A 118,128-nucleotide genomic window follows, 5' to 3' on the forward strand; every position below is an offset into this window, starting at 1 on the left:
TTTTGGTTAACATCCGAACGCGCTAACCATGGAGCCAAGGAAGCTCAGGATTGAAATGGTCGTCAGGTATTGTGGAAAAACTTTGACTTTTTACGTCACATCTGAGACCTCACAACACTGCTCCCGGGTGGGCTCGAACCACCAACCTTTCAGTTAACAGCCGAACGCGCTAACCATTGAGCCACGGAAGCTAAGGATTTAAATGGTCGTCAAGTATTGTGGAAAAACTTTGGCTTTTTACGTTACATTTGAGATCTTAAAACACCGCTCCCGGGTGGGCTCGAACCACCAGTCTTTTGGATAACAGCTGAACGCGCTAACCATTGCGCCACGGAAGCCCAAAAAATAAACGGTCGTCAGGTATTGTGGAAAAACTTTGGCTTTTTACGTTACATTTGAGACTTCACAACACCGCTCCCGGGTGGGCTCGAACCACCAACCTTTTGTTTAACATCCGAACGCGCTAACCATGGAGCCAAGGAAGCTCAGGAATGAAATGGTCGTCAGGTATTGTGGAAAACTTTGTTTTTTTACATCACATCTGAGACCTTACAACACCGCTCACGGATGGGTTCGAACCACCAACCTTTTGGTTAACAGCCGAACGCGCTAACCATTGAGCCATGGAAGCTCTGAAAATAAATGGCCGTCAGGTATTGTGGAAAAACTTTGGATTTTTACGTTACATTTGAGATCTCACAACACCGCTCCCGAGTGGGCTCGAACCACCAACCTTTCTTTTAACAGCTGAACGCGCTAACCATTGCGCAACGGAAGCCCAAAAATTAAATGGTCGTCAGGTATTGTGGAAAAACTTTGGCTTTTTACGTTACATTTGAGATTCCACAACACCGCTCCCGGGTGGGCTTGAACCACCAACCTTTTGGTTAACATCCGAACGCGCTAACCATGGAGCCAAGGAAGCTCAGGAATGAAATGGTCGTCAGGTATTGTGGAAAAACTTTGACTTTTTACGTCACATCTGAGACCTCACAACACTGCTCCCGGGTGGGCTCGAACCACCAACCTTTCAGTTAACAGCCGAACGCGCTAACTATTGAGCCACGGAAGCTCAGGAATTAAATGGTCGTCAAGTATTGTGGAAAAACTTTGGCTTTTTACGTTACATTTGACATCTTAAAACACCGCTCCCGGGTGGGCTCGAGCCACCAGGTTTTTGAATAACAGCTGAACGCGCTAACCATTGCGCCACGGAAGCCCAAAAATTAAATAGTCGTCAGGTATTGTGGAAAAACTTTGGCTTTTTACGTTACATTTGAGACTTCACAACACCGCTCCCGGGTGGGCTCGAACCACCACCCTTTTGGATAATATCCGAACGCGCTAACCATGGAGCCAAGGAAGCTCAGGAATGAAATGGTCGTCAGGTATTGTGGAAAAACTTTGACTTTTTACGTCACATCTGAGACCTCACAACACTGCTGCCGGGTGGGCTCGAACCACCAACCTTTCAGTTAACAGCCGAACGCGCTAACCATTGAGCCACGGAAGCTAAGGATTTAAATGGTCGTCAAGTATTGTGGAAAAACTTTGGCTTTTTACGTTACATTTGAGATCTTAAAACACCGCTCCCGGGTGGGCTCGATCACCAGTCTTTTGGATAACAGCTGAACGCGCTAACCATTGCGCCACGGAAGCCCAAAAATTAAACGCTCGTCAGGTATTGTGGAAAAACTTTGGCATTTTACGTTACATTTGAGACTTCACAACACCGCTCCCGGGTGGGCTCGAACCACCAACGTTTTGTTTAACATCCGAACGCGCTAACCATGGAGCCAAGGAAGCTCAGGAATGAAATGGTCGTCAGGTATTGTGGAAAACTTTGTTTTTTTACATCACATCTGAGACCTTACAACACCGCTCACGGATGGGTTCGAACCACCAAACTTTTGGTTAACAGCCGAACGCGCTAACCATTGAGCCATGGAAGCTCTGAAAATAAATAGCCGTCAGGTATTGTGGAAAAACTTTGGATTTTTACGTTACATTTGAGATCTCACAACACCGCTCCCGAGTGGGCTCGAACCACCAACCTTTCTTTTAACAGCTGAACGCGCTAACTATTGCGCAACGGAAGCCCAAAAATTAAATGGTCGTCAGGTATTGTGGAAAAACTTTGGCTTTTTACGTTACATTTCAGATTCCACAACACCGCTCCCGGGTGGGCTTGAACCACCAACCTTTTGGTTAACATCCGAACGCGCTAACCATGGAGCCAAGGAAGCTCAGGAATGAAATGGTCGTCAGGTATTGTGGAAAAACTTTGACTTTTTACGTCACATCTGAGACCTCACAACACTGTTCCCGGGTGGGCTCGAACCACCAACCTTTCAGTTAACAGCCGAACGCGCTAACCATTGAGCCACGGAAGCTAAGGATTTAAATGGTCGTCAAGTATTGTGGAAAAACTTTGGCTTTTTACGTTACATTTGAGATCTTAAAACACCGCTCCCGGGTGGGCTCGAACCACCAGTCTTTTGGATAACAGCTGAACGCGCTAACCATTGCGCCACGGAAGCCCAAAAAATAAACGGTCGTCAGGTATTGTGGAAAAACTTTGGCTTTTTACGTTACATTTGAGACTTCACAACACCGCTCCCGGGTGGGCTCGAACCACCAACCTTTTGTTTAACATCCGAACGCGCTAACCATGGAGCCAAGGAAGCTCAGGAATGAAATGGTCGTCAGGTATTGTGGAAAACTTTGTTTTTTTACATCACATCTGAGACCTTACAACACCGCTCACGGATGGGTTCGAACCACCAACCTTTTGGTTAACAGCCGAACGCGCTAACCATTGAGCCATGGAAGCTCTGAAAATAAATGGCCGTCAGGTATTGTGGAAAAACTTTGGATTTTTACGTTACATTTGAGATCTCACAACACCGCTCCCGAGTGGGCTCGAACCACCAACCTTTCTTTTAACAGCTGAACGCGCTAACCATTGCGCAACGGAAGCCCAAAAATTAAATGGTCGTCAGGTATTGTGGAAAAACTTTGGCTTTTTACGTTACATTTGAGATTCCACAACACCGCTCCCGGGTGGGCTTGAACCACCAACCTTTTGGTTAACATCCGAACGCGCTAACCATGGAGCCAAGGAAGCTCAGGAAAGAAATGGTCGTCAGGTATTGTGGAAAAACTTTGACTTTTTACGTCACATCTGAGACCTCACAACACTGCTCCCGGGTGGGCTCGAACCACCAACCTTTCAGTTAACAGCCGAACGCGCTAACTATTGAGCCACGGAAGCTCAGGAATTAAATGGTCGTCAAGTATTGTGGAAAAACTTTGGCTTTTTACGTTACATTTGACATCTTAAAACACCGCTCCCGGGTGGGCTCGAGCCACCAGGTTTTTGAATAACAGCTGAACGCGCTAACCATTGCGCCACGGAAGCCCAAAAATTAAATAGTCGTCAGGTATTGTGGAAAAACTTTGGCTTTTTACGTTACATTTGAGACTTCACAACACCGCTCCCGGGTGGGCTCGAACCACCACCCTTTTGGATAATATCCGAACGCGCTAACCATGGAGCCAAGGAAGCTCAGGAATGAAATGGTCGTCAGGTATTGTGGAAAAACTTTGACTTTTTACGTCACATCTGAGACCTCACAACACTGCTGCCGGGTGGGCTCGAACCACCAACCTTTCAGTTAACAGCCGAACGCGCTAACCATTGAGCCACGGAAGCTAAGGATTTAAATGGTCGTCAAGTATTGTGGAAAAACTTTGGCTTTTTACGTTACATTTGAGATCTTAAAACACCGCTCCCGGGTGGGCTCGATCACCAGTCTTTTGGATAACAGCTGAACGCGCTAACCATTGCGCCACGGAAGCCCAAAAATTAAACGCTCGTCAGGTATTGTGGAAAAACTTTGGCATTTTACGTTACATTTGAGACTTCACAACACCGCTCCCGGGTGGGCTCGAACCACCAACGTTTTGTTTAACATCCGAACGCGCTAACCATGGAGCCAAGGAAGCTCAGGAATGAAATGGTCGTCAGGTATTGTGGAAAACTTTGTTTTTTTACATCACATCTGAGACCTTACAACACCGCTCACGGATGGGTTCGAACCACCAAACTTTTGGTTAACAGCCGAACGCGCTAACCATTGAGCCATGGAAGCTCTGAAAATAAATAGCCGTCAGGTATTGTGGAAAAACTTTGGATTTTTACGTTACATTTGAGATCTCACAACACCGCTCCCGAGTGGGCTCGAACCACCAACCTTTCTTTTAACAGCTGAACGCGCTAACCATTGCGCAACGGAAGCCCAAAAATTAAATGGTCGTCAGGTATTGTGGAAAAACTTTGGCTTTTTACGTTACATTTCAGATTCCACAACACCGCTCCCGGGTGGGCTTGAACCACCAACCTTTTGGTTAACATCCGAACGCGCTAACCATGGAGCCAAGGAAGCTCAGGAATGAAATGGTCGTCAGGTATTGTGGAAAAACTTTGACTTTTTACGTCACATCTGAGACCTCACAACACTGTTCCCGGGTGGGCTCGAACCACCAACCTTTCAGTTAACAGCCGAACGCGCTAACCATTGAGCCACGGAAGCTAAGGATTTAAATGGTCGTCAAGTATTGTGGAAAAACTTTGGCTTTTTACGTTACATTTGAGATCTTAAAACACCGCTCCCGGGTGGGCTCGAACCACCAGTCTTTTGGATAACAGCTGAACGCGCTAACCATTGCGCCACGGAAGCCCAAAAAATAAACGGTCGTCAGGTATTGTGGAAAAACTTTGGCTTTTTACGTTACATTTGAGACTTCACAACACCGCTCCCGGGTGGGCTCGAACCACCAACCTTTTGTTTAACATCCGAACGCGCTAACCATGGAGCCAAGGAAGCTCAGGAATGAAATGGTCGTCAGGTATTGTGGAAAACTTTGTTTTTTTACATCACATCTGAGACCTTACAACACCGCTCACGGATGGGTTCGAACCACCAACCTTTTGGTTAACAGCCGAACGCGCTAACCATTGAGCCATGGAAGCTCTGAAAATAAATGGCCGTCAGGTATTGTGGAAAAACTTTGGATTTTTACGTTACATTTGAGATCTCACAACACCGCTCCCGAGTGGGCTCGAACCACCAACCTTTCTTTTAACAGCTGAACGCGCTAACCATTGCGCAACGGAAGCCCAAAAATTAAATGGTCGTCAGGTATTGTGGAAAAACTTTGGCTTTTTACGTTACATTTGAGATTCCACAACACCGCTCCCGGGTGGGCTTGAACCACCAACCTTTTGGTTAACATCCGAACGCGCTAACCATGGAGCCAAGGAAGCTCAGGAATGAAATGGTCGTCAGGTATTGTGGAAAAACTTTGACTTTTTACGTCACATCTGAGACCTCACAACACTGCTCCCGGGTGGGCTCGAACCACCAACCTTTCAGTTAACAGCCGAACGCGCTAACTATTGAGCCACGGAAGCTCAGGAATTAAATGGTCGTCAAGTATTGTGGAAAAACTTTGGCTTTTTACGTTACATTTGACATCTTAAAACACCGCTCCCGGGTGGGCTCGAGCCACCAGGTTTTTGAATAACAGCTGAACGCGCTAACCATTGCGCCACGGAAGCCCAAAAATTAAATAGTCGTCAGGTATTGTGGAAAAACTTTGGCTTTTTACGTTACATTTGAGACTTCACAACACCGCTCCCGGGTGGGCTCGAACCACCACCCTTTTGGATAATATCCGAACGCGCTAACCATGGAGCCAAGGAAGCTCAGGAATGAAATGGTCGTCAGGTATTGTGGAAAAACTTTGACTTTTTACGTCACATCTGAGACCTCACAACACTGCTGCCGGGTGGGCTCGAACCACCAACCTTTCAGTTAACAGCCGAACGCGCTAACCATTGAGCCACGGAAGCTAAGGATTTAAATGGTCGTCAAGTATTGTGGAAAAACTTTGGCTTTTTACGTTACATTTGAGATCTTAAAACACCGCTCCCGGGTGGGCTCGATCACCAGTCTTTTGGATAACAGCTGAACGCGCTAACCATTGCGCCACGGAAGCCCAAAAATTAAACGCTCGTCAGGTATTGTGGAAAAACTTTGGCATTTTACGTTACATTTGAGACTTCACAACACCGCTCCCGGGTGGGCTCGAACCACCAACGTTTTGTTTAACATCCGAACGCGCTAACCATGGAGCCAAGGAAGCTCAGGAATGAAATGGTCGTCAGGTATTGTGGAAAACTTTGTTTTTTTACATCACATCTGAGACCTTACAACACCGCTCACGGATGGGTTCGAACCACCAAACTTTTGGTTAACAGCCGAACGCGCTAACCATTGAGCCATGGAAGCTCTGAAAATAAATAGCCGTCAGGTATTGTGGAAAAACTTTGGATTTTTACGTTACATTTGAGATCTCACAACACCGCTCCCGAGTGGGCTCGAACCACCAACCTTTCTTTTAACAGCTGAACGCGCTAACCATTGCGCAACGGAAGCCCAAAAATTAAATGGTCGTCAGGTATTGTGGAAAAACTTTGGCTTTTTACGTTACATTTCAGATTCCACAACACCGCTCCCGGGTGGGCTTGAACCACCAACCTTTTGGTTAACATCCGAACGCGCTAACCATGGAGCCAAGGAAGCTCAGGAATGAAATGGTCGTCAGGTATTGTGGAAAAACTTTGACTTTTTACGTCACATCTGAGACCTCACAACACTGTTCCCGGGTGGGCTCGAACCACCAACCTTTCAGTTAACAGCCGAACGCGCTAACCATTGAGCCACGGAAGCTCAGGAATTAAATGGTCGTCAAGTATTGTGGAAAGACTTTGGCTTTTTACGTTACATTTGAGATCTTAAAACAACGCTCCCGGGTGGGCTCGAACCACCAGGTTTTTGAATAACAGCTGAACGCGCTAACCATTGCGCCACGGAAGCCCAAAAATTAAATAGTCGTCAGGTATTGTGGAAAAACTTTGGCTTTTTACGTTACATTTGAGACATCACAACACCGCTCCCGGGTGGGCTCGAACCACCACCCTTTTGGTTAACATCCGAACGCGCTAACCATGGAGCCAAGGAAGCTCAGGAATGAAATGGTCGTCAGGTATTGTGGAAAAACTTTGACTTTTTACGTCACATCTGAGACCTCACAACACTGCTCCCTGGTGGGCTCGAACCACCAACCTTTCAGTTAACAGCCGAACGCGCTAACCATTGAGCCACGGAAGCTAAGGATTTAAATGGTCGTCAAGTATTGTGGAAAAACTTTGGCTTTTTACGTTACATTTGAGATCTTAAAACACCGCTCCCGGGTGGGCTCGAACCACCAGTCTTTTGGAAAACAGCTGAACGCGCTAACCATTGCGCCACGGAAGCCCAAAAATTAAACGGTCGTCAGGTATTGTGGAAAAACTTTGGCTTTTTACGTTACATTTGAGACTTCACAACACCGTTCCCGGGTGGGCTCGAACCACCAACCTTTTGGTTAACATCCGAACGCGCTAACCATGGAGACAAGGAAGCTCAGGAATGAAATGGTCGTCAGGTATTGTGGAAAACTTTGTTTTTTTACATCACATCTGAGACCTCACAACACCGCTCACGGATGGGTTCGAACTACCAACCTTTCGGTTAACAGCCGAACGCGCTAACTATTGAGCCACGGCAGCTCAGGAATTAAATGGTCGTCAAGTATTGTGGAAAAACTTTGGCTTTTTACGTTACATTTGAGATCTTAAAACACCGCTCCCGGGTGGGCTCGAGCCACCAGGTTTTTGAATAACAGCTGAACGCGCTAACCATTGCGCCACGGAAGCCCAAAAATTAAATAGTCGTCAGGTATTGTGGAAAAACTTTGGCTTTTTACGTTACATTTGAGACTTCACAACACCGCTCCCGGGTGGGCTCGAACCACCACCCTTTTGGATAATATCCGAACGCGCTAACCATGGAGCCAAGGAAGCTCAGGAATGAAATGGTCGTCAGGTATTGTGGAAAAACTTTGACTTTTTACGTCACATCTGAGACCTCACAACACTGCTGCCGGGTGGGCTCGAACCACCAACCTTTCAGTTAACAGCCGAACGCGCTAACCATTGAGCCACGGAAGCTAAGGATTTAAATGGTCGTCAAGTATTGTGGAAAAACTTTGGCTTTTTACGTTACATTTGAGATCTTAAAACACCGCTCCCGGGTGGGCTCGATCACCAGTCTTTTGGATAACAGCTGAACGCGCTAACCATTGCGCCACGGAAGCCCAAAAATTAAACGCTCGTCAGGTATTGTGGAAAAACTTTGGCTTTTTACGTTACATTTGAGACTTCACAACACCGCTCCCGGGTGGGCTCGAACCACCAACGTTTTGTTTAACATCCGAACGCGCTAACCATGGAGCCAAGGAAGCTCAGGAATGAAATGGTCGTCAGGTATTGTGGAAAACTTTGTTTTTTTACATCACATCTGAGACCTTACAACACCGCTCACGGATGGGTTCGAACCACCAACCTTTTGGTTAACAGCCGAACGCGCTAACCATTGAGCCATGGAAGCTCTGAAAATAAATGGCCGTCAGGTATTGTGGAAAAACTTTGGATTTTTACGTTACATTTGAGATCTCACAACACCGCTCCCGAGTGGGCTCGAACCACCAACCTTTCTTTTAACAGCTGAACGCGCTAACCATTGCGCAACGGAAGCCCAAAAATTAAATGGTCGTCAGGTATTGTGGAAAAACTTTGGCTTTTTACGTTACATTTGAGATTCCACAACACCGCTCCCGGGTGGGCTTGAACCACCAACCTTTTGGTTAACATCCGAACGCGCTAACCATGGAGCCAAGGAAGCTCAGGAATGAAATGGTCGTCAGGTATTGTGGAAAAACTTTGACTTTTTACGTCACATCTGAGACCTCACAACACTGTTCCCGGGTGGGCTCGAACCACCATCCTTTCAGTTTTCAGCCGAACGCGCTAACCATTGAGCCACGGAAGCTCAGGAATTAAATGGTCGTCAAGTATTGTGGAAAGACTTTGGCTTTTTACGTTACATTTGAGATCTTAAAACACCGCTCCCGGGTGGGCTCGAACCACCAGGTTTTTGAATAACAGCTGAACGCGCTAACCATTGCGCCACGGAAGCCCAAAAATTAAATAGTCGTCAGGTATTGTGGAAAAACTTTGGCTTTTTACGTTACATTTGAGACTTCACAACACCGCTCCCGGGTGGGCTCGAACCACCACCCTTTTGGTTAACATCCGAACGCGCTAACCATGGAGCCAAGGAAGCTCAGGAATGAAATGGTCGTCAGGTATTGTGGAAAAACTTTGACTTTTTACGTCACATCTGAGACCTCACAACACTGCTCCCGGGTGGGCTCGAACCACCAACCTTTCAGTTAACAGCCGAACGCGCTAACCATTGAGCCACGGAAGCTAAGGATTTAAATGGTCGTCAAGTATTGTGGAAAAACTTTGGCTTTTTACGTTACATTTGAGATCTTAAAACACCGCTCCCGGGTGGGCTCGAACTACCAGTCTTTTGGATAACAGCTGAACGCGCTAACCATTGCGCCACGGAAGCCCAAAAATTAAACGGTCGTCAGGTATTGTGGAAAAACTTTGGCTTTTTACGTTACATTTGAGACTTCACAACACCGTTCCCGGGTGGGCTCGAACCACCAACCTTTTGGTTAACATCCGAACGCGCTAACCATGGAGACAAGGAAGCTCAGGAATGAAATGGTCGTCAGGTATTGTGGAAAACTTTGTTTTTTTACATCACATCTGAGACCTCACAACACCGCTCACGGATGGGTTCGAACTACCAACCTTTCGGTTAACAGCCGAACGCGCTAACCATTGAGCCATGGAAGCTCTGAAAATAAATGGCCTTCAGGTATTGTGGAAAAACTTTGGATTTTTACGTTACATTCGAGATCTCACAACACCGCTCCCGAGTGGGCTCGAACCACCAACCTTTCTTTTAACAGCTGAACGCGCTAACCATTGCGCAACGGAAGCCCAAAAATTAAATGGTCGTCAGGTATTGTGGAAAAACTTTGGCTTTTTACGTTACATTTAAGATCTTAAAACACCGCTCCCGGGTGGGCTCGAACCACCAGTCTTTTGAATAACAGCTGAACGCGCTAACCATTGCGCCACGGAAGCCCAAAAATTAAACGGTCGTCAGGTATTGTGGAAAAACTTTGGCTTTTTACGTTACATTTGAGGCTTCACAACACCGCTCCCGGGTGGGCTCGAACCACCACCCTTTTGGTTAACATCCGAACGCGCTAACCATGGAGCCAAGGAAGCTCAGGAATGAAATGGTCGTCAGGTATTGTGGAAAAACTTTGACTTTTTACGTCACATCTGAGACCTCACAACACTGCTCCCGGGTGGGCTCGAACCACCAACCTTTCAGTTAACAGCCGAACGCGCTAACCATTGAGCCACGGAAGCTAAGGATTTAAATGGTCGTCAAGTATTGTGGAAAAACTTTGGCTTTTTACGTTACATTTGAGATCTTAAAACACCGCTCCCGGGTGGGCTCGAACCACCAGTCTTTTGGATAACAGCTGAACGCGCTAACCATTGCGCCACGGAAGCCCAAAAATTAAACGGTCGTCAGGTATTGTGGAAAAACTTTGGCTTTTTACGTTACATTTGAGACTTCACAACACCGTTCCCGGGTGGGCTCGAACCACCAACCTTTTGGTTAACATCCGAACGCGCTAACCATGGAGCCAAGGAAGCTCAGGAATGAAATGGTCGTCAGGTATTGTGGAAAACTTTGTTTTTTTACATCACATCTGAGACCTTACAACACCGCTCACGGATGGGTTCGAACCACCAACCTTTTGGTTAACAGCCGAACGCGCTAACCATTGAGCCATGGAAGCTCTGAAAATAAATGGCCGTCAGGTATTGTGGAAAAACTTTGGATTTTTACGTTACATTTGAGATCTCACAACACCGCTCCCGAGTGGGCTCGAACCACCAACCTTTCTTTTAACAGCTGAACGCGCTAACCATTGCGCAACGGAAGCCCAAAAATTAAATGGTCGTCAGGTATTGTGGAAAAACTTTGGCTTTTTACGTTACATTTAAGATTCCACAACACCGCTCCCGGGTGGGCTTGAACCACCAACCTTTTGGTTAACATCCGAACGCGCTAACCATGGAGCCAAGGAAGCCCAAAAATTAAATGGTCGTCAAGTATTGTGGAAAAACTTTGGCTTTTTACGTTACATTTGAGATCTTAAAACACCGCTCCCGGGTGGGCTCGAACCACCAGTCTTTTGGATAACAGCTGAACGCGCTAACCATTGCGCCACGGAAGCCCAAAAATTAAACGGTCGTCAGGTATTGTGGAAAAACTTTGGCTTTTTACGTTACATTTGAGACTTCACAACACCGTTGCCGGGTGGGCTTGAACCACCAACCTTTCAGTTAACAGCCGAACGCGCTAACCATTGAGCCACGGAAGCTCAGGAATTAAATGGTCGTCAAGTATTGTGGAAAGACTTTGGCTTTTTACGTTACATTTGAGATCTTAAAACACCGCTCCCGGGTGGGCTCGAACCACCAGGTTTTTGAATAACAGCTGAACGCGCTAACCATTGCGCCACGGAAGCCCAAAAATTAAATAGTCGTCAGGTATTGTGGAAAAACTTTGGCTTTTTACGTTACATTTGAGACTTCACAAGACCGCTCCCGGTTTGGCCCGAACCACCAACCTTTCGATTAACAGCCGAACGCGCTAACCATTGAGCCATGGAAGCTCAGAAAATAAATGGTCGTCAGGTATTGTGGAAAAACTTTGGATTTTTACGTTACATTTGAGATCTCACAACACCGCTCCCGGGTGGGCTCGAACCACCACCCTTTTGGTTAACATCCGAACGCGCTAACCATGGAGCCAAGGAAGCTCAGGAATGAAATGGTCGTCAGGTATTGTGGAAAAACTTTGACTTTTTACGTCACATCTGAGACCTCACAACACTGCTCCCGGGTGGGCTCGAACCACCAACCTTTCAGTTAACAGCCGAACGCGCTAACCATTGAGCCACGGAAGCTAAGGATTTAAATGGTCGTCAAGTATTGTGGAAAAACTTTGGCTTTTTACGTTACATTTGAGATCTTAAAACACCGCTCCCGGGTGGGCTCGAACCACCAGGTTTTTGAATAACAGCTGAACGCGCTAACCATTGCGCCACGGAAGCCCAAAAATTAAATAGTCGTCAGGTATTGTGGAAAAACTTTGGCTTTTTACGTTACATTTGAGACTTCACAAGACCGCTCCCGGTTTGGCCCGAACCACCAACCTTTCGATTAACAGCCGAACGCGCTAACCATTGAGCCATGGAAGCTCAGAAAATAAATGGTCGTCAGGTATTGTGGAAAAACTTTGGATTTTTACGTTACATTTGAGATCTCACAACACCGCTCCCGGGTGGGCTCGAACCACCACCCTTTTGGTTAACATCCGAACGCGCTAACCATGGAGCCAAGGAAGCTCAGGAATGAAATGGTCGTCAGGTATTGTGGAAAAACTTTGGCTTTTTACGTTACATTTGAGACTTCACAACACCGTTGCCGGGTGGGCTCGAACCACCAACCTTTTGGTTAACATCCGAACGCGCTAACCATGGAGACAAGGAAGCTCAGGAATGAAATGGTCGTCAGGTATTGTGGAAAACTTTGTTTTTTTACATCACATCTGAGACCTCACAACACCGCTCACGGATGGGTTCGAACTACCAACCTTTCGGTTAACAGCCGAACGCGCTAACCATTGAGCCATGGAAGCTCTGAAAATAAATGGCCGTCAGGTATTGTGGAAAAACTTTGGATTTTTACGTTACATTCGAGATCTCACAACACCGCTCCCGAGTGGGCTCGAACCACCAACCTTTCTTTTAACAGCTGAACGCGCTAACCATTGCGCAACGGAAGCCCAAAAATTAAATGGTCGTCAGGTATTGTGGAAAAACTTTGGCTTTTTACGTTACATTTAAGATCTTAAAACACCGCTCCCGGGTGGGCTCGAACCACCAGTCTTTTGAATAACAGCTGAACGCGCTAACCATTGCGCCACGGAAGCCCAAAAATTAAACGGTCGTCAGGTATTGTGGAAAAACTTTGGCTTTTTACGTTACATTTGAGGCTTCACAACACCGCTCCCGGGTGGGCTCGAACCACCAACCATTTGGTTAACATCCGAACGCGCTAACCATGGAGCCAAGGAAGCTCAGGAATGAAATGGTCGTCAGGTATTGTGGAAAAACTATGACTTTTACATCACATCTGAGACCTCACAACACCGCTCACGGATGGGTTCGAACCACCAAGCTTTCTTTTAACAGCTGAACGCGCTAACCATTGCACAACGGAAGCCCAAAAATTAAATGTTCGTCAGATATTGTGGAAAATCTTTGAATTTTTACGTTACATTTGAGATCTCACAACACCGCTCCCGGGTGGGCTCGAACCACCAACCTTTCGGTTAACAGCCGAACGCGCTAACCATTGAGCCATGGAAGCATTGAAAATAAATGGCCGTCAGGTATTGTGGAAAAACTTTGGATTTTTACGTTACATTCGAGATCTCACAACACCGCTCCCGAGTGGGCTCGAACCACCAACCTTTCTTTTAACAGCTGAACGCGCTAACCATTGCGCAACGGAAGCCCAAAAATTAAATGGTCGTCAGGTATTGTGGAAAAACTTTGGCTTTTTACGTTACATTTAAGATCTTAAAACACCGCTCCCGGGTGGGCTCGAACCACCAGTCTTTTGAATAACAGCTGAACGCGCTAACCATTGCGCCACGGAAGCCCAAAAATTAAACGGTCGTCAGGTATTGTGGAAAAACTTTGCCTTTTTACGTTACATTTGAGGCTTCACAACACCGCTCCCGGGTGGGCTCGAACCACCAACCTTTTGGTTAACATCCGAACGCGCTAACCATGGAGCCAAGGAAGCTCAGGAATGAAATGGTCGTCAGGTATTGTGGAAAAACTTTGACTTTTTACATCACATCTGAGACCTCACAACACCGCTCACGGATGGGTTCGAACCACCAAGCTTTCTTTTAACAGCTGAACGCGCTAACCATTGCACAACGGAAGCCCAAAAATTAAATGTTCGTCAGGTATTGTGGAAAATCTTTGAATTTTTACGTTACATTTGAGATCTCACAACACCGCTCCCGGGTGGGTTCGAACCACCAACCTTTCGGTTAACAGCCGAACGCGCTAACCATTGAGCCATGGAAGCTCAGAAAATAAATGGTCGTCAGGTATTGTGGAAAAACTTTGGCTTTTTACGTTACATTTGAAACTTCACAACACCGCACCCGGGTGGGACCGAACCACCAATCTTTTGTTTAACATCCGAACGCGCTAACCGTAGAGCCAAAGAAGCCCAAAAATTAAATGGTCGTCAGGTATTGTGGAAAAACTTTGACTTTTTACGTTACATCTGAGATCTCACAACACCGCCCCCGGATGGGCTCGAACCACCAACCTTTCGGTTAAAAGCCGAACGCGCTAACAATCGCGCCACGAAAGCCCAAAAATTAAATGTTCGTCAGGTATTGTGGAAAAACTTCGGATTTTTACGTTACATCTGAGATCTCACAACACCGCTCCCGGGTGGGCTCGAACAACCAACCTTTCGATTAACAGCTGAACGCGCTAACCATTGCAACACGGAAGCCCAAAAATTAAATGTTCGTCAGGTATTGTGGAAAAAGTTTGGCTTTTTACGTTACATTTGAAACTTCACAACACCGCACCCGGGTGGCCCTGAACCACCAACCTTTTCTTTAACATCCGAACGCGCTAACCATGGAGCCAAAGAAGCCCAAAAATTAAATGGTCGTCAGGTATTGTGGAAAAACTTTGACTTTTTACGTTACATCTGAGATCTCACAACACCGCTCCCGGATGGGCTCGAACCACCAACCTTTCTTTTAACAGCTGAACGCGCTAACCATTGAGCCAAGGAAGCTCAGAAAATAAATGGCCGTCAGGTATTGTGGAAAAACTTTGGCTTTTTACGTTACATTTGAAACTTCACAACACCGCACCCGGGTGGAATCGAACCTCCAACCTTTCGGTTAACATCCGAACGCGCTAACCATGGAGCCAAGGAAGCTCAGGAATGAAATGGTCGTCAGGTATTGTGGAAAAACTTTGGCTTTTTACGTTACATTTGAGACTTCACAACACCGCTCTCGGGTGGGCTCGAACCACCAACCTTCTTGTTAACATACGAACGCGCTAACCATGGAGCCAAGGAAGCTCAGAAATGAAATGGTCGTCAGGTATTGTGGAAAAACTTTGACTTTCTACATCACATCTGAGACCTCACAACACCGCTCACGGATGGGCTCGAACCACCAACCTTTCGGTTACCAGCCGAACGCGCTAACCATTGCGCCACGGAAGCCCAAAAATTACATGGTCGTCAAGTATTGTGGAAAAACATTGGCTTTTTACGTTACATTTGAGATCTTAAAACACCGCTCCCGGGTGGGCTCGAACCACCAGTCTTTTGAATAACAGCTGAACGCGCTAACCATTGCGCCACGGAAGCCCGAAAATTAAACGGTCGTCAGGTATTGTGGAAAAACTTTGGCTTTTTACGTTACATTTAAGACTTCACAACACCGCTCCCGGGTGGGCTCGAACCACCGACCTTTTGGTTAACATCCGAACGCGCTGACCATGAAGCCAAGGAAGCACAGGAATGAAATGGTCGTCCGGTATTGTGGAAATACTCTGACATTTTACGTTACATCTGAGACCTCACAACACCGCTCCCGGATGGGCTCGAACCATCAACCTTTCGGTTAACAGCCGAACGCGCTAACCATTGCGCAATGGAAGCCCAAAAATTAAATGTTCGTCAGGTATTGTGGAAAAACTTTGGATTTTTACGTTACATTTGAGATCTCACAACACCGCTCCCGGTTGGGCTCGAACCACCAACCTTTCGATTAACAGGCGAACGCGCTAACCATTGAGCCATGAAAGCTAAGAAAACATATGGTTGTCAGGTATCATGGAAAAATTTTGGATTTTTACGTTTTATTTGAGATCTCACAACACCGCTCCCGAGTGGGCTCGAACCACCAACCTTTCTATTAACAGCTGAACGCGCTAACCATTGCGCAACGGAACCCCAAAAATTAACTGTTCGTCAGGTATTGTGGAAAAACTTTGAATTTTTACGTTACATTTGAGATCTCACAACACCGCTCCCGGTTGGGCTCGAACCACCAACCTTTCGATTAACAGCCGAACGCGCTAACCATTGGGCCATGGAAGCTCAGAAAATAAATGGTCGTCAGGTATTGTGGAAAAACTTTGGATTTTTACGTTACATTTGAGATCTCACAACATCGCTCCCGAGTGGGCTCGAACCACCAATCTTTCGGTTAACAGCCGAACGCGCTGACCATTGCGCAACGGAAGCCCAAAAATTAAATGTTCGTCAGGTATTGTGGAAAAATTTTGGATTTTTACGTTACATTTGAGATCTCACAACACCGCTCCCGGGTGGGCCCGAACCACCAACCTTTTGTTGAACATAAGAACGCGCTAACCATGGAGCCAAAGAAGCAAAAAATTAAATGGTCGTCAGGTATTATGGAAAAACTTTGACTTTTTACGTCACATCTGGGACCTCACAACACCGCACCCGGATGGGCTCGAACCACCAACCTTTCGGTTAACAGCCGAACGCGCTAACCATTGCGCCACGGAATCCCGAAAATGATATGGTCGTCAGGTATTGTGGAAAAACTTTGGATTTTACAATACATCTAAGACCTCTTAACACCGCTCCCGGATGGGCTCGAACCACCAACCTTCCGGTTAACAGCCGAACGCGCTAACCATTGCGCAACGGAAGCCCAAAAATCAAATGTTCGTCAGGTATTGTGGAAAAACTTTGGATTTTTACGTTACATTTGAGATCTCACAACACCGCTCCCGGGTGGGCTCGAACCACCAACCTTTCTGTTAACAGCCGAACGCACTAACCAAATGTAACGTAAAAATCCAAAGTTTTTCCACAATACCTGACGGCCATTTATTTTCTGAGCTTCCATGTCTCAATGGTTAGCGCGTTCGTCTGTCAATCGAAAGGTTGGTGGTTCGAGCCCATCCGGGAGCGGTGTTGTGAGATATCAGATGTAACGTAAAAAGTCAAAGTTTTTTCCACAATACCTGACGACCATTTAATTTTTGGGCTTCCTTGGCTCCATGGTTAGCGCGTTCGGATGTTAAAGAAAAGGTTGGTGGTTCAGGGCCACCCGGGTGCGGTGTTGTGAAGTTTCAAATGTAACGTAAAAAGCCAAAGTTTTTCCACAATACCTGACGAACATTTAATTTTTGGGCTTCCGTGTTGCAATGGTTAGCGCGTTCAGCTGTTAATCGAAAGGTTGGTGGTTCGAGCCCACCCGGGAGCAGTGTTGTTAGGTCTCAGATGTGACGTAAAAAGTCAAAGTTTTTCCACAATACCTGACGACCATTTATTTTCTGAGCTTCCATGTCTCAATGGTTAGCGCGTTCGGCTGTTAACCGAAAGGTTGGTGGTTCGAGCCCACCCGGGAGCGGTGTTGTGAGATCTCAAATGAAATGTAAAAATCCAAAGTTTTTCCACAATACCTGACGAACATTTAATTTTTGGGCTTCCGTTGCGCAATGGTTAGCGCGTTCGGCTGTTAACCGAAAGGTTGGTGGTTCGAGCCCATCCGGGAGCGGTGTTGTGAGGTCCCAGATGTGACGTAAAAACTCAAAGTTTTTCCACAATACTTGACGACCATTTCATTTTTGAGCTTCTTTGGCTCCATGGTTAGCGCGTTCGGATGTTCAACAAAAGGTTGGTGGTTTGGGCCCACCCGGGTGCGGTGTTGTGAAGTTTCAAATGTAACGTAAAAAGCCAAAGTTTTTCCACAATACCTGATGAACATTTAATTTTTCGTCTTCCGTTGCGCAATGGTTAGCGCGTTCGGCTGTTAACCGAAAGTTTGGTGGTTCAAGCCCACCCGGGAGCGGTGTTGTGAAGTTTCAAATGTAACGTAAAAAGCCAAAGTTTTTCCACAATACCTGATGAACATTTAATTTTTCGTCTTTCGTTGCGCAATGGTTATCGCGTTCGGCTGTTAACCGAAAGTTTGGTGGTTCGAGATCTCAAATGTAACGTAAAAAGTCAAAGTTTTTCCACAATACCTGACGACCATTTCATTCCTGAGCTTCCTTGGCTCCATGGTTAGCGCGTTCGGATGTTAACCAAAAGGTTGGTGGTTCAAGCCCACCCGGGAGCGGTGTTGTGGAATCTTAAATGTAACGTAAAAAGCCAAAGTTTTTCCACAATACCTGACGAACATTTAATTTTTGGGGTTCCGTTGCGCAATGGTTAGCGCGTTCAGCTGTTAATAGAAAGGTTGGTGGTTCGAGCCCACTCGGGAGCGGTGTTGTGAGATCTCAAATAAAACTTAAAAATCCAAAGTTTTTCCCCGATACCTGACAACCATATGTTTTCTGAGCTTTCATGGCTCAATGGTTAGCGCGTTCGGCTGTTAATCGAAAGGTTGGTGGTTCGAGCCCAACCGGGAGCGGTGTTGTGAGATCTCAGATGTAACGTAAAAATTCAAAGTTTTTCCACAATACCTGACGAACATTTAATTTTTGGGCTTCCGTTGCGCAATGGTTAGCGCGTTCAGCTGTTAAAAGAAAGTTTGGTGGTTCGAGCCCATCCGGGAGCGGTGTTGTGAGATCTCAGATGTAACGTAAAAAGTCAAAGTTTTTTCCACAATACCTGACGACCATTTAATTTTTGGGCTTCCTTGGCTCCATGGTTAGCGCGTTCGGATGTTAACCGCAGTGGCGTCGCTAGACCTTTTTTGGGGGGCTATAGCCCCCCCAAATTTCAATCTTAGCCCCCCAAAATAATCTGAAAACCCTGCCAAAAAATGCTTGTAGCCCCACCAAATATTTGAAAGCAATATATAAAATATTATATTGATAGATTCGTTAAGTTTCATCTATGAAGAGATGAACTTCAATCTCAAACATTATAATTTTGAAGGGAAAAATCCCTCTACTATCCGCGAATGAACAAAAAACAAAAAAAAAGAGCAGAACATTCAACAGATGGAGACATGTATCACGTCTTTCGAAAGGAGTCCCGGTAGTGGTGACTTAGCAAGCAAACCGAAACTAAAACTTAAAACAAAAACAACCCTATTCACTCACAAACTAGCATTGTAGAATCCAACGAATACAAAGTATAGATTAGCCATCTAGTTTTTTTCGCCATGGATAAGTTCGTGATCAGGAAAAAACATACAGACTCCTCAGATGGTCAAAATGCTTCTACTAGCGCAGTTGCTGCTAATCTTGCAAAATGTCAATGTGAAATACTGCAAGATTTTAATGATCCTTCTACCGAGGATATTACACTTACAGACGATCAAGACAAATCGGATATCGGTGCTTCAACGTCAAGGCAGAGTGCTCTTAGCAGAGAACCGATTTTGAAGCATTTGAATGTGAATGATTTAAGTAAGTCCCCAAATGATGACCCTCGGCAACCGATTCTTTTCAAATTCCCATCGAGAGAATTTGGAAAACAAAAGAGATCTTTTCTTGCATCGTGGTATAAAACTTTCAAGTGGTTGGAATATAGCAAAAGTCAAGATGCAGCGTTTTGTTACGCATGCAGACACTTTAAGACGAATACCGGAAAACAAGAAGACACCTTTGTATCAACTGGAATGAAAAACTGGAAACGCGGGCCTGAAAACTTCAAGGAACATGAAATTACACAGGTACATAAAACTGCGCCCGAAAAATGGACTGGATTCCAAGCTACTCAAAAGTCAGGATCAGTAGCGACTCTAACTGCAACTGCAAATATGGAACAGGTTATTAAAAATCGTTCCTACCTTCGGCGGCTATGCGAAGTGTTATTACTTTCTGCCAGACAAGGTATTGCTCAACGTGGGCACGATGAATCAAAAGACTCTTTAAATAAAGGGAATTTTGTGGAGATTTTGAAGACCCTATCGAAATTTGATACAGTTTTTGGCGAGGCTCTTTTAGACTACATGCCAGGAAACGCTTCATATCTATCTCCTTCTTCTCAAAACGAAATAATTGAAATTTCCGCGAACATTGTACGCAATCAGATTATTGCCAAAGTTAAAGAAGCGGAGTTCTATTCAATAATGTGCGATGACACTAGGGATGTTAGTAAAATTGAGCAAATGAGCATTTGCATTCGCTTTTTTTCAAATAAAAATATAAACGAGCGATTTCTCTGCTTTCAAGATGTTCGAGACTTATCAGCAGCTGGTTTAAAAAAATCCATTTGTGATAAAAATTCAGAGTTCGGTCTTGATGCCGCCATTTCTGTTGGTCAGGGATATGATGGTGCTAATGTGATGAGTGGTAATTGCAGAGGAGTACAAACCCTATTTAAAGAAGATCATCCAATGGCAATTTATGTTCATTGTTTCGCTCATAGACTGAATTTGGTTCTAGTCGACACCTGCAGAGATATACAAGAAGCGAAGGATTTTTTCGATATTCTCAAGAGCTTGCACTCGTATTTCTCCATGTCTGGCATAGCACATCGAAACTTTCAAGAAATCCAGAAAGACTTAAACTTGGTACACACGGAACTTCAGGGTCTTAGCGACACACGCTGGGCTTGTCAAATTAGATCGATAAAAGCGGTGAAAAAAACTTACGCGGCTTTATTGCAATATTTGGAAAATCCCCAAGATGGTTCTGATCGATGCAAGGCACTAGGATTGTACACATTTTTGAGGAAGTTTTCAACTGTCGTTACTATGCTAGTTTTTCATAAAATCCTTTCTGTCACCGAATTATTAAATAATCAGCTTCAGTCAACCAACCTCGATTTGTCTCAGGCTACAATGGCGGTACAAGCAGTTATTAATACTCTGAAAGAGTTCAGAAGTGAGAGCGCCTATAATTCTATTCTTGATGAAGCCAAAAAATTGGCAGGTGATCTTGACATTCCAGTAGAGTCTGAATTAACTGCAGTAGCCACGGGTTCCAACGCGGAGCCTGCTGCAAAGCGAGGTCGTCCAAAACGAAAAACAGCTTTACCGAAAGCAATGAGAAGTTTCGTAATTACCGAAAAAACCGGACAAAGAATAGACGAATCCAGCTCATCTTTAAAGTCCGGAATTTACTACGCCACATTGGATAGAATGATTAATGAAATGGAAGTGCGATTTATTAGCGGAAACAACACTGAAGTTCTCGAAGCTATAAGTGCAATGTCCCCTTTACTAATGACTAAAGACATTGACAGTTTTTTGTCTTCTGAACGACTGGGTGGATTTTGCTCGCAGTACAATATTGAAGTTCCTATAGCTGAAATACTAGTTGCTAAAAACTACTTGCGAAACCTAAAAGAAGATGAACGTCCAGGTTCCTTATTAGGTTTATTAAATACTTTACCAAGAAATGTTTTTCCAGGATTATGCAAAATGTTACAAATTGCAGTAACCCTCCCAGTCACATCCGTTGTATGTGAACGCTCATTTTCTTTACTGAAGCGAATTAAAACTTACTTAAGAAATACTATGGGTCAGGTGCGACTTTCATCATTAGCTATCCTAGCAATTGAAAGAGAAATATCGCAAAACATTTGTATTGATTGCATTATTGACCAGTTTGCGTCCACGACAGATCACTCAAGACGAGTAAAATTCCTTCACTCATTATTGCACCATAGTCATTAAATTCGGTTCCTTACTCTTTGTCAATAAAAGTTTGTATATCTTTAAAATGCGAATTATTTCACATTGACACCAATTTTCGGGTAGTTATAAACATCTGCACATATTCCCACGAACAAATTATGCAAAATTGAGTAATACATTTCATATAATAACTTTCAAATAGTTTGCCCAGATTAGCCCCCCCAAATTTCAAACCCTAGCGACGCTACTGGTTAACCGAAGGTTGGTGGTTCGAGCCCATCCGGGAGCGGTGTTGTGAGGTCTCAGATGTAACGTAAAATGTCAGAGTATTTCCACAATACCGGACGACCATTTATTTTCTGAGCTTCCATGGCTCAATGGTTAGCGCGTTCGGCTGTTAATCGAAAGGTTGGTGGTTCGAGCCCAACCGGGAGCGGTGTTGTGAGATCTCAAATGTAACGTAAAAATTCAAAGTTTTTCCACAATACCTAACGACCATTTCATTCCTGAGCTTCCTTGGCTTCATGGTCAGCGCGTTCGGATGTTAACCAAAAGGTCGGTGGTTCGAGCCCACCCGGGAGCGGTGTTGTGAAGTCTCAAATGTAACGTAAAAAGCCAAAGTTTTTCCATAATACCTGACGACCGTTTAATTTTTGGGCTTCCGTGGCGCAATGGTTAGCGCGTTCAGCTGTTATTCAAAAGACTGGTGGTTCGAGCCCACCCGGGAGCGGTGTTTTAAGATCTCAAATGTAACGTAAAAAGCCAAAGTTTTTCCACAATACCTGACGACCATTTCATTTCTGAGCTTCCTTGGCTCCATGGTTAGCGCGTTCGTATGTTAAACAAAAGGTTGGTGGTTCGAGCCCACCCGAGAGCGGTGTTGTGAAGTCTCAAATGTAACGTAAAAAGGCAAAGTTTTTCCACAATACCTGACGACCATTTAATTCCTGAGCTTCCTTGGCTCCATGGTTAGCGCGTTCGGATGTTAACCGAAAGGTTGGTGGTTCGATTCCACCCGGGTGCGGTGTTGTGAAGTTTCAAATGTAACGTAAAAAGCCAAAGTTTTTCCACAATACCTGACGACCATTTACTTTTTGGGCTTCCTTGGCGCAATGGTTAGCACGTTCGGCTGTTAAGCGAAAGGTTGGTGGTTCGAGCCCATCCGGGAGCGGTGTTGTGAGATCTCAGATGTAACTTAAAAAGTCAAAGTTTTTCCACAATACCTGATGACCATTTCATTTTTGAGCTTCTTTGGCTCCATGGTTAGCGCGTTCGGATGTTCACCAAAGGTTGGTGGTTCAGGCCCACCCGGGTGCGGTGTTGTGAAGTTTCAAATGTAACGTAAAAAGCCAAAGTTTTTCCACAATACCTGATGAACATTTAATTTTTGGGGTTCCGTTGCGCAATGGTTAGCGCGTTCAGCTGTTAATAGAAAGGTTGGTGGTTCGAGCCCACTCGGGAGCGGTGTTGTGAGATCTCAAATAAAACGTAAAAATTCAAAGTTTTTCCACAATACCTAACGACCATTTCATTCCTGAGCTTCCTTGGCTTCATGGTCAGCGCGTTCGGATGTTAACCAAAAGGTCGGTGGTTCGAGCCCACCCGGGAGCGGTGTTGTGAAGTCTCAAATGTAACGTAAAAAGCCAAAGTTTTTCCATAATACCTGACGACCGTTTAATTTTTGGGCTTCCGTGGCGCAATGGTTAGCGCGTTCAGCTGTTATTCAAAAGACTGGTGGTTCGAGCCCACCCGGGAGCGGTGTTTTAAGATCTCAAATGTAACGTAAAAAGCCAAAGTTTTTCCACAATACCTGACGACCATTTCATTTCTGAGCTTCCTTGGCTCCATGGTTAGCGCGTTCGTATGTTAAACAAAAGGTTGGTGGTTCGAGCCCACCCGAGAGCGGTGTTGTGAAGTCTCAAATGTAACGTAAAAAGGCAAAGTTTTTCCACAATACCTGACGACCATTTCATTCCTGAGCTTCCTTGGCTCCATGGTTAGCGCGTTCGGATGTTAACCGAAAGGTTGGTGGTTCGATTCCACCCGGGTGCGGTGTTGTGAAGTTTCAAATGTAACGTAAAAAGCCAAAGTATTTCCACAATACCTGACGACCATTTACTTTTTGGGCTTCCTTGGCGCAATGGTTAGCACGTTCGGCTGTTAAGCGAAAGGTTGGTGGTTCGAGCCCATCCGGGAGCGGTGTTGTGAGATCTCAGATGTAACTTAAAAAGTCAAAGTTTTTCCACAATACCTGATGACCATTTCATTTTTGAGCTTCTTTGGCTCCATGGTTAGCGCGTTCGGATGTTCAACAAAAGGTTGGTGGTTCAGGCCCACCCGGGTGCGGTGTTGTGAAGTTTCAAATGTAACGTAAAAAGCCAAAGTTTTTCCACAATACCTGATGAACATTTAATTTTTCGTCTTCCGTTGCGCAATGGTTAGCGCGTTCGGCTGTTAACCGAAAGTTTGGTGGTTCGAGCCCACCCGGGAGCGGTGTTGTGAGATCTCAAATGTAACGTAAAAATCCAAAGTTTTTCCACAATACCTGACGACCATTTATTTTCTGAGCTTCCATGGCTCAATGGTTAGCGCGTTCGGCTGTTAATCGAAAGGTTGGTGGTTCGGGCCAAACCGGGAGCGGTCTTGTGAGATCTCAAATGTAACGTAAAAATTCAAAGTTTTTCCACAATACCTGACGAACATTTAATTTTTGGGGTTCCGTTGCGCAATGGTTAGCGCGTTCAGCTGTTAATAGAAAGGTTGGTGGTTCGAGCCCACTCGGGAGCGGTGTTGTGAGATCTCAAATAAAACGTAAAAATCCAAAGTTTTTCCACGATACCTGACAACCATATGTTTTCTGAGCTTTCATGGCTCAATGGTTAGCGCGTTCGGCTGTTAATCGAAAGGTTGGTGGTTCGAGCCCAACCGGGAGCGGTGTTGTGAGATCTCAAATGTAACGTAAAAATTCAAAGTTTTTCCACAATACCAAACATTTAATTTTTGGGCTTCCGTTGCGCAATGGTTAGCGCGTTCAGCTGATAAAAGAAAGTTTGGTGGTTCGAGCCCACTCGGGAGCAGTGTTGTGAGATCTCAAATGTAACGTAAAAATCCAAAGTTTTTCCACAATACCTGACGAACATTTAATTTTTGGGCTTCCATTGCGCAATGGTTAGCGCGTTCGGCTGTTAACCGCAGTGGCGTCGCTAGACCTTTTTTGGGGGGCTATAGCCCCCCCAAATTTCAATCTTAGCCCCCCCAAAATAATCTGAAAACCCTGCCAAAAAATGCTTGTAGCCCCACCAAATATTTGAAAGCAATATATAAAATATTATATTGATAGATTCGTTAAGTTTCATCTATGAAGAGATGAACTTCAGTCTCAAACATTATAATTTTGAAGGGAAAAATCCCTCTACTATCCGCGAATGAACAAAAATCAAATAAAAAGAGCAGAACATTCAACAGATGGAGACATGTATCACGTCTTTCGAAAGGAGTCCCGGTAGTGGTGACTTAGCAAGCAAACCGAAACTAAAACTTAAAACAAAAACAACCCTATTCACTCACAAACTAGCATTGTAGAATCCAACGAATACAAAGTATAGATTAGCCATCTAGTTTTTTTCGCCATGGATAAGTTCGTGATCAGGAAAAAACATACAGACTCCTCAGATGGTCAAAATGCTTCTACTAGCGCAGTTGCTGCTAATCTTGCAAAATGTCAATGTGAAATACTGCAAGATTTTAATGATCCTTCTACCGAGGATATTACACTTACAGACGATCAAGACAAATCGGATATCGGTGCTTCAACGTCAAGGCAGAGTGCTCTTAGCAGAGAACCGATTTTGAAGCATTTGAATGTGAATGATTTAAGTAAGTCCCCAAATGATGACCCTCGGCAACCGATTCTTTTCAAATTCCCATCGAGAGAATTTGGAAAACAAAAGAGATCTTTTCTTGCATCGTGGTATAAAACTTTCAAGTGGTTGGAATATAGCAAAAGTCAAGATGCAGCGTTTTGTTACGCATGCAGACACTTTAAGACGAATACCGGAAAACAAGAAGACACCTTTGTATCAACTGGAATGAAAAACTGGAAACAAGGGCCTGAAAAATTCAAGGAACATGAAATTACACAGGTACATAAAACTGCGCCCGAAAAATGGACTGGATTCCAAGCTACTCAAAAGTCAGGATCAGTAGCGACTCTAACTGCAACTGCAAATATGGAACAGGTTATTAAAAATCGTTCCTACCTTCGGCGGCTATGCGAAGTGTTATTACTTTCTGCCAGACAAGGTATTGCTCAACGTGGGCACGATGAATCAAAAGACTCTTTAAATAAAGGGAATTTTGTGGAGATTTTGAAGACCCTATCGAAATTTGATACAGTTTTTGGCGAGGCTCTTTTAGACTACATGCCAGGAAACGCTTCATATCTATCTCCTTCTTCTCAAAACGAAATAATTGAAATTTCCGCGAACATTGTACGCAATCAGATTATTGCCAAAGTTAAAGAAGCGGAGTTCTATTCAATAATGTGCGATGACACTAGGGATGTTAGTAAAATTGAGCAAATGAGCATTTGCATTCGCTTTTTTTCAAATAAAAATATAAACGAGCGATTTCTCTGCTTTCAAGATGTTCGAGACTTATCAGCAGCTGGTTTAAAAAAATCCATTTGTGATAAAATTTCAGAGTTCGGTCTTGATGCCGCCATTTCTGTTGGTCAGGGATATGATTGTGCTAATGTGATGAGTGGTAATTGCAGAGGAGTACAAACCCTATTTAAAGAAGATCATCCAATGGCAATTTATGTTCATTGTTTCGCTCAAAGACTGAATTTGGTTCTAGTCGACACCTGCAGAGATATACAAGAAGCGAAGGATTTTTTCGATATTCTCAAGAGCTTGCACTCGTATTTCTCCATGTCTGGCATAGCACATCGAAACTTTCAAGAAATCCAGAAAGACTTAAACTTGGTACACACGGAACTTCAGGGTCTTAGCGACACACGCTGGGCTTGTCAAATTAGATCGATAAAAGCGGTGAAAAAAACTTACGCGGCTTTATTGCAATATTTGGAAAATCCCCAAGATGGTTCTGATCGATGCAAGGCACTAGGATTGTACACATTTTTGAGGAAGTTTTCAACTGTCGTTACTATGCTAGTTTTTCATAAAATCCTTTCTGTCACCGAATTATTAAATAATCAGCTTCAGTCAACCAACCTCGATTTGTCTCAGGCTACAATGGCGGTACAAGCAGTTATTAATACTCTGAAAGAGTTCATAAGTGAGAGCGCCTATAATTCTATTCTTGATGAAGCCAAAAAATTGGCAGGTGATCTTGACATTCCAGTAGAGTCTGAATTAACTGCAGTAGCCACGGGTTCCAACGCGGAGCCTGCTGCAAAGCGAGGTCGTCCAAAACGAAAAACAGCTTTACCAAAAGCAATGAGAAGTTTCGTAATTACCGAAAAAACCGGACAAAGAATAGACGAATCCAGCTCATCTTTAAAGTCCGGAATTTACTACGCCACATTGGATAGAATGATTAATGAAATGGAAGTGCGATTTATTAGCGGAAACAACACTGAAGTTCTCGAAGCTATAAGTGCAATGTCCCCTTTACTAATGACTAAAGACATTGACAGTTTTTTGTCTTCTGAACGACTGGGTGGATTTTGCTCGCAGTACAATATTGAAGTTCCTATAGCTGAAATACTAGTTGCTAAAAACTACTTGCGAAACCTAAAAGAATATGAACGTCCAGGTTCCTTATTAGGTTTATTAAATACTTTACCAAGAAATGTTTTTCCAGGATTATGCAAAATGTTACAAATTGCTGTAACCCTCCCAGTCACATCCGTTGTATGTGAACGCTCATTTTCTTTACTGAAGCGAATTAAAACTTACTTAAGAAATACTATGGGTCAGGTGCGACTTTCATCATTAGCTATCCTAGCAATTGAAAGAGAAATATCGCAAAACATTTGTATTGATTGCATTATTGACCAGTTTGCGTCCACGACAGATCACTCAAGACGAGTAAAATTCCTTCACTCATTATTGCACCATAGTCATTAAATTCGGTTCCTTACTCTTTGTCAATAAAAGTTTGTATATCTTTAAAATGCGAATTATTTCACATTGACACCAATTTTCGGGTAGTTATAAACATCTGCACATATTCCCACGAACAAATTATGCAAAATTGAGTAATACATTTCATATAATAACTTTCAAATAGTTTGCCCAGATTAGCCCCCCCAAATTTCAAACCCTAGCGACGCTACTGGTTAACCGAAGGTTGGTGGTTCGAGCCCATCCGGGAGCGGTGTTGTGAGGTCTCAGATGTAACGTAAAATGTCAGAGTATTTCCACAATACCGGACGACCATTTATTTTCTGAGCTTCCATGGCTCAATGGTTAGCGCGTTCGGCTGTTAATCGAAAGGTTGGTGGTTCGAGCCCAACCGGGAGTGGTGTTGTGAGATCTCAAATGTAACGTAAAAATTCAAAGTTTTTCCACAATACCTAACGACCATTTCATTCCTGAGCTTCCTTGGCTTCATGGTCAGCGCGTTCGGATGTTAACCAAAAGGTCGGTGGTTCGAGCCCACCCGGGAGCGGTGTTGTGAAGTCTCAAATGTAACGTAAAAAGCCAAAGTTTTTCCATAATACCTGACGACCGTTTAATTTTTGGGCTTCCGTGGCGCAATGGTTAGCGCGTTCAGCTGTTATTCAAAAGACTGAGGTTCGAGCCCACCCGGGAGCGGTGTTTTAAGATCTCAAATGTAACGTAAAAAGCCAAAGTTTTTCCACAATACCTGACGACCATTTCATTTCTGAGCTTCCTTGGCTCCATGGTTAGCGCGTTCGTATGTTAAACAAAAGGTTGGTGGTTCGAGCCCACCCGAGAGCGGTGTTGTGAAGTTTCAAATGTAACGTAAAAAGCCAAAGTTTTTCCACAATACCTGATGAACATTTAATTTTTCGTCTTCCGTTGCGCAATGGTTAGCGCGTTCGGCTGTTAACCGAAAGTTTGGTGGTTCGAGCCCACCCGGGAGCGGTGTTGTGAGATCTCAAATGTAACGTAAAAATCCAAAGTTTTTCCACAATACCTGACGACCATTTATTTTCTGAGCTTCCATGGCTCAATGGTTAGCGCGTTCGGCTGTTAATCGAAAGGTTGGTGGTTCGGGCCAAACCGGGAGCGGTCTTGTGAGATCTCAAATGTAACGTAAAAATTCAAAGTTTTTCCACAATACCTGACGAACATTTAATTTTTGGGGTTCCGTTGCGCAATGGTTAGCGCGTTCAGCTGTTAATAGAAAGGTTGGTGGTTCGAGCCCACTCGGGAGCGGTGTTGTGAGATCTCAAATAAAACGTAAAAATCCAAAGTTTTTCCACGATACCTGACAACCATATGTTTTCTGAGCTTTCATGGCTCAATGGTTAGCGCGTTCGGCTGTTAATCGAAAGGTTGGTGGTTCGAGCCCAACCGGGAGCGGTGTTGTGAGATCTCAAATGTAACGTAAAAATTCAAAGTTTTTCCACAATACCAAACATTTAATTTTTGGGCTTCCGTTGCGCAATGGTTAGCGCGTTCAGCTGATAAAAGAAAGTTTGGTGGTTCGAGCCCACTCGGGAGCAGTGTTGTGAGATCTCAAATGTAACGTAAAAATCCAAAGTTTTTCCACAATACCTGACGAACATTTAATTTTTGGGCTTCCATTGCGCAATGGTTAGCGCGTTCGGCTGTTAACCGCAGTGGCGTCGCTAGACCTTTTTTGGGGGGCTATAGCCCCCCCAAATTTCAATCTTAGCCCCCCCAAAATAATCTGAAAACCCTGCCAAAAAATGCTTGTAGCCCCACCAAATATTTGAAAGCAATATATAAAATATTATATTGATAGATTCGTTAAGTTTCATCTATGAAGAGATGAACTTCAGTCTCAAACATTATAATTTTGAAGGGAAAAATCCCTCTACTATCCGCGAATGAACAAAAATCAAATAAAAAGAGCAGAACATTCAACAGATGGAGACATGTATCACGTCTTTCGAAAGGAGTCCCGGTAGTGGTGACTTAGCAAGCAAACCGAAACTAAAACTTAAAACAAAAACAACCCTATTCACTCACAAACTAGCATTGTAGAATCCAACGAATACAAAGTATAGATTAGCCATCTAGTTTTTTTCGCCATGGATAAGTTCGTGATCAGGAAAAAACATACAGACTCCTCAGATGGTCAAAATGCTTCTACTAGCGCAGTTGCTGCTAATCTTGCAAAATGTCAATGTGAAATACTGCAAGATTTTAATGATCCTTCTACCGAGGATATTACACTTACAGACGATCAAGACAAATCGGATATCGGTGCTTCAACGTCAAGGCAGAGTGCTCTTAGCAGAGAACCGATTTTGAAGCATTTGAATGTGAATGATTTAAGTAAGTCCCCAAATGATGACCCTCGGCAACCGATTCTTTTCAAATTCCCATCGAGAGAATTTGGAAAACAAAAGAGATCTTTTCTTGCATCGTGGTATAAAACTTTCAAGTGGTTGGAATATAGCAAAAGTCAAGATGCAGCGTTTTGTTACGCATGCAGACACTTTAAGACGAATACCGGAAAACAAGAAGACACCTTTGTATCAACTGGAATGAAAAACTGGAAACAAGGGCCTGAAAAATTCAAGGAACATGAAATTACACAGGTACATAAAACTGCGCCCGAAAAATGGACTGGATTCCAAGCTACTCAAAAGTCAGGATCAGTAGCGACTCTAACTGCAACTGCAAATATGGAACAGGTTATTAAAAATCGTTCCTACCTTCGGCGGCTATGCGAAGTGTTATTACTTTCTGCCAGACAAGGTATTGCTCAACGTGGGCACGATGAATCAAAAGACTCTTTAAATAAAGGGAATTTTGTGGAGATTTTGAAGACCCTATCGAAATTTGATACAGTTTTTGGCGAGGCTCTTTTAGACTACATGCCAGGAAACGCTTCATATCTATCTCCTTCTTCTCAAAACGAAATAATTGAAATTTCCGCGAACATTGTACGCAATCAGATTATTGCCAAAGTTAAAGAAGCGGAGTTCTATTCAATAATGTGCGATGACACTAGGGATGTTAGTAAAATTGAGCAAATGAGCATTTGCATTCGCTTTTTTTCAAATAAAAATATAAACGAGCGATTTCTCTGCTTTCAAGATGTTCGAGACTTATCAGCAGCTGGTTTAAAAAAATCCATTTGTGATAAAATTTCAGAGTTCGGTCTTGATGCCGCCATTTCTGTTGGTCAGGGATATGATTGTGCTAATGTGATGAGTGGTAATTGCAGAGGAGTACAAACCCTATTTAAAGAAGATCATCCAATGGCAATTTATGTTCATTGTTTCGCTCAAAGACTGAATTTGGTTCTAGTCGACACCTGCAGAGATATACAAGAAGCGAAGGATTTTTTCGATATTCTCAAGAGCTTGCACTCGTATTTCTCCATGTCTGGCATAGCACATCGAAACTTTCAAGAAATCCAGAAAGACTTAAACTTGGTACACACGGAACTTCAGGGTCTTAGCGACACACGCTGGGCTTGTCAAATTAGATCGATAAAAGCGGTGAAAAAAACTTACGCGGCTTTATTGCAATATTTGGAAAATCCCCAAGATGGTTCTGATCGATGCAAGGCACTAGGATTGTACACATTTTTGAGGAAGTTTTCAACTGTCGTTACTATGCTAGTTTTTCATAAAATCCTTTCTGTCACCGAATTATTAAATAATCAGCTTCAGTCAACCAACCTCGATTTGTCTCAGGCTACAATGGCGGTACAAGCAGTTATTAATACTCTGAAAGAGTTCATAAGTGAGAGCGCCTATAATTCTATTCTTGATGAAGCCAAAAAATTGGCAGGTGATCTTGACATTCCAGTAGAGTCTGAATTAACTGCAGTAGCCACGGGTTCCAACGCGGAGCCTGCTGCAAAGCGAGGTCGTCCAAAACGAAAAACAGCTTTACCAAAAGCAATGAGAAGTTTCGTAATTACCGAAAAAACCGGACAAAGAATAGACGAATCCAGCTCATCTTTAAAGTCCGGAATTTACTACGCCACATTGGATAGAATGATTAATGAAATGGAAGTGCGATTTATTAGCGGAAACAACACTGAAGTTCTCGAAGCTATAAGTGCAATGTCCCCTTTACTAATGACTAAAGACATTGACAGTTTTTTGTCTTCTGAACGACTGGGTGGATTTTGCTCGCAGTACAATATTGAAGTTCCTATAGCTGAAATACTAGTTGCTAAAAACTACTTGCGAAACCTAAAAGAATATGAACGTCCAGGTTCCTTATTAGGTTTATTAAATACTTTACCAAGAAATGTTTTTCCAGGATTATGCAAAATGTTACAAATTGCTGTAACCCTCCCAGTCACATCCGTTGTATGTGAACGCTCATTTTCTTTACTGAAGCGAATTAAAACTTACTTAAGAAATACTATGGGTCAGGTGCGACTTTCATCATTAGCTATCCTAGCAATTGAAAGAGAAATATCGCAAAACATTTGTATTGATTGCATTATTGACCAGTTTGCGTCCACGACAGATCACTCAAGACGAGTAAAATTCCTTCACTCATTATTGCACCATAGTCATTAAATTCGGTTCCTTACTCTTTGTCAATAAAAGTTTGTATATCTTTAAAATGCGAATTATTTCACATTGACACCAATTTTCGGGTAGTTATAAACATCTGCACATATTCCCACGAACAAATTATGCAAAATTGAGTAATACATTTCATATAATAACTTTCAAATAGTTTGCCCAGATTAGCCCCCCCAAATTTCAAACCCTAGCGACGCTACTGGTTAACCGAAGGTTGGTGGTTCGAGCCCATCCGGGAGCGGTGTTGTGAGGTCTCAGATGTAACGTAAAATGTCAGAGTATTTCCACAATACCGGACGACCATTTATTTTCTGAGCTTCCATGGCTCAATGGTTAGCGCGTTCGGCTGTTAATCGAAAGGTTGGTGGTTCGAGCCCAACCGGGAGTGGTGTTGTGAGATCTCAAATGTAACGTAAAAATTCAAAGTTTTTCCACAATACCTAACGACCATTTCATTCCTGAGCTTCCTTGGCTTCATGGTCAGCGCGTTCGGATGTTAACCAAAAGGTCGGTGGTTCGAGCCCACCCGGGAGCGGTGTTGTGAAGTCTCAAATGTAACGTAAAAAGCCAAAGTTTTTCCATAATACCTGACGACCGTTTAATTTTTGGGCTTCCGTGGCGCAATGGTTAGCGCGTTCAGCTGTTATTCAAAAGACTGAGGTTCGAGCCCACCCGGGAGCGGTGTTTTAAGATCTCAAATGTAACGTAAAAAGCCAAAGTTTTTCCACAATACCTGACGACCATTTCATTTCTGAGCTTCCTTGGCTCCATGGTTAGCGCGTTCGTATGTTAAACAAAAGGTTGGTGGTTCGAGCCCACCCGAGAGCGGTGTTGTGAAGTCTCAAATGTAACGTAAAAAGCCAAAGTTTTTCCACAATACCTGACGACCATTTCATTCCTGAGCTACCTTGGCTCCATGGTTAGCGCGTTCGGATGTTAACCGAAAGGTTGGTGGTTCGATTCCACCCGGGTGCGGTGTTGTGAAGTTTCAAATGGAACGTAAAAAGCCAAAGTTTTTCCACAATACCTGACGACCATTTACTTTTTGGGCTTCCTTGGCGCAATGGTTAGCACGTTCGGCTGTTAAGCGAAAGGTTGGTGGTTCGAGCCCATCCGGGAGCGGTGTTGTGAGATCTCAGATGTAACTTAAAAAGTCAAAGTTTTTCCACAATACCTGATGACCATTTCATTTTTGAGCTTCTTTGGCTCCATGGTTAGCGCGTTCGGATGTTCAACAAAAGGTTGGTGGTTCAGGCCCACCCGGGTGCGGTGTTGTGAAGTTTCAAATGTAACGTAAAAAGCCAAAGTTTTTCCACAATACCTGATGAACATTTAATTTTTCGTCTTCCGTTGCACAATGGTTAGCGCGTTCGGCTGTTAACCGAAAGTTTGGTGGTTCGAGCCCACCCGGAAGCGGTGTTGTGAGATCTCAAATGTAACGTAAAAATCCAAAGTTTTTCCACGATACCTGACGACCATTTATTTTCTGAGCTTCCATGGCTCAATGGTTAGCGCGTTCGGCTGTTAATCGAAAGGTTGGTGGTTCGGGCCAAACCGGGAGCGGTGTTGTGAGATCTCAAATGTAACGTAAAAATTCAAAGTTTTTCCACAATACCTGACGAACATTTAATTTTTGGGGTTCCGTTGCGCAATGGTTAGCGCGTTCAGCTGTTAATAGAAAGGTTGGTGGTTCGAGCCCACTCGGGAGCGGTGTTGTGAGATCTCAAATAAAACGAAAAAATCCAAAGTTTTTCCACGATACCTGACAACCATATGTTTTCTGAGCTTTCATGGCTCAATGGTTAGTGCGTTCGGCTGTTAATCGAAAGGTTGGTGGTTCGAGCCCAACCGGGAGCGGTGTTGTGAGATCTCAAATGTCACGTAAAAATTCAAAGTTTTTCCACAATACCAAACATTTAATTTTTGGGCTTCCGTTGCGCAATGGTTAGCGCGTTCAGCTGATAAAAGAAAGTTTGGTGGTTCGAGCCCACTCGGGAGCAGTGTTGTGAGATCTCAAATGTAACGTAAAAATCCAAAGTTTTTCCACAATACCTGACGAACATTTAATTTTTGGGCTTCCATTGCGCAATGGTTAGCGCGTTCGGCTGTTAACCGCAGTGGCGTCGCTAGACCTTTTTTGGGGGGCTATAGCCCCCCCCCCCCAAATTTCAATCTTAGCCCCCCCCAAAATAATCTGAAAACCCTGCCAAAAAATGCTTGTAGCCCCACCAAATATTTGAAAGCAATATATAAAATATTATATTGATAGATTCGTTAAGTTTCATCTATGAAGAGATGAACTTCAATCTCAAACATTATAATTTTGAAGGGAAAAATCCCTCTACTATCCGCGAATGAACAAAAAACAAATAAAAAGAGCAGAACATTCAACAGATGGAGACATGTATCACGTCTTTCGAAAGGAGTCCCGGTAGTGGTGACTTAGCAAGCAAACCGAAACTAAAACTTAAAACAAAAACAACCCTATTCACTCACAAACTAGCATTGTAGAATCCAACGAATACAAAGTATAGATTAGCCATCTAGTTTTTTTCGCCATGGATAAGTTCGTGATCAGGAAAAAACATACAGACTCCTCAGATGGTCAAAATGCTTCTACTAGCGCAGTTGCTGCTAATCTTGCAAAATGTCAATGTGAAATACTGCAAGATTTTAATGATCCTTCTACCGAGGATATTACACTTACAGACGATCAAGACAAATCGGATATCGGTGCTTCAACGTCAAGGCAGAGTGCTCTTAGCAGAGAACCGATTTTGAAGCATTTGAATGTGAATGATTTAAGTAAGTCCCCAAATGATGACCCTCGGCAACCGATTCTTTTCAAATTCCCATCGAGAGAATTTGGAAAACAAAAGAGATCTTTTCTTGCATCGTGGTATAAAACTTTCAAGTGGTTGGAATATAGAAAAGTCAAGATGCAGCGTTTTGTTACGCATGCAGACACTTTAAGACGAATACCGGAAAACAAGAAGACACCTTTGTATCAACTGGAATGAAAAACTGGAAACAAGGGCCTGAAAAATTCAAGGAACATGAAATTACACAGGTACATAAAACTGCGCCCGAAAAATGGACTGGATTCCAAGCTACTCAAAAGTCAGGATCAGTAGCGACTCTAACTGCAACTGCAAATATGGAACAGGTTATTAAAAATCGTTCCTACCTTCGGCGGCTATGCGAAGTGTTATTACTTTCTGCCAGACAAGGTATTGCTCAACGTGGGCACGATGAATCAAAAGACTCTTTAAATAAAGGGAATTTTGTGGAGATTTTGAAGACCCTATCGAAATTTGATACAGTTTTTGGCGAGGCTCTTTTAGACTACATGCCAGGAAACGCTTCATATCTATCTCCTTCTTCTCAAAACGAAATAATTGAAATTTCCGCGAACATTGTACGCAATCAGATTATTGCCAAAGTTAAAGAAGCGGAGTTCTATTCAATAATGTGCGATGACACTAGGGATGTTAGTAAAATTGAGCAAATGAGCATTTGCATTCGCTTTTTTTCAAATAAAAATATAAACGAGCGATTTCTCTGCTTTCAAGATGTTCGAGACTTATCAGCAGCTGGTTTAAAAAAATCCATTTGTGATAAAATTTCAGAGTTCGGTCTTGATGCCGCCATTTCTGTTGGTCAGGGATATGATGGTGCTAATGTGATGAGTGGTAATTGCAGAGGAGTACAAACCCTATTTAAAGAAGATCATCCAATGGCAATTTATGTTCATTGTTTCGCTCATAGACTGAATTTGGTTCTAGTCGACACCTGCAGAGATATACAAGAAGCGAAGGATTTTTTCGATATTCTCAAGAGCTTGCACTCGTATTTCTCCATGTCTGGCATAGCACATCGAAACTTTCAAGAAATCCAGAAAGACTTAAACTTGGTACACACGGAACTTCAGGGTCTTAGCGACACACGCTGGGCTTGTCAAATTAGATCGATAAAAGCGGTGAAAAAAACTTACGCGGCTTTATTGCAATATTTGGAAAATCCCCAAGATGGTTCTGATCGATGCAAGGCACTAGGATTGTACACATTTTTGAGGAAGTTTTCAACTGTCGTTACTATGCTAGTTTTTCATAAAATCCTTTCTGTCACCGAATTATTAAATAATCAGCTTCAGTCAACCAACCTCGATTTGTCTCAGGCTACAATGGCGGTACAAGCAGTTATTAATACTCTGAAAGAGTTCAGAAGTGAGAGCGCCTATAATTCTATTCTTGATGAAGCCAAAAAATTGGCAGGTGATCTTGACATTGCAGTAGAGTCTGAATTAACTGCAGTAGCCACGGGTTCCAACGCGGAGCCTGCTGCAAAGCGAGGTCGTCCAAAACGAAAAACAGCTTTACCGAAAGCAATGAGAAGTTTCGTAATTACCGAAAAAACCGGACAAAGAATAGACGAATCCAGCTCATCTTTAAAGTCCGGAATTTACTACGCCACATTGGATAGAATGATTAATGAAATGGAAGTGCGATTTATTAGCGGAAACAACACTGAAGTTCTCGAAGCTATAAGTGCAATGTCCCCTTTACTAATGACTAAAGACATTGACAGTTTTTTGTCTTCTGAACGACTGGGTGGATTTTGCTCGCAGTACAATATTGAAGTTCCTATAGCTGAAATACTAGTTGCTAAAAACTACTTGCGAAACCTAAAAGAAGATGAACGTCCAGGTTCCTTATTAGGTTTATTAAATACTTTACCAAGAAATGTTTTTCCAGGATTATGCAAAATGTTACAAATTGCTGTAACCCTCCCAGTCACATCCGTTGTATGTGAACGCTCATTTTCTTTACTGAAGCGAATTAAAACTTACTTAAGAAATACTATGGGTCAGGTGCGACTTTCATCATTAGCTATCCTAGCAATTGAAAGAGAAATATCGCAAAACATTTGTATTGATTGCATTATTGACCAGTTTGCGTCCACGACAGATCACTCAAGACGAGTAAAATTCCTTCACTCATTATTGCACCATAGTCATTAAATTCGGTTCCTTACTCTTTGTCAATAAAAGTTTGTATATCTTTAAAATGCGAATTATTTCACATTGACACCAATTTTCGGGTAGTTATAAACATCTGCACATATTCCCACGAACAAATTATGCAAAATTGAGTAATACATTTCATATAATAACTTTCAAATAGTTTGCCCAGATTAGCCCCCCCAAATTTCAAACCCTAGCGACGCTACTGGTTAACCGAAGGTTGGTGGTTCGAGCCCATCCGGGAGCGGTGTTGTGAGGTCTCAGATGTAACGTAAAATGTCAGAGTATTTCCACAATACCGGACGACCATTTATTTTCTGAGCTTCCATGGCTCAATGGTTAGCGCGTTCGGCTGTTAATCGAAAGGTTGGTGGTTCGAGCCCAACCGGGAGCGGTGTTGTGAGATCTCAAATGTAACGTAAAAATTCAAAGTTTTTCCACAATACCTAACGACCATTTCATTCCTGAGCTTCCTTGGCTTCATGGTCAGCGCGTTCGGATGTTAACCAAAAGGTCGGTGGTTCGAGCCCACCCGGGAGCGGTGTTGTGAAGTCTCAAATGTAACGTAAAAAGCCAAAGTTTTTCCATAATACCTGACGACCGTTTAATTTTTGGGCTTCCGTGGCGCAATGGTTAGCGCGTTCAGCTGTTATTCAAAAGACTGGTGGTTCGAGCCCACCCGGGAGCGGTGTTGTAAGATCTCAAATGTAACGTAAAAAGCCAAAGTTTTTCCACAATACCTGACGACCATTTCATTTCTGAGCTTCCTTGGCTCCATGGTTAGCGCGTTCGTATGTTAAACAAAAGGTTGGTGGTTCGAGCCCACCCGAGAGCGGTGTTGTGAAGTCTCAAATGTAACGTAAAAAGCCAAAGTTTTTCCACAATACCTGACGACCATTTCATTCCTGAGCTACCTTGGCTCCATGGTTAGCGCGTTCGGATGTTAACCGAAAGGTTGGTGGTTCGATTCCACCCGGGTGCGGTGTTGTGAAGTTTCAAATGGAACGTAAAAAGCCAAAGTTTTTCCACAATACCTGACGACCATTTACTTTTTGGGCTTCCTTGGCGCAATGGTTAGCACGTTCGGCTGTTAAGCGAAAGGTTGGTGGTTCGAGCCCATCCGGGAGCGGTGTAGTGAGATCTCAGATGTAACTTAAAAAGTCAAAGTTTTTCCACAATACCTGATGACCATTTCATTTTTGAGCTTCTTTGGCTCCATGGTTAGCGCGTTCGGATGTTCAACAAAAGGTTGGTGGTTCAGGCCCACCCGGGTGCGGTGTTGTGAAGTTTCAAATGTAACGTAAAAAGCCAAAGTTTTTCCACAATACCTGATGAACATTTAATTTTTCGTCTTCCGTTGCGCAATGGTTAGCGCGTTCGGCTGTTAACCGAAAGTTTGGTGGTTCGAGCCCACCCGGGAGCGGTGTTGTGAGATCTCAAATGTAACGTAAAAATCCAAAGTTTTTCCACAATACCTGACGACCATTTATTTTCTGAGCTTCCATGGCTCAATGGTTAGCGCGTTCGGCTGTTAATCGAAAGGTTGGTGGTTCGGGCCAAACCGGGAGCGGTGTTGTGTGATCTCAAATGTAACGTAAAAATTCAAAGTTTTTCCACAATACCTGACGAACATTTAATTTTTGGGGTTCCGTTGCGCAATGGTTAGCGCGTTCAGCTGTTAATAGAAAGGTTGGTGGTTCGAGCCCACTCGGGAGTGGTGTTGTGAGATCTCAAATAAAACGTAAAAATCCAAAGTTTTTCCACGATAACTGACAACCATATGTTTTCTGAGCTTTCATGGCTCAATGGTTAGCGCGTTCGGCTGTTAATCGAAAGGTTGGTGGTTCGAGCCCAACCGGGAGCGGTGTTGTGAGATCTCAAATGTAACGTAAAAATTCAAAGTTTTTCCACAATACCAAACATTTAATTTTTGGGCTTCCGTTGCGCAATGGTTAGCGCGTTCAGCTGATAAAAGAAAGTTTGGTGGTTCGAGCCCACTCGGGAGCAGTGTTGTGAGATCTCAAATGTAACGTAAAAATCCAAAGTTTTTCCACAATACCAAACATTTAATTTTTGGGCTTCCGTTGCGCAATGGTTAGCGCGTTCAGCTGATAAAAGAAAGTTTGGTGGTTCGAGCCCACTCGGGAGCAGTGTTGTGAGATCTCAAATGTAACGTAAAAATCCAAAGTTTTTCCACAATACCTGACGAACATTTAATTTTTGGGCTTCCATTGCGCAATGGTTAGCGCGTTCGGCTGTTAACCGCAGTGGCGTCGCTAGACCTTTTTTGGGGGGCTATAGCCCCCCCAAATTTCAATCTTAGCCCCCCCCCCCAAAATAATCTGAAAACCCTGCCAAAAAATGCTTGTAGCCCCACCAAATATTTGAAAGCAATATATAAAATATTATATTGATAGATTCGTTAAGTTTCATCTATGAAGAGATGAACTTCAATCTCAAACATTATAATTTTGAAGGGAAAAATCCCTCTACTATCCGCGAATGAACAAAAAACAAATAAAAAGAGCAGAACATTCAACAGATGGAGACATGTATCACGTCTTTCGAAAGGAGTCCCGGTAGTGGTGACTTAGCAAGCAAACCGAAACTAAAACTTAAAACAAAAACAACCCTATTCACTCACAAACTAGCATTGTAGAATCCAACGAATACAAAGTATAGAATATAAAAAAGGACTTGGTTTGCCCACGCCTAAAAAACAAAACGATAAGAGTTTTTTCCAGTTGACTGCAGCGCGGATATTTTATTTTTCTATATAATTTTAAAGACAATCCGTATTTTACTACTCTTTAGAATTTAATTCAATCTCCTGATTTTACTGGTAATGGATTTATTTCCTATAAATTAATTGAAATAAAATATCTTATCTCAGATTTTTCAACAACAATTCCATTTTCGTAAAAATTTTATCATGAAAAATCTGAGATAAGTAATATTTTATTTCAATTAATTTATAGGAAATAAATCCATTACCAGTAAAATCAGGAGATTGAATTAAAGAGTAGTAAAATACAGATTTTCTTTAAAATTATATAGAAAAATAAAATATCCGCGCTTCAGTCAACTGGAAAAAACTCTTATCGTTTTGTTTTTTAGGCTTGGGCAAACCAAGTCCTTTTTTATATAATATCTGTTCCTTCAGTCTTTATTTGTATTAATCTATTATAAAATAATATTTGCCTGAAATGCGAAATTTTTCACTTCTAGGACGAGGTTAAAAATGGTTCTACACTTCTACTAATTCTTATATGACACGGCTCACAATTCGTTTTAGAACCCGAGCTTTATAGTCAACTTCAAAACAAACCTGCCACGATTTTAAACTATCAAAGCCGTATCTTTTACAGTCCACTTTACGATTGCAATTATCCATGACATTGCGTGCACTGCCCTTGTACGTTTACAGTGATTGGCACCGTGGACAGTTATTTTAATTAAAATACCTAGGCCACAGGTCCAGTTTTAAAAATATCCTTATTTCCAACACTGATCCATCTATCCTTCCAGCTTTTACAATCACCCATTGCATAGACTCACTCAATAGTCTGCCTAAGCATGGATTTATAATAGAAGCTTACGCTTCCTGGATATTTCACTCACCTTAAAACGCGCACAATATTTATTCCTCGTCTGAAATAGTACCAGACTGGCACGCGCGTTTGTGACGTAGAATTTGAGGCAAATTCAGAGGGGGGTTGAAGTTTTTCACGTGATCGAGTTCTAATTTTGAATAGCGCGCGCGCACGCGCGCCAAAAGAAAAAAGTTTGTTTCAATTTCTACGTCATCAGCCCCCCAGTCCCCACCCGCGCGAATTTTTGTGACATAAATGTGTTTAAAATCAAAATGCCTTACTGAAGGCTACAGGGAAATATCCTTGAAGCTTAAGCTTCTATTATAAATCCATGGCCTAAGTAAGGCAACTTAAGCCTTGGTCGAAACTAACATCTAAAATATAAATTAAAAAGGTACCTTAAGTATAGAATTTCTACCGAGACACATAATTAAACGAAAATTAGACCCGCCAGAGAAGTTTTTAATAAATATAGTGTTATATTTATTGAAAAATATCAAGTTAAAGTTTCAAGGCGGTGAAATGGCAAATTAGCGTCGTCTACTGTAGAGTAACGAACAATTAGCGTCGTCTGCTGTAGAATAATCTTTTGAGGTACTTACATTTTTAATTAAATTAACATACTTAGACTTAATTAAATTTGATGAAACTTGAAAAAGGCACACCTTGAATAGTTACTTGTTAATTTAAAAGTATTCCGAAAGCTAACTTCCATGTAGTTTTTAAATGATTCGATGTACAGGAGCACCAAAAACCCCATGTTATTCCTATGGGAAAATCGGCGAAAATCTGTGAATTTTCATTTAACATTACGGGAGGGTGTGGGATCTTATCTAGAAGGGCCTACCGGCCCTCTAGAATTAGCCATCTAGTTTTTTTCGCCATGGATAAGTTCGTGATCAGGAAAAAACATACAGACTCCTCAGATGGTCAAAATGCTTCTACTAGCGCAGTTGCTGCTAATCTTGCAAAATGTCAATGTGAAATACTGCAAGATTTTAATGATCCTTCTACCGAGGATATTACACTTACAGACGATCAAGACAAATCGGATATCGGTGCTTCAACGTCAAGGCAGAGTGCTCTTAGCAGAGAACCGATTTTGAAGCATTTGAATGTGAATGATTTAAGTAAGTCCCCAAATGATGACCCTCGGCAACCGATTCTTTTCAAATTCCCATCGAGAGAATTTGGAAAACAAAAGAGATCTTTTCTTGCATCGTGGTATAAAACTTTCAAGTGGTTGGAATATAGCAAAAGTCAAGATGCAGCGTTTTGTTACGCATGCAGACACTTTAAGACGAATACCGGAAAACAAGAAGACACCTTTGTATCAACTGGAATGAAAAACTGGAAACGCGGGCCTGAAAAATTCAAGGAACATGAAATTACACAGGTACATAAAACTGCGCCCGAAAAATGGACTGGATTCCAAGCTACTCAAAAGTCAGGATCAGTAGCGACTCTAACTGCAACTGCAAATATGGAACAGGTTATTAAAAATCGTTCCTACCTTCGGCGGCTATGCGAAGTGTTATTACTTTCTGCCAGACAAGGTATTGCTCAACGTGGGCACGATGAATCAAAAGACTCTTTAAATAAAGGGAATTTTGTGGAGATTTTGAAGACCCTATCGAAATTTGATACAGTTTTTGGCGAGGCTCTTTTAGACTACATGCCAGGAAACGCTTCATATCTATCTCCTTCTTCTCAAAACGAAATAATTGAAATTTCCGCGAACATTGTACGCAATCAGATTATTGCCAAAGTTAAAGAAGCGGAGTTCTATTCAATAATGTGCGATGACACTAGGGATGTTAGTAAAATTGAGCAAATGAGCATTTGCATTCGCTTTTTTTCAAATAAAAATATAAACGAGCGATTTCTCTGCTTTCAAGATGTTCGAGACTTATCAGCAGCTGGTTTAAAAAAATCCATTTGTGATAAAATTTCAGAGTTCGGTCTTGATGCCGCCATTTCTGTTGGTCAGGGATATGATGGTGCTAATGTGATGAGTGGTAATTGCAGAGGAGTACAAACCCTATTTAAAGAAGATCATCCAATGGCAATTTATGTTCATTGTTTCGCTCATAGACTGAATTTGGTTCTAGTCGACACCTGCAGAGATATACAAGAAGCGAAGGATTTTTTCGATATTCTCAAGAGCTTGCACTCGTATTTCTCCATGTCTGGCATAGCACATCGAAACTTTCAAGAAATCCAGAAAGACTTAAACTTGGTACACACGGAACTTCAGGGTCTTAGCGACACACGCTGGGCTTGTCAAATTAGATCGATAAAAGCGGTGAAAAAAACTTACGCGGCTTTATTGCAATATTTGGAAAATCCCCAAGATGGTTCTGATCGATGCAAGGCACTAGGATTGTACACATTTTTGAGGAAGTTTTCAACTGTCGTTACTATGCTAGTTTTTCATAAAATCCTTTCTGTCACCGAATTATTAAATAATCAGCTTCAGTCAACCAACCTCGATTTGTCTCAGGCTACAATGGCGGTACAAGCAGTTATTAATACTCTGAAAGAGTTCAGAAGTGAGAGCGCCTATAATTCTATTCTTGATGAAGCCAAAAAATTGGCAGGTGATCTTGACATTCCAGTAGAGTCTGAATTAACTGCAGTAGCCACGGGTTCCAACGCGGAGCCTGCTGCAAAGCGAGGTCGTCCAAAACGAAAAACAGCTTTACCGAAAGCAATGAGAAGTTTCGTAATTACCGAAAAAACCGGACAAAGAATAGACGAATCCAGCTCATCTTTAAAGTCCGGAATTTACTACGCCACATTGGATAGAATGATTAATGAAATGGAAGTGCGATTTATTAGCGGAAACAACACTGAAGTTCTCGAAGCTATAAGTGCAATGTCCCCTTTACTAATGACTAAAGACATTGACAGTTTTTTGTCTTCTGAACGACTGGGTGGATTTTGCTCGCAGTACAATATTGAAGTTCCTATAGCTGAAATACTAGTTGCTAAAAACTACTTGCGAAACCTAAAAGAAGATGAACGTCCAGGTTCCTTATTAGGTTTATTAAATACTTTACCAAGAAATGTTTTTCCAGGATTATGCAAAATGTTACAAATTGCTGTAACCCTCCCAGTCACATCCGTTGTATGTGAACGCTCATTTTCTTTACTGAAGCGAATTAAAACTTACTTAAGAAATACTATGGGTCAGGTGCGACTTTCATCATTAGCTATCCTAGCAATTGAAAGAGAAATATCGCAAAACATTTGTATTGATTGCATTATTGACCAGTTTGCGTCCACGACAGATCACTCAAGACGAGTAAAATTCCTTCACTCATTATTGCACCATAGTCATTAAATTCGGTTCCTTACTCTTTGTCAATAAAAGTTTGTATATCTTTAAAATGCGAATTATTTCACATTGACACCAATTTTCGGGTAGTTATAAACATCTGCACATATTCCCACGAACAAATTATGCAAAATTGAGTAATACATTTCATATAATAACTTTCAAATAGTTTGCCCAGATTAGCCCCCCCAAATTTCAAACCCTAGCGACGCTACTGGTTAACCGAAGGTTGGTGGTTCGAGCCCATCCGGGAGCGGTGTTGTGAGGTCTCAGATGTAACGTAAAATGTCAGAGTATTTCCACAATACCGGACGGCCATTTATTTTCTGAGCTTCCATGGCTCAATGGTTAGCGCGTTCGGCTGTTAATCGAAAGGTTGGTGGTTCGAGCCCAACCGGGAGCGGTGTTGTGAGATCTCAAATGTAACGTAAAAATTCAAAGTTTTTCCACAATACCTAACGACCATTTCATTCCTGAGCTTCCTTGGCTTCATGGTCAGCGCGTTCGGTTGTTAACCAAAAGGTCGGTGGTTCGATCCACCCGGGAGCGGTGTTGTGAAGTCTCAAATGTAACGTAAAAAGCCAAAGTTTTTCCATAATACCTGACGACCGTTTAATTTTTGGGCTTCCGTGGCGCAATGGTTAGCGCGTTCAGCTGTTATTCAAAAGACTGGTGGTTCGAGCCCACCCGGGAGCGGTGTTTTAAGATCTCAAATGTAACGTAAAAAGCCAAAGTTTTTCCACAATACCTGACGACCATTTCATTTCTGAGCTTCCTTGGCTCCATGGTTAGCGCGTTCGTATGTTAAACAAAAGGTTGGTGGTTCGAGCCCACCCGAGAGCGGTGTTGTGAAGTCTCAAATGTAACGTAAAAAGCCAAAGTTTTTCCATAATACCTGACGACCATTTCATTCCTGAGCTTCCTTGGCTCCATGGTTAGCGCGTTCGGATGTTAACCGAAAGGTTGGTGGTTCGATTCCACCCGGGTGCGGTGTTGTGAAGTTTCAAATGTAACGTAAAAAGCCAAAGTTTTTCCACAATACCTGACGACCATTTACTTTTTGGGCTTCCTTGGCGCAATGGTTAGCACGTTCGGCTGTTAACCGAAAGGTTGGTGGTGCGAGCCCACTCGGCAGCGGTGTTGTGAGATCTCAAATGTAACGTAAAAATCCAAAGTTTTTCCACAATACCTGACGGCCATTTATTTTCTGAGCTTCCATGGCTCAATGGTTAGCGCGTTCGGCTGTTAAGCGAAAGGTTGGTGGTTCGAGCCCATCCGGGAGCGGTGTTGTGAGATCTCAGATGTAACTTAAAAAGTCAAAGTTTTTCCACAATACCTGACGACCATTTAATTTTTGAGCATCTTTGGCTCCATGGTAAGGGCGTTCGGATGTTAAACAAAAGGTTGGTGGTTCGGGCCCACCCGGGTGCGGTGTTGTGAAGTTTGAAATGTAACGTAAAAAGCCAAAGTTTTTCCACAATACCTGACGAAGATTTAATTTTTGGGCTTCCGTGTTGCAATGGTTAGCGCGTTCAGCTGTAAATCGAAAGGTTGGTGGTTCGAGCCCACCCGGGAGCGGTGTTGTGAGATCTCTGATGTAACGTAAAAAGTCAAAGTTTTTCCACAATACCTGACGACCATTTATTTTCTGAGCTTCCATGGCTCAATGGTTAGCGCGTTCGGCTGTTAACCGAAAGGTTGGTGGTTCGAGCCCACCCGGGAGCGGTGTTGTGAGATCTCAAATGTAACGTAAAAATTCAAAGTTTTTCCACAATACCTGACGAACATATAATTTTTAGGCTTCCGTTGCGCAATGGTTAGCGCGTTCAGCTGTTAAGAGAAAGGTTGGTGGTTCGAGCCCACTCGGGAGCGGTGTTGTGAGATCTCAAATGTAACGTAAAAATCCAAAGTTTTTCCACAATACCTGACGAACATTTAATTTTTGGGGCTTCCGTTGCGCAATGGTAAGCGCGTTCAGCTGTTAAAAGAAAGGTTGGTGGTTCGAGCACACTCGGGAGCGGTGTTGTGAGATCTCAGATGTAACGTAAAAGTCAAAGTTTTTCCACAATACCTGACGACCATTTAATTTTTGGGCTTCTTTGGCTCCATGGTTAGCGCGTTCGGATGTTAAAAAAAAGGTTGGTGGTTCAGGGCCACCCGGGTGCGGTGTTGTGAAGTTTCAAATGTAACGTAAAAAGCCAAAGTTTTTCCACAATACCTGACGAACATTTAATTTTTGGGCTTCCGTTGCGCAATGGTTAGCGCGTTCAGCTGTTAAAAGAAAGTTTGGTGGTTCGAGCCCATCCGGGAGCGGTGTTGTGAGGTCTTAGATGTATTGTAAAATCCAAAGTTTTTCCACAATACCTGACGACCATTTATTTTCTGAGCTTCCATGGCTCAATGGTAAGCGCGTTCGGCTGTCAACCGAAAGGTTGGTGGTTCGAGCCCATCCGGGAGCGGTGTTGTGAGGTCTCAGATGTGACGTAAAAAGTCAAAGTTTTTCCACAATACCTGACGACCATTTATTTTCTGAGCTTCCATGGCTCAATGGTTAGCGCGTTCGGCTGTTAACCGAAAGGTTGGTGGTTCGAGCCCATCCGGGAGCGGTGTTGTGAGATCTCAGATGTAACGTAAAATGTCAGAGTTTTTCCACAATACCTGACGACCATTTAATTTTTGGGCTTCTTTGGCTCCATGGTTAGCGCGTTCGGATGTTAAACAAAAGGTTGGTGGTTCGGGCCCACCCGGGTGCGGTGTTGTGAAGTTTCAAATGTAACGTAAAAAGCCAAAGTTTTTCCACAATACCTGACGAACATTTAATTTTTGGGCTTCCGTAATGCAATGGTTAGCGCGTTCAGCTGTTAATCGAAAGGATGGTGGTTCGAGCCCACCAAGGAGCGGTGTTGTGAGATTTCTGATGTAACGTAAAAATCCAAAGTTTTTCCACAATACCTGACGAACATTTAATTTTTGGGCTTCCGTGTTGCAATGGTTAGCGCGTTCAGCTGTTAATCGAAAGGTTGGTGGTTCGAGCCCACCCGGGAGCGGTGTTGTGAGGTCTCAGATGTGACGTAAAAAGTCAAAGTTTTCCACAATACCTGACGACCATTTATTTTCTGAGCTTCCATGGCTCAATGGTTAGCGTGTTCGGCTGTTAACCGAAAGGTTGGTGGTTCGAGCCCACCCGGGAGCGGTGTTGTGAGATCTCAAATGTAACGTAAAAATTCAAAGTTTTTTCACAATACCTGACGAACATATAATTTTTGGGCTTCCGTTGCGCAATGGTTAGCGCGTTCAGCTGTTAAGAGAAAGGTTGGTGGTTCGAGCCCACTTGGGAGCGGTGTTGTGAGATCTCAAATGTAAGGTAAAAATCCAAAGTTTTTCCACAATACCTGACGAACATTTAATTTTTGGGGCTTCCGTTGCGCAATGGTTAGCGCGTTCAGCTGTTAAAAGAAAGGATGGTGGTTCGAGCACACACGAGAGCGGTGTTGTGAGATCTCAAATGTAACGTAAAAATCCAAAGTTTTTCCACAATACCTGACGAACATTTAATTTTTGGGCTTCCGTTGCGCAATGGTCAGCGCGTTCGGCTGTTAACCGAATGGTTGGTGGTTCGAGCCCACCCGGGAGCGATGTTGTGAGATCTCAAATGTAACGTAAAAATCCAAAGTTTTTCCACAATACCTGACGAACATTTAATTTTTGGGCTTCCGTGTTGCAATGGTTAGCGCGTTCAGCTGTTAATCGAAAGGTCGGTGGTTCGAGCCCACCCGGGAGCGGTGTTGTTAGGTCTCAGATGTGACGTAAAAAGTCAAAGTTTTTCCACAATACCTGACGACCATTTATTTTCTGAGCTTCCTTGGCTCAATGGTTAGCGCGTTCGGCTGTTAACCGAACGGTTGGTAGTTCGAGCCCACCCGGGAGCGGTGTTGTGAGATCTCAAATGTAACGTAAAAATCCAAAGTTTTTCCACAATCCTGACGGCCTTTTATTTTCTGAGCTTCCATGGCTCAATGGTTAGCGCGTTCGACTGTCAATCGAAAGGTTGGTGGTTCGAGCCCATCCGGGAGCGGTGTTGTGAGATCTCAGATGTAACGTAAAAAGTCAAAGTTTTTCCACAATACCTGACGACCATTTAATTTTTGGGCTTCTTTGGCTCCATGGTTAGCGCGTTCGGATGTTAAAGAAAAGGTTGGTGGTTCAGGCCCACCCGGGTGCGGTGTTGTGAAGTTTCAAATGTAACGTAAAAAGCCAAAGTTTTTCCACAATACCTGACGAACATTTAATTTTTGGGCTTCCGTGTTGCAATGGTTAGCGCGTTCAGCTGTTAATCGAAAGGTCGGTGGTTCGAGCCCACCCGGGAGCGGTGTTGTTAGGTCTCAGATGTGACGTAAAAAGTCAAAGTTTTTCCACAATACCTGACGACCATTTATTTTCTGAGCTTCCATGGCTCAATGGTTAGCGCGTTCGGCTGTTAACCGAACGGTTGGTAGTTCGAGCCCACCCGGGAGCGGTGTTGTGAGATCTCAAATGTAACGTAAAAATCCAAAGTTTTTCCACAATACCTGACGACAATTTAATTTTTGGGCTTCCGTGGCGCAATGGTCAGCGCGTTCAGCTGTTATTCAAAAGACTGGTGGTTCGAGCCCACCCGGGAGCGGTGTTTTAAGATCTCAAATGTAACGTAAAAAGCGAAAGTTTTTCCACAATACTTGACGACCATTTAATTTTTGGGCTTCCGTGGCGCAATGGTTAGCGCGTTCGGGTGTTAACCGAAAGGTTGGTGGTTCGAGCCCATCCGGGAGCGGTGTTGTGAGGTCTCAGATGTGACGAAAAAAGTCAAGGTTTTTCCACAATACCTGACGTCCATTTAATTTTTGGGCTTCCGTGGCGCAATGGTTAGCGCGTTCAGCTGTTAACCGAAAGATTGGTGGTTCGAGCCCTTCCGGGAGAGGTGTTGTGGGGTCTCAGATGTAGCGTAAAAATTCAAAACTTTTCCACAATACATGATAACCATTTAATTTCTGAGCTTCCGTGGCTCAATGGTTAGCGCGTTCGGATGTTAAAGAAAAGGTTGGTGGTTCAGGCCCACCCGGGTGCGGTGTTGTGAAGTTTCAAATGTAACGTAAAAAGCCAAAGTTTTTCCACAATACCTGACGAACATTTAATTTTTGGGCTTCCGTGTTGCAATGGTTAGCGCGTTCAGCTGTTGATCGAAAGGTTGGTGGTTCGAGCCCACCCGGGAGCGGTGTTGTGAGATCTCAGATGTAACGTAAAAATCCAAAGTTTTTCCACAATACCTGACGAACATTTAATTTTTGGGCTTCCGTGTTGCAATGGTTAGCGCGTTCAGCTGTTATTCGAAAGGTTGGTGGTTCGAGCCCACCCGGGAGCGGTGTTGTTAGGTCTTAGATTTGACGTAAAAAGTCAAAGTTTTTCCACAATACCTGACGACCATTTATTTTCTGAGCTTCCATGGCTCAATGGTTAGCGCGTTCGGCTGTTAACCGAAAGGTTGGTGGTTCGAGCCCACCCGGGAGCGGTGTTGTGAGATCTCAAATGTAACGTAAAAATCCAAAGTTTTTCCACAATACCTGACGAACATTTAATTTTTGGGCTTCCGTTGCGCAATGGTTAGCGCGTTCGGCTGTTAACCGAAAGGTTGGTGGTTCGAGCCCATCCGGGAGCGGTGTTGTGAGGTCTTAGATGTATTGTAAAATCCAAAGTTTTTCCACAATACCTGACGAACATTTAATTTTTGGGGCTTCCGTTGCGCAATGGTTAGCGCGTTCAGCTGTTAATAGAAAGGTTGGTGGTTCGAGCCCACTCGGGAGCGGTTTTGTGAGATCTCAAATGTAACGTAAAAATCCAAAGTTTTTCCACAATACCTGACGAACATTAAATTTTGGGGCTTCCGTTGCGCAATAATTAGCGCGTTCGGCTTTTAACCGAAAGGTTGGTGGTTTGAGCCCATCCGGAAGCGGTGTTGTGATGTCTTAGATTTAACGTAAAATCCAAAGTTTTTCCACAATACCTGACGACGATATCACTTTCGGGCTTCCGTGGCGCAATGGTTAGCGCGTTCGGCTGTTAACCGAAAGGTTGGTGGTTCGAGCCCATCCGGGTGCGGTGTTGTGAGGTCCCAGATGTGACGTAAAAAGTCAAAGTTTTTCCACAATACCTGACGACCATTTCATTTTTGAGCTTCTTTGGCTCCATGGTTAGCGCGTTCGGATGTTAAACAAAAGGTTGGTGGTTCGAGCCCACCCGGGTGCGGTGTTGTGAGATCTCAAATGTAACGTAAAAATCCAAAATTTTTCTACAATACCTGACGAACATTTAATTTTTGGGCTTCCGTTGCGCAATGGTCAGCGCGTTCGGCTGTTAATCGAAAGGTTGGTGGTTCGAGCACATCCGGGTACGGTGTTGTGAGGTCCCAGATGTGACGTAAAAAGTCAAAATTTTTCCACAATACCTGACGACCATTTCATTTTTGAGCTTCTTTGGCTCCATGGTTAGCGCGTTCGGATGTTAAATAAAAGGTTGGTAGTTCGAGCCCACCCGGGTGCGGTGTTGTGAAGTTTCAAGTGTAACGTAAAAAGCCAAAGTTTTTCCACAATACCTGACGACCATTTACTTTTTGGGCTTTCGTGGCGCAATGGTTAGCACGTTCAGCTGTTAATAGAAAGGTTGGTGGTTCGAGCCCACTCGGGAGCGGTGTTGTGAGATCTCAAATGTAACGTATAAATCCAAAGTTTTTCCACAATACCTGACGAACATTGAATTTTTGGGCTTCCGATGCGCAGTAATTAGCGCGTTTGGCTTTTAACCGAAAGGTTGGTGGTTCGAGCCCATCCGGAAGCGGTGTTGTGAGGTCTTAGATTTAACGTAAAATCCAAAGTTTTTCCACAATACCTGACGACCATATCACTTTCGGGCTTCCGTGACGCAATAGTTAGCGCATTCGGCTGTTAACCGAAAGGATGGTGGTTCGAGCCCATCCGGGTGCGGTGTTGTGAGGTCCCAGATGTGACGTAAAAAGTCAAAGTTTTTCCACAATACCTGACGACCATATGTTTTCTGAGCTTCCATGGCTCAATGGTTAGCGCGTTCGGCTGTTAATCGAAAGGTTGGTGGTTCGAGCCCAACCGGGAGCGGTGTTGTGAGATCTCAAATTTAACGTAAAAATTCAAAGTTTTTCCACAATACCTGACGAACAGTTAATTTTTGGGCTTCCGTTGCGCAATGGTTAGCGCGTTCAGCTGTTAAAAGAAAGTTTGGTGGTTCGAGCCCACTCGGGAGCGGTGTTGTGAGATCTCAAATGAAACGTAAAAATCCAAAGTTTTTCCACAATACCTGACGACCATATGTTTTCTGAGCTTCCATGGCTCAATGGTTAGCGCGTTCGGCTGTTAATCGAAAGGTTGGTGGTTCGAGCCCAACCGGGAGCGGTGTTGTGAGATCTCAAATTTAACGTAAAAATTCAAAGTTTTTCCACAATACCTGACGAACAGTTAATTTTTGGGCTTCCGTTGCGCAATGGTTAGCGCGTTCAGCTGTTAAAAGAAAGTTTGGTGGTTCGAGCCCACTCGGGAGCGGTGTTGTGAGATCTCAAATGAAACGTAAAAATCCAAAATTTTTCTACAATACGTTACGAACATTTAATTTTTGGGCTTCCGTTGCGCAATGGTTAGCGCGTTCAGCTGTTTACGTTACATTTGAGATTTCACAACACCGCACCCGGGTGGGCTCGAACCACCAACCTTTTGTTTAACATCCGAACGCGCTCTCCATGGAGCCAAAGAAGCTCAAAAATGAAATGGTCGTCAGGTATTGTGGAAAAACTTTGACTTTTTACGTCACATCTAGGACCTCACAACACCGCACCCGGATGGGCTCGAACCACCAACCTTTCGGTTAACAGCCGAACGCGCTAACCATTGCGCCACGGAAGCCCGAAAGTGATATGGTCGTCAGGTATTGTGGAAAAACTTTGAATTTTTACGTTACAATTGAGATCTCACAACACCGCTCCCGGTTGGGCTCGAACCACCAACCTTTCGATTAACAGCTGAACGCGCTAACCATTGAGCCATGGAAGCTCAGAAAATAAATGTTCGTCAGGTATTGTGGAAAAATTTTGGATTTTTACGTTACATTTGAGATCTCACAACACCGCTCCCGGGTGGGCTCGAACCACCAAACTTTCGGTTAACAGCCGAACGCGCTAACCATTGCGCAACGGAAGACGAAAAATTAAATGTTCGTCAGGTAATGTGGAAAAAACTTTGGATTTTTACGTTACATCTTAGATCTCACAATACCGCTCCCGGGTTTTCGAACCAACAACCTTTCGGTTAACAGCCGAACGCGCTAACCATTGAGCCATGGAAGCTCAGAAAATAAATGGTCGTCCGGTATTGTGGGAAATACTCTGACATTTTACGTTACATCTTAGATCTCACAATACCGCTCCCGGGTTTTCGAACCAACAACCTTTCGGTTAACAGCCGAACGCGCTAACCATTGCGCAATGGAAGCCCAAAAATTAAATGTTCGTCAGGTATTGTGAAAAAACTTTGGATTTTTACGTTACATTTGAGATCTCACAACACCGCTCCCGAGTGGGCTCGAACCACCAAACTTTCTTTTAACAGCTGAACGCGCTAACCATTGCGCAACGGAAGCCCAAAAATTAAATGTTCGTCAGGTATTGTGGAAAAATTTTGGATTTTTACGTTACATTTGAGATCTCACAACACCGCTCCCGAGTGGGCTCGAACCACCAACCTTTCGGTTAACAGCCGAACGTGCTAACCATTGCGCCACGGAAGCCCAAAAAGTAAATGGTCGTCAGGTATTGTGGAAAAACATTGGCTTTTTACGTTACATTTGAAACTTCACAACACCGCACCCGGGTGGGCTCGAACTACCAACCTTTTATTTAACATCCGAACGCGCTAACCATGGAGCCAAAGAAGCTACAAAATAATATGGTCGTCAGCTATTGTGGAAAAACTTTGACTTTTTACGTCACATCTGGGACCTCACAACACCGCACCCGGATGGGCTCGAACCACCAACCTTTCGATTAACAGCCGAACGCGCTGACCATTGCGCAACGGAAGCCCAAAAATTAAATGTTCGTCAGGTATTGTAGAAAAATTTTGGATTTTTACGTTACATTTGAGATCTCACAACACCGCACCCGGGTGGGCTCGAACCACCAACCTTTTGTTTAACACCCGAACACGCTAACCAAAAAGAGCCAAAGAAGCTCAAAAATGAAATGGTCGTCAGGTATTGTGGAAAAACTTTGACTTTTTACGTCACATCTGGGACCTCACAACACCGCACCCGGATGGGCTCGAACCACCAACCTTTCGGTTAACAGCCGAACGCGCTAACCATTGCGCCACGGAAGCCCGAAAGTGATATGGTCGTCAGGTATTGTGGAGAAACTTTGGATTTTACGTTAAATCTAAGACCTCACAACACCGCTTCCGGATGGGCTCGAACCACCAACCTTTCGGTTAAAAGCCGAACGCGCTAATTATTGCGCAACGGAAGCCCAAAAATTTAATGTTCGTCAGGTATTGTGGAAAAACTTTGGATTTTTACGTTACATTTGAGATCTCACAACACCGCTCCCGAGTGGGCTCGAACCACCAACCTTTCTATTAACAGCTGAACGCGCTAACCATTGCGCAACGGAACCCCAAAAATTAAATGTTCGTCAGTTATTGTGGAAAAACTTTGAATTTTTACGTTACAATTGAGATCTCACAACACCGCTCCCGGTTGGGCTCGAACCACCAACCTTTCAATTAACAGCCGAACGCGCTAACCATTGAGCCATGGAAGCTCAGAAAAAAAATGTTCGTCAGGTATTGTGGAAACATTTTGGATTTTTACGTTACATTTGAGATCTCACAACACCGCTCCCGGGTGGGCTCGAACCACCAAACTTTCGGTTAACAGCCGAACGCGCTAACCACTGCGCAACGGAAGACGAAAAATTGAATGTTCGTCAGGTATTGTGGAAAAAACTTTGGATTTTTACGTTACATCTTAGATCTCACAACACCGCTCCTGGGTATTCGAACCAACAACCTTTCGGTTAACAGCCGAACGCGCTAACCATTGAGCCATGGAAGCTCAGAAAATAAATGGTCGTCCGGTATTGTGGAAATACTCTGACATTTTACGTTACATCTGAGACCTCACAACACCGCTCCCGGATGGGCTCGAACCACCAACCTTTCGGTTAACATCCGAACGCGCTAACCATTGCGCAATGGAAGCCCAAAAATTAAATGTTCGTCAGGTATTGTAGAAAAATTTTGGATTTTTACGTTACATTTGAGATCTCACAACACCGCACCCGGGTGGTCTCGAACCACCAAACTTTTGTTTAACATCCGAACACGCTAAAAATGGAGCCAAAGAAGCTCAAAAATGAAATGGTCGTCAGGTATTGTGGAAAAAATTTGACTTTTTACGTCACATCTGGGACCTCACAACACCGCACCCGGATGGGCTTGAACCACCAACCTTTCGGTTAACAGCCGAACGCGCTAACCATTGCGCCACGGAAGCCCGAAAGTGATATGGTCGTCAGGTATTGTGGAGAAACTTTGGATTTTACGTTAAATCTAAGACCTCACAACACCGCTTCCGGATGGGCTCGAACCACCAACCTTTCGGTTAAAAGCCGAACGCGCTAATTATTGCGCAACGGAAGCCCAAAAATTTAATGTTCGTCTGGTATTGTGGAAAAACTTTGGATTTTTACGTTACATTTGAGATCTCACAACACCGCTCCCGAGTGGGCTCGAACCACCAACCTTTCTATTAACAGCTGAACGCGCTAACCATTGCGCAACGGAACCCAAAAAATTAAATGTTCGTCAGGTATTGTGGAAAAACTTTGAATTTTTACGTTACAATTGAGATCTCACAACACCGCTCCCGGTTGGGCTCGAACCACCAACCTTTCGATTAACAGCCGAACGCGCTAACCATTGAGCCATGGAAGCTCAGAAAAAAAATGTTCGTCAGGTATTGTGGAAACATTTTGGATTTTTACGTCACATCTGGGACCTCGCAACACCGCTCCCGGGTATTCGAACCAACAACCTTTCGGTTAACAGCCGAACGCGCTAAACATTGAGCCATGGAAGCTCAGAAAATAAATGGTCGTCCGGTATTGTGGAAATACTCTTACATTTTACGTTACATCTGAGACCTCACAACACCGCTCCCGGATGGGCTCGAACCACCAAACTTTCTTTTAACAGCTGAACGCCCTAACCATTGCGCAACGGAAGCCCAAAAATTAAATGTTCGTCAGGTATTGTGGAAAAAACTTTGGATTTTTACGTTACATCTTAGATCTCACAACACCGCTCCCGGGTATTCTAACCAACAACCTTTCGGTTAACAGCCGAACGCGCTAACCATTGAGCCATGGAAGCTCAGAAAATAAATGGTCGTCCGGTATTGTGGAAATACTCTGACATTTTACGTTACATCTGAGACCTCACAACACCGCTCCCGGATGGGCTCGAACCACCAACCTTTCAATTAACAGCCGAACGCGCTAACCATTGAGCCATGGAAGCTCAGAAAAAAATGTTCGTCAGGTATTGTGGAAACATTTTGGATTTTTACGTTACATTTGAGATCTCACAACACCGCTCCCGGGTGGGCTCGAACCACCAACCTTTCTTTTAACAGCTGGTCGTTCAATCCCACTCGGGAGCGGTGTTGTGAGATCTAAGATGTAACGTAAATATCCAAAGTTTTTCCACAATACCTGACGAACATTTATTTTTTTGGCTTCCGTTGCGCAATGGTTAGCGCGTTCGGCTGTTAATCGAAAGGTTGTTGGTTCGAGCCCAACTGGGAGCGGTGTTGTGAGATCTCAAGTGTAACGTAAATATCCAAAATTTTCCACAATACCTGACGAACATTTAATTTTTTGGCTTCCGTTGCGCAATGGTTAGCGCGTTCGGCTGTTAACCGAAAGGTTGGTGGTTCGAGATCACCCGGGAGCGGTGTTGAGAGATCTCAAGTGTAACGTAAAAATTCAAAGTTTTTCCACAATACCTGACGACCATTTATTTTCTGAGCCTCCATGGCTCAATGGTTAGCGCGTTCGGCTGTTATTCGAAAGGTTGGTGGTTCGAGCCCAACCGGGAGCGGTGTTGTGAGATCTCAAGTGTAACGTAAAAATTCAAAGTTTTTCCACAATACCTGACGAACATTTAATTTTTCGGCTTCCGTTGCGCAATGGTTAGCGCGTTCGGCTGTTAACCGAAAGGTTGGTGGTTCAATCCCACTCGGGAGCGGTGTTGAGAGATCTCAAATGTAACGTAAAAATCCAAACTTTTTCCACAATACCTGTCGAACATTTATTTTTTTGGCTTCTGTTGCGCAATGGTTATCGCGTTCGGCTGTTAACCGAAAGGTTGGTGGTTCGAGCCCACCCGGGAGCGGTGTTGTGAAATCCCAAATGTAACGTAAAAAGTCAAAGTTTTTCCACAATACCTGACGAACATTTAATTTTTGGGCTTCCGTTGCGCAATGGTTAGCGCGTTCAGCTGTTAATAGAAAGGTTGGTGGTTCAATCCCACTCGGGAGCGGTGTTGTGAGATCTCAAATGTAACGTAAAAATCCAAAGTTTTTCCACAATACCTGACGACCGTTTAATTTTTGGGCTTTCGTGGCGCAATGGTTAGCGCGTTCAGCTGTTATTCAAAAGACTGGTGGTTCGAGCCCACCCGGGAGCGGTGTTTTAAGATCTCAAATGTAACGTAAAAAGCCAAAGTTTTTCCACAATATTTGACGACCATGTAATTTTTGGGCTTCCGTGGCGCAATGGTTAGCGCGTTCGGCTGGTAACCGAAAGGTTGGTGGTTCGAGCCCATCCGTGAGCGGTGTTGTGAGGTCTCAGATGTGATGTAAAAAGTCAAAGTTTTTCCACAATACCTGACGACCATTGCATTTCTGAGCTTCCTTGGCTCCATGGTTAGCGCGTTCGTATGTTAACCAAAAGGTTGGTGGTTCGAGCCCACCCGAGAGCGGTGTTGTGAAGTCTCAAATGTAACGTAAAAAGCCAAAGTTTTTCCACAATACCTGAGGACCATTTCATTCCTGAGCTTCCTTGGCTCCATGGTTAGCGCGTTCGGATGTTAACGGAAAGGTTGGTGGTTCGAGCCCACTCGGCAGCGGTGTTGTGAGATCTCAAATGTAACGTAAAAATTAAAAAAATTTTCCACAATACCTGACGAACATTTAATATTTGGGCTTCCATTGTGCAATAGTTAGCGCGTTCGGCTGTTAACCGAAAGGTTGGTGTTTCGAGCCCATCCGGGAGCGGTGTTGTGAGGTTTCAGATGTAACGTAAAATGTCAGAGTTTTTCCACAATACCTGACGACCATTTATTTTCTGAGCTTCCTTGGCTCAATGGTTAGCGCGTTCGGCTGTTAACCGAAAGGTTGTTGGCTCGAGACCACCCGGGAGCGGTGTTGTGAGATCTCAAATGTAACGTAAAAAGCCAAAGTTTTCCCACAATACATGACGACCATTTAATTTTTGGGCTTTCGTGGCGCAATTGTTTGCGCGTTCGGCTGTTAACCGAAAGGTTGGTGGTTCGAGCCCATCCGGGAGCAGTGTTGTTAGGTCTCAGATGTGACGTAAAAGGTCAAAGCTTTTCCACAATACCTGACGACCATTTCATTCCTGAGCTTCCTTGGCTCCATGGTTAGCGCGTTCGGATGTTAACCAAAAGGGTGGTGGTTCGAGCCCACCCGGGAGCGGTGTTGTGAAGTCTCAAATGTAACGTAAAAAGCCAAAGTTTTTCCACAATACCTGACGACAATTTAATTTTTGGGCTTCCGTGGCGCAATGGTCAGCGCGTTCAGCTGTTATTCAAAAGACTGGTGGTTCGAGCCCACCCGGGAGCGGTGTTTTAAGATCTCAAATGTAACGTAAAAAGCCAAAGTTTTTCCACAATACTTGACGACTATTTAATTTTGGGCTTCCGTGGCGCAATGGTTAGCGCGTTCGGCTGTTAACCGAAACGTTGGTGGTTCGAGCCCATCCGGGAGCGGTGGTTTGAGGTCTCAGATGTGATGAAAAAAGTCAAGGTTTTTCCACAATACCTGACGTCCATTTAATTTTTGGGCTTCCGTGGCGCAATGGTTAGCGCGTTCAGCTGTTAACCGAAAGGTTGGTGGTTCGAGCCCTTCCGGGAGAGGTGTTGTGGGGTCTCAGATGTAGCGTAAAAATTCAAAACCTTTCCTTAATACATGATAACCATTTAATTTCTGAGCTTCCGTGGCTCAATGGTTAGCGCGTTCGGCTGTTAATCAATAGGTCGGTGGTTAGAGCCCACTCGGTAGCGGTGTTGTGGAATCTCAAATGTAACGTAAATAGCCAAAGTTTTTCCACAATACCTAACGACCATTTCATTCCTGAGCTTCCTTGGCTTCATGGTCAGCGCGTTCGGATGTTAACCAAAAGGTCGGTGGTTCGAGCCCACCCGGGAGCGGTGTTGTGAAGTCTCAAATGTAACGTAAAAAGCCAAAGTTTTTCCACAATACCTGACGACCGTTTAATTTTTGGGCTTCCGTGGCGCAATGGTTAGCGCGTTCAGCTGTTATTCAAAAGACTGGTGGTTCGAGCCCACCCGGGAGCGGTGTTTTAAGATCTCAAATGTAACGTAAAAAGCCAAAGTTTTTCCACAATACTTGACGACCATGTAATTTTTGGGCTTCCGTGGCGCAATGGTTAGCGCGTTCGGCTGGTAACCGAAAGGTTGGTGGTTCGAGCCCATCCGTGAGCGGTGTTGTGAGGTCTCAGATGTGATGTAAAAAGTCAAAGTTTTTCCACAATACCTGACGACAATTGCATTTCTGAGCTTCCTTGGCTCCATGGTTAGCGCGTTCGTATGTTAACCAAAAGGTTGGTGGTTCGAGCCCACCCGAGAGCGGTGTTGTGAAGTCTCAAATGTAACGTAAAAAGCCAAAGTTTTTCCACAATACCTGAGGACCATTTCATTCCTGAGCTTCCTTGGCTCCATGGTTAGCTTGTTCGGATGTTAACGGAAAGGTTGGTGGTTCGAGCCCACTCGGCAGCGGTGTTGTGAGATCTCAAATGTAACGTAAAAATTAAAAAAAATTTCCACAATACCTGACGAACATTTAATATTTGGGCTTCCATTGTGCAATAGTTAGCGCGTTCGGCTGTTAACCGAAAGGTTGGTGTTTCGAGCCCATCCGGGAGCGGTGTTGTGAGGTTTCAGATGTAACGTAAAATGTCAGAGTTTTTCCACAATACCTGACGACCATTTATTTTCTGAGCTTCCTTGGCTCAATGGTTAGCGCGTTCGGCTGTTAACCGAAAGGTTGTTGGCTCGAGACCACCCGGGAGCGGTGTTGTGAGATCTCAAATGTAACGTAAAAAGCCAAAGTTTTCCCACAATACATGACGACCATTTAATTTTTGGGCTTTCGTGGCGCAATTGTTTGCGCGTTCGGCTGTTAACCGAAAGGTTGGTGGTTCGAGCCCATCCGGGAGCAGTGTTGTTAGGTCTCAGATGTGACGTAAAAGGTCAAAGCTTTTCCACAATACCTGACGACCATTTCATTCCTGAGCTTCCTTGGCTCCATGGTTAGCGCGTTCGGATGTTAACCAAAAGGGTGGTGGTTCGAGCCCACCCGGGAGCGGTGTTGTGAAGTCTCAAATGTAACGTAAAAAGCCAAAGTTTTTCCACAATACCTGACGACAATTTAATTTTTGGGCTTCCGTGGCGCAATGGTCAGCGCGTTCAGCTGTTATTCAAAAGACTGGTGGTTCGAGCCCACCCGGGAGCGGTGTTTTAAGATCTCAAATGTAACGTAAAAAGCCAAAGTTTTTCCACAATACTTGACGACTATTTAATTTTGGGCTTCCGTGGCGCAATGGTTAGCGCGTTCGGCTGTTAACCGAAACGTTGGTGGTTCGAGCCCATCCGGGAGCGGTGGTTTGAGGTCTCAGATGTGATGAAAAAAGTCAAGGTTTTTCCACAATACCTGACGTCCATTTAATTTTTGGGCTTCCGTGGCGCAATGGTTAGCGCGTTCAGCTGTTAACCGAAAGGTTGGTGGTTCGAGCCCTTCCGGGAGAGGTGTTGTGGGGTCTCAGATGTAGCGTAAAAATTCAAAACCTTTCCTTAATACATGATAACCATTTAATTTCTGAGCTTCCGTGGCTCAATGGTTAGCGCGTTCGGCTGTTAATCAATAGGTCGGTGGTTAGAGCCCACTCGGTAGCGGTGTTGTGGAATCTCAAATGTAACGTAAATAGCCAAAGTTTTTCCACAATACCTAACGACCATTTCATTCCTGAGCTTCCTTGGCTTCATGGTCAGCGCGTTCGGATGTTAACCAAAAGGTCGGTGGTTCGAGCCCACCCGGGAGCGGTGTTGTGAAGTCTCAAATGTAACGTAAAAAGCCAAAGTTTTTCCACAATACCTGACGACCGTTTAATTTTTGGGCTTCCGTGGCGCAATGGTTAGCGCGTTCAGCTGTTATTCAAAAGACTGGTGGTTCGAGCCCACCCGGGAGCGGTGTTTTAAGATCTCAAATGTAACGTAAAAAGCCAAAGTTTTTCCACAATACTTGACGACCATGTAATTTTTGGGCTTCCGTGGCGCAATGGTTAGCGCGTTCGGCTGGTAACCGAAAGGTTGGTGGTTCGAGCCCATCCGTGAGCGGTGTTGTGAGGTCTCAGATGTGATGTAAAAAGTCAAAGTTTTTCCACAATACCTGACGACAATTGCATTTCTGAGCTTCCTTGGCTCCATGGTTAGCGCGTTCGTATGTTAACCAAAAGGTTGGTGGTTCGAGCCCACCCGAGAGCGGTGTTGTGAAGTCTCAAATGTAACGTAAAAAGCCAAAGTTTTTCCACAATACCTGAGGACCATTTCATTCCTGAGCTTCCTTGGCTCCATGGTTAGCTTGTTCGGATGTTAACGGAAAGGTTGGTGGTTCGAGCCCACTCGGCAGCGGTGTTGTGAGATCTCAAATGTAACGTAAAAATTAAAAAAAATTTCCACAATACCTGACGAACATTTAATATTTGGGCTTCCATTGTGCAATAGTTAGCGCGTTCGGCTGTTAACCGAAAGGTTGGTGTTTCGAGCCCATCCGGGAGCGGTGTTGTGAGGTTTCAGATGTAACGTAAAATGTCAGAGTTTTTCCACAATACCTGACGACCATTTATTTTCTGAGCTTCCTTGGCTCAATGGTTAGCGCGTTCGGCTGTTAACCGAAAGGTTGTTGGCTCGAGACCACCCGGGAGCGGTGTTGTGAGATCTCAAATGTAACGTAAAAAGCCAAAGTTTTCCCACAATACATGACGACCATTTAATTTTTGGGCTTTCGTGGCGCGATTGTTTGCGCGTTCGGCTGTTAACCGAAAGGTTGGTGGTTCGAGCCCATCCGGGAGCAGTGTTGTTAGGTCTCAGATGTGACGTAAAAGGTCAAAGCTTTTCCACAATACCTGACGACCATTTCATTCCTGAGCTTCCTTGGCTCCATGGTTAGCGCGTTCGGATGTTAACCAAAAGGGTGGTGGTTCGAGCCCACCCGGGAGCGGTGTTGTGAAGTCTCAAATGTAACGTAAAAAGCCAAAGTTTTTCCACAATACCTGACGACAATTTAATTTTTGGGCTTCCGTGGCGCAATGGTCAGCGCGTTCAGCTGTTATTCAAAAGACTGGTGGTTCGAGCCCACCCGGGAGCGGTGTTTTAAGATCTCAAATGTAACGTAAAAAGCCAAAGTTTTTCCACAATACTTGACGACTATTTAATTTTGGGCTTCCGTGGCGCAATGGTTAGCGCGTTCGGCTGTTAACCGAAACGTTGGTGGTTCGAGCCCTTCCGGGAGAGGTGTTGTGGGGTCTCAGATGTAGCGTAAAAATTCAAAACCTTTCCTTAATACATGATAACCATTTAATTTCTGAGCTTCCGTGGCTCAATGGTTAGCGCGTTCGGCTGTTAATCAATAGGTCGGTGGTTAGGGCCCACTCGGTAGCGGTGTTGTGGAATCTCAAATGTAACGTAAATAGCCAAAGTTTTTCCACAATACCTAACGACCATTTCATTCCTGAGCTTCCTTGGCTTCATGGTCAGCGCGTTCGGATGTTAACCAAAAGGTCGGTGGTTCGAGCCCACCCGGGAGCGGTGTTGTGAAGTCTCAAATGTAACGTAAAAAGCCAAAGTTTTTCCACAATACCTGACGACCGTTTAATTTTTGGGCTTCCGTGGCGCAATGGTTAGCGCGTTCAGCTGTTATTCAAAAGACTGGTGGTTCGAGCCCACCCGGGAGCGGTGTTTTAAGATCTCAAATGTAACGTAAAAAGCCAAAGTTTTTCCACAATACTTGACGACCATGTAATTTTTGGGCTTCCGTGGCGCAATGGTTAGCGCGTTCGGCTGGTAACCGAAAGGTTGGTGGTTCGAGCCCATCCGTGAGCGGTGTTGTGAGGTCTCAGATGTGATGTAAAAAGTCAAAGTTTTTCCACAATACCTGACGACCATTTCATTTCTGAGCTTCCTTGGCTCCATGGTTAGCGCGTTCGTATGTTAACCAAAAGGTTGGTGGTTCGAGCCCACCCGAGAGCGGTGTTGTGAAGTCTCAGATGTAACTTAAAGAGTCAAAGTTTTTCCACAATACCTGACGACCATTTAATTTTTGGGCTTCTTTGGCTCCATGGTTAGCGCGTTCGGATGTTAAACAAAAGGTTGGTGGTTCGGGCCCACCCGGGTGCGGTGTTGTGAAGTTTAAAATGTAACGTAAAAAGCTAAAGTTTTTCCACAATAAGTGAAGAACATTTAATTTTTGGGCTTCCGTGTTGCAATGGTTAGCGCGTTCAGCTGTTAATCGAAAGGTTGGTGGTTCGAGTCCACCCGGGAGCGGTGTTGTGAGGTCTCAAATGTAACGTAAAAATCCAAAGTTTTTCCACAATACCTGACGGCCATTTATTTTCTGAGCTTCCATGGCTCAATGGTTAGCGCGTTCGACTGTCAATCGAAAGGTTGGTGGTTCGAGCCCATCCGGGAGCGGTGTTGTGAGATCTCAGATGTAACGTAAAAAGTCAAAGTTTTTCCACAATACCTGACGACCATTTAATTTTTGGGCTTCTTTGGCTCCATGGTTAGCGCGTTCGGATGTTAAAGAAAAGGTTGGTGGTTCAGGCCCACCCGGGTGCGGTGTTGTGAAGTTTCAAATGTAACGTAAAAAGCCAAAGTTTTTCCACAATACCTGACGAACATTTAATTTTTGGGCTTCCGTGTTGCAATGGTTAGCGCGTTCAGCTGTTAATCGAAAGGTTGGTGGTTCGAGCCCACCCGGGAGCGGTGTTGTGAGATCTCTGATGTAACGTAAAAATCCAAAGTTTTTCCACAATACCTGACGACCATTTATTTTCTGAGCTTCCTTGGCTCAATGGTTAGCGCGTTCGGCTGTTAACCGAAAGGTTGTTGGCTCGAGACCACCCGGGAGCGGTGTTGTGAGATCTCAAATGTAACGTAAAAAGCCAAAGTTTTCCCACAATACCTGACGACCATTTAATTTTTGGGCTTTCGTGGCGCGATTGTTTGCGCGTTCGGCTGTTAACCGAAAGGTTGTTGGCTCGAGACCACCCGGGAGCGGTGTTGTGAGATCTCAAATGTAACGTAAAAAGCCAAAGTTTTTCCACAATACTTGACGACCATGTAATTTTTGGGCTTCCGTGGCGCAATGGTTAGCGCGTTCGGCTGGTAACCGAAAGGTTGGTGGTTCGAGCCCATCCGTGAGCGGTGTTGTGAGGTCTCAGATGTGATGTAAAAAGTCAAAGTTTTTCCACAATACCTGACGACCATTTCATTTCTGAGCTTCCTTGGCTCCATGGTTAGCGCGTTCGTATGTTAACCAAAAGGTTGGTGGTTCGAGCCCACCCGAGAGCGGTGTTGTGAAGTCTCAGATGTAACTTAAAGAGTCAAAGTTTTTCCACAATACCTGACGACCATTTATTTTCTGAGCTTCCTTGGCTCAATGGTTAGCGCGTTCGGCTGTTAACCGAAAGGTTGTTGGCTCGAGACCACCCGGGAGCGGTGTTGTGAGATCTCAAATGTAACGTAAAAAGCCAAAGTTTTCCCACAATACCTGACGACCATTTAATTTTTGGGCTTTCGTGGCGCGATTGTTTGCGCGTTCGGCTGTTAACCGAAAGGTTGGTGGTTCGAGCCCATCCGGGAGCAGTGTTGTGAGGTCTCAGATGTGATGTAAAAGGTCAAAGCTTTTCCACAATACCTGACGACCATTTCATTCCTGAGCTTCCTTGGCTCCATGGTTAGCGCGTTCGGATGTTAACCAAAAGGGTGGTGGTTCGAGCCCACCCGGGAGCGGTGTTGTGAAGTCTCAAATGTAACGTAAAAAGCCAAAGTTTTTCCACAATACCTGACGACAATTTAATTTTTGGGCTTCCGTGGCGCAATGGTCAGCGCGTTCAGCTGTTATTCAAAAGACTGGTGGTTCGAGCCCACCCGGGAGCGGTGTTTTAAGATCTCAAATGTAACGTAAAAAGCCAAAGTTTTTCCACAATACTTGACGACTATTTAATTTTGGGCTTCCGTGGCGCAATGGTTAACGCGTTCGGCAGATAACCGAAACGTTGGTGGTTCGAGCCCATCCGGGAGCGGTGGTTTGAGGTCTCAGATGTGACGAAAAAAGTCAAGGTTTTTCCACAATACCTGACGTCCATTTAATTTTTGGGCTTCCGTGGCGCAATGGTTAGCGCGTTCAGCTGTTAACCGAAAGGTTGGTGGTTCGAGCCCTTCCGGGAGAGGTGTTGTGGGGTCTCAGATGTAGCGTAAAAATTCAAAACTTTTCCACAATACATGATAACCATTTAATTTCTGAGCTTCCGTGGCTCAATGGTTAGCGCGTTCGGCTGTTAATCAATAGGTCGGTGGTTAGAGCCCACTCGGTAGCGGTGTTGTGGAATCTCAAATGTAACGTAAATAGCCAAAGTTTTTCCACAATACCTAACGACCATTTCATTCCTGAGCTTCCTTGGCTTCATGGTCAGCGCGTTCGGATGTTAACCAAAAGGTCGGTGGTTCGAGCCCACCCGGGAGCGGTGTTGTGAAGTCTCAAATGTAATGTAAAAAGCCAAAGTTTTTCCACAATACCTGACGACCGTTTAATTTTTGGGCTTCCGTGGCGCAATGGTTAGCGCGTTCAGCTGTTATTCAAAAGACTAGTGGTTCGAGCCCACCCGGGAGCGGTGTTTTAAGATCTCAAATGTAACGTAAAAAGCCAAAGTTTTTCCACAATACTTGACGACCATGTAATTTTTGGGCTTCCGTGGCGCAATGGTTAGCGCGTTCGGCTGGTAACCGAAAGGTTGGTGGTTCGAGCCCATCCGTGAGCGGTGTTGTGAGGTCTCAGATGTGATGTAAAAAGTCAAAGTTTTTCCACAATACCTGACGACCATTTCATTTCTGAGCTTCCTTGGCTCCATGGTTAGCGCGTTCGTATGTTAACCAAAAGGTTGGTGGTTCGAGCCCACCCGAGAGCGGTGTTGTGAAGTCTCAGATGTAACTTAAAGAGTCAAAGTTTTTCCACAATACCTGACGACCATTTAATTTTTGGGCTTCTTTGGCTCCATGGTTAGCGCGTTCGGATGTTAAACAAAAGGTTGGTGGTTCGGGCCCACCCGGGTGCGGTGTTGTAAAGTTTAAAATGTAACGTAAAAAGCTAAAGTTTTTCCACAATAAGTGAAGAACATTTAATTTTTGGGCTTCCGTGTTGCAATGGTTAGCGCGTTCAGCTGTTAATCGAAAGGTTGGTGGTTCGAGTCCACCCGGGAGCGGTGTTGTGAGGTCTCAAATGTAACGTAAAAATCCATAGTTTTTCCACAATACCTGACGGCCATTTATTTTCTGAGCTTCCATGGCTCAATGGTTAGCGCGTTCGACTGTCAATCGAAAGGTTGGTGGTTCGAGCCCATCCGGGAGCGGTGTTGTGAGATCTCAGATGTAACGTAAAAAGTCAAAGTTTTTCCACAATACCTGACGACCATTTAATTTTTGGGCTTCTTTGGCTCCATGGTTAGCGCGTTCGGATGTTAAAGAAAAGGTTGGTGGTTCAGGCCCACCCGGGTGCGGTGTTGTGAAGTTTCAAATGTAACGTAAAAAGCCAAAGTTTTTCCACAATACCTGACGAACATTTAATTTTTGGGCTTCCGTGTTGCAATGGTTAGCGCGTTCAGCTGTTAATCGAAAGGTCGGTGGTTCTAGCCCACCCGGGAGCGGTGTTGTTAGGTCTCAGATGTGACGTAAAAAGTCAAAGTTTTTCCACAATACCTGACGACTATTTAATTTTTGGGCTTCTTTGGCTCCATGGTTAGCGCGTTCGGATGTTAAAGAAAAGGTTGGTGGTTCAGGCCCACCCGGGTGCGGTGTTGTGAAGTTTCAAATGTAACGTAAAAAGCCAAAAATTTTCCACAATACCTGACGAACATTTAATTTTTGGGCTTCCGTGTTGCAATGGTTAGCGCGTTCAGCTGTTAATCGAAAGGTTGGTGGTTCGAGCCCACCCGGGAGCGGTGTTGTGAGATCTCTGATGTAACGTAAAATGTGAGAGTTTTTCCACAATACCTGACGAACATTTAATTTTTGGGCTTCCGTTGCGCAATGGTTAGCGCGTTCAGCTGTTAAAAGAAAGGTTGGTGGTTCGAGTCCACCCGGGAGCGGTGTTGTGAGGTCTCAAATGTAACGTAAAAAGCCAAAGTTTTTCCACAATACCTGACGACAATTTAATTTTTGGGCTTCCGTGGCGCAATGGTCAGCGCGTTCAGCTGTTATTCAAAAGACTGGTGGTTCGAGCCCACCCGGGAGCGGTGTTTTAAGATCTCAAATGTAACGTAAAAAGCCAAAGTTTTTCCACAATACTTGACGACTATTTAATTTTGGGCTTCCGTGGCGCAATGGTTAACGCGTTCGGCAGATAACCGAAACGTTGGTGGTTCGAGCCCATCCGGGAGCGGTGGTTTGAGGTCTCAGATGTGACGAAAAAAGTCAAGGTTTTTCCACAATACCTGACGTCCATTTAATTTTTGGGCTTCCGTGGCGCAATGGTTAGCGCGTTCAGCTGTTAACCGAAAGGTTGGTGGTTCGAGCCCTTCCGGGAGAGGTGTTGTGGGGTCTCAGATGTAGCGTAAAAATTCAAAACTTTTCCACAATACATGATAACCATTTAATTTCTGAGCTTCCGTGGCTCAATGGTTAGCGCGTTCGGCTGTTAATCAATAGGTCGGTGGTTAGAGCCCACTCGGTAGCGGTGTTGTGGAATCTCAAATGTAACGTAAATAGCCAAAGTTTTTCCACAATACCTAACGACCATTTCATTCCTGAGCTTCCTTGGCTTCATGGTCAGCGCGTTCGGATGTTAACCAAAAGGTCGGTGGTTCGAGCCCACCCGGGAGCGGTGTTGTGAAGTCTCAAATGTAATGTAAAAAGCCAAAGTTTTTCCACAATACCTGACGACCGTTTAATTTTTGGGCTTCCGTGGCGCAATGGTTAGCGCGTTCAGCTGTTATTCAAAAGACTAGTGGTTCGAGCCCACCCGGGAGCGGTGTTTTAAGATCTCAAATGTAACGTAAAAAGCCAAAGTTTTTCCACAATACTTGACGACCATGTAATTTTTGGGCTTCCGTGGCGCAATGGTTAGCGCGTTCGGCTGGTAACCGAAAGGTTGGTGGTTCGAGCCCATCCGTGAGCGGTGTTGTGAGGTCTCAGATGTGATGTAAAAAGTCAAAGTTTTTCCACAATACCTGACGACCATTTCATTTCTGAGCTTCCTTGGCTCCATGGTTAGCGCGTTCGTATGTTAACCAAAAGGTTGGTGGTTCGAGCCCACCCGAGAGCGGTGTTGTGAAGTCTCAGATGTAACTTAAAGAGTCAAAGTTTTTCCACAATACCTGACGACCATTTAATTTTTGGGCTTCTTTGGCTCCATGGTTAGCGCGTTCGGATGTTAAACAAAAGGTTGGTGGTTCGGGCCCACCCGGGTGCGGTGTTGTAAAGTTTAAAATGTAACGTAAAAAGCTAAAGTTTTTCCACAATAAGTGAAGAACATTTAATTTTTGGGCTTCCGTGTTGCAATGGTTAGCGCGTTCAGCTGTTAATCGAAAGGTTGGTGGTTCGAGTCCACCCGGGAGCGGTGTTGTGAGGTCTCAAATGTAACGTAAAAATCCAAAGTTTTTCCACAATACCTGACGGCCATTTATTTTCTGAGCTTCCATGGCTCAATGGTTAGCGCGTTCGACTGTCAATCGAAAGGTTGGTGGTTCGAGCCCATCCGGGAGCGGTGTTGTGAGATCTCAGATGTAACGTAAAAAGTCAAAGTTTTTCCACAATACCTGACGACCATTTAATTTTTGGGCTTCTTTGGCTCCATGGTTAGCGCGTTCGGATGTTAAAGAAAAGGTTGGTGGTTCAGGCCCACCCGGGTGCGGTGTTGTGAAGTTTCAAATGTAACGTAAAAAGCCAAAGTTTTTCCACAATACCTGACGAACATTTAATTTTTGGGCTTCCGTGTTGCAATGGTTAGCGCGTTCAGCTGTTAATCGAAAGGTCGGTGGTTCTAGCCCACCCGGGAGCGGTGTTGTTAGGTCTCAGATGTGACGTAAAAAGTCAAAGTTTTTCCACAATACCTGACGACTATTTAATTTTTGGGCTTCTTTGGCTCCATGGTTAGCGCGTTCGGATGTTAAAGAAAAGGTTGGTGGTTCAGGCCCACCCGGGTGCGGTGTTGTGAAGTTTCAAATGTAACGTAAAAAGCCAAAAATTTTCCACAATACCTGACGAACATTTAATTTTTGGGCTTCCGTGTTGCAATGGTTAGCGCGTTCAGCTGTTAATCGAAAGGTTGGTGGTTCGAGCCCACCCGGGAGCGGTGTTGTGAGATCTCTGATGTAACGTAAAAATCCAAAGTTTTTCCACAATACCTGACGACCATTTAATTTCTGAGCTTCCTTGGCTCAATGGTTAGCACGTTCGGCTGTTAACCGAAAGGTTGTTGGCTCGAGACCACCCGGGAGCGGTGTTGTGAGATCTCAAATGTAACGTAAAAAGCCAAAGTTTTCCCACAATACCTGACGACCATTTAATTTTTGGGCTTTCGTGGCGCGATTGTTTGCGCGTTCGGCTGTTAACCGAAAGGTTGGTGGTTCGAGCCCATCCGGGAGCAGTGTTGTGAGGTCTCAGATGTGACGTAAAATGTCAAAGCTTTTCCACAATACCTGACGACCATTTCATTCCTGAGCTTCCTTGGCTCCATGGTTAGCGCGTTCGGATGTTAACCAAAAGGGTGGTGGTTCGAGCCCACCCGGGAGCGGTGTTGTGAAGTCTCAAATGTAACGTAAAAAGCCAAAGTTTTTCCACAATACCTGACGACAATTTAATTTTTGGGCTTCCGTGGCGCAATGGTCAGCGCTTTCAGCTGTTATTCAAAAGACTGGTGGTTCGAGCCCACCCGGGAGCGGTGTTTTAAGATCTCAAATGTAACGTAAAAAGCCAAAGTTTTTCCACAATACTTGACGACTATTTAATTTTGGGCTTCCGTGGCGCAATGGTTAGCGCGTTCGGCAGATAACCGAAACGTTGGTGGTTCGAGCCCATCCGGGAGCGGTGGTTTGAGGTCTCAGATGTGACGAAAAAAGTCAAGGTTTTTCCACAATACCTGACGTCCATTTAATTTTTGGGCTTCCGTGGCGCAATGGTTAGCGCGTTCAGCTGTTAACCGAAAGGTTGGTGGTTCGAGCCCTTCCGGGAGAGGTGTTGTGGGGTCTCAGATGTAGCGTAAAAATTCAAAACTTTTCCACAATACATGATAACCATTTAATTTCTGACCTTCCGTGGCTCAATGGTTAGCGCGTTCGGCTGTTAATCAATAGGTCGGTGGTTAGAGCCCACTCGGTAGCGGTGTTGTGGAATCTCAAATGTAACGTAAATAGCCAAAGTTTTTCCACAATACCTAACGACCATTTCATTCCTGAGCTTCCTTGGCTTCATGGTCAGCGCGTTCGGATGTTAACCAAAAGGTCGGTGGTTCGAGCCCACCCGGGAGCGGTGTTGTGAAGTCTCAAATGTAACGTAAAAAGCCAAAGTTTTTCCACAATACTGTTATGTATCATAGACAAACCACTGTAACACATTCTGGCAGCATTGTAACACATTCTCTGAACCTATACATATTCTTGGCTCTCGAGAAAATAGGAGAGGCGAGAGGAGTAGATCAGACAATGTGCTACGGCCTTACCGAAGAGTATTAAAAGATATTTCTTAGTTATAACTTCGTCTCATCGATTAAACTTGTCAAAATATAACATGGTGCCAGAAGTGGGGTGATGAGGTAAACAGTCAAGTATCTCATTACTAATTTTGAAGACTACCCTTCATCACCACCAAACGTAAATATATCTATAAATACGCCAAGGCCTACGAGAAAGCGCGCCAAAACTACTGACTTCACGCCGCCACTCCATTGTCTCGTCTCTACTATTCTCCATGATTTGTTCATCTTGAAACAAAGGCCATGGCAGCGGTTACATCGTCAATTCCACCTCCAGCGCCTGTATCGTTAAAGGGCAATGCTTTTGAAAATTGGAAGCTATTTGAAGCACAATGGTCTAACTATGAAATAGCTACAGGAATTGATAAACTCGATGCTTCTGTAAGAATCGCCACATTCCTCTCCGTAATTGGGAAAGACTGTTTCCAAGTCTATCAGAGCTTAACACTAACAGCAGCTCAAGCAGCTAATCTGAATACCATTATAACAGAGTTGAGGCAACACTTTGCACCGCAAATAAATGTCATTTATGAACGTTTCCTCTTTTACTCCGCTCAGCAAGGTACCTCAGAAACAATCGACCAATATGTACAACGCCTGCGACAGTTAGCTAACACCTGCAACTTTGGAGCTCTATTCGATGAATTTATACGTGACAAAATAGTTTTGGGTACGTCGGATGCGAAATCTCGATCGCAGCTGATAAGAGATCCCAAGCTAACTCTAAAAACTGCGATAGATATTTGTCGCACAAATGAACTAGCAGATAATCAGCTAAAACGCCTCGATGAGAATGGAAATGGAAAAGAACAACTTTCCATTAGCTATATCAATAAACAAACAAAACACAGCAATGTTGCTGCTAGTAACAGTAGCCGTTCTTTCTCGATGCCCAAACAGGATACGCCTCTACTACAAAGGGACTGTTATTATTGTGGCACTCGTCATGCTCGTGATAGACGAAGTTGTCCAGCCTATGGAAAACTCTGCAAGCGATGTGGACGGGAAGGTCATTTTGCAAGTCTATGCAAAGAACCTGGAAAAAACAGGCCAGCACGCAAAAAGAAACCACAGAAATCGAAGAAAAAAGAGCTACATCACTTGGAAAACACCCAAGAAAGCGAAGAAGAATGCTACACAGTCTCTTACGACATTGGCTCTATCACCACCAAAGGTGATAAATACTTTGCAAACCTTTATGTAAGCGATGATAGTCGGTCTCACTTAATACGGTTTCAAATCGACACTGGCTCTACGTGTAATGTGATATCTAAACACATATATGATCAGCTCCCTGAAAAGGCTAAAACTTTTAAGCCTGGTAATGCAACTCTCCGTTGTTACGATGGAACATACATGAAACCGATCGGGGAGACAACCATTAGTTGCAAATATAAAGACAAAGAATGCCAGATTACGTGTCAGATAACAAAAGAAGACAGACCACCGTTATTATCAGGAACAACTTCTATACAATTAGGTCTCATCTCTCTCAACTCGCCATCTAATGATAATAGTCATACTCTCCACGTCTTGTCAAACCCTCCAACAAGCGATACATCGTGTACCACCGCTCTCACGAAAGAACAAGTGTTCACTGAGTATGCAGATCTTTTTACTGTCTTAGGTTGTTTGCCTGGTACTTGTCACCTGGAAGTAGACAGCACCGTACCAGCAGTACAGCACCGCTCACGCAAAGTACCCGTCGCACTCCGTGATCCTCTAAAAGCAAAAATAGATGATCTTGTAGAAAAAGGTGTTCTAGCGAAAGTCACTGAACCCACGGAATGGATCTCTAGCATGGTAGTCGTCCAGAAACCATCCAAGATGAGAATTTGCCTAGATCCGAAAGATCTCAACAAAGCTCTTAAAAGACCTAAATATCCTATGCCAACCATTGAGGAAATACTGCCGCGGCTAGCTCAAGCAAAAATATTTACCGTCGTTGATGCCAAAGATGGGTTTTGGCAGATTAAACTTGACGACGCAAGCAGCCTACTCACTACCTTTTGGACACCATTCGGTAGATATAAATGGTTACGCTTACCATTTGGATTAGCATCTTCTTCAGAAGAATTTCAACGCCGGCTACACGACATACTTGCGGGCTTAGACGGTGTTGAAACACTCTATGACGACACAATTATTGTCGGTCGTGGAGACACTCTCGATCTGGCCATCCGTGACCACGACAAGAACCTCAGAGCTTTCTTGAACAGAGCTCGTGAAAACAATCTTAAACTCAATCAGACAAAAATGCGCTTTCGCGTCACAGAGGTCAAATATGTTGGACATGTACTGACTAGTAACGGCGTCTCTCCAGATCCGGAAAAGGTTCGAGCAGTGAAAGACATGCCAATGCCACAAAATGTGTCCGCTGTCCAAAGCTTTATAGGGTACATAACATACCTTTCAAAATTTCTACCCAAGTTATCTGAATATACCGAGCCTTTAAGACAGCTTACTCACAAAGGCGCTACATAGGTATGGACGCAAGAACACACGGAAGCCGTCGAAGCTGTGAAATCACTAACAGCTTGCGCCCCTGTTCTCCGTTATTACGACGTGAACCAACCTATCACGGTTCAATGTGATGCAAGCGAATCAGGACTTGGAGCCACTTTGCTGCAGCAAGGACAACCTGTTGCTTTTGCATCTCGTTCACTTACAGCAACGGAAAGACGCTACGCGCAAATAGAGAAAGAATGCCTTGCCATTGTTTTTTCCTGCCAACGCTTTGATCAATATCTTTGTGGCAGAGACAAAATCCGAGTTGAGTCTGATCACAGTCCATTGGAAACCATATTCAAAAAACCACTTCTCTCAGCTCCAAAGCGATTACAATGTATGCTTCTCAAACTCCAGAATTATAATTTGGAAGTGGTATACAAGAAAGGTTCCGAAATGTATGTCGCAGACTGTCTCTCACGCGTCTTTCTTCCCGAGACAGATAAGCGAGATACTTTACAAGAAGCAGAATCTTTGGTTTTTCATCTGACCGAGGACAGAGAATTCCCTGCTTCACTTGAGCAAATTAATCATGCCGACTATGTACGAATTTCCAATTCTCGGTTTGCGAAAATAAAAGAACAAAGCTCAACAGATAAAACCATTCAAGTTCTCAAAGAAACCATCAAACACGGCTGGCCTTCGAGTAAAGACGCTACGCCCAAAGAAATACGCGAATTTTGGAACTACCGTGAAGAGCTCATCGTCGATGATGGAATTGTATACAAAGGTACTCGTGTTCTCATTCCACTATCCATGCGAGCTGCAATGGTACAAATACTACATACAAGTCACTTAGGAATTGGAGCGTGTTTAAGGAAAGCACGCGAAGTAGTTTTCTGGCCCGGAATGACTGAACATCTTAAAAATGCCATAGCTAACTGTACTGTCTGCAACGAATACAGCAGAGCACAACAAAAAGAACCTTTAATCCACATTCCACTCCCATCATTGCCGTGGCAAAAACTCGCCATGGACATTTTTACAATCACGACGGCAGGTAAAAAGTACCTGGTCATGGTTGATCTCTACTCTGACTTTTGGGAGGTCGACGAAATACCAGATGGCACTGCTGACACTATTGTTGAAATATGCAAGAAGCATTTTAGTCGATTTGGCATCCCAGAAACCGTCATCACCGACAATGGCCCGCCATTCAACAGTATCGTGTTCCAAGAGTTTTCTGATTTATGGGGTTTTCAACACCAAACCTCATCTCCATACCACCCACAGGGTAACGGCTAAGCGGAGTCCGCGGTCAAGATTGCCAAAACGATGCTAAAAAAACTTGAGCGTTGTAAAGACGACTTCTACCTTGCGTTGTTAGAATGGCGAAACACCCCCACTGATGGTGTCAACCTCAGTCCGTCCCAACGGCTTCAATCGCGTCGCTTACGCTCCCTCATGCCTTACTCCACCTCTCAGCTTACTCCACAAGTTGCCACCGACGTGCTGGACGAACTCACAGCTAAACGTGAACAGAGTAAGGAACACTTTGACCTACATTCCAAACCACTACCTGACCTCGATGTAGGCGAACCGGTTTGGGTGAAACCAAACCCGAATCTTAAACAATCTCTCTGGCAACTTGGCCAAGTTCACAAGAAAGTCGGAGAAAGGTCTTACCTTGTCAAAATAGACGGGAAGGAATATAGACGGAATCGCATTGTTTTGAAACCAGCTAATCGTCCGGACAGCGAGCTAATGCAACCCAAAAGGAAATCAACGACTGACCAAGGTTCAAAAGCAGCGACTGACCTGGGTTCAAATATAACACCAAACGCCACCACCTACATTCCTGCTAGCCTTGAAACCACACGAGTTATTCCTCCTCCACAGGGAAACATTCCACTACAAACAGTTCACCAAGGAACCCCTGAGCAGGAAAATACTACCGAAGCAGCAGACCGAAGTCCAGGTCGCACAGATCATAAATCACGACCTAAAACTACGTCAACGCCAACGATTGTGAGACTGCAGAAACAAGAAATGCCGCGACGATCCACCAGACATAAAGCCCCTCCAGCCAGATTTGCAAACTATGAACAATAATTCAGTACACATGTCATGTCTTAAATTTAAATTACTACCAAACATTCAGCTAAATGTTGTTTATATTTCTTTAACAAAACGGGATGTTATGTATCATAGACAAACCACTGTAACACATTCTGGCAGCATTGTAACACATTCTCTGAACCTATACATATTCTTGGCTCTCGAGAAAATAGGAGAGGCGAGAGGAGTAGATCAGACAATGTGCTACGGCCTTACCGAAGAGTATTAAAAGATATTTGTTAGTTATAACTTCGTCTCATCGATTAAACTTGTCAAAATATAACAAATACCTGACGACCGTTTAATTTTTGGGCTTCCGTGGCGCAATGGTTAGCGCGTTCAGCTGTTATTCAAAAGACTAGTGGTTCGAGCCCACCCGGGAGCGGTGTTTTAAGATCTCAAATGTAACGTAAAAAGCCAAAGTTTTTCCACAATACTTGACGACCATGTAATTTTTGGGCTTCCGTGGCGCAATGGTTAGCGCGTTCGGCTGGTAACCGAAAGGTTGGTGGTTCGAGCCCATCCGTGAGCGGTGTTGTGAGGTCTCAGATGTGATGTAAAAAGTCAAAGTTTTTCCACAATACCTGACGACCATTTCATTTCTGAGTTTCCTTGGCTCCATGGTTAGCGCGTTCGTATGTTAACCAAAAGGTTGGTGGTTCGAGCCCACCCGAGAGCGGTGTTGTGAAGTCTCAGATGTAACTTAAAGAGTCAAAGTTTTTCCACAATACCTGACGAACATTTAATTTTTGGGCTTCCGTGTTGCAATGGTTAGCGCGTTCAGCTGTTAATCGAAAGGTTGGTGGTTCGAGTCCACCCGGGAGCGGTGTTGTGAGGTCTCAAATGTAACGTAAAAATCCAAAGTTTTTCCACAATACCTGACGGCCATTTATTTTCTGAGCTTCCATGGCTCAATGGTTAGCGCGTTCGACTGTCAATCGAAAGGTTGGTGGTTCGAGCCCATCCGGGAGCGGTGTTGTGAGATCTCAGATGTAACGTAAAAAGTCAAAGTTTTTCCACAATACCTGACGACCATTTAATTTTTGGGCTTCTTTGGCTCCATGGTTAGCGCGTTCGGATGTTAAAGAAAAGGTTGGTGGTTCAGGCCCACCCGGGTGCGGTGTTGTGAAGTTTCAAATGTAACGTAAAAAGCCAAAGTTTTTCCACAATACCTGACGAACATTTAATTTTTGGGCTTCCGTGTTGCAATGGTTAGCGCGTTCAGCTGTTAATCGAAAGGTCGGTGGTTCTAGCCCACCCGGGAGCGGTGTTGTTAGGTCTAAGATGTGACGTAAAAAGTCAAAGTTTTTCCACAATACCTGACGACTATTTAATTTTTGGGCTTCTTTGGCTCCATGGTTAGCGCGTTCGGATGTTAAAGAAAAGGTTGGTGGTTCAGGCCCACCCGGGTGCGGTGTTGTGAAGTTTCAAATGTAACGTAAAAAGCCAAAGTTTTTCCACAATACCTGACGAACATTTAATTTTTGGGCTTCCGTGTTGCAATGGTTAGCGCGTTCAGCTGTTAATCGAAAGGTTGGTGGTTCGAGCCCACCCGGGAGCGGTGTTGTGAGATCTCTGATGTAACGTAAAAATCCAAAGTTTTTCCACAATACCTGACGAACATTTAATTTTTGGGCTTCCGTGTTGCAATGGTTAGCGCGTTCAGCTGTTAATCGAAAGGTTGGTGGTTCGAGTCCACCCGGGAGCGGTGTTGTGAGGTCTCAAATGTAACGTAAAAGTCCAAAGTTTTTCCACAATACCTGACGGCCATTTATTTTCTGAGCTTCCATGGCTCAATGGTTAGCGCGTTCGACTGTCAATCGAAAGGTTGGTGGTTCGAGCCCATCCGGGAGCAGTGTTGTGAGATCTCAGATGTAACGTAAAAAGTCAAAGTTTTTCCACAATACCTGACGACCATTTAATTTTTGGGCTTCTTTGGCTCCATGGTTAGCGCGTTCGGATGTTAAAGAAAAGGTTGGAGTTTCAGGCCCACCCGGGTGCGGTGTTGTGAAGTTTCAAATGTAACGTAAAAAGCCAAAGCTTTTCCACAATACATGATAACCATTTAATTTCTGAGCTTCCGTGGCTCAATGGATAGCGCGTTCGGCTGTTAACCAATAGGTCGGTGGTTAGAGCCCACTCGGTAGCGGTGTTGTGGAATCTCAAATGTAACGTAAATAGCCAAAGTTTTTCCACAATACCTAACGACCATTTCATTCCTGAGCTTCCTTGGCTTCATGGTCAGCGCGTTCGGATGTTAACCAAAAGGTCGGTGGTTCGAGCCCACCCGGGAGCGGTGTTGTGAAGTCTCAAATGTAACGTAAAAAGCCAAAGTTTTTCCACAATACCTGACGACCGTTTAATTTTTGGGCTTCCGTGGCGCAATGGTTAGCGCGTTCAGCTGTTATTCAAAAGACTGGTGGTTCGAGCCCACCCGGGAGCGGTGTTTTAAGATCTCAAATGTAACGTAAAAAGCCAAAGTTTTTCCACAATACTTGACGACCATGTAATTTTTGGGCTTCCGTGGCGCAATGGTTAGCGCGTTCGGCTGGTAACCGAAAGGTTGGTGGTTCGAGCCCATCCGTGAGCGGTGTTGTGAGGTCTCAGATGTGATGTAAAAAGTCAAAGTTTTTCCACAATACCTGACGACCATTTCATTTCTGAGCTTCCTTGGCTCCATGGTTAGCGCGTTCGTATGTTAACCAAAAGGTTGGTGGTTCGAGCCCACCCGAGAGCGGTGTTGTGAAGTCTCAGATGTGACGTAAAAAGTCAAAGTTTTTCCACAATACCTGACGACCATTTCCTTTTTGGGCTTCCGTGGCGCAATGGTTAGCACGTTCGGCTGTTAACCGAAAGGTTGGTGGTTCGAGCCCACTCGGGAGCGGTGTTGTGAGATCTCAAATGTAACGTAAAAATCCAAAGTTTTTCCACAATACCTGACGGCCATTTATTTTCTAAGCTTCTATGGCTCAATGGTTAGCGCGTTCGGCTGTTAAGCGAAAGGTTGGTGGTTCGAGCCCATCCGGGAGCGGTGTTGTGAGATCTCAGATGTAACTTAAAGAGTCAAAGTTTTTCCACAATACCTGACGACCATTTAATTTTTGGGCTTCTTTGGCTCCATGGTTAGCGCGTTCGGATGTTAAACAAAAGGTTGGTGGTTCGGGCCCACCCGGGTGCGGTGTTGTGAAGTTTCAAATGTAACGTAAAAAGCCAAAGTTTTTCCACAATACCTGACGAACATTTAATTTTTGGGCTTCCGTGTTGCAATGGTTAGCGCGTTCAGCTGTTAATCGAAAGGTTGGTGGTTCGAGTCCACCCGGGAGCGGTGTTGTGAGGTCTCAAATGTAACGTAAAAATCCAAAGTTTTTCCTCAATACCTGACGACCATTTATTTTCTGAGCTTCCATGGCTCAATGGTTAGCGCGTTCGACTGTCAATCGAAAGGTTGGTGGTTCGAGCCCATCCGGGAGCGGTGTTGTGAGATCTCAGATGTAACGTAAAAAGTCAAAGTTTTTCCACAATACCTGACGACAATTTAATTTTTGGGCTTCCGTGGCGCAATGGTCAGCGCGTTCAGCTGTTATTCAAAAGACTGGTGGTTCGAGCCCACCCGGGAGCGGTGTTTTAAGATCTCAAATGTAACGTAAAAAGCCAAAGTTTTTCCACAATACTTGACGACCATTTAATTTTTGGGCTTCCGTGGCGCAATGGTTAGCGCGTTCGGCTGTTAACCGAAAGGTTGGTGGTTCGAGCCCATCCGGGAGCGGTGTTGTGAGGTCTCAGATGTGACGAAAAAAGTCAAGGTTTTTCCACAATACCTGACGTCCATTTAATTTTTGGGCTTCCGTGGCGCAATGGTTAGCGCGTTCAGCTGTTAACCGAAAGGTTTGTGGTTCGAGCCCTTCCGGGAGAGGTGTTGTGGGGTCTCAGATGTAGCGTAAAAATTCAAAACTTTTCCACAATACATGATAACCATTTAATTTCTGAGCTTCCGTGGCTCAATGGTTAGCGCGTTCGGCTGTTAACCAATAGGTCGGTGGTTAGAGCCTACTCGGTAGCGGTGTTGTGGAATCTCAAATGTAACGTAAATACCCAAAGTTTTTCCACAATACCTAACGACCATTTCATTCCTGAGCTTCCTTGGCTTCATGGTCAGCGCGTTCGGATGTTAACCAAAAGGTCGGTGGTTCGAGCCCACCCGGGAGCGGTGTTGTAAAGTCTCAAATGTAACGTAAAAAGCCAAAGTTTTTCCACAATACCTGACGACCGTTTAATTTTTGGGCTTCCGTGGCGCAATGGTTAGCGCGTTCAGCTGTTATTCAAAAGACTGGTGGTTCGAGCCCACCCGGAAGCGGTGTTTTAAGATCTCAAATGTAACGTAAAAAGCCAAAGTTTTTCCACAATACTTGACGACCATGTAATTTTTGGGCTTCCGTGACGCAATGGTTAGCGCGTTCGGCTGGTAACCGAAAGGTTGGTGGTTCGAGCCCATCCGTGAGCGGTGTTGTGAGGTCTCAGATGTGATGTAAAAAGTCAAAGTTTTTCCACAATACCTGACGACCATTTCATTTCTGAGCTTCCTTGGCTCCATGGTTAGCGCGTTCGTATGTTAACCAAAAGGTTGGTGGTTCGAGCCCACCCGAGAGCGGTGTTGTGAAGTCTCAAATGTAACGTAAAAAGCCAAAGTTTTTCCACAATACCTGACGACCATTTCCTTTTTGGGCTTCCGTGGCGCAATGGTTAGCACGTTCGGCTGTTAACCGAAAGGTTGGTGGTTCGAGCCCACTCGGCAGCGGTGTTGTGAGATCTCAAATGTAACGTAAAAATTTAAAAACATTTTCCACAATACCTGAAAAACATTTAATTTTTGGGCTTCCGTTGCGCAATGGTTAGCGCGTTCAGCTGTTAAAAGAAAGGTTGGTGGTTCGAGCCCACTCGGGAGCGGTGTTGTGAGATCTCAAATGTAACGTAAAAAGCCAAAGTTTTTCCACAATACCTGACGAACATTTAATTTTTGGGCTTCCTTGTTGCAATGGTTAGCGCGTTCAGCTGTTAATCGAAAGGTCGGTGGTTCGAGCCCACCCGGGAGCGGTGTTGTTAGGTCTCAGATGTGTCGTAAAAAGTCAAAGTTTTTCCACAATACCTGACGACCATTTATTTTCTGAGCTTCCATTTCTCAATGGTTAGCGCGTTCGGCTGTTAACCGAAAGGCTGGTGGTTCGAGCCCACCCGAGAGGGGTGTTGTGGGGTCTCAGATGTGACGTAAAAAGTCAAAGTTTTTCCACAATACCTGACGACCATTTCATTTTTAGGCTTCCGTGGCGCAATGGTTAGCGCGTTCAGCTGTTAACCGAAAGGTTGATGGTTCGAGCCCACCCGGGAGCGGTGTTGTGAGATCTCAGATGTAACGTAAAAATCCAAAGTTTTTCCACAATACCTGACGAACATTTAATTTTTGGGCTTCCGTGTTGCAATGGTTAGCGCGTTCAGCTGTTAATCGAAAGGTTGGTGGTTCGAGCCCACCCGGGAGCGGTGTTGTTAGGTCTCAGATGTGATGTAAAAAGTCAAAGTTTTTCCACAATACCTGACGACCATTTCATTTCTGAGCTTCCTTGGCTCCATGGTTAGCGCGTTCGTATGTTAACCAAAAGGTTGGTGGTTCGAGCCCACTCGGCAGCGGTGTTGTGAGATCTCAAATGTAACGTAAAAATTTAAAAAAATTTTCCACAATACCTGAAAAACATTTAATTTTTGGGCTTCCGTTGCGCAATGGTTAGCGCGTTCAGCTGTTAAAAGAAAGGTTGGTGGTTCGAGCCCACTCGGGAGCGGTGTTGTGAGATCTCAAATGTAACGTAAAAAGCCAAAGTTTTTCCTCAATACCTGACGAACATTTAATTTTTGGGCTTCCTTGTTGCAATGGTTAGCGCGTTCAGCTGTTAATCGAAAGGTCGGTGGTTCGAGCCCACCCGGGAGCGGTGTTGTTAGGTCTCAGATGTGACGTAAAAAGTCAAAGTTTTTCCACAATACCTGACGACCATTTATTTTCTGAGCTTCCATTTCTCAATGGTTAGCGCGTTCGGCTGTTAACCAAAAGGTTGGTGGTTCGAGCCCACCCGGGAGCGGTGTTGTGAGGTCTCAAATGTAACGTAAAAATTCAAAGTTTTTCCACAATACCTGACGAACATATAATTTTTGGGCTTCCGTTGCGCAATGGTTAGCGCGTTCAGCTGTTAAGAGAAAGGTTGGTGGTTCGAGCCCACTCGGGAGCGGTGTTGTGAGATCTCAAATGTAACGAAAAAATCCAAAGTTTTTCCACAATACCTGACGAACATTTAATTTTTGGGGCTTCCGTTGCGCAATGGTTAGCGCGTTCAGCTGTTAATCGAAAGGTCGGTGGTTCGAGCCCACCCGGGAGCGGTGTTGTTAGGTCTCAGATGTGACGTAAAAAGTCAAAGTTTTTCCACAATACCTGACGACCATTTATTTTCTGAGCTTCCATTTCTCAATGGTTAGCGCGTTCGGCTGTTAACCGAAAGGCTGGTGGTTCGAGCCCACCCGAGAGGGGTGTTGTGGGGTCTCAGATGTGACGTAAAAAGTCAAAGTTTTTCCACAATACCTGACGACCATTTCATTTTTAGGCTTCCGTGGCGCAATGGTTAGCGCGTTCAGCTGTTAACCGAAAGGTTGATGGTTCGAGCCCACCCGGGAGCGGTGTTGTGAGATCTCAGATGTAACGTAAAAATCCAAAGTTTTTCCACAATACCTGACGAACATTTAATTTTTGGGCTTCCGTGTTGCAATGGTTAGCGCGTTCAGCTGTTAATCGAAAGGTTGGTGGTTCGAGCCCACCCGGGAGCGGTGTTGTTAGGTCTCAGATGTGACGTAAAAAGTCAAAGTTTTTCCACAATACCTGACGGCCATTTATTTTCTAAGCTTCTATGGCTCAATGGTAAGCGCGTTCGGCTGTTAAGCGAAAGGTTGGTGGTTCGAGCCCATCCGGGAGCGGTGTTGTGAGATCTCAGATGTAACTTAAAGAGTCAAAGTTTTTCCACAATACCTGACGACCATTTAATTTTTGGGCTTCTTTGGCTCCATGGTTAGCGCGTTCGGATGTTAAACAAAAGGTTGGTGGTTCGGGCCCACCCGGGTGCGGTGTTGTGAAGTTTCAAATGTAACGTAAAAAGCCAAAGTTTTTCCACAATACCTGACGAACATTTAATTTTTGGGCTTCCGTGTTGCAATGGTTAGCGCGTTCAGCTGTTAATCGAAAGGTTGGTGGTTCGAGTCCACCCGGGAGCGGTGTTGTGAGGTCTCAAATGTAACGTAAAAATCCAAAGTTTTTCCACAATACCTGACGACCATTTATTTTCTGAGCTTCCATGGCTCAATGGTTAGCGCGTTCGACTGTCAATCGAAAGGTTGGTGGTTCGAGCCCATCCGGGAGCGGTGTTGTGAGATATCAGATGTAACGTAAAAAGTCAAAGTTTTTCCACAATACCTGACGACAATTTAATTTTTGGGCTTCCGTGGCGCAATGGTCAGCGCGTTCAGCTGTTATTCAAAAGACTGGTGGTTCGAGCCCACCCGGGAGCGGTGTTTTAAGATCTCAAATGTAACGTAAAAAGCCAAAGTTTTTCCACAATACTTGACGACCATTTAATTTTTGGGCTTCCGTGGCGCAATGGTTAGCGCGTTCGGCTGTTAACCGAAAGGTTGGTGGTTCGAGCCCATCCGGGAGCGGTGTTGTGAGGTCTCAGATGTGACGAAAAAAGTCAAGGTTTTTCCACAATACCTGACGTCCATTTAATTTTTGGGCTTCCGTGGCGCAATGGTTAGCGCGTTCAGCTGTTAACCGAAAGGTTTGTGGTTCGAGCCCTTCCGGGAGAGGTGTTGTGGGGTCTCAGATGTAGCGTAAAAATTCAAAACTTTTCCACAATACATGATAACCATTTAATTTCTGAGCTTCCGTGGCTCAATGGTTAGCGCGTTCGGCTGTTAACCAATAGGTCGGTGGTTAGAGCCTACTCGGTAGCGGTGTTGTGGAATCTCAAATGTAACGTAAATACCCAAAGTTTTTCCACAATACCTAACGACCATTTCATTCCTGAGCTTCCTTGGCTTCATGGTCAGCGCGTTCGGATGTTAACCAAAAGGTCGGTGGTTCGAGCCCACCCGGGAGCGGTGTTGTAAAGTCTCAAATGTAACGTAAAAAGCCAAAGTTTTTCCACAATACCTGACGACCGTTTAATTTTTGGGCTTCCGTGGCGCAATGGTTAGCGCGTTCAGCTGTTATTCAAAAGACTGGTGGTTCGAGCCCACCCGGAAGCGGTGTTTTAAGATCTCAAATGTAACGTAAAAAGCCAAAGTTTTTCCACAATACTTGACGACCATGTAATTTTTGGGCTTCCGTGACGCAATGGTTAGCGCGTTCGGCTGGTAACCGAAAGGTTGGTGGTTCGAGCCCATCCGTGAGCGGTGTTGTGAGGTCTCAGATGTGATGTAAAAAGTCACAGTTTTTCCACAATACCTGACGACCATTTCATTTCTGAGCTTCCTTGGCTCCATGGTTAGCGCGTTCGTATGTTAACCAAAAGGTTGGTGGTTCGAGCCCACCCGAGAGCGGTGTTGTGAAGTCTCAAATGTAACGTAAAAAGCCAAAGTTTTTCCACAATACCTGACGACCATTTCCTTTTTGGGCTTCCGTGGCGCAATGGTTAGCACGTTCGGCTGTTAACCGAAAGGTTGGTGGTTCGAGCCCACTCGGCAGCGGTGTTGTGAGATCTCAAATGTAACGTAAAAATTTAAAAAAATTTTCCACAATACCTGAAAAACATTTAATTTTTGGGCTTCCGTTGCGCAATGGTTAGCGCGTTCAGCTGTTAAAAGAAAGGCTGGTGGTTCGAGCCCACTCGGGAGCGGTGTTGTGAGATCTCAAATGTAACGTAAAAAGCCAAAGTTTTTCCACAATACCTGACGAACATTTAATTTTTGGGCTTCCTTGTTGCAATGGTTAGCGCGTTCAGCTGTTAATCGAAAGGTCGGTGGTTCGAGCCCACCCGGGAGCGGTGTTGTTAGGTCTCAGATGTGACGTAAAAAGTCAAAGTTTTTCCACAATACCTGACGACCATTTATTTTCTGAGCTTCCATTTCTCAATGGTTAGCGCGTTCGGCTGTTAACCAAAAGGTTGGTGGTTCGAGCCCACCCGGGAGCGGTGTTGTGAGGTCTCAAATGTAACGTAAAAATTCAAAGTTTTTCCACAATACCTGACGAACATATAATTTTTGGGCTTCCGTTGCGCAATGGTTAGCGCGTTCAGCTGTTAAGAGAAAGGTTGGTGGTTCGAGCCCACTCGGGAGCGGTGTTGTGAGATCTCAAATGTAACGAAAAAATCCAAAGTTTTTCCACAATACCTGACGAACATTTAATTTTTGGGGCTTCCGTTGCGCAATGGTTAGCGCGTTCAGCTGTTAAAAGAAAGGTTGGTGGTTCGAGCACACTCGGGAGCGGTGTTGTGAGATCTCAAATGTAACGTAAAAATCCAAAGTTTTTCCACAATACCTGACGACCATTTAATTTTCGGGCTTCCGTGGCGCAATGGTTAGCGCGTTCAGCTGTTAACCGAAAGGTTGGTGGTTCGAGCCCTTCCGGGAGAGGTGTTGTGGGGTCTCAGATGTAGCGTAAAAATTCAAAACTTTTCCACAATACATGATAACCATTTAATTTCTGAGCTTCCGTGGCTCAATGGTTAGCGCGTTCGGCTGTTAACCAATAGGTCGGTGGTTAGAGCCCACTCAGTAGCGGTGTTGTGGAATCTCAAATGTAACGTAAAAATCCAAAGTTTTTCCACAATACCTGACGACCATTTCATTTCTGAGCTTCCTTGGCTCCATGGTTAGCGCGTTCGTATGTTAACCAAAAGGTTGGTGGTTCGAGCCCACCCGAGAGCGGTGTTGTGAAGTCTCAAATGTAACGTAAAAAGCCAAAGTTTTTCCACAATACCTGACGACCATTTCCTTTTTGGGCTTCCGTGGCGCAATGGTTAGCACGTTCAGCTGTTAACCGAAATGTTGGTGGTTCGAACCCACTCGGCAGCGGTGTTGTGAGATCTCAAATGTAACGTAAAAATTTAAAAAAATTTTCCACAATACCTGACGAACATTTAATTTTTGGGCTTCCGTTGCGCAATGGTTAGCGCGTTCAGCTGTTAAAAGAAAGGTTGGTGGTTCGAGCCCACTCGGGAGCGGTGTTGTGAGATCTCAAATGTAACGTAAAAATCCAAAGTTTTTCCACAATACCTGACGGCCATTTATTTTCTGAGCTTCTATGGCTCAATGGTTAGCGCGTTCGGCTGTTAAGCGAAAGGTTGGTGGTTCGAGCCCATCCGGGAGCGGTGTTGTGAGATCTCAGATGTAACTTAAAGAGTCAAAGTTTTTCCACAATACCTGACGACCATTTAATTTTTGGGCTTCTTTGGCTCCATGGTTAGCGCGTTCGGATGTTATTCAAAAGGTTGGTGGTTCGGGCCCACCCGGGTGCGGTGTTGTGAAGTTTCAAATGTAACGTAAAAAGCCAAAGTTTTTCCACAATACCTGACGAACATTTAATTTTTGGGCTTCCGTGTTGCAATGGTTAGCGCGTTCAGCTGTTATTCAAAAGACTGGTGGTTCGAGCCCACCCGGGAGCGGTGTTGTGAGATCTCTGATGTAACGTAAAAATCCAAAGTTTTTCCACAATACCTGACGAACATTTAATTTTTGGGCTTCCGTGTTGCAATGGTTAGCGCGTTCGGCTGTTAACCGAAAGGTTGGTGGTTCGAGCCCATCCGGGAGCGGTGTTGTGAGGTCTCAGATGTGACGGAAAAAGTCAAGGTTTTTCCACAATACCTGACGTCCATTTAATTTTTGGGCTTCCGTGGCGCAATGGTTAGCGCGTTCAGCTGTTAACCGAAAGGTTGGTGGTTCGAGCCCTTCCGGGAGAGGTGTTGTGGGGTCTCAGATGTAGCGTAAAAATTCAAAACTTTTCCACAATACATGATAACCATTTAATTTCTGAGCTTCCGTGGCTCAATGGTTAGCGCGTTCGGCTGTTAACCAATAGGTCGGTGGTTAGAGCCCACTCGGTAGCGGTGTTGTGGAATCTCAAATGTAACGTAAAAATCCAAAGTTTTTCCACAATACCTGACGACCATTTCATTTCTGAGCTTCCTTGGCTCCATGGTTAGCGCGTTCGTATGTTAACCAAAAGGTTGGTGGTTCGAGCCCACCCGAGAGCGGTGTTGTGAAGTCTCAAATGTAACGTAAAAAGCCAAAGTTTTTCCACAATACCTGACGACCATTTCCTTTTTGGGCTTCCGTGGCGCAATGGTTAGCACGTTCAGCTGTTAACCGAAATGTTGGTGGTTCGAACCCACTCGGCAGCGGTGTTGTGAGATCTCAAATGTAACGTAAAAATTTAAAAAATTTTCCACAATACCTGACGAACATTTAATTTTTGGGCTTCCGTTGCGCAATGGTTAGCGCGTTCAGCTGTTAAAAGAAATGTTGGTGGTTCGAGCCCACTCGGGAGCGGTGTTGTGAGATCTCAAATGTAACGTAAAAATCCAAAGTTTTTCCACAATACCTGACGGCCATTTATTTTCTGAGCTTCTATGGCTCAATGGTTAGCGCGTTCGGCTGTTAAGCGAAAGGTTGGTGGTTCGAGCCCATCCGGGAGCGGTGTTGTGAGATCTCAGATGTAACTTAAAGAGTCAAAGTTTTTCCACAATACCTGACGACCATTTAATTTTTGGGCTTCTTTGGCTCCATGGTTAGCGCGTTCGGATGTTATTCAAAAGGTTGGTGGTTCGGGCCCACCCGGGTGCGGTGTTGTGAAGTTTCAAATGTAACGTAAAAAGCCAAAGTTTTTCCACAATACCTGACGAACATTTAATTTTTGGGCTTCCGTGTTGCAATGGTTAGCGCGTTCAGCTGTTATTCAAAAGACTGGTGGTTCGAGCCCACCCGGGAGCGGTGTTGTGAGATCTCTGATGTAACGTAAAAATCCAAAGTTTTTCCACAATACCTGACGAACATTTAATTTTTGGGCTTCCGTGTTGCAATGGTTAGCGCGTTCAGCTGTTAATCGAAAGGTTGGTGGTTCGAGTCCACCCGGGAGCGGTGTTGTGAGGTCTCAAATGTAACGTAAAAATCCAAAGTTTTTCCACAATACCTGACGGCCATTTATTTTCTGAGCTTCCATGGCTCAATGGTTAGCGCGTTCGACTGTCAATCGAAAGGTTGGTGGTTCGAGCCCATCCGGGAGCGGTGTTGTGAGATCTCAGATGTAGCGTAAAAAGTCAAAGTTTTTCCACAATACCTGACGACCATTTAATTTTTGGGCTTCTTTGGCTCCATGGTTAGCGCGTTCGGATGTTAAAGAAAAGGTTGGTGGTTCAGGCCCACCCGGGTGCGGTGTTGTGAAGTTTCAAATGTAACGTAAAAAGCCAAAGTTTTTCCACAATACCTGACGAACATTTAATTTTTGGGCTTCCGTGTTGCAATGGTTAGCGCGTTCAGCTGTTAATCGAAAGGTCGGTGGTTCGAGCCCACCCGGGAGCGGTGTTGTTAGGTCTCAGATGTGACGTAAAAAGTCAAAGTTTTTCCACAATACCTGACGACCATTTATTTTCTGAGCTTCCATGGCTCAATGGTTAGCGCGTTCGGCTGTTAACCGAACGGTTGGTAGTTCGAGCCCACCCGGGAGCGGTGTTGTGAGATCTCAAATGTAACGTAAAAATCCAAAGTTTTTCCACAATACCTGACGACAATTTAATTTTTGGGCTTCCGTGCCGCAATGGTCAGCGCGTTCAGCTGTTATTCAAAAGACTGGTGGTTCGAGCCCACCCGGGAGCTTTGTTTTAAGATCTCAAATGTAACGTAAAAATCGAAAGTTTTTCCACAATACTTGACGACCATTTAATTTTTGGGCTTCCGTGGCGCAATGGTTAGCGCGTTCGGGTGTTAACCGAAAGGTTGGTGGTTCGAGCCCATCCGGGAGCGGTGTTGTGAGGTCTCAGATGTGACGAAAAAAGTTAAGGTTTTTCCACAATACCTGACGTCCATTTAATTTTTGGGCTTCCGTGGCGCAATGGTTAGCGCGTTCAGCTGTTAACCGAAAGGTTGGTGGTTCGAGCCCTTCCGGGAGAGGTGTTGTGGGGTCTCAGATGTAGCGTAAAAATTCAAAACTTTTCCACAATACATGATAACCATTTAATTTCTGAGCTTCCGTGGCTTCATGGTCAGCGCGTTCGGATGTTAACCAAAAGGTCGGTGGTTAGAGCCCACCCGGGAGCGGTGTTGTGAAGTCTCAAATGTAACGTAAAAAGCCAAAGTTTTTCCACAATTTCTGACGACCGTTTAATTTTTGGGCTTCCGTGGCGCAATGGTTAGCGCGTTCAGCTGTTATGCAAAAGACTGGTGGTTCGAGCCCACCCGGGATCGGTGTTTTAAGATCTCAAATGTAACGTAAAAAGCCAAAGTTTTTCCACAATACTTGACGACCATGTAATTTTCGGGCTTCCGTGGCGCAATGGTTAGCGCGTTCGGCTGGTAACCGAAAGGTTGGTGGTTCGAGCCCATCCGTGAGCGCTGTTGTGATGTCTCAGATGTGATGTAGAAAGTCAAAGTTTTTCCACAATACCTGACGACCATTTCATTTCTGAGCTTCCTTGGCTCCATGGTTAGCGCGTTCGTATGTTAACCAAAAGGTTGGTGGTTCGAGCCCACCCGAGAGCGGTGTTGTGAAGTCTCAAATGTAACGTAAAAAGCCAAAGTTTTTCCACAATACCTGACGACCATTTCATTCCTGAGCTTCCTTGGCTCCATGGTTAGCGCGTTCGGATGTTAACCGAAAGGTTGGTGGTTCGATTCCACCCGGGTGCGGTGTTGTGAACTTTCAAATGTAACGTAAAAAGCCAAAGTTTTTCCACAATACCTGACGACCATTTCATTCCTGAGCTTCCTTGGCTCCATGGTTAGCGCGTTCGGATGTTAACCGAAAGGTTGGTGGTTCGATTCCACCCGGGTGCGGTGTTGTGAACTTTCAAATGTAACGTAAACAGCCAAAGTTTTTCCACAATACCTGACGACCATTTCCTTTTTGGGCTTCCGTGGCGCAATGGTTAGCACGTTCGGCTGTTAACCGAAAGGTTGGTGGTTCGAGGCCACTCGGCAGCGGTGTTGTGAGATCTCAAATGTAACGTAAAAATTTAAAAAAATTTTTCACAATACCTGACGAACATTTAATTTTTGGGCTTCCGTTGCGCAATGGTTAGCGCGTTCAGCTGTTAAAAGAAAGGTTGGTGTTTCGAGCCCACTCGGGAGCGGTGTTGTGAGATCTCAAATGTAACGTAAAAATCCAAAGTTTTTCCACAATACCTGACGGCCATTTATTTTCTGAGCTTCTATGGCTCAATGGTTAGCGCGTTCGGCTGTTAAGCGAAAGGTTGGTGGTTCGAGCCCATCCGGGAGCGGTGTTGTGAGATCTCAGATTTAACTTGAAGAGTCAAAGTTTTTCCACAATAACTGACGACCATTTAATTTTTGGGCTTCTTTGGCTCCATGGTTAGCGCGTTCGGATGTTAAAGAAAAGGTTGGTGGTTCAGGCCGACCCGGGTGCGGTGTTGTGAAGTTTCAAATGTAACGTAAAAAGCCAAAGTTTTTCCACAATACCTGACGAACATTTAATTTTTGGGCTTCCGTGTTGCAATGGTTAGCGCGTTCAGCTGTTAATCGAAAGGTCGGTGGTTCGAGCCCACCCGGGAGCGGTGTTGTTAGGTCTCAGATGTGACGTAAAAAGTCAAAGTTTTTCCACAATACCTGACGACCATTTATTTTCTGAGCTTCCATGGCTCAATGGTTAGCGCGTTCGGCTGTTAACCGAACGGTTGGTAGTTCGAGCCCACCCGGGAGCGGTGTTGTGAGATCTCAAATGTAACGTAAAAATCCAAAGTTTTTCCACAATACCTGACGACAATTTAATTTTTGGGCTTCCGTGGCGCAATGGTCAGCGCGTTCAGCTGTTATTCAAAAGACTGGTGGTTCGAGCCCACCCGGGAGCGGTGTTTTAAGATCTCAAATGTAACGTAAAAAGCGAAAGTTTTTCCACAATACTTGACGACCATTTAATTTTTGGGCTTCCGTGGCGCAATGGTTAGCGCGTTCGGGTGTTAACCGAAAGTTTGGTGGTTCGAGCCCATCCGGGAGCGGTGTTGTGAGGTCTCAGATGTGACGAAAAAAGTCAAGGTTTTTCCACAATACCTGACGTCCATTTAATTTCTGGGCTTCCGTGGCGCAATGGTTAGCGCGTTCAGCTGTTAACCGAAAGATTGGTGGTTCGAGCCCTTCCGGGAGAGGTGTTGTGGGGTCTCAGATGTAGCGTAAAAATTCAAAACTTTTCCACAATACATGATAACCATTTAATTTCTGAGCTTCCGTGGCTCAATGGTTAGCGCGTTCGGCTGTTAACCAATAGGTCGGTGGTTAGAGCCCACTCGGTAGCTGTGTTGTGGAATCTCAAATGTAACGTAAATAGCCAAAGTTTTTCCACAATACCTAACGACCATTTCATTCCTGAGCTTCCTTGGCTTCATGGTCAGCGCGTTCGGATGTTAACCAAAAGGTCGGTGGTTCGAGCCCACCCGGGAGCGGTGTTGTGAAGTCTCAAATGTAACGTAAAAAGCCAAAGTTTTTCCACAATACCTGACGACCGTTTAATTTTTGGGCTTCCGTGGCGCAATGGTTAGCGCGTTCAGCTGTTATTCAAAAGACTGGTGGTTCGAGCCCACCCGGGAGCGGTGTTTTAAGATCTCAAATGTAACGTAAAAAGCCAAAGTTTTTCCACAATACTTGACGACCATGTAATTTTCGGGCTTCCGTGGCTCCATGGTTAGCGCGTTCGTATGTTAACCAAAAGGTTGGTGGTTCGAGCCCACCCGAGAGCGGTGTTGTGAAGTCTCAAATGTAACGTAAAAAGCCAAAGTTTTTCCACAATACCTGACGACCATTTCATTCCTGAGCTTCCTTGGCTCCATGGTTAGCGCGTTCGGATGTTAACCGAAAGGTTGGTGGTTCGATTCCACCCGGGTGCGGTGTTGTGAACTTTCAAATGTAACGTAAAAAGCCAAAGTTTTTCCACAATACCTGACGACCATTTCCTTTTTGGGCTTCCGTGGCGCAATGGTTAGCACGTTCGGCTGTTAACCGAAAGGGTTGTGGTTCGAGCCCACTCGGCAGCGGTGTTGTGAGATCTCAAATGTAACGTAAAAATTTAAAAAAATTTTCCACAATACCTGACGAACATTTAATTTTTGGGCTTCCGTTGCGCAATGGTTAGCGCGTTCAGCTGTTAAAAGAAAGGTTGGTGGTTCGAGCCCACTCGGGAGCGGTGTTGTGAGATCTCAAATGTAACGTAAAAATCCAAAGTTTTTCCACAATACCTGACGGCCATTTATTTTCTGAGCTTCTATGGCTCAATGGTTAGCGCGTTCGGCTGTTAAGCGAAAGGTTGGTGGTTCGAGCCCATCCGGGAGCGGTGTTGTGAGATCTCAGATGTAACTTAAAGAGTCAAAGTTTTTCCACAATACCTGACGACCATTTAATTTTTGGGCTTCTTTGGCTCCATGGTTAGCGCGTTCGGATGTTATTCAAAAGGTTGGTGGTTCGGGCCCACCCGGGTGCGGTGTTGTGAAGTTTCAAATGTAACGTAAAAAGCCAAAGTTTTTCCACAATACCTGACGAACATTTAATTTTTGGGCTTCCGTGTTGCAATGGTTAGCGCGTTCAGCTGTTATTCAAAAGACTGGTGGTTCGAGCCCACCCGGGAGCGGTGTTGTGAGATCTCTGATGTAACGTAAAAATCCAAAGTTTTTCCACAATACCTGACGAACATTTAATTTTTGGGCTTCCGTGTTCAATGGTTAGCGCGTTCAGCTGTTAATCGAAAGGTTGGTGGTTCGAGTCCACCCGGGAGCGGTGTTGTGAGGTCTCAAATGTAACGTAAAAATCCAAAGTTTTTCCACAATACCTGACGGCCATTTATTTTCTGAGCTTCCATGGCTCAATGGTTAGCGCGTTCGACTGTCAATCGAAAGGTTGGTGGTTCGAGCCCATCCGGGAGCAGTGTTGTGAGGTCTCAGATGTGACGTAAAAAGTCAAAGTTTTTCCACAATACCTGACGACCATTTCATTCCTGAGCTTCTTTGGCTCCATGGTTAGCGCGTTCGGATGTTAAAGAAAAGGTTGGTGGTTCGAGCCCACCCGGGAGCGGTGTTGTGAAGTCTCAAATGTAGCGTAAAAAGCCAAAGTTTTTCCACAATACCTGACGAACATTTGATTTTTGGGCTTCCGTGTTGCAATGGTTAGCGCGTTCAGCTGTTAATCGAAAGGTTGGTGGTTCGAGCCCACCCGGGAGCGGTGTTGTGAGATCTCTGATGTAACGTAAAAAGTCGAAGTATTTCCACAATACCTGACGACCATTTAATTTTTGGGCTTCTTTGGCTCCATGGTTAGCGCGTTCGGATGTTAAAGAAAAGGTTGGTGGTTCAGGCCCACCCGAGTGCGGTGTTGTGAAGTTTCAAATGTAACGTAAAAAGCCAAAGTTTTTCCACAATACCTGACGACCATTTAATTTTTGGGCTTTCGTGGCGCGACTGTTAGCGCGTTCGGCTGTTAACCGAAAGGTTGGTGGTTCGAGCCCATCCGGGAGCAGTGTTGTGAGGTCTCAGATGTGACGTAAAAAGTCAAAGTTTTTCCACAATACCTGACGACCATTTCATTCCTGAGCTTCTTTGGCTCCATGGTTAGCGCGTTCGGATGTTAACCAAAAGGGTGGTGGTTCGAGCCCACCCGGGAGCGGTGTTGTGAAGTCTCAAATGTAGCGTAAAAAGCCAAAGTTTTTCCACAATACCTGACGACCATTTAATTTTTGGGCTTCCGTGGCGCAATGGTTAGCGCGTTCAGCTGTTATTCAAAAGACTGGTGGTTCGAGCTCACCCGGGAGCGGTGTTTTAAGTACTCAAATGTAACGTAAAAAGCCAAAGTTTTTCCACAATACTTGACGACCATTTAATTTTTGGGCTTCCGTAGCGCAATGGTTAGCGCGTTCGGCTGTTAACCGAAAAGTTGGTGGTTCGAGCCCATCCGGGAGCAGTGTTGTGAGGTCTCAGATGTGACGTAAAAAGTCAAAGTTTTTCCACAATACCTGACGACCATTTATTTTCTGAGCTTCCATGGCTCAATGGTTAGCGCGTTCGGCTGTTAACCGAACGGTTGGTAGTTCGAGCCCACCCGGGAGCGGTGTTGTGAGATCTCAAATGTAACGTAAAAATCCAAAGTTTTTCCACAATACCTGACGACAATTTAATTTTTGGGCTTCCGTGGGCAATGGTCAGCGCGTTCAGCTGTTATTCAAAAGACTGGTAGTTCGAGCCCACCCGGGAGCGGTGTTTTAAGATCTCAAATGTAACGTAAAAAGCGAAAGTTTTTCCACAATACTTGACGACCATTTAATTTTTGGGCTTCCGTGGCGCAATGGTTAGCGCGTTCGGGTGTTAACCGAAAGGTTGGTGGTTCGAGCCCATCCGGGAGCGGTGTTGTGAGGTCTCAGATGTGACGAAAAAATTCAAGGTTTTTCCACAATACCTGACGTCCATTTAATTTTTGGGCTTCCGTGGCGCAATTGTTAGCGCGTTCAGCTGTTAACCGAAAGGTTGGTGGTTCGAGCCCTTCCGGGAGAGGTGTTGTGGGGTCTCAGATGTAGCGTAAAAATTCAAAACTTTTCCACAATACATGATAACCATTTAATTTCTGAGCTTCCTTGGCTTCATGGTCAGCGCGTTCGGATGTTAACCAAAAGGTCGGTGGTTCGAGCCCACCCGGGAGCGGTGTTGTGAAGTCTCAAATGTAACGTAAAAAGCCAAAGTTTTTCCACAATACCTGACGACCGTTTAATTTTTGGGCTTCCGTGGCGCAATGGTTAGCGCGTTCAGCTGTTATTCAAAAGACTGGTGGTTCGAGCCCACCCGGGAGCGGTGTTTTAAGATCTCAAATGTAACGTAAAAAGCCAAAGTTTTTCCACAATACTTGACGACTATGTAATTTTCGGGCTTCCGTGGCGCAATGGTTAGCGCGTTCGGCTGGTAACCGAAAGGTTGGTGGTTCGAGCCCATCCGTGAGCGGTGTTGTGATGTCTCAGATGTGATGTAAAAAGTCAAAGTTTTTCCACAATACCTGACGACCATTTCATTTCTGAACTTCCTTGGCTCCATGGTTAGCGCGTTCGTATGTTAACCAAAAGGTTGGTGGTTCGAGCCCACCCGAGAGCGGTGTTGTGAAGTCTCAAATGTAACGTAAAAAGCCAAAGTTTTTCCACAATACCTGACGACCATTTCATTCCTGAGCTTCCTTGGCTCCATGGTTAGCGCGTTCGGATGTTAACCGAAAGGTTGGTGGTTCGATTCCACCCGGGTGCGGTGTTGTGAACTTTCAAATGTAACGTAAAAAGCCAAAGTTTTTCCACAATACCTGACGACCATTTCCTTTTTGGGCTTCCGTGGCGCAATGGTTAGCACGTTCGGCTGTTAACCGAAAGGTTGGTGGTTCGAGCCCACTCGGCAGCGGTGTTGTGAGATCTCAAATGTAACGAAAAATCCAAAGTTTTTCCACAATACCTGACGGCCATTTATTTTCTGAGCTTCTATGGCTCAATGGTTAGCGCGTTCGGCTGTTAAGCGAAAGGTTGGTGGTTCGAGCCCATCCGGGAGCGGTGTTGTGAGATCTCAGATGTAACCTAAAGAGTCAAAGTTTTTCCACAATACCTGACGACCATTTAATTTTTGGGCTTCTTTGGCTCCATGGTTAGCGCGTTCGGATGTTAAACAAAAGGTTGGTGGTTCGGGCCCACCCGGGTGCGGTGTTGTGAAGTTTCAAATGTAACGTAAAAAGCCAAAGTTTTTCCACAATACCTGACGAACATTTAATTTTTGGGCTTCCGTGTTGCAATGGTTAGCGCGTTCAGCTGTTAATCGAAAGATTGGTGGTTCGAGCCCACCCGGGAGCGGTGTTGTAAGGTCTCAAATGTAACGTAAAAAGCCAAAGTTTTTCCACAATACTTGACGACCATTTAATTTTTGGGCTTCCGTAGCGCAATGGTTAGCGCGTTCGGCTGTTAACCGAAAGGTTGGTGGTTCGAGCCCATCCGGGAGCGGTGTTGTGAGGTCTCAGATGTGACGAAAAAAGTCAAGGTTTTTCAACAATACCTGACGTCCATTTAATTTTTGGGCTTCCGTGGCGCAATGGTTAGCGCGTTCAGCTGTTAACCGAAAGGTTGGTGGTTCGAGCCCTTCCGGGAGAGGTGTTGTGGGGTCTCAGATGTAGCGTAAAAATTCAAAACTTTTCCACAATACATGATAACCATTTAATTTCTGAGCTTCCGTGGCTCAATGGTTAGCGCGTTCGGCTGTTAACCAATAGGTCGGTGGTTAGAGCCCACTCGGTAGCGGTGTTGTGGAATCTCGAATGTAACGTAAAAAGCCAAAGTTTTTCCACAATACCTGACGACCGTTTAATTTTTGGGCTTCCGTGTCGCAATGGTTAGCGCGTTCAGCTGTTATTCAAAAGACTGGTGGTTCGAGCCCACCCGGGAGCGGTGTTTTAAGATCTCAAATGTAACGTAAAAAGCCAAAGTTTTTCCACAATACTTGACGACCATGTAATTTTTGGGCTTCCGTGGCGCAATGGTTAGCGCGTTCGGCTGGTAACCGAAAGGTTGGTGGTTCGAGCCCATCCGTGAGCGTTGTTGTGAGGTCTCAGATGTGATGTAAAAAGTCAAAGTTTTTCCACAATACCTGACGACCATTTCATTTCTGAGCTTCCTTGGCTCCATGGTTAGCGCGTTCGTATGTTAACCAAAAGGTTGGTGGTTCGAGCCCACCCGAGAGCGGTGTTGTGAAGTCTCAAATGTAACGTAAAAAGCCAAAGTTATTCCACAATACCTGACGACCATTTCACTCCTGAGCTTCCTTGGCTCCATGGTTAGCGCGTTCGGATGTTAACCAAGAGGTTGGTGGTTCGAGCCCACTCGGCAGCGGTGTTGTGAGATCTCGAATGTAACGTAAAACTCCAAAGTTTTTCCACAATACCTGACGAACATTTAATTTTTGGGCTTCCGTAGCGCAATGGTTAGCGCGTTCGGATGTTAACCGAAAGGTTGGTGCTTCGAGCCCACTCGGCAGCGGTGTTGTGAGATCTCAAATGTAACGTAAAAATCCAAAATTTTTCCACAATACCTGACGAACATTTAATTTTTGGGCTTCCGTTGCGCAATGGTTAGCGCGTTCAGCTGTTAAAGGAAAGGTAGGTGGTTCGAGCCCACTCGGGAGCGGTAATGTGAGATCTCAAATGTAACGTAAAAATCCAAAGTTTTTCCACAATACCTGACGGCCATGTATTTTCTGAGCTTCCACGGCTCAATGGTTAGCGCGTTCGGCTGTTAATCGAAAGGTTGGTGGTTCGAGCCCATCCGGGAGCGGTGTTGTGTGATCTCAGATGTAACGTAAAAAGTCAAAGTTTTTCCACAATACCTGACGACCATTTAATTTTTGGGCTTCTTTGGCTCCATGGTTAGCGCGTTCGGCTGTTAAGCGAAAGGTTGGTGGTTCGAGCCCATCCGGGAGCGGTGTTGTGAGATCTCAGATTTAACTTAAAGAGTCAAAGTTATTCCACAATACCTGACGAACATATAATTTTTGGGCTTCCGTTGCGCAATGGTTAGCGCGTTCAGCTGTTAAGAGAAAGGTTGGTGGTTCGAGCCCACTCGGGAGCGGTGTTGTGAGATCTCAAATCTAACGTAAAAATCCAAAGTTTTTCCACAATACCTAACGACCATTTCATTTCTGAGCTTCCTAGGCTCCATGGTTAGCTCGTTCGTATGTTAACCAAAAGGTTGGTGGTTCGAGCCCACCCGAGAGCGGTGTTGTGAAGTCTCAAATGTAACGTAAAAAGCCAAAGTTTTTCCACAATACCTGACGACCATTTCACTCCTGAGCTTCCTTGGCTCCATGGTTAGCGCGTTCGGATGTTAACCAAGAGGTTGGTGGTTCGAGCCCACCCGGGAGCGGTGTTGTGAGATCTCGAATGTAACGTAAAAATCCAAAGTTTTTCCACAATACCTGACGAACATTTAATTTTTGGGCTTCCGTAGCGCAATGGTTAGCGCGTTCAGCTGTTAAGAGAAGGGTTGGTGGTTCGAGCCCACTCGGGAGCGGTGTTGTGAGATCTCAAATCTAACGTAAAAATCCAAAGTTTTTCCACAATACCTGACGAACATTTAATTTTTGGGGCTTCCGTTGCGCAATGGTTAGCGCGTTCAGCTGTTAAAAGAAAGGTTGGTGGCTCGAGCACACTCGGGAGCGGTGTTGTGAGATCTCAAATCTAACGTAAAAATCCAAAGTTTTTCCACAATACCTAACGACCATTTCATTTCTGAGCTTCCTAGGCTCCATGGTTAGCTCGTTCGTATGTTAACCAAAAGGTTGGTGGTTCGAGCCCACCCGAGAGCGGTGTTGTGAAGTCTCAAATGTAACGTAAAAAGCCAAAGTTTTTCCACAATACCTGACGACCATTTCACTCCTGAGCTTCCTTGGCTCCATGGTTAGCGCGTTCGGATGTTAACCAAGAGGTTGGTGGTTCGAGCCCACCCGGGAGCGGTGTTGTGAGATCTCGAATGTAACGTAAAAATCCAAAGTTTTTCCACAATACCTGACGACCATTTACTTTTTGGGCTTCCGTGGCGCAATGGTTAGCACGTTCGGCTGTTAACCGAAAGGTTGGTGCTTCGAGCCCACTCGGCAGCGGTGTTGTGAGATCTCAAATGTAACGTAAAAATCCAAAATTTTTCCACAATACCTGACGAACATTTAATTTTTGGGCTTCCGTTGCGCAATGGTTAGCGCGTTCAGCTGTTAAAGGAAAGGTAGGTGGTTCGAGCCCACTCGGGAGCGGTAATGTGAGATCTCAAATGTAACGTAAAAATCCAAAGTTTTTCCACAATACCTGACGGCCATGTATTTTCTGAGCTTCCACGGCTCAATGGTTAGCGCGTTCGGCTGTTAATCGAAAGGTTGGTGGTTCGAGCCCATCCGGGAGCGGTGTTGTGTGATCTCAGATGTAACGTAAAAAGTCAAAGTTTTTCCACAATACCTGACGACCATTTAATTTTTGGGCTTCTTTGGCTCCATGGTTAGCGCGTTCGGCTGTTAAGCGAAAGGTTGGTGGTTCGAGCCCATCCGGGAGCGGTGTTGTGAGATCTCAGATTTAACTTAAAGAGTCAAAGTTATTCCACAATACCTGACGAACATATAATTTTTGGGCTTCCGTTGCGCAATGGTTAGCGCGTTCAGCTGTTAAGAGAAAGGTTGGTGGTTCGAGCCCACTCGGGAGCGGTGTTGTGAGATCTCAAATCTAACGTAAAAATCCAAAGTTTTTCCACAATACCTAACGACCATTTCATTTCTGAGCTTCCTAGGCTCCATGGTTAGCTCGTTCGTATGTTAACCAAAAGGTTGGTGGTTCGAGCCCACCCGAGAGCGGTGTTGTGAAGTCTCAAATGTAACGTAAAAAGCCAAAGTTTTTCCACAATACCTGACGACCATTTCACTCCTGAGCTTCCTTGGCTCCATGGTTAGCGCGTTCGGATGTTAACCAAGAGGTTGGTGGTTCGAGCCCACCCGGGAGCGGTGTTGTGAGATCTCGAATGTAACGTAAAAATCCAAAGTTTTTCCACAATACCTGACGAACATTTAATTTTTGGGCTTCCGTAGCGCAATGGTTAGCGCGTTCAGCTGTTAAGAGAAGGGTTGGTGGTTCGAGCCCACTCGGGAGCGGTGTTGTGAGATCTCAAATCTAACGTAAAAATCCAAAGTTTTTCCACAATACCTGACGAACATTTAATTTTTGGGGCTTCCGTTGCGCAATGGTTAGCGCGTTCAGCTGTTAAAAGAAAGGTTGGTGGCTCGAGCACACTCGGGAGCGGTGTTGTGAGATCTCAAATCTAACGTAAAAATCCAAAGTTTTTCCACAATACCTAACGACCATTTCATTTCTGAGCTTCCTAGGCTCCATGGTTAGCTCGTTCGTATGTTAACCAAAAGGTTGGTGGTTCGAGCCCACCCGAGAGCGGTGTTGTGAAGTCTCAAATGTAACGTAAAAAGCCAAAGTTTTTCCACAATACCTGACGACCATTTCACTCCTGAGCTTCCTTGGCTCCATGGTTAGCGCGTTCGGATGTTAACCAAGAGGTTGGTGGTTCGAGCCCACCCGGGAGCGGTGTTGTGAGATCTCGAATGTAACGTAAAAATCCAAAGTTTTTCCACAATACCTGACGAACATTTAATTTTTGGGCTTCCGTAGCGCAATGGTTAGCGCGTTCAGCTGTTAAGAGAAGGGTTGGTGGTTCGAGCCCACTCGGGAGCGGTGTTGTGAGATCTCAAATCTAACGTAAAAATCCAAAGTTTTTCCACAATACCTGACGAACATTTAATTTTTGGGGCTTCCGTTGCGCAATGGTTAGCGCGTTCAGCTGTTAAAAGAAAGGTTGGTGGCTCGAGCACACTCGGGAGCGGTGTTGTGAGATCTCAAATGTAACGTAAAAATCCAAAGTTTTTCCACAATACCTGACGGCCATTTAATTTTTGGGCTTCCGTTGCGCAATGGTTAGCGCGTTCGGCTGTTAACCGAAAGGTTGGTGGTTCGAGCCCATCCGGGAGCGGTGTTGTGAGGTCTTAGATGTAACGTAAAATCCAAAGTTTTTCCACAATACCTGAAGACCATATCATTTTCGGGCTTCCGTTGCGCAATGGTTAGCGCGTTCAGCTGTTAAAAGAAAGGTTGGTGGTTCGAGCCCACTCGGGAGCGGTGTTGTGAGATCTCAAATGTAACGTAAAAATCCAAAGTTTTTCCACAATACCTGACGACCATTTATTTTCTGAGCTTCCATGGCTCAATGGTTAGCGCGTTCGGCTGTTAATCGAAAGGTTGGTGTTCGAGCCCACCCGGGAGCGGTGTTGTGAGATCTCAAATGTAACGTAAAAATCCAAAGTTTTTCCACAATACCTGACGAACATTTAATTTTTGGGCTTCCGTTGCGCAATGGTTAGCGCGTTCGGCTGTGAACCGAAAGGTTGGTGGTTGGAGCCCATCCGGGAGCGGTGTTGTGAGGTCTTAGATGTATTGTAAAATCCAAAGTTTTTCCACAATACCTGACGACCATATCATTTTCGGGCTTCCGTTGCGCAATGGTTAGCGCGTTCAGCTGTTAAAAGAAAGGTTGGTGGCTCGAGCCCATCCGGGTGCGGTGTTGTGAGGTCTGAGATGTAACGTAAAATGACAGAGTATTTCCACAATACCGGACGACCATTTATTATCTGAGCTTCCATGGCTCAATGGTTAGCGCGTTCGGCTGTCAATCGAAAGGTTGGTGGTTCGAGCCCATCCGGGAGCGATGTTGTGAGATCTCAGATGTAACGTAAAACGTCAAAGTTTTTCCACAATACCTGACGACCATTTAATTTTTGGGCTTCTTTGGCTCCATGGTTAGCGCGTTCGGATGTTAAAGAAAAGGTTGGTGGTTCAGGCCCACCCGGGTGCGGTGTTGTGAAGTTTCAAATGTAACGTAAAAAGCAGAAGTTTTTCCACAATACCTGACGAACATTTAATTTTTGGGCTTCCGTGTTGCAATGGTTAGCGCGTTCAGCTGTTAATCGAAAGTTTGATGGTTCGAGCCCACCCGGGAGCGGTGTTGTTAGGTCTCAGATGTGACGTAAAAAGTCAAAGTTTTTCCACAATACCTGACGACCATTTATTTTCTGAGCTTCCATGGCTCAATGGTTAGCGCGTTCGGCTGTTAACCGAAAGTTTGGTGGTTCGAGCCCACCCGGGAGCGGTGTTGTGAGATCTCAAATGTAACGTAAAAATCCAAAGTTTTTCCACAATACCTGACGAACATTTAATTTTTGGGCTTCCGTTGCGCAATGGTTAGCGCGTTCGGCTGTGAACCGAAAGGTTGGTGGTTGGAGCCCATCCGGGAGCGGTGTTGTGAGGTCTTAGATGTATTGTAAAATCCAAAGTTTTTCCACAATACCTGACGACCATATCATTTTCGGGCTTCCGTGGCGCAACGGTTAGCGCGTTCGGTTGTTAACCGAAAGGTTGGTGGTTCGAGCCCATCCGGGTGCGGTGTTGTGAGGTCTGAGATGTAACGTAAAATGACAGAGTATTTCCACAATACCGGACGACCATTTATTATCTGAGCTTCCATGGCTCAATGGTTAGCGCGTTCGGCTGTCAATCGAAAGGTTGGTGGTTCGAGCCCATCCGTGAGCGTTGTTGTGAGGTCTCAGATGTGATGTAAAAAGTCAAAGTTTTTCCACAATACCTGACGACCATTTCATTTCTGAGCTTCCTTGGCTCCATGGTTAGCGCGTTCGTATGTTAACCAAAAGGTTGGTGGTTCGAGCCCACCCGAGAGCGGTGTTGTGAAGTCTCAAATGTAACGTAAAAAGCCAAAGTTATTCCACAATACCTGACGACCATTTCACTCCTGAGCTTCCTTGGCTCCATGGTTAGCGCGTTCGGATGTTAACCAAGAGGTTGGTGGTTCGAGCCCACTCGGCAGCGGTGTTGTGAGATCTCGAATGTAACGTAAAACTCCAAAGTTTTTCCACAATACCTGACGAACATTTAATTTTTGGGCTTCCGTAGCGCAATGGTTAGCGCGTTCGGATGTTAACCGAAAGGTTGGTGGTTCGATTCCACCCGGGTGCGGTGTTGTGAAGTTTCAAATGTAACGTAAAAACCCAAAGTTTTTCCACAATACCTGACGACCATTTACTTTTTGGGCTTCCGTGGCGCAATGGTTAGCACGTTCGGCTGTTAACCGAAAGGTTGGTGCTTCGAGCCCACTCGGCAGCGGTGTTGTGAGATCTCAAATGTAACGTAAAAATCCAAAATTTTTCCACAATACCTGACGAACATTTAATTTTTGGGCTTCCGTTGCGCAATGGTTAGCGCGTTCAGCTGTTAAAGGAAAGGTAGGTGGTTCGAGCCCACTCGGGAGCGGTAATGTGAGATCTCAAATGTAACGTAAAAATCCAAAGTTTTTCCACAATACCTGACGGCCATGTATTTTCTGAGCTTCCACGGCTCAATGGTTAGCGCGTTCGGCTGTTAATCGAAAGGTTGGTGGTTCGAGCCCATCCGGGAGCGGTGTTGTGTGATCTCAGATGTAACGTAAAAAGTCAAAGTTTTTCCACAATACCTGACGACCATTTAATTTTTGGGCTTCTTTGGCTCCATGGTTAGCGCGTTCGGCTGTTAAGCGAAAGGTTGGTGGTTCGAGCCCATCCGGGAGCGGTGTTGTGAGATCTCAGATTTAACTTAAAGAGTCAAAGTTATTCCACAATACCTGACGAACATATAATTTTTGGGCTTCCGTTGCGCAATGGTTAGCGCGTTCAGCTGTTAAGAGAAAGGTTGGTGGTTCGAGCCCACTCGGGAGCGGTGTTGTGAGATCTCAAATCTAACGTAAAAATCCAAAGTTTTTCCACAATACCTAACGACCATTTCATTTCTGAGCTTCCTAGGCTCCATGGTTAGCTCGTTCGTATGTTAACCAAAAGGTTGGTGGTTCGAGCCCACCCGAGAGCGGTGTTGTGAAGTCTCAAATGTAACGTAAAAAGCCAAAGTTTTTCCACAATACCTGACGACCATTTCACTCCTGAGCTTCCTTGGCTCCATGGTTAGCGCGTTCGGATGTTAACCAAGAGGTTGGTGGTTCGAGCCCACCCGGGAGCGGTGTTGTGAGATCTCGAATGTAACGTAAAAATCCAAAGTTTTTCCACAATACCTGACGAACATTTAATTTTTGGGCTTCCGTAGCGCAATGGTTAGCGCGTTCAGCTGTTAAGAGAAGGGTTGGTGGTTCGAGCCCACTCGGGAGCGGTGTTGTGAGATCTCAAATCTAACGTAAAAATCCAAAGTTTTTCCACAATACCTGACGAACATTTAATTTTTGGGGCTTCCGTTGCGCAATGGTTAGCGCGTTCAGCTGTTAAAAGAAAGGTTGGTGGCTCGAGCACACTCGGGAGCGGTGTTGTGAGATCTCAAATCTAACGTAAAAATCCAAAGTTTTTCCACAATACCTAACGACCATTTCATTTCTGAGCTTCCTAGGCTCCATGGTTAGCTCGTTCGTATGTTAACCAAAAGGTTGGTGGTTCGAGCCCACCCGAGAGCGGTGTTGTGAAGTCTCAAATGTAACGTAAAAAGCCAAAGTTTTTCCACAATACCTGACGACCATTTCACTCCTGAGCTTCCTTGGCTCCATGGTTAGCGCGTTCGGATGTTAACCAAGAGGTTGGTGGTTCGAGCCCACCCGGGAGCGGTGTTGTGAGATCTCGAATGTAACGTAAAAATCCAAAGTTTTTCCACAATACCTGACGAACATTTAATTTTTGGGCTTCCGTAGCGCAATGGTTAGCGCGTTCAGCTGTTAAGAGAAGGGTTGGTGGTTCGAGCCCACTCGGGAGCGGTGTTGTGAGATCTCAAATCTAACGTAAAAATCCAAAGTTTTTCCACAATACCTGACGAACATTTAATTTTTGGGGCTTCCGTTGCGCAATGGTTAGCGCGTTCAGCTGTTAAAAGAAAGGTTGGTGGCTCGAGCACACTCGGGAGCGGTGTTGTGAGATCTCAAATGTAACGTAAAAATCCAAAGTTTTTCCACAATACCTGACGGCCATTTAATTTTTGGGCTTCCGTTGCGCAATGGTTAGCGCGTTCGGCTGTTAACCGAAAGGTTGGTGGTTCGAGCCCATCCGGGAGCGGTGTTGTGAGGTCTTAGATGTAACGTAAAATCCAAAGTTTTTCCACAATACCTGAAGACCATATCATTTTCGGGCTTCCGTTGCGCAATGGTTAGCGCGTTCAACTGTTAAAAGAAAGGTTGGTGGTTCGAGCCCACTCGGGAGCGGTGTTGTGAGATCTCAAATGTAACGTAAAAATCCAAAGTTTTTCCACAATACCTGACGACCATTTATTTTCTGAGCTTCCATGGCTCAATGGTTAGCGCGTTCGGCTGTTAATCGAAAGGTTGGTGTTCGAGCCCACCCGGGAGCGGTGTTGTGAGATCTCAAATGTAACGTAAAAATCCAAAGTTTTTCCACAATACCTGACGAACATTTAATTTTTGGGCTTCCGTTGCGCAATGGTTAGCGCGTTCGGCTGTGAACCGAAAGGTTGGTGGTTGGAGCCCATCCGGGAGCGGTGTTGTGAGGTCTTAGATGTATTGTAAAATCCAAAGTTTTTCCACAATACCTGACGACCATATCATTTTCGGGCTTCCGTTGCGCAATGGTTAGCGCGTTCAGCTGTTAAAAGAAAGGTTGGTGGCTCGAGCCCATCCGGGTGCGGTGTTGTGAGGTCTGAGATGTAACGTAAAATGACAGAGTATTTCCACAATACCGGACGACCATTTATTATCTGAGCTTCCATGGCTCAATGGTTAGCGCGTTCGGCTGTCAATCGAAAGGTTGGTGGTTCGAGCCCATCCGGGAGCGATGTTGTGAGATCTCAGATGTAACGTAAAACGTCAAAGTTTTTCCACAATACCTGACGACCATTTAATTTTTGGGCTTCTTTGGCTCCATGGTTAGCGCGTTCGGATGTTAAAGAAAAGGTTGGTGGTTCAGGCCCACCCGGGTGCGGTGTTGTGAAGTTTCAAATGTAACGTAAAAAGCAGAAGTTTTTCCACAATACCTGACGAACATTTAATTTTTGGGCTTCCGTGTTGCAATGGTTAGCGCGTTCAGCTGTTAATCGAAAGTTTGATGGTTCGAGCCCACCCGGGAGCGGTGTTGTTAGGTCTCAGATGTGACGTAAAAAGTCAAAGTTTTTCCACAATACCTGACGACCATTTATTTTCTGAGCTTCCATGGCTCAATGGTTAGCGCGTTCGGCTGTTAACCGAAAGTTTGGTGGTTCGAGCCCACCCGGGAGCGGTGTTGTGAGATCTCAAATGTAACGTAAAAATCCAAAGTTTTTCCACAATACCTGACGAACATTTAATTTTTGGGCTTCCGTTGCGCAATGGTTAGCGCGTTCGGCTGTGAACCGAAAGGTTGGTGGTTGGAGCCCATCCGGGAGCGGTGTTGTGAGGTCTTAGATGTATTGTAAAATCCAAAGTTTTTCCACAATACCTGACGACCATATCATTTTCGGGCTTCCGTGGCGCAACGGTTAGCGCGTTCGGTTGTTAACCGAAAGGTTGGTGGTTCGAGCCCATCCGGGTGCGGTGTTGTGAGGTCTGAGATGTAACGTAAAATGACAGAGTATTTCCACAATACCGGACGACCATTTATTATCTGAGCTTCCATGGCTCAATGGTTAGCGCGTTCGGCTGTCAATCGAAAGGTTGGTGGTTCGAGCCCATCCGGGAGCGATGTTGTGAGATCTCAGATGTAACGTAAAACGTCAAAGTTTTTCCACAATACCTGACGACCATTTAATTTTTGGGCTTCTTTGGCTCCATGGTTAGCGCGTTCGGATGTTAAAGAAAAGGTTGGTGGTTCAGGCCCACCCGGGTGCGGTGTTGTGAAGTTTCAAATGTAACGTAAAAAGCAGAAGTTTTTCCACAATACCTGACGAACATTTAATTTTTGGGCTTCCGTGTTGCAATGGTTAGCGCGTTCAGCTGTTAATCGAAAGGTTGGTGGTTCGAGCCCACCCGGGAGCGGTGTTGTGAGATCTCTGATGTAACGTAAAAATCCAAAGTTTTTCCACAATACCTGACGAACATTTAATTTTTGGGCTTCCGTGTTGCAATGGTTAGCGCGTTCAGCTGTTAATCGAAAGATTGGTGGTTCGAGCCCACCCGGGAGCGGTGTTGTAAGGTCTCAAATGTAACGTAAAAAGCCAAAGTTTTTCCACAATACTTGACGACCATTTAATTTTTGGGCTTCCGTAGCGCAATGGTTAGCGCGTTCGGCTGTTAACCGAAAGGTTGGTGGTTCGAGCCCATCCGGGAGCGGTGTTGTGAGGTCTCAGATGTGACGAAAAAAGTCAAGGTTTTTCAACAATACCTGACGTCCATTTAATTTTTGGGCTTCCGTGGCGCAATGGTTAGCGCGTTCAGCTGTTAACCGAAAGGTTGGTGGTTCGAGCCCTTCCGGGAGAGGTGTTGTGGGGTCTCAGATGTAGCGTAAAAATTCAAAACTTTTCCACAATACATGATAACCATTTAATTTCTGAGCTTCCGTGGCTCAATGGTTAGCGCGTTCGGCTGTTAACCAATAGGTCGGTGGTTAGAGCCCACTCGGTAGCGGTGTTGTGGAATCTCGAATGTAACGTAAAAAGCCAAAGTTTTTCCACAATACCTGACGACCGTTTAATTTTTGGGCTTCCGTGTCGCAATGGTTAGCGCGTTCAGCTGTTATTCAAAAGACTGGTGGTTCGAGCCCACCCGGGAGCGGTGTTTTAAGATCTCAAATGTAACGTAAAAAGCCAAAGTTTTTCCACAATACTTGACGACCATGTAATTTTTGGGCTTCCGTGGCGCAATGGTTAGCGCGTTCGGCTGGTAACCGAAAGGTTGGTGGTTCGAGCCCATCCGTGAGCGTTGTTGTGAGGTCTCAGATGTGATGTAAAAAGCCAAAGTTTTTCCACAATACCTGACGACCATTTCATTTCTGAGCTTCCTTGGCTCCATGGTTAGCGCGTTCGTATGTTAACCAAAAGGTTGGTGGTTCGAGCCCACCCGAGAGCGGTGTTGTGAAGTCTCAAATGTAACGTAAAAAGCCAAAGTTATTCCACAATACCTGACGAACATTTAATTTTTGGGCTTCCGTGTTGCAATGGTTAGCGCGTTCAGCTGTTAATCGAAAGTTTGATGGTTCGAGCCCACCCGGGAGCGGTGTTGTTAGGTCTCAGATGTGACGTAAAAAGTCAAAGTTTTTCCACAATACCTGACGACCATTTATTTTCTGAGCTTCCATGGCTCAATGGTTAGCGCGTTCGGCTGTTAACCGAAAGTTTGGTGGTTCGAGCCCACCCGGGAGCGGTGTTGTGAGATCTCAAATGTAACGTAAAAATCCAAAGTTTTTCCACAATACCTGACGAACATTTAATTTTTGGGCTTCCGTTGCGCAATGGTTAGCGCGTTCGGCTGTGAACCGAAAGGTTGGTGGTTGGAGCCCATCCGGGAGCGGTGTTGTGAGGTCTTAGATGTATTGTAAAATCCAAAGTTTTTCCACAATACCTGACGACCATATCATTTTCGGGCTTCCGTGGCGCAACGGTTAGCGCGTTCGGTTGTTAACCGAAAGGTTGGTGGTTCGAGCCCATCCGGGTGCGGTGTTGTGAGGTCTGAGATGTAACGTAAAATGACAGAGTATTTCCACAATACCGGACGACCATTTATTATCTGAGCTTCCATGGCTCAATGGTTAGCGCGTTCGGCTGTCAATCGAAAGGTTGGTGGTTCGAGCCCATCCGGGAGCGATGTTGTGAGATCTCAGATGTAACGTAAAACGTCAAAGTTTTTCCACAATACCTGACGACCATTTAATTTTTGGGCTTCTTTGGCTCCATGGTTAGCGCGTTCGGATGTTAAAGAAAAGGTTGGTGGTTCAGGCCCACCCGGGTGCGGTGTTGTGAAGTTTCAAATGTAACGTAAAAAGCAGAAGTTTTTCCACAATACCTGACGAACATTTAATTTTTGGGCTTCCGTGTTGCAATGGTTAGCGCGTTCAGCTGTTAATCGAAAGGTTGGTGGTTCGAGCCCACCCGGGAGCGGTGTTGTGAGATCTCTGATGTAACGTAAAAATCCAAAGTTTTTCCACAATACCTGACGAACATTTAATTTTTGGGCTTCCGTGTTGCAATGGTTAGCGCGTTCAGCTGTTAATCGAAAGATTGGTGGTTCGAGCCCACCCGGGAGCGGTGTTGTAAGGTCTCAAATGTAACGTAAAAAGCCAAAGTTTTTCCACAATACTTGACGACCATTTAATTTTTGGGCTTCCGTAGCGCAATGGTTAGCGCGTTCGGCTGTTAACCGAAAGGTTGGTGGTTCGAGCCCATCCGGGAGCGGTGTTGTGAGGTCTCAGATGTGACGAAAAAAGTCAAGGTTTTTCAACAATACCTGACGTCCATTTAATTTTTGGGCTTCCGTGGCGCAATGGTTAGCGCGTTCAGCTGTTAACCGAAAGGTTGGTGGTTCGAGCCCTTCCGGGAGAGGTGTTGTGGGGTCTCAGATGTAGCGTAAAAATTCAAAACTTTTCCACAATACATGATAACCATTTAATTTCTGAGCTTCCGTGGCTCAATGGTTAGCGCGTTCGGCTGTTAACCAATAGGTCGGTGGTTAGAGCCCACTCGGTAGCGGTGTTGTGGAATCTCGAATGTAACGTAAAAAGCCAAAGTTTTTCCACAATACCTGACGACCGTTTAATTTTTGGGCTTCCGTGTCGCAATGGTTAGCGCGTTCAGCTGTTATTCAAAAGACTGGTGGTTCGAGCCCACCCGGGAGCGGTGTTTTAAGATCTCAAATGTAACGTAAAAAGCCAAAGTTTTTCCACAATACTTGACGACCATGTAATTTTTGGGCTTCCGTGGCGCAATGGTTAGCGCGTTCGGCTGGTAACCGAAAGGTTGGTGGTTCGAGCCCATCCGTGAGCGTTGTTGTGAGGTCTCAGATGTGATGTAAAAAGCCAAAGTTTTTCCACAATACCTGACGACCATTTCATTTCTGAGCTTCCTTGGCTCCATGGTTAGCGCGTTCGTATGTTAACCAAAAGGTTGGTGGTTCGAGCCCACCCGAGAGCGGTGTTGTGAAGTCTCAAATGTAACGTAAAAAGCCAAAGTTATTCCACAATACCTGACGACCATTTCACTCCTGAGCTTCCTTGGCTCCATGGTTAGCGCGTTCGGATGTTAACCAAGAGGTTGGTGGTTCGAGCCCACTCGGCAGCGGTGTTGTGAGATCTCGAATGTAACGTAAAACTCCAAAGTTTTTCCACAATACCTGACGAACATTTAATTTTTGGGCTTCCGTAGCGCAATGGTTAGCGCGTTCGGATGTTAACCGAAAGGTTGGTGGTTCGATTCCACCCGGGTGCGGTGTTGTGAAGTTTCAAATGTAACGTAAAAACCCAAAGTTTTTCCACAATACCTGACGACCATTTACTTTTTGGGCTTCCGTGGCGCAATGGTTAGCACGTTCGGCTGTTAACCGAAAGGTTGGTGCTTCGAGCCCACTCGGCAGCGGTGTTGTGAGATCTCAAATGTAACGTAAAAATCCAAAATTTTTCCACAATACCTGACGAACATTTAATTTTTGGGCTTCCGTTGCGCAATGGTTAGCGCGTTCAGCTGTTAAAGGAAAGGTAGGTGGTTCGAGCCCACTCGGGAGCGGTAATGTGAGATCTCAAATGTAACGTAAAAATCCAAAGTTTTTCCACAATACCTGACGGCCATGTATTTTCTGAGCTTCCACGGCTCAATGGTTAGCGCGTTCGGCTGTTAATCGAAAGGTTGGTGGTTCGAGCCCATCCGGGAGCGGTGTTGTGTGATCTCAGATGTAACGTAAAAAGTCAAAGTTTTTCCACAATACCTGACGACCATTTAATTTTTGGGCTTCTTTGGCTCCATGGTTAGCGCGTTCGGCTGTTAAGCGAAAGGTTGGTGGTTCGAGCCCATCCGGGAGCGGTGTTGTGAGATCTCAGATTTAACTTAAAGAGTCAAAGTTATTCCACAATACCTGACGAACATATAATTTTTGGGCTTCCGTTGCGCAATGGTTAGCGCGTTCAGCTGTTAAGAGAAAGGTTGGTGGTTCGAGCCCACTCGGGAGCGGTGTTGTGAGATCTCAAATCTAACGTAAAAATCCAAAGTTTTTCCACAATACCTAACGACCATTTCATTTCTGAGCTTCCTAGGCTCCATGGTTAGCTCGTTCGTATGTTAACCAAAAGGTTGGTGGTTCGAGCCCACCCGAGAGCGGTGTTGTGAAGTCTCAAATGTAACGTAAAAAGCCAAAGTTTTTCCACAATACCTGACGACCATTTCACTCCTGAGCTTCTTTGGCTCCATGGTTAGCGCGTTCGGATGTTAACCAAGAGGTTGGTGGTTCGAGCCCACCCGGGAGCGGTGTTGTGAGATCTCGAATGTAACGTAAAAATCCAAAGTTTTTCCACAATACCTGACGAACATTTAATTTTTGGGCTTCCGTAGCGCAATGGTTAGCGCGTTCAGCTGTTAAGAGAAGGGTTGGTGGTTCGAGCCCACTCGGGAGCGGTGTTGTGAGATCTCAAATCTAACGTAAAAATCCAAAGTTTTTCCACAATACCTGACGAACATTTAATTTTTGGGGCTTCCGTTGCGCAATGGTTAGCGCGTTCAGCTGTTAAAAGAAAGGTTGGTGGCTCGAGCACACTCGGGAGCGGTGTTGTGAGATCTCAAATCTAACGTAAAAATCCAAAGTTTTTCCACAATACCTAACGACCATTTCATTTCTGAGCTTCCTAGGCTCCATGGTTAGCTCGTTCGTATGTTAACCAAAAGGTTGGTGGTTCGAGCCCACCCGAGAGCGGTGTTGTGAAGTCTCAAATGTAACGTAAAAAGCCAAAGTTTTTCCACAATACCTGACGACCATTTCACTCCTGAGCTTCCTTGGCTCCATGGTTAGCGCGTTCGGATGTTAACCAAGAGGTTGGTGGTTCGAGCCCACCCGGGAGCGGTGTTGTGAGATCTCGAATGTAACGTAAAAATCCAAAGTTTTTCCACAATACCTGACGAACATTTAATTTTTGGGCTTCCGTAGCGCAATGGTTAGCGCGTTCAGCTGTTAAGAGAAGGGTTGGTGGTTCGAGCCCACTCGGGAGCGGTGTTGTGAGATCTCAAATCTAACGTAAAAATCCAAAGTTTTTCCACAATACCTGACGAACATTTAATTTTTGGGCTTCCGTTGCGCAATGGTTAGCGCGTTCGGCTGTGAACCGAAAGGTTGGTGGTTGGAGCCCATCCGGGAGCGGTGTTGTGAGGTCTTAGATGTATTGTAAAATCCAAAGTTTTTCCACAATACCTGACGACCATATCATTTTCGGGCTTCCGTGGCGCAACGGTTAGCGCGTTCGGTTGTTAACCGAAAGGTTGGTGGTTCGAGCCCATCCGGGTGCGGTGTTGTGAGGTCTGAGATGTAACGTAAAATGACAGAGTATTTCCACAATACCGGACGACCATTTATTATCTGAGCTTCCATGGCTCAAAGGTTAGCGCGTTCGGCTGTCAATCGAAAGGTTGGTGGTTCGAGCCCATCCGGGAGCGGTGTTGTGAGATCTCAGATGTAACGTAAAAAGTCCAAGTTTTTCCACAACACCTGACGACCATTTATTTTTTGGGCTTCTTTGGCTCCATGGTTCGCGCGTTCGGATGTTAAAGAAAAGGTTGGTGGTTCAGGCCCACCCGGGTGCGGTGTTGTGAAATTTCAAATGTAACGTAAAAAGCCAAAGTTTTTCCACAATACTTGACGACCATTTCAGTTTTGAGCTTCTTTGGCTCCATGGTTAGCGCGTTCGGGTGTTAAACAAAAGGTTGGTGGTTCGGGCCCACACGGGTGCGGTGTTGTGTAGTTTCAAATGTAACGTAAAAAGCAAAAGTTTTTCCACAATACCTGACGAACATTTAATTTTTCGTCTTCCGTTGCGTAATGGTTAGCGCGTTCGGCTGTTAACCGAAAGTTTGGTGGTTCGAGCCCACCCGGGAGCGGTGTTGTGAGATCTCAAATGTAACGTAAAAATCCAAAATTTTTCCACAATACCTGACGAACATTTAATTTTTGGGCTTCCGTTGCGCAATGGTCAGCGCGTTCGGCTGTTAACCAAAAGTTTGGTGGTTCGAGCCCACCCGGGAGCGGTGTTGTGAGATCTCAAATGTAACGTAAAAATCCAAAGTTTTTCCACAATACTTGACGACCATTTCATTTTTGAGCTTCTTTGGCTCCATGGTTAGCGCGTTCGGATGTTAAACAAAAGGTTGGTGGTTCGGGCCCACACGGGTGCGGTGTTGTGAAGTTTCAAATGTAACGTAAAAAGCAAAAGTTTTTCCACAATACCTGACGATAATTTAATTTTTGGGCTTCCGTTGTGCAATGGTTAGAGCGTTCAGCTGTTAAAAGAAAGGTTGGTGGTTCGAGCCCATCCGGGAGCGGTGTTTAAGGTCTCAGATGTAACGTAAAATGTCAGAGTATTTCCACAATACCGGACGATCATTTATTTTATGAGCTTCCATGGCTCAATGGTTAGCGCGTTCGGCTGTTAACCGAAAGGTTGTTGGTTAGAATACCCGGGAGCGGTGTTGTGAGATCTAAGATGTAACGTAAAAATCCAAAGTTTTTCCACAATACCTGACGAACATTTAATTTTTCGTCTTCCGTTGCGTAATGGTTAGCGCGTTCGGCTGTTAACCGAAAGTTTGGTGGTTCGAGCCCACACGGGAGCGGTGTTGTGAGATCTCTAATGTAACGTAAAAATCCAAAATTTTTCCACAATACCTGACGAACATTTATTTTCTGAGCTTCCATGGCTCAATGGTTAGCGCGTTCGGCTGTTAATCGAAAGGTTGGTGGTTCGAGCCCAACCGGGAGCGGTGTTGTGAGATCTCAAATGTAACGTAAAAATTCAAAGTTTTTCCACAATACCTGACGAACATTTAATTTTTCGTCTTCCGTTGCGCAATGGTTAGCGCGTTCGGCTGTTAACCGAAAGTTTGGTGGTTCGAGCCCACCCGGGAGCGGTGTTGTGAGATCTCAAATGTAACGTAAAAATCCAAAATTTTTCCACAATACCTGACGAACAGTTAATTTTTGGGCTTCCGTTGCGCAATGGTCAGCGCGTTCGGCTGTTAACCAAAAGTTTGGTGGTTCGAGCCCACCCGGGAGCGGTGTTGTGAGATCTCAAATGTAACGTAAAAATTCAATGTTTTTCCACAATACCTGACGATAATTTAATTTTTGGGCTTCCGTTGCGCAATGGTTAGAGCGTTCAGCTGTTAAAAGAAAGTTTGGTGGTTCGAGCCCACTCGGGAGCGGTGTTGTGAGATCTCAAATGTAACGTAAAAATCCAAAGTTTTTCCACAATACCTGACGAACATTTAATTTTTGGGCTTCCATTGCGCAATGGTTAGCGCGTTTGGCTGTTAACCGAAAGGTTGGTGGTTCGAGCCCATCCGGGAGCGGTGTTTAAGGTCTCAGATGTAACGTAAAATGTCAGAGTATTTCCACAATACCGGACGATCATTTATTTTATGAGCTTCCATGGCTCAATGGTTAGCGCGTTCGGCTGTTAACCGAAAGGTTGTTGGTTAGAATACCCGGGAGCGGTGTTGTGAGATCTAAGATGTAACGTAAAAATCCAAAGTTTTTCCACAATACCTGACGAACATTTAATTTTTCGTCTTCCGTTGCGCAATGGTTAGCGCGTTCGGCTGTTAACCGAAAGTTTGGTGGTTCAAGCCCACCCGGGTGCGGTGTTGTGAGATCTCAAATGTAACGTAAAAATCCAAAATTTTTCTACAATACCTGACGAACATTTAATTTTTGGGCTTCCGTAGCGCAATGGTCAGCGCATTCGGCTGTTAATCGAAAGGTTGGTGGTTCGAGCCCATCCGGGTGCGGTGTTGTGAGGTCCCAGATGTGACGTAAAAAGTCAAAGATTTTCCACAATACCTGACGACCATTTCATTTTTGAGCTTCTTTGGCTCCATGGTTAGCGCGTTCGGATGTTAAAAAAAAGGTCGGTGGTTCGAGCCCACCCGGGTGCGGTGTTGTGAAGTTTCAAATGTAACACCACTCCCGGGTATTCGAACCAACAACCTTTCGGTTAACAGCCGAACGCGCTAACCATTGAGCCATGGAAGCTCAGAAAATAAATGGTCGTCCGGTATTGTGGAAATACTCTGACATTTTACGTTACATCTGAGACCTCACAACACCGCTCCCGGATGGGCTCGAACCACCAACCTTTCGGTTAACAGCCGAACGCGACAACCATTGCGCAATGGAAGCCCAAAAATTAAATGTTCGTCAGGTATTGTGGAAAAACTTTGGATTTTTACGTTACATTTGAGATCTCACAACACCGCTCCCGAGTGCTCTCGAACCACCAAACTTTCTTTTAACAGCTGAACGTGCTAACCATTGCGCCACGGAAGCCCAAAAAGTAAATGGTCGTCAGGTATTGTGGAAAAACTTTGGATTTTTACGTTACATTTGAGATCTCACAACACCGCTCCCGGGTGGGCTCGAACCAACAACCTTTCGGTTAACAGCCGAACGTGCTAACCATTGCGCCACGGAAGCCCAAAAAGTAAATGGTCGTCAGTCATTGTGGAAAAACTTTGGCTTTTTACGTTACATTTGAAACTTCACAACACCGCACCCGGGTGGGCTCGAACTACCAACCTTTTGTTTAACATCCGAACGCGCTAACCATGGAGCCAAAGAAGCTCAAAAATGAAATGGTCGTCAGGTATTGTGGAAAAACTTTGACTTTTTACGTCACATTTGGGACCTCACAACACCGCACCCGGATGGCCTCGAACCACCAACCTTTCGATTAACAGCCGAACGCGCTGACCATTGCGCAACGGAAGCCCAAAAATTAAATGTTCGTCAGGTATTGTAGAAAATTTTTGGATTTTTACGTTACATTTGAGATCTCACAACACCGCACCCGGGTGGGCTCGAACCACCAACCTTTTGTTTAATATCCGAACGCGCTAACCATGGAGCCAAAGAAGCTCAAAAATGAAATGGTCGTCAGGTATTGTGGAAAAACTTTGACTTTTTACGTCACATTTGGGACCTCACAACACCGCACCCGGATGGGCTCGAACCACCAACCTTTCGATTAACAGCCGAACGCGCTGACCATTGCGCAACGGAAGCCCAAAAATTAAATGTTCGTCAGGTATTGTGGAAAAACTTTGACTTTTAACGTCACATCTGGGACCTCACAACACCGCACCCGGATGGGCTCGAACCACCAACCTTTCGGTTAACAGCCGAACGCGCTAACCATTGCGCCACGGAAGCCCGAAAGTGATATGGTCGTCAGGTATTGTGGAAAAACTTTGGATTTTTACGTTACATTTGAGATCTCACAACACCGCTCCCGAGTGGGCTCGACCCACCAACCTTTCTATTAACAGCTGAACGCGCTAACCATTGCGCAACGGAACCCCAAAAATTAAATGTTCGTCAGGTATTGTGGAAAAACTTTGAATTTTTACGTTACAATTGAGATCTAACAACACCGCTCCCGGGTGGGCTCGAACCACCAAACTTTCGGTTAACAGCCGAACGCGCTAACCATTGCGCAACGGAAGACGAAAAATTAAATGTTCGTCAGGTATTATGGAAAAAACTTTGGATTTTTACTATTCGAACCAACAACCTTTTGGTTAACAGCCGAACGTGCTACCCATTGAGCCATGGAAGCTCAGAAAATAAATGGTCGTTCGGTATTGTGGAAATACTCTGACATTTTACGTTACATCTGAGACCTCACAACACCGCTCCCGGATGGGCTCGAACCACCAACCTTTCGGTTAACAGCCGAACGCGCTAACCATTGCGCCACGGAAGCCCGAAAATGATATGGTCGTCAGGTATTGTGGAAAAACTTTGGATTTTACGTTAAATCTAAGACCTCACAACACCGCTTCCGGATGGGCTGGAACCACCAACCTTTCTATTAAAAGCTGAACGCGCTAACCATTGCGCAACGGAACCCCAAAAATTAAATGTTCGTCAGGTATTGTGGAAAAACTTTGAATTTTTACGTTACATTTGAGATCTCACAACACCGCTCCCGGTTGGGCTCGAACCACCAACCTTTCGATTAACAGCCGAACGCGCTAACCATTGAGCCATGGAAGCTCAGAAAATAAATGTTCGTCAGGTATTGTGGAAAAATTTTGGATTTTTACGTTACATTAGAGATCTCACAACACCGCTCCCGGGTGGGCTCGAACCACCAAACTTTCGGTTAACAGCCGAACGCGCTAACCATTGCGCAACGGAAGACGAAAAATGAAATGTACGTCAGGTATTGTGGAAAAACTTTGGATTTTTACGTTACATCTTAGATTTCACAACACCGCTCCCGGGTATTCTAACCAACAACCTTTCGGTTAACAGCCGAACGCGCTAATCATCGAGCCATGGAAGCTCATAGAATAAATGATCGTCCGGTATTGTGGAAATACTCTGACATTTTACGTTACATCTGAGACCTTAAACACCGCTCCCGGATGGGCTCGAACCACCAACCTTTCGGTTAACAGCCGAACGCGCTAACCATTGCGCAATGGAAGCCCAAAAATTAAATGTTCGTCAGGTATTGTGGAAAAACTTTGGATTTTTACGTTACATTTGAGATCTCACAACACCGCTCCCGAGTGGGCTCGAACCATCAAACTTTCTTTTAACAGCTGAACGCTCTAACCATTGCGCAACGGAAGCCCAAAAATTAAATTATCGTCAGGTATTGTGGAAAAACATTGAATTTTTACGTTACATTTGAGATCTCACAACACCGCACCCGTGTGGGCCCGAACCAACAACCTTTTGTTTAACATCCGAACGCGCTAACCATGGAGCCAAAAAAGCTCAAAAATGAAATGGTCGTCAAGTATTGTGGAAAAACTTTGGCTTTTTACGTTACATTTGAAATTTCACAACACCGCACCCGGGTGGGCCTGAACCACCAACCTTTTCTTTAACATCCGAACGCGCGAACCATGGAGCCAAAGAAGCCCAAAAATTAAATGGTCGTCAGGTGTTGTGGGAAAACTTTGACTTTTTACGTTACATCTGAGGTCTCACAACACCGCTCCCGGATGGGCTCGAACCACCAACCTTTCGATTGACAGCCGAACGCGCTAACCTTTGAGCCATGGAAGCTTAGATAATAAATGGTCGTCCGGTATTGTGGAAATACTCTGTCATTTTACGTTACATCTGAGACCTCACAACACCGCACCCGGATGGGCTCGAACCACCAACCTTTCGGTTAACAACCGAACGCACTAACCATTGCGCCACGGAAGCCCGAAAATGATATGGTCGTCAGGTATTGTGGAAAAACTTGGGATTTTACAATACATCTAAGACCTCACAACACCGCTCCCGGATGGGCTCCAACCACCAACCTTTCGGTTAACAGCCGAACGCGCTAACCATTGCGCAACGGAAGCCCAAAAATTAAATGTTCGTCACGTATTGTGGAAAAACTTTGGATTTTTACGTTACATTTGAGATCTCACAACACCGCTCCCGGGTGGGCTCGAACCATCAAACTTTCGGTTAACAGCCGAACGCGCTAACCATTGAGCCATGGAAGCTCAGAAAATAAATGGTCGTCAGGTATTGTGGAAAAACTTTGACTTTTTACGTCACATCTGAGACCTAACAACACCGCTCCCGGGTGGGCTCGAACCACCAACCTTTCGATTAAAAGCTGAACGCGCTAACCATTGCAACACGGAAGCCCAAAAATTAAATGTTCGTCAGGTATTGTGGAAAAACTTTGGATTTTTACGTTACATCTGAGATCTCACAACACCGCTCCCGGGTGGGCTCGAACCACCAACCTTTCGATTAACAGCTGAACGCGCTAACC

The 118,128-nt window shown here is 44.8% G+C and overlaps 5 protein-coding genes and 42 non-coding genes across 47 annotated transcripts; 46 read left to right on the forward strand and 1 right to left on the reverse strand.

Annotated features, from left to right (window-relative positions):
- Positions 1 to 15,390: 15,390 nt before the first annotated feature.
- Positions 15,391 to 15,463, reverse strand: TRNAT-GGU (transfer RNA threonine (anticodon GGU)). Its single transcript has one exon. It is a non-coding gene; the product is annotated as a tRNA-Thr (tRNA).
- A 3,877-nt stretch (positions 15,464 to 19,340) lies between these two features.
- Positions 19,341 to 21,803, forward strand: LOC149651904 (zinc finger MYM-type protein 1-like). The gene has a single exon (XM_089846992.1). It carries the CDS (start codon positions 19,341 to 19,343, stop codon positions 21,801 to 21,803), a length of 2,463 nt encoding a protein of 820 aa, XP_089703118.1.
- Positions 21,804 to 25,393: 3,590 nt separating this feature from the next.
- On the forward strand, positions 25,394 to 27,856 carry LOC149651905 (zinc finger MYM-type protein 1-like). The gene has a single exon (XM_089846993.1). The coding sequence runs from the start codon at positions 25,394 to 25,396 to the stop codon at positions 27,854 to 27,856; it is 2,463 nt and encodes an 820-aa protein (XP_089703119.1).
- Positions 27,857 to 29,976: 2,120 nt separating this feature from the next.
- LOC149651906 (zinc finger MYM-type protein 1-like) lies at positions 29,977 to 32,439 on the forward strand. The gene has a single exon (XM_089846994.1). It carries the CDS (start codon positions 29,977 to 29,979, stop codon positions 32,437 to 32,439), a length of 2,463 nt encoding a protein of 820 aa, XP_089703120.1.
- A 3,025-nt stretch (positions 32,440 to 35,464) lies between these two features.
- On the forward strand, positions 35,465 to 37,468 carry LOC149651907 (zinc finger MYM-type protein 1-like). The gene has a single exon (XM_089846995.1). The coding sequence runs from the start codon at positions 35,465 to 35,467 to the stop codon at positions 37,466 to 37,468; it is 2,004 nt and encodes a 667-aa protein (XP_089703121.1).
- Positions 37,469 to 41,947: 4,479 nt separating this feature from the next.
- On the forward strand, positions 41,948 to 44,410 carry LOC149651908 (zinc finger MYM-type protein 1-like). The gene has a single exon (XM_089846996.1). The coding sequence runs from the start codon at positions 41,948 to 41,950 to the stop codon at positions 44,408 to 44,410; it is 2,463 nt and encodes an 820-aa protein (XP_089703122.1).
- Positions 44,411 to 45,909: 1,499 nt separating this feature from the next.
- On the forward strand, positions 45,910 to 45,982 carry TRNAY-GUA (transfer RNA tyrosine (anticodon GUA)). The gene has a single exon. It is a non-coding gene; the product is annotated as a tRNA-Tyr (tRNA).
- Positions 45,983 to 46,790: 808 nt separating this feature from the next.
- TRNAD-GUC (transfer RNA aspartic acid (anticodon GUC)) lies at positions 46,791 to 46,863 on the forward strand. The gene has a single exon. It is a non-coding gene; the product is annotated as a tRNA-Asp (tRNA).
- Positions 46,864 to 48,406: 1,543 nt separating this feature from the next.
- Positions 48,407 to 48,479, forward strand: TRNAD-GUC (transfer RNA aspartic acid (anticodon GUC)). The gene has a single exon. It is a non-coding gene; the product is annotated as a tRNA-Asp (tRNA).
- Positions 48,480 to 57,275: 8,796 nt separating this feature from the next.
- Positions 57,276 to 57,348, forward strand: TRNAT-GGU (transfer RNA threonine (anticodon GGU)). Its single transcript has one exon. It is a non-coding gene; the product is annotated as a tRNA-Thr (tRNA).
- A 1,838-nt stretch (positions 57,349 to 59,186) lies between these two features.
- On the forward strand, positions 59,187 to 59,259 carry TRNAT-GGU (transfer RNA threonine (anticodon GGU)). The gene has a single exon. It is a non-coding gene; the product is annotated as a tRNA-Thr (tRNA).
- A 1,838-nt stretch (positions 59,260 to 61,097) lies between these two features.
- TRNAT-GGU (transfer RNA threonine (anticodon GGU)) lies at positions 61,098 to 61,170 on the forward strand. The gene has a single exon. It is a non-coding gene; the product is annotated as a tRNA-Thr (tRNA).
- Positions 61,171 to 62,861: 1,691 nt separating this feature from the next.
- TRNAT-GGU (transfer RNA threonine (anticodon GGU)) lies at positions 62,862 to 62,934 on the forward strand. The gene has a single exon. It is a non-coding gene; the product is annotated as a tRNA-Thr (tRNA).
- A 515-nt stretch (positions 62,935 to 63,449) lies between these two features.
- TRNAD-GUC (transfer RNA aspartic acid (anticodon GUC)) lies at positions 63,450 to 63,522 on the forward strand. The gene has a single exon. It is a non-coding gene; the product is annotated as a tRNA-Asp (tRNA).
- Positions 63,523 to 64,184: 662 nt separating this feature from the next.
- On the forward strand, positions 64,185 to 64,257 carry TRNAT-GGU (transfer RNA threonine (anticodon GGU)). Its single transcript has one exon. It is a non-coding gene; the product is annotated as a tRNA-Thr (tRNA).
- An 808-nt stretch (positions 64,258 to 65,065) lies between these two features.
- Positions 65,066 to 65,138, forward strand: TRNAI-GAU (transfer RNA isoleucine (anticodon GAU)). The gene has a single exon. It is a non-coding gene; the product is annotated as a tRNA-Ile (tRNA).
- A 662-nt stretch (positions 65,139 to 65,800) lies between these two features.
- TRNAT-GGU (transfer RNA threonine (anticodon GGU)) lies at positions 65,801 to 65,873 on the forward strand. Its single transcript has one exon. It is a non-coding gene; the product is annotated as a tRNA-Thr (tRNA).
- Positions 65,874 to 66,388: 515 nt separating this feature from the next.
- On the forward strand, positions 66,389 to 66,461 carry TRNAD-GUC (transfer RNA aspartic acid (anticodon GUC)). Its single transcript has one exon. It is a non-coding gene; the product is annotated as a tRNA-Asp (tRNA).
- Positions 66,462 to 67,416: 955 nt separating this feature from the next.
- TRNAI-GAU (transfer RNA isoleucine (anticodon GAU)) lies at positions 67,417 to 67,489 on the forward strand. Its single transcript has one exon. It is a non-coding gene; the product is annotated as a tRNA-Ile (tRNA).
- A 662-nt stretch (positions 67,490 to 68,151) lies between these two features.
- Positions 68,152 to 68,224, forward strand: TRNAT-GGU (transfer RNA threonine (anticodon GGU)). Its single transcript has one exon. It is a non-coding gene; the product is annotated as a tRNA-Thr (tRNA).
- A 515-nt stretch (positions 68,225 to 68,739) lies between these two features.
- On the forward strand, positions 68,740 to 68,812 carry TRNAD-GUC (transfer RNA aspartic acid (anticodon GUC)). The gene has a single exon. It is a non-coding gene; the product is annotated as a tRNA-Asp (tRNA).
- Positions 68,813 to 70,061: 1,249 nt separating this feature from the next.
- TRNAI-GAU (transfer RNA isoleucine (anticodon GAU)) lies at positions 70,062 to 70,134 on the forward strand. The gene has a single exon. It is a non-coding gene; the product is annotated as a tRNA-Ile (tRNA).
- Positions 70,135 to 75,823: 5,689 nt separating this feature from the next.
- Positions 75,824 to 75,896, forward strand: TRNAT-GGU (transfer RNA threonine (anticodon GGU)). The gene has a single exon. It is a non-coding gene; the product is annotated as a tRNA-Thr (tRNA).
- Positions 75,897 to 76,264: 368 nt separating this feature from the next.
- On the forward strand, positions 76,265 to 76,337 carry TRNAD-GUC (transfer RNA aspartic acid (anticodon GUC)). Its single transcript has one exon. It is a non-coding gene; the product is annotated as a tRNA-Asp (tRNA).
- An 809-nt stretch (positions 76,338 to 77,146) lies between these two features.
- Positions 77,147 to 77,219, forward strand: TRNAD-GUC (transfer RNA aspartic acid (anticodon GUC)). The gene has a single exon. It is a non-coding gene; the product is annotated as a tRNA-Asp (tRNA).
- Positions 77,220 to 77,881: 662 nt separating this feature from the next.
- Positions 77,882 to 77,954, forward strand: TRNAT-GGU (transfer RNA threonine (anticodon GGU)). Its single transcript has one exon. It is a non-coding gene; the product is annotated as a tRNA-Thr (tRNA).
- An 809-nt stretch (positions 77,955 to 78,763) lies between these two features.
- Positions 78,764 to 78,836, forward strand: TRNAD-GUC (transfer RNA aspartic acid (anticodon GUC)). The gene has a single exon. It is a non-coding gene; the product is annotated as a tRNA-Asp (tRNA).
- A 956-nt stretch (positions 78,837 to 79,792) lies between these two features.
- TRNAT-GGU (transfer RNA threonine (anticodon GGU)) lies at positions 79,793 to 79,865 on the forward strand. Its single transcript has one exon. It is a non-coding gene; the product is annotated as a tRNA-Thr (tRNA).
- Positions 79,866 to 82,737: 2,872 nt separating this feature from the next.
- TRNAD-GUC (transfer RNA aspartic acid (anticodon GUC)) lies at positions 82,738 to 82,810 on the forward strand. The gene has a single exon. It is a non-coding gene; the product is annotated as a tRNA-Asp (tRNA).
- Positions 82,811 to 83,766: 956 nt separating this feature from the next.
- TRNAT-GGU (transfer RNA threonine (anticodon GGU)) lies at positions 83,767 to 83,839 on the forward strand. The gene has a single exon. It is a non-coding gene; the product is annotated as a tRNA-Thr (tRNA).
- A 3,755-nt stretch (positions 83,840 to 87,594) lies between these two features.
- Positions 87,595 to 87,667, forward strand: TRNAD-GUC (transfer RNA aspartic acid (anticodon GUC)). Its single transcript has one exon. It is a non-coding gene; the product is annotated as a tRNA-Asp (tRNA).
- A 1,250-nt stretch (positions 87,668 to 88,917) lies between these two features.
- TRNAT-GGU (transfer RNA threonine (anticodon GGU)) lies at positions 88,918 to 88,990 on the forward strand. The gene has a single exon. It is a non-coding gene; the product is annotated as a tRNA-Thr (tRNA).
- A 3,458-nt stretch (positions 88,991 to 92,448) lies between these two features.
- Positions 92,449 to 92,521, forward strand: TRNAD-GUC (transfer RNA aspartic acid (anticodon GUC)). The gene has a single exon. It is a non-coding gene; the product is annotated as a tRNA-Asp (tRNA).
- A 1,984-nt stretch (positions 92,522 to 94,505) lies between these two features.
- On the forward strand, positions 94,506 to 94,578 carry TRNAT-GGU (transfer RNA threonine (anticodon GGU)). The gene has a single exon. It is a non-coding gene; the product is annotated as a tRNA-Thr (tRNA).
- Positions 94,579 to 96,121: 1,543 nt separating this feature from the next.
- TRNAT-GGU (transfer RNA threonine (anticodon GGU)) lies at positions 96,122 to 96,194 on the forward strand. Its single transcript has one exon. It is a non-coding gene; the product is annotated as a tRNA-Thr (tRNA).
- A 4,338-nt stretch (positions 96,195 to 100,532) lies between these two features.
- Positions 100,533 to 100,605, forward strand: TRNAH-GUG (transfer RNA histidin (anticodon GUG)). Its single transcript has one exon. It is a non-coding gene; the product is annotated as a tRNA-His (tRNA).
- Positions 100,606 to 100,825: 220 nt separating this feature from the next.
- On the forward strand, positions 100,826 to 100,898 carry TRNAD-GUC (transfer RNA aspartic acid (anticodon GUC)). Its single transcript has one exon. It is a non-coding gene; the product is annotated as a tRNA-Asp (tRNA).
- A 515-nt stretch (positions 100,899 to 101,413) lies between these two features.
- Positions 101,414 to 101,486, forward strand: TRNAH-GUG (transfer RNA histidin (anticodon GUG)). The gene has a single exon. It is a non-coding gene; the product is annotated as a tRNA-His (tRNA).
- A 3,160-nt stretch (positions 101,487 to 104,646) lies between these two features.
- Positions 104,647 to 104,719, forward strand: TRNAH-GUG (transfer RNA histidin (anticodon GUG)). The gene has a single exon. It is a non-coding gene; the product is annotated as a tRNA-His (tRNA).
- A 220-nt stretch (positions 104,720 to 104,939) lies between these two features.
- TRNAD-GUC (transfer RNA aspartic acid (anticodon GUC)) lies at positions 104,940 to 105,012 on the forward strand. Its single transcript has one exon. It is a non-coding gene; the product is annotated as a tRNA-Asp (tRNA).
- A 515-nt stretch (positions 105,013 to 105,527) lies between these two features.
- TRNAH-GUG (transfer RNA histidin (anticodon GUG)) lies at positions 105,528 to 105,600 on the forward strand. Its single transcript has one exon. It is a non-coding gene; the product is annotated as a tRNA-His (tRNA).
- Positions 105,601 to 105,820: 220 nt separating this feature from the next.
- TRNAD-GUC (transfer RNA aspartic acid (anticodon GUC)) lies at positions 105,821 to 105,893 on the forward strand. The gene has a single exon. It is a non-coding gene; the product is annotated as a tRNA-Asp (tRNA).
- Positions 105,894 to 106,996: 1,103 nt separating this feature from the next.
- TRNAT-GGU (transfer RNA threonine (anticodon GGU)) lies at positions 106,997 to 107,069 on the forward strand. The gene has a single exon. It is a non-coding gene; the product is annotated as a tRNA-Thr (tRNA).
- A 515-nt stretch (positions 107,070 to 107,584) lies between these two features.
- On the forward strand, positions 107,585 to 107,657 carry TRNAH-GUG (transfer RNA histidin (anticodon GUG)). The gene has a single exon. It is a non-coding gene; the product is annotated as a tRNA-His (tRNA).
- Positions 107,658 to 107,877: 220 nt separating this feature from the next.
- Positions 107,878 to 107,950, forward strand: TRNAD-GUC (transfer RNA aspartic acid (anticodon GUC)). Its single transcript has one exon. It is a non-coding gene; the product is annotated as a tRNA-Asp (tRNA).
- A 1,103-nt stretch (positions 107,951 to 109,053) lies between these two features.
- TRNAT-GGU (transfer RNA threonine (anticodon GGU)) lies at positions 109,054 to 109,126 on the forward strand. The gene has a single exon. It is a non-coding gene; the product is annotated as a tRNA-Thr (tRNA).
- A 2,280-nt stretch (positions 109,127 to 111,406) lies between these two features.
- On the forward strand, positions 111,407 to 111,479 carry TRNAH-GUG (transfer RNA histidin (anticodon GUG)). Its single transcript has one exon. It is a non-coding gene; the product is annotated as a tRNA-His (tRNA).
- The last annotated feature ends 6,649 nt before the right edge of the window (positions 111,480 to 118,128 follow it).

The sequence above is a fragment of the Phalangium opilio genome, unplaced genomic scaffold (genome assembly GCF_054372755.1).
Source record: "Phalangium opilio isolate 3A_F unplaced genomic scaffold, DU_Popi_V2 ptg000082l_1, whole genome shotgun sequence".
Lineage (NCBI taxonomy): Eukaryota > Metazoa > Arthropoda > Arachnida > Opiliones > Phalangiidae > Phalangium > Phalangium opilio.

Coding starts and splice junctions, on each gene's coding strand:
- LOC149651906 (XM_089846994.1), top strand. CDS start 29,977: ATGGATAAGTTCGTGATCAGGAAAAAACATACAGACTCCTCAGATGGT.
- LOC149651905 (XM_089846993.1), top strand. CDS start 25,394: ATGGATAAGTTCGTGATCAGGAAAAAACATACAGACTCCTCAGATGGT.
- LOC149651907 (XM_089846995.1), top strand. CDS start 35,465: ATGAAAAACTGGAAACAAGGGCCTGAAAAATTCAAGGAACATGAAATT.
- LOC149651904 (XM_089846992.1), top strand. CDS start 19,341: ATGGATAAGTTCGTGATCAGGAAAAAACATACAGACTCCTCAGATGGT.
- LOC149651908 (XM_089846996.1), top strand. CDS start 41,948: ATGGATAAGTTCGTGATCAGGAAAAAACATACAGACTCCTCAGATGGT.